At 45.4% G+C, this 125101-nt stretch overlaps 1 protein-coding gene and 3 non-coding genes across 4 annotated transcripts; 3 read left to right on the top strand and 1 right to left on the bottom strand.

Annotated features, from left to right (window-relative positions):
- The first annotated feature begins 15120 nt into the window (after positions 1-15120).
- Positions 15121-15284, top strand: LOC130128101 (U1 spliceosomal RNA). Its single transcript, XR_008811874.1, has one exon. It is a non-coding gene; the product is annotated as a U1 spliceosomal RNA (small nuclear RNA).
- A 30992-nt stretch (positions 15285-46276) lies between these two features.
- Positions 46277-115739, bottom strand: LOC130127523 (glutamate receptor ionotropic, NMDA 2C-like). The gene is made up of 15 exons (XM_056297189.1): positions 115398-115739; positions 113363-113461; positions 96757-96822; positions 96069-96257; positions 93637-93977; positions 92876-92990; positions 87295-87506; positions 82484-82652; positions 79385-79538; positions 76916-77041; positions 74852-75081; positions 57473-57633; positions 56924-57111; positions 55902-56134; positions 46277-47836 (listed from the first exon to the last, which is right to left on the bottom strand). The coding sequence occupies exons 1-15, from the start codon at positions 115737-115739 to the stop codon at positions 46277-46279; spliced, it is 4185 nt and encodes a 1394-aa protein (XP_056153164.1).
- Positions 66924-66996, top strand: trnar-ccu (transfer RNA arginine (anticodon CCU)). Its single transcript has one exon. It is a non-coding gene; the product is annotated as a tRNA-Arg (tRNA).
- On the top strand, positions 80594-80665 carry trnac-gca (transfer RNA cysteine (anticodon GCA)). Its single transcript has one exon. It is a non-coding gene; the product is annotated as a tRNA-Cys (tRNA).
- Positions 115740-125101: the final 9362 nt, after the last annotated feature.

The following is a 125101-nucleotide window of genomic DNA, read 5'->3' as shown; positions in this document are numbered from 1 at the left end:
GCCCAAATAGCCATAAACCTACTCAAGAGTACCTCCTTAGCTAATATTGCTTTTATTCAACAATTAATAATGCATAGTGTAAAAACCTGGTCCAGAAAGTAAAAATCCTAGCCATGTATTTGATTCACCCAAGTACTTAACCAGCAGATCGCACTGACTAGTTTCCCCAAATCAACTGATTTAATACATGGATGGAGTCAAGACACGGTTAGGGTTTTTACTTTCTGGACCCGGTTTTTACACCTCTGCGCATATGTACTATAAGACGTAAATGTTTTATAATGTTATCATATGTACTATATAATAAGTACTTGTTATATGTACCATAATGACTGCTGGGATAGGCTCCAGCATCCCCGTGAGCGGTTTGGATAATGAATGAAATGAATGAATGTACTATAAGAGGAGAAAGCAAGAAAAGAGCATTAACTAGCCTCTTCGACATGTTTGTATAACAACCAATCTCATAATTACCGTATTTCCCGGACTACATGTCACACCTGAGTATAAGTCACACTCGGCAAGTTAAGCATTGTTGCGAGGAAAAAAAACTTAAAAGTCGCTTCAGTTTATATGTAGCATTTATAGGGTAGTACAGTATTTTTAATTGAGTCACAAGATTAACAGTGCCATCTAGTGGCCATAGTTAAAATGCAGTATATTCGTCCGACAAAGTTACATAGCATAAATCGCTATTGCTTTGGAATATAAATCGCAGGAACAGCCAGGGGGGGGGGCAGTGACTTATGATCTGGGAAATACGGTAATTACCTACAGCAAAGTTAGCTATGCTGTGCAAGTCAAAGAAGGTTGAATCAGTTCATCTGGACGCAACGTTTATTGAGAGAAATGTTTGAGTCTCAACTGACTGCAGGTATCCCCACCCTTATAAACAATACAGTGGCATAATGACCAACCAACGATCGGTTTCATATGCAAATTGATGTGACAATTAACTAGAGTTTCGATGGCCATGTGTACTATTCACATAGAATTGGGGAATGGTTGCAATCACAGCATTGTAAAATGGCAACAGATGTACTCTTACCCCCCCCCCCTTCGGTTAAGGGATGGTCGTTGCCTCTTCACATAGATGGCCTCTTTGACTCCCCGTTCATACCAGCGTTCCTCCCTATCGAGGATGTGCACATCCTCATCCTTGAAAGAGTGGCCACTGGCCTGTAGATGGGTGTAGACTGCGGAGTCCTGGCCTGATGTGTTAGCTCTCCTGTGTTGTGCCATCCTCTTGGCCAGCGTCTGTTTGGTTTCCCTGATGTACAAGTCACGGCAATCCTCCCGGTACTGAACAGCGTACACTACATTGCTCTGTTTGTGCCGGGGGATCCTTGGGGTGGTCATCGGGTGATCGGGACAACTCGTGCAAGGAGGGTGCGTTTCAACCCTATCAATAGTTTGAACAATTGTCCACCTATCATTTTGGATAAAGCAATGGAGAATTGCAAGCAAACGTCACTGTGATAAAGAAGATAGCGACAAATCAGAGCGCTAAATCAAAGCATTGTGTTTCATCAAATCAGTTGTGTCTCAGAGTTTGTGTGTGATGCTCCTTGTGTCTATGCTCGGGAATTAGAAAAGGTGGCGTAAGCCAGTAATGGTGATAATAACGTTTGGTTGCCCCATCCGTGGTTGTGTCTCAGGGCATTGAGTTCCCAGTCAAATAGATACGAAATGAAAAATACATTTCCCTTCATAGCATGATAGATGGCTTCGCAACAATCTGAGAACAGAAGTGTACTCGGGAGTTGTGCATGTACGTGTACCTAAACATGTACACGTGTGTGTGTTTAACTGAGCCTTTGTGTGCAAGCGTGTGTTTGTTTGTGTGTGTAAATAAACAGCAAGCCATTCTGGATATAGATACAGCCGCCAGAGCTATCATGGTTAATAACGTGTCAGTGATGATTGATGGTCATCTAAGGGGAGGGGATAGGCTTGTGTGTGTGTGTGTGTGTGTGTGTGCGCGCGTGCATACGTGTATACACGGCATATGGTCATGTTTATCCTCATTTTCTCTTGCCATTTTTTCCTTTTCCCCTTCCTGCCCTCCTTTCATTCCCCCAAGCCCCCCACCCGCACCATCCTATGCTCCCAATGAATCTATACCATCGGGTTCCTGCCTATAGACTGGCGGATGGAGATAAAATGAAGTCATAAAAGAGAGACTGAGACACCCGTAAGCATTCAGGTCGCTGATCATCGCTTTGGTAAAATCTCCATGTATCGTCATACGTGCTTTTGTTCCCTTCACGCAGCTGGATGTTTTCTTGTTCGGAGCTGTTTATCAATAGATGCAGCCGGTGAAAGGGAGCGACGCTAGAATAAGGAAATATGTCAGTCAGTTTTTCCATGACAAGATCATTTTAGGGTTTTCCAGAGAACGTAAGCAAGATGTGATTCTGATTTTGCTGACTGGACCATTTCTTTATCCTGTGTTTGTGTGTGTGTGTGTGTGTGTGTGTGGATTTTTGTTACCTTTCAGAGACTGGTATGAACACTAACCTTGTCAGTACCAGTAGCTCTCATAGGGACCAAAGCCTGGTCCTACTCAGGCAAAACGTCATTTCTGGGGCCCCCTTGCTTAAGATTACAGGGGGTAAGGTGTGGACTCAGGTTCGGTTAAGTTTAGGGTTACACATGAATTGGTTATGGTGAAGGTTAGGGTTAGGGTTAGGCTGTCCACCGTTAATGGAAGTCAATGCAATGTCCTAATAAGGATAGCTGTGCAAAAGAAAAACAACTACAAACCAGAAGCAATAAACATGGCTGCCTTGTTTGGTGTGTCTAGTTGTTTGGAGGTTCCTGTCCAAATAATTCAGCACTGCTGCTCGCACAGATACAGAGTTACCTTGCTGTGTGTACCTGCAGATGACTGTGTGTGTGTGTGTGTTTGTGTGTGTGTGTGTGTGTGTGTGTGTGTGTGTGTGTGTGTGTGTGTGTGTGTGTGTGTGTGTGTGTGAGAGAGTCTACACGTATGCTTAATTGGGCACGTGTGTGTAGTATTTGTGAGAGTTTGGCGCTCATGTATATGAATATATTTGCTCATATGTGTTCACATCCATGCGTGTGTTTGTGTGGTTGGATGGATGGGTGAAAGGTGTCTATGTGCATGATGTGCATGTGTGTATGCGTGCATGAGGTGGTGAACAACCTTAATCACTATTTCACTGCCCCTGTCTCCGTTTGGTATTCCTCCACACACACACACACACACACACACATACACACACACACACACACACACACTCACAGACCAGTGACATTGACACCAGCTGTTATAGAAGGATCTCCTGTGATTAAGAGCAAAGGAAGTGTGGTACTTCTCTTGATACCTGTCGGTCCCTAAAGGACCCCAACAGCACTTTAATCATATCACACCTATCCCATCATCTCGTCCTCATATCCCAGACACCCCGAGCAGCCAGGCAGCACTCTGAACATCATTTTTATCTCTCAGGCCACTGTTTTCTACGCTCCCGCTCTCCATTTCTTGTCCTTCCTCTGTCCCGTTTTTAAAAAAAAAACTATTTCTCCTTTTTGTCTGTCCTTCATTCTCTTTCTATCTCATTGTTCTATCTATTTCTTAATTATCTGCCATCTCTCTCTCTCTCTCTCTCTCTCTCTCTCTCTCTCTCTGTTTGTCTCTGTGCTTTATCTATGAAGATAAATGTGACCCTGAGGAGACATGATATCTACTTTCCAGCAAAAGTCAATGTGCCGCCATGTAACAAGGTTAGCTCCCCTTTCAAATGAAGAGAGAGAGAGTGAGAGGGAGAGAGAGAGAGAGACAAACAAAGCAAAGAGAAAGCCGAGGAGTGAGAGTGTGTATCTCAGCACAGGCAAATTAATTTAATCTTCCCCACAATTATTAGCCATCAGATAGTGCATGGAAATGTTATCCAGTTATAATAAGTAGGTCTTCCTTGACAGAGGTGAAATCCATTCATCCTGCCTAATGTTAAATGAACCTTCTCTTTTTAGCCCATCTATCGCTGTCATTCATTTCACTGCATCGAGTGAAAGAACAGGCAACAAAGCAGCGGACACACACACATTTTTATAAAACATATTTATATATAATAATAATAATAATTAATAATAATTACTTTTATATAGCACTCTTCTAGACACCCAAAGCGCTTATGTATTTATTTACATTTTATATATATATATATATATATATATATATATATATATATATATATATATATAAACCGCTTATCCTGCTGTCAGGGTCACGGGGATGCTGGAGCCTATTCCAGCAGTCAGCAGGCATTGGGCGGCAGGCAGGGAGACACCCTTGACAGGCCGCCAGGCCATCACAGGGCCGCTTGAGGAATAATAATAACTTTATGTATATAGCACTTTTAAAAAAAAAAGTAAAAAAAAATATACACACACACACACACATACAGTGCATCCGGAAAGTATTCACACCCCTTCACTTTCCCCACATTTTGTTATGTTACAGCCTTATTCCAAAATGCATTAAATTCCTTTTTTTTCCTCATCAATCTACATACAATACCCCATAATGACAAAGTGAAAAAGATTTTGTAGAAATTTTTGCAAATTTATAAAAAATGAAAAACTGATATATTGCATGTACATAAGTATTCACACTCTTTACTCAGTACTTGGTTGAGGCACCCTTGGCATTACATTACATTACAGCCTCAAATCTTCTTGGGTACGAAGCTACAAGCTTGGCACACCTATATTTGGGGTATTTCTCCTATTCTTCTCTGCAGATCCTCTCGAGCTCTGTAAAGTTAGATGGGGAGCGTCGCTGCACAGCTATTTTCAGGTCTTTCCAGAGATGTTCAATGGGGTTCAAGTCTGGGCTCTGGCTGGGCCACTCAAGGACATTCACAGACTTGTCCCGAAGCCACTCCTTCATTGTCTTGGCTGTGTGCTTAGGGTCATTGCTGTGTTGAAAGGTAAACCTTCGCCCCAGTCTGAGGTCCTGAGCGCTCTGGAGCAGGTTTTCATCAAGGATCTCTCTGTACATTGCTCCATTCATCTTTCCCTTGATCCTGACTAGTCTCCCAGTTCCTGCCGCTGAAAAACATCCCCACAGCATGATGCTGCCACCATCATGCTTCACTGTAGGGATGGTATCAGCAAGGTGATGAGAGGTGCCTGGTTTCCTCCAGACGTGACGTTTGGCATTCAGGCCAAAGAGTTCAATCTTGGTTTCATCAGACCAGAGAATCTTGTTTCTCATGGTCTGAGAGTCCTTTAGGTGCTTTCTGGCAAACTCCAAGCGGGCTGTCATGTGCCTTTTACTGAGCAGAGGCTTCCGTCTGGCCACTCTACCATAAAGGCCTGATTGGTGGAGTGCTGCAGAGATGGTTGTCCTTCTGGAAGGTTCTCCCATCTCCACAAAGGAAGGCTGGAGCTCTGTCAGAGTGACCATCAGGTTCTTGGTCACCTCCCTGACCAAGGCCCTTCTCCCCCGATTGCTCGGTTTGGCTTGGCGGCCAGCTCTAGGAAGAGTCCTGGTGGGTCCAAACTTCTTCCATTTACGAATGGTGGAGACCACTGTGCTCTTCGGGACCTTCAAATCTGTAGAAATTTTTTTGTACCCTTCCCCAGATCTGTGCCTCGATACAATCCTGTCTCGGGGGTCCACAGACAATTCCTTTGACTTCATGGCTTGGTTTCTGCTCTGACATGCACTGTCAACAGTGGGACCTTATATAGACAGGTGTGTGCCTTTCCAAATCATGTCCAATCAATTGAATTTACTAGAGGTGGACTCCAATCAAGATGTAGAAACATCTCAAGGATGATCAGTGGAAACAGGATGAACCTGAGCTCAATTTTGGGTGTCATAGCAAAGGGTGTGAATACTTATGTACATGCAATATTCCAGTTTTTTATTTTTAATAAATTTGCAAAAATTTATATAAAACCTTTTTCACTTTGTTATTATGGGGTATTGTAAGGAATTTAATCCATTTTGGAATAAGGCTGTAACATAATAAAATGTGGGGAAAGTGAAGGGGTGTGAATACTTTCCGGATGCACTGTACGTACATACATACATACATACATTTTTATTTGTTTTATATATATATATATATATATATATATATATATATATATATATATATATATATATATATATATATATATATATATATATAGTTTTCACATTCACAGTTTGCGACAGGCTTGGCCGCAAGTCCATGAATACTGGGATGGCATCCAGCGCTTTACCTGTGCCCCCCGTCCATAGGGTTAGTGGTTGTGTCGGGAGGGACATCTGACATAACATTTTACCAAATCAGTATGCGGATTGATAAGCCCATACCAGATCGGTCAAGGCCCGGGTTAACAACGGCCGCCATTGGTGCTGTGCCCTCACAGGTTACCGATGGAAACTATAAGATCCTCTGTGGTGACTCCTGAAAAACAGGGAACAAGCCGAAAGAAGAAGAAGATATATAACTTTGTTAAAAGAAACCCTCAACAGTAGGGAAAGTGCTCAACAAATAAGGAGCAAAATAATCCAGTTAGTGACGTAAATTCTCTATGAAACAGTACAAGCCCTGTTTCATGCTATAAGCAATCATCAGCTGTCAGTAAAACTCCTTAACTGTTTTATTGACAGCTGATGATTGCTTATAGCATGAAACAGGCTTGTAGTGTCTCATAGAGAATTTACTTGAGTAACTGGATTTTATATATATATATGAAATACATTTTATTTGTGGGCGCCTTTCAGAGCATTCAAGGACACCTTACAGCACACAGTAAAAAAACAAGCAGCACTGTATGAGACAGCATAAAATCAAAACCAAGCAGGGTAGCCAATGAAAATTTAACACAACAGATAAGTATAAAATCATCTTCTGCACAAAACTCAATGAAGCGTGGATCAGACTGAATATGCCAGTTTGAAGAGGTGCATTTTGAGATGGGATTTGAAGGTTGAAAGAGTCAATGTTGCGACTCTTTCCCGTCCTTTCTGTTTTTCCTATCTTTCCTCTCTCTCTTTCTCCATATATATATATATATATATATATATATATATATATATATCCAGCCGTCCATCCATGCATCCATTATCCAAACCGCTTATCCTGCTCTCAGGGTCGCAGGGATGCCGGAGCCTATCCCAGCAGTCATTGGGTGGCAGGCGGGGAGACACCCTGGACAGGCCGCCAGGCCATCTCAGGACACTATTATACTGTAGATTTTATATATATATGTATATATATATATATATATGCACTTTTTTTTTTCAAATGACACCCCAGGTTCAGTAAAGGCTTCTCGGGGTGTGCAGAGAAATGGGTGATAATCACATGGTTTGGTGATTAGAGCATAAATTCAATCTTCAGTCTGTGGGCCATTCATCGCCTTGCCCTTGTAAAATCCACTGCGTAGTAACGACAGAAAAGGGAATTCTATGGCAGCTCTCTTCATCACTGCCCTGCAGGAAACAACCAGTCTCCGGTCCCTCAATGTGCACCAATATCAATGGTGAACCATTCTGTTTTCAAAGGGCCCATTTAGAGAATGGTCCTTCAGTGAAATTCCTGGATTAAAATAGCTCTTGGAGGACATTTTTTAGGGCACTTTTGTAGTATTACTTTTTGGAATGAATATACGTAAATATAAGCATGCCACTGTAGGTCTACTCGTGAGACTGGCCACCATTGTGTGACATTTTTTTGTCCATTATCCTTTCTGTCGTTTTATCTTTGACACACGGTCAGCTGGAAAGCCGCTACTCTGCCATTGTAAGCTGACATCTTAACATTTGATGCCTGGCAGACCGGTAAAAGTACTGCAAGCTTGCTCAGGTGTTCAGTCTGCCATATGTCTGCTAGCACAGGTTGGTTTAGTCCTAACAGGTACCACTCCTCTCATTAGTCTGTAATGGCTCTTTAATTGGTCTCTTAATGGAGATTTTTTTTGGGGCTTCTAATTGGCATTTTGTAACATAGCCAGCAGTCCCTCCAGCCTGCCGGCTGCAGCGGGGTCCTCAGGGTGCTCTCAGGTGTCTGAGCTGATTGCCTGTCTGCCTGTCTGCTCCCAATCTGTCAGCACCACGGCTATATACCAGCAAGATAGGAAGGGAAATTGTAAGTGAAGGTGCATGCGTGCGTGTGGGTGTGTGCACTTGCATGTGTTTGTGTTTGTGAATGCATGCCTGTGTGTGTATGTGTGCACGCGTGTGTGTGTAGTATGTGTGTGTGCATGCACGTGTGTGTGTGTGTGTGTGTGTGTTCACTTTCATTGTGAAGGCTTGGGCATGGCATGCCATCCTTCAGGCGGCACCACGACAGGACCCATCTGCCAGCCAAAACGGAGGGATTGGCCTGAGTTACTCCTGCACAAACTGGCACAAACTGGTATATACACCCCTCCTCTCACCAATCCAGCGCTCCTCTTTTACACCTTTAGAGAGGGTCTCTGACACTGTTGTCCAATTGTCATCCACCTTCAGCTTGACACTTTCCCATCCTTTCTGTTTTTCCTATCTTTCCCCTCTTCTTCTCTCTCTCTTCTCCATCCTCAGCCCCTCTTCTCTTGTCTTCCCCACTCTGCTTCCGTCTCCCTCCTTCCCACTCCTCGCCTCGCTTAATCTCATCCTTAGTTCCCTCTTGAAGAGAGGAGAGTTGCTCAAAGTATTTCCATGTTATTATTCTCTCCCGGCTCTCTAAAGCATCTCCTCCTCTCAGACACGGGGCAGATGAGACTGTCTGCAAGCTGCCTCTTTAAAAAAAAAAGAAGAAAAGTGGCCCCTTCTAAAAATTGAATCTATTTTTGAGTCATTAAATTATCTAGGTTATATTATATCCCTGTATTAAATCTCTCCTTGTATCTCTTGGTAACTCTCTCTATCCCTCACCCTTCCTCCATTCATCCTCAGAAACAGATGGGTGGATTATTGGACGTCTTTTATTGATTCATCTGATTTAACACAAGGACTTCAGTGGGTGTTGTGCAAACTCATTAGTGGTATGTTTTTTATATATACACTACCGTTCAAAAGTTTGGGATCACCCAAACAATTTTGTGTTTTCCATGAAAAGTCACACTTATTCACCACCATATGTTGTGAAATGAATAGAAAATAGAGTCAAGACATTGACAAGGTTAGAAATAATGATTTGTATTTGAAATAAGATTTTTTTTACATCAAACTTTGCTTTCGTCAAAGAATCCTCCATTTGCAGCAATTACAGCATTGCAGACCTTTGGCATTCTAGCTGTTAATTTCTTGAGGTAATCTGGAGAAATTGCACCCCACGCTTCCAGAAGCAGCTCCCACAAGTTGGATTGGTTGGATGGGCACTTCTTGCGTACCATACGGTCAAGCTGCTCCCACAACAGCTCAATGGGGTTCAGATCTGGTGACTGCGCTGGCCACTCCATTACCGATAGAATACCAGCTGCCTGCTTCTGCTCTAAATAGTTCTTGCACAATTTGGAGGTGTGTTTAGGGTCATTGTCCTGTTGTAGGATGAAATTGGCTCCAATCAAGCACTGTCCACTGGGTATGGCATGGCGTTGCAAAATGGAGTGATAGCCTTCCTTATTCAGAATCCCTTTTACCCTGTACAAATCTCCCACCTTACCAGCACCAAAGCAACCCCAGACCATCACATTACCTCCACCATGCTTAACAGATGGCGTCAGGCATTCTTCCAGCATCTTTTCATTTGTTCTGCGTCTCATAAACGTTCTTCTTTGTGATCCAAACACCTCAAACTTGGATTCATCCGTCCACAACACTTTTTTCCAGTCTTCCTCTGTCCAATGTCTGTGTTCTTTTGCCCATCTTAATCTTTTTCTTTTATTGGTCAGTCTCAGATATGGCTTTTTCTTTGCCACTCTGCCCTGAAGCCCAGAATCCCGCAGCCGCCTCTTCACTGTAGATGTTGACACTGGTGTTTTGCGGGTACTATTTAATGAAGATGCCAGTTGGGGACCTGTGAGGCGTCTGTTTCTCAAACTAGAGACTCTAATGTACTTATCTTCTTGCTCAGTTGTGCAACGCGGCCTCCCACTTCTTTTTCTACTCTGGTTAGAGCCTGTTTGTGCTGTCCTCTGAAGGGAGTAGTACACACCGGTGTAGGAAATCTTCAATTTCTTAGCAATTTCTCGCATGGAATAGCCTTCATTTCTAAGAACAAGAATAGACTGTCGAGTTTCAGAGGAAAGTTCTCTTTTTCTGGCCATTTTGAGCGTTTAATTGACCCCACAAATGTGATGCTCCAGAAACTCAATCTGCTCAAAGAAGTGCCCATCCAACCAATCCAACTTGTGGGAGCTGCTTCTGGAAGCGTGGGGTGCAATTTCTCCAGATTACCTCAACAAATTAACAGCTAGAATGCCAAAGGTCTGCAATGCTGTAATTGCTGCAAATGGAGGATTCTTTGACGAAAGCAAAGTTTGATGTAAAAAAAATCTTATTTCAAATACAAATCATTATTTCTAACCTTGTCAATGTCTTGACTCTATTTTCTATTCATTTCACAACATATGGTGGTGAATAAGTGTGACTTTTCATGGAAAACACAAAATTGTTTGGGTGATCCCAAACTTTTGAACGGTAGTGTATATATATATATATATATATATATATATATATATATATATATATATATATATATATATATATATATATATATATATATATATATGTATATAAAACTTTGTTAAAAGAAACACTCAATGGTAGGGAAAGTGCTCAGCAAATAAGGAGCAAAATAATCCAGTGAGTCAAGTAAATACTTTATGAGACAGTACAAACCTGTTTCATGCCATAAGTGTGCTGATTGATGATTGCTTATGGCATGAAACAGGCTTGTCCTGTCTTATAAAGAATTTACTTGACTCACTGGATTATTTTGCTCCTTATTTGTTGAGCACTTTCTCTACCCGATGAATTAATGGACTGACTTTACCCTGCAGATCCTGAGTGGTACTACATTGGTGGGACTCCTGGAGCATAAATTTATGCATGAACGGTTGATTGCCGAAGGTGGAAGATATTAGGAGGTGGGGTAAGATTGTTAAAGTGAGGCACAATTGTTGTGTATAACAATTAGTGTGTTTAAATGTGTACGTGTGTTTCTTCACGGGAGGACTTCCAAGCAGATGAGACAGAGGAGACGGAATTATGCAGAGTAGTGTGTGTGTGTGTGTGTGTGTGTGTGTGTGTGTGTGTGTGTGTGTGTGTGTGTGTGTGTGTGTGTGTGTGTGTGTGTGTCCTCAGAGGTGGTTATTAGCCTGTCATTGTTGAGGTGTGACCGGCAGACTTGCTTATCCAACAATGAGTCATTCGCACAAGCACAGACAGACAGGCGCACTGTGAGCTCACACAATCATATATAGTGCATATTTACACACCCAAGTGCTGATGCAGACTTGCATGACACAAAACACACACACAATCTCATATACACATGTGCACACACACACACACATATATATATATATATATATATATATAAACACACGCCTAAGAATGTAAATTGTACATATACAAAAAACGCACAAATCATCACACAAACATACAGGTAGAGATGGTGCACATATGGATATTTATAAACGGATGGATTCATCCACATAAGTACAAGAATGCATGCACGCACGCACGCACGCACACACACACGCGGACCCACATTGCTTACTGTCCACTAGAAATGCACCCATGCAGAAAGTAAATCTTTTTTCATGAACCTGGTTTATCAAGGGTGAGTAGGTTTGACCTTTAGAGAACATGTTGACAGTGGCCCCGGGGGGAACCGAGACATTATAGACAAGCCATGTTGCTGTTAGGATTGTCCACATGGGAACACTGTCAGTAGCCTTCACTGTGGCCATGCCTCACATGTAGCTGCTGTGAGCATATGAGTCTACTGCTGAACTCGGTCAGGTCTGCTTTGGCAGAAGGCAGCCCCGGTCCCCTCATCAGCAAGCTGTTATGAGGGCGAACCGTTGGTATGATGCTGCTCCCTCGGTGCTGAGAAAATTCAGGGAAAACTAAACTGATAAAGAATGATTCCAGCAACTTTTTCAGTGGCCGAATAGATTTGAAAGATTTGCATTTACAAATGTCATGTGAAGATTTGAAGTTAAAGGTGAGCTGTTTATGCTCGATTTTCCAGCTTGTGCATGAGCACGCACAAGCAGTAGTGCACGAGCCCTGACCTCTTTTGTTATTGTTGTGGTTGTTTGGTCTATACTTAGCAAGTTAGTCAACTGGAGTAGTCCTATGGTTGTCACAAACTAATTATTCAAAGATGGAGGAACATTAAAACTTTGCCTGATCATAAAAATGAAGATGTGGCTTGCACTCAGAGGTGATCAAACTACCATACATGCAGGTAATGCAGCCACATTGGGGCCTGCAACAATTTAGGGCCCGCACGCATGGACCCTTCTTTATCTCGCCACTGTTTTTTTCCCTCTTTTTTTCTCCCCAATTGTACCCGGCCGATTACCCCACTCCTCCGAGCTGTCCCAGTCGCTGCTCAACCCCCTCTGCCGATCCGGGGAGGGCTGCAGACTACCACATGCCTCCGCCGATACATGTGGAGTCACCAGCCGCTTCTTTTCACCTGACAGTGAGGAGTTTCACCAGGGGGACGTAGCGCTTGGGAGGATCACGCCATTCCCCCCAGTTCCCCCTGCCCCCCGAACAGGCGCCTCAACCGACCAGAGGAGGCACTAGTGCAGCGACCAGGACACCTACCCTCATCCGGCTTGCCACCCGCAGACACAGCCCCAACCAAGCTGGAGGTAACACGGGATTCGAACTGGAGATCCCCGTATTGGTAGGCAACAGAACAGACTGCCACGCTACCAGGATGCCTTATCTCACCACTATTCTATCAAAGATCTCGAGCACTTAGTCTACGGTATACGGTATGTTCAAAAATGTGCAAAGTGTGTCGGCGTGTAATTACGGACATGCATACTGCCGCATAGCAAAATCACAGAGAAGAGTTAGCTAGCTGGCTAAGTGTCAAGACATCGCACAGCGAAAAGTGCGCCTATTATGTAAGTAGAATATGTTTATTATTTATTATTTATTTGGCTAATAATCAACCTACACACTGGTGTTTTGTGTTTATAAGGCCTATGCACAGGTATGAATAATGTCAATATGTGGATGTGCCATCACTGATAATGTTTGTATTGTAATATGTAATTTTGTTAAGCAGGCTAGTCTATTACTATCTTGGCCTTGCTATTATGACCCCTCTTCTTTGGCACGGCGGTCTCCTTGTAATAATTTCATTTAGGGTGTTTTTGCATTAGGTACGGCTGTTTTGTACCATGCCTGACCACGACTGACCCCCCCCCCCAGTCAGTTTTCACACATTAATAAAACCTGTACCTGAGTACTCTGTACCTGAGTACACTTGTGTATCTACACACGAGATCGGCACGTGCTGCGTGAACACACAGATTTCGGAGGAGACAGGTGGCATTGAGGAATGCCTTTGTAGCATAGGAGCCCACTTTCATGTTTTGGTACAGTTGTTTTCACACCTGATGTGAACTGTACTCAAGTACACATGAGCCGTACTCAAGACCACCTCTACAAGTGGACCCGGGAACGGTTCACTGATCTGTACCTGAGTACAGTACGCAGTGTTCCCAGTACGCAATAGAACTGGACTTTGGGGTCAAATATACTCGGATCCAGGCCCGGGTTCCTAGTGTGAAAACACCCTTAGGCATCAACTGTGCAGTGCATTTCACTGTTGCTGGTCATTTTCACTTCCTTCATTCACTACTGACATGAGGTTATGTGTGATTGTGATGGGCAGGCCAGGGCCCGCTTTGACCATCTTACCTCAGGGCCCGGCGCTGACTCGTTACACATGTGCTTGCACTAGAAAATAAATGTAAATGAGACAACTGCTGGAGCAGTCAAAGAATTAGTTTTAAAAGGGAAGAAATTTGTTGCTATACAAATTAAGCAAATTAGTTATGCAACCAGTGTCATTGTGGGCCATTCTTCAGGAAACTGTTTTTTTTTCATGCTGAGTTCATGTCACCGAACTAGTCAGACAGCGACATACTTATATGCAAACCTGCTGTCCTCAGTATGATTTACAACTGTCTCACACAACATACACACACACACGCAAACACACACTCACTGAAAAAAAACCTTCCAGTTTGCAGTGCCAGCCTGCATATTGCTGCTCATGCCCTCGGTTAGATTGCCCTTGCTTGTACCACTCTGTGCCCACGGTGTCACGCCAGCAGCAGGCCTGTATTAGCCAGCTAACCATTTCTGGCCTCCGTAGTTGGTACAAGGGCAGACTTCCACATGCATTATCCAATACGTGTGGAGCAAGCTGACTGCTCCCTTTTCACCTGCCTGCTGCAGGTGAAAAGGGGCTTCTTTGGGGAGACAACAAGCATGTGGTGGCTCACGCTGGTTTCCAACAGATTCATCCACAGTTGTACAGACATCCCACCAACTTTAGGGCTCGCCCACTTTAATGGCAACAGACATTATCCTGACTGGCTCCCCACTCACGAGCACTGCCAATTCTGCTGCCACACACACACACACATATGCCCTCATGCATGCATGCACACATGCACACGAAGACAAACACACAAGCTTATTCTGTAATGGTGGGGCATACGTCACAACACTTTTTTTTTCTTTAATAAAACTAACCAGGTTACTTTTTTCCCTCATCTGATTTGTCATTTTGAATGTCTAGAAAGATTGAAACTGATTGTAGGAGTCTCCAAAAGGCTCTGGAATCAGGAATAACATTGGTAGTCTCCTTGTTAGAGTAATACCTGCACTCAGGTATATCCATCCATCCATCCATCCATCCGTTATCCGAATGTAAAACAGGTTTTTAAGATGAAAAAGAGGCTAAGAAACATAACTGTTTCCCTGTGCTTCCTAAGTTAGGAAGCAGTGACTGCTGATTGGTGTTAATTTCCCAGCCCTGCTGCCATCACAAGACTAATCCAGGTCTTAATGATTTCAGCATTCAGCAGATGTAAATACAACTTTACATGTGCTCTGTCTATATTGTGGAAGAATTGCATCATGTCTGATTAGTACACGTTAAAAATATACTTTTGAAAACACTTACCTGGCAGGAAAGATACCATGATCAAGAAGGTGGTTCACCCAGGGCGAGGCTTGACCATTGCGCTCCGGTTGTGCTGACCCCTGCGAATTCCCCAAATGTGGGAATCTCGACTGTATAATTTCTGGTACTGGGGGACTGTGTTCGCGCTCTCCCCTGAAAAAATAAGCGGCACGGTGGCCCAGTGGTTAGCGCTGTCACCTCACAGCAAGAAGGTTCTGGGTTCGAACCCCGGGGTTGTCCAACCTTGGGGGTCATCCCAGGTTGTTCTCTGTGTGGGGTTTATATGTTCTCCCCGTGTCTGCGGTGGGTTTTCTCCGGGTGCTCCGGTTTCCCCCACCATCCAAAGAAAAAAAAGACATGCAAGTTAGGGTTAATACTCCTGTCTGTGCCCCTGACCAAGGCAATGGGAAGAAATAATCAATCAATCAATCAATCAAATAACTGGAGTTAGTCCCCCCCGGGTGCTGCATGACGGCTGCCCACTGCTCCTAGCTACACAGCTAGGATGGGTTAAATGCGTTGAAGGATTTTCCCCATGGGGATTGATAAAGTATATCAAAATAAAAATAAAAAATATACAAAGACTAACATGCACACGCCCACATGTACAGATGGCCAACTTATTGCACAGGGGGCAAAATGGCTGTAAGTGTTAAAACAAGTTTATTAATACGATGCAGCGCTACGTTTGTGTGTAGTACAGTGTGCATATACGTATGCAGTTGTGACGGTGGCCTGGTGCATGTGAGCTGGAGGCAGAGAGCTGGTGTTGCCCTGCTGGCTCAGTGAATGTACACCTGCGGTGAGTTATGATAATAAACAACGGGTATTCTTTCGCTCAGCATGGAGAATTGGGCATGACGCCAACTGATGCATAACAGAAGGGGATTTGTGCGAAACGGTGCATCAGCTGTGCAGCCAAAACCTAGTCTGGAGCACATCCTTCTTTAGCCATAGTTGGCAGAAAAGTTACGACAGCAACCATACTTTATCTCTTTAATTGCTGAAGAGGTTGCATGCAGATATCCTCTATTGCACACACAAACTTTGTGAGTCCGACACGGTCATGCACACGAAAGGAAATGGTTGTCTCACACTACCCAGGACTGAAGGCACTGCTATACCTCTTCAGATTCAGATAATAGCAATTCTCTAATCACCATTACCAACATCATCTTTCTTTGTGTTCCTCTCCCCCTATTTTCATTTCGTCGTCTCTCTCTCTCTCTCTCCCTCGCTCTGTCTCTCACTCTCTCCCTTGCTCTGTCTCGCTCTCTCTCTCTCACTCTGTCTCGCTCTGTCGCTCTCATTCTGTCTGTCTCTCGCTCTGTCTCTCTCATTCTGTCTGTCTCTCTGTCTCTCGCCCTCACGCTCTCTATCTTGCTTTCTCTCTCTCCCCCTCCCTCACTCTGCCGTTGGCAAAGTGTGATCGTCTGAAATATCAATCATAGCTCACTGCCTACGGTGCAGACCAGTAATAGTATCTGCAATGGCGGAAATGATATCCACAACTTGCTCATTATATCACAACAGACGAATTCCATGGGCTCAAACATTTGTTCTTTTAGTAAAAGCTGCAGGTTTCATTTGTTATAAAAGGCCAGTCTCTTCCGAATCAGATGGCATGTTTGACGGATAAGATATTATGGCAAATGTCGCGACAAATGTGCAAAAGAGCGGCTTGTGCTCCATTTCCAAAATGTAAAGTGGGTGCATTTTCAAAGAGTTAATTCAGCGTAGTTTGTTGAGAAGTATCAGTATTGTCCAGTATGGGTGATGTTGAGCCAACTACTCTGTGTGTGTGACATGGTTCAAGTTCTCCAATGGAAGGAAATGCTGAGAAAAGCATTCTGGCACATTTTCGGTAATTATGTTGATTGCGAACATAAAAATACTCCACATTCAGACAATTATCCTTAATTAGGTTTGTAACTGTTATACAGACACAAGTCAAAAGTTGAAGTGTTTTCTCCTGAGTGTGCTGCACACAGTTCAGAATAACTTTGTGCCCCAAAGCTCCACTTTCTGCCTGCTCCAATACACACACACACACGCACACACGCACACACACACACACACACACACACACACACACACACACACACACACACACACACACACACACACACACACACACACACACACACACACACACACACACACACACACGTCTTCCTATACTTGTGGGGAACTTGATTACATTCATTCCCTAGCCCTTAACCCTAACCTTAACCATTATAACTACATGCCTAACCTTAACCCTTACCTTAACCTAATCCTAATTCTAACCTTAACCCTAAAACCAAGTCCTAACCCCAAAATAGACCCTTTTCCTCATGGGGACACATAAAAAGTCCCCACAAGGTAGGTGGTTTCTGATTTTAACTGGCACACACACACACACACACACACACATTTATATAAAAGTGTATACCAGATTAGATTCCACTTTCCTCAAAACCAGTGTATAAACCATGCCCATCCGCCACGTGATGGTTTTAGAAAATGCACCAGAACACCAAGCTATTCAGAAAATTGTAAAGTATAAATCTAGCAGAACAACATGAGCTGAATACTATTCCTTTGAAAATAATTCCTTTCTTGGGCACAAAGAAAAGCCTCTCATCAATCACAAAGAACCCCATAATTTTGAACACCTCTGGAGCATGGCAGGAGTCCCACACAATTTTGGGAATAGATATCTCATTACTAATAAAGATCCCTTTATGAGATAACCCCAACATTCAAAATCTTATGGAACATTAAAGAAATGGGTCAATAATGGGATGAAAACTGTTAGAGACTTATATAGTGGCAATATACTGTCTACATTTCAACAATTATCTTCCAAATTTAATTTGACAACACACAATCTCTTTAAATACCTTCAAATCAGACACTGGATCAAAGATAATTCTGTAGATTTCCCATTAGTTCCAAATGAATCACCCCTAGAGGATCATTTGCTTAACATACCAGTTTCCTCCGCTAGGGGGCTGATATCCTCAATATACAACATTCTAAATAGAAATCTACCAATGTATGATAAGTTGTCTGTTAAACGCAAATGGGAGACAGACCTAGAATGCAACTACAGTGACCCTGATTGGCAAAATGTTTTGGAAAGATCTCAGACAGTTCTTATTTCCACAAAACATAGGCAAATGCAATTTGATATTTTTCACAGAACATATATCACCCTACACAGGATTGATGGGAATATATCTGCCATGTGCCAGAGGTGTAAGATAACTGAAGGCCATCTGCTCTATATGCTCTGGAGTTGCCCTTACCTGGAAGAGTTTTGGAAGTCCATTATAACCACTGTTTCAGATATCATAGAACCCAGCCACTGAGGATGCACAAGCCAGTACATTCTTAGTGCCGGTCACAAGCCCAGATAAATAGGGAGGGTTGCGTCAAATCAGATATGCGGATCATAAGTAAGATTTCCATACCTGATCAGTCAAGGCCCGGGTTATCAACGACCACCACCGGTATACTTTTGGCCAGCAGGGCGAAGGAGAAAGAGAGGGGGAAGGCATGTCCAGAGGCAGTGAGAGAGGAGGAAGGGTAGGAGTTTGGAGGTGAGAATTGGAACTTTGAATGTTGGCACCATGACTAGTAAAGGGAGAGAGCTGGCTGATATGATAGAAAGAACAAAGGTAGGTATACTGTGTGTGCAAGAGGCCAGGTGGAAGGGGAGTAAGGCCAGGAGCATCAGAGGCGGGTTCAAACTCTTCTACCATGGTGCGAATGGGAGAAGAAATGGGGTAGGGGTAATTCTGAAGGAAGAGTATGTCAAGAGTGCGCTGGAGGTGAAGGAAGTGTCAGACAGAGTGATGAGTATGAAGCTGGAAATCGAAGGTGTATTGATGAATGTTATCAGTGCATATGCCCCACAAGTTGGATGTGAGATGGAAGAGAAAGAAGAATTCTGGAGTGAGTTGGATGACGTGGTGGAGAGGGTACTCAAGGAAGAGAGAGTGGTGATTGGAGCGGACTTCAGTAGGCACGTTGGTGAAGGGAACAGAGGCGATGAGGAGGTATGGTGTCAAGGAGAGAAATGTGGAAGGACAGATGGTGGTGGATTTTGTGAAAAGGATGGAAATGGCTGTGGTGAATACATATTTCAAGAAGAGGGCAGAACACAGGGTGATGTACAAGAGTGGAGGAAGGTGCACACAGGTGGACTATATCTTATGTAGAAAGCGTGATCTGAAAGGGGTTGGAGACTGCAGGGTGGTGACAGGGGAGAACATAGCTAGGCAGCATCAGACTGTGGTCTGTAGGATGACTTTGGAGACCAAGAAGACGAAGCGAGTGAAGGCAGAGCCAAAGATCAAATGGTGAAAGTTGAAGTTGAAGAAGGAAGACTGTTGTGTGGAGTTCAGGGAGGAGTTAAGACAGGCACTGGGTGGTAGTGTAGAGTTGCCAGATGGTTGGGCAAGCACTGCAGAAATAGTGAGGGAGACAGCTAGGAAGGTACTTCGTGTGTCATCAGGACAGAGGAAGGAAGATAAGGAGACTTGGTGGTGGAATGAGGAAGTACATCAAAGTATACAGAAGAAGGGGTTGGCAAAGAAGAAGTGGGATAGTCAGAGAGATGAAGAAAGTAGACAGTAGTACAAGGAGATGCAGCATAAAGCAAAGAGAGAGGTGGCGAAGGCAAAGGAAAAGGCGTATGGTGAGTTGTATGAGAGGTTAGACACTAAGGAAGGAGAAAAGGACTTGTACCGATTGGCTAGACAGAGGGACCGTGCTGGGAAGGATGTGCAGCATGTTAGGGCAATCAAGGATAGAGATGGAAATGTGCTGACAAGCGAGGAGAGTGTGCTGAGAAGGTGGAAGGAGTACTTTGAGGGGCTGATGAATGAAGAAAATGAGATAGAGAGAAGGTTGGATAATGTGGGGATAGTGAATCAGGAAGTGTGGTGGATTAGCAAGGAGGTAGTGAGGGCAGCTATGAAGAGGATGAAGAATGGAAAGGCAGTTGGTCCTGATGACATACCTGTGGGGGCATGGAGATGTTTAGGAGAGATGGCAGTGGAGTTTTTAACTAGATTGTTTAACACAATCTTGGAAAGTGAGAGGATTCCCGAGGAGTGGAGAAGAAGCATACTGGTGGCGATTTTCAAGAATAAATAAGGACGATGTGCTGAACTGTAGCAACTACAGAGGTAAAAGTTGATCAGCAATGAAGCATGAAACTATGTGAAAGAGTAATAGAAGCTAGCTTAAGATGAGAGATGACGATTAGCGAGCAGCAGTATGGTTTCATGCCATGAAATAGGTCTACAGATGTGATGTTTGCTTTGAGAATGTTGATTGAGAAGTATAGAGAAGGCCAGAAGGAGTTACATTATGTCTTTAGAAAGCATATGACAGGGTACCGAGAGAGGAGGTGTGGTATTATATGAGGAAGTCGGGAGTGGCAGAGAAGTATGTAGGAGTGGTGCAGGATATGTATGAGGGAAGTGTGACAATGATGAGGTGTGCGGTTGGAATGACAGATGGGTTCAAGGTGGAGGTGGGATTACATCAAGGATCGGCTCTGAGCCCTTTCTTGTTTGCAATGGTGATGGACAGGTTGACGGACGAGATCAGGCAGGAGTCTCTTTGGACTATGATGTTTGCGGATGACATTTCGATCTGTAGCGAGAGTAGGCTGCAGGTTGAGGAGAGCCTAGAGGAAGTAACATTGGGATTCGAACCGCTGATCCCCATGTTGGTAGGCAACGGAATCGCCCGTCACGCCACCTGGACGCCCCAACGATTTTTATTTCAACACGACTTCAACCAGAGAAACGTCAAAGACAGAGTGTTTGCATGTCGGTTGTGGTTCAAGTGCCTTGCTCAAGGGTGCCTTGATCATAATTACTGAAAGGAAGGCGTTATTTTTTTCTTCATTATTTCCCGTCCATACTTTTTCCAGCTGCTCTGGGTATTCAAACTTGTGACCTTAAAGTCACGAGCTTGCGTCTCTCACCTCAAGGGCACTGCCATACAGCTCCTTGCTGCCAACGGAAAAATTACATCTTGTATCTATATGCAGAACGCTGGGTAGCATATACTATATAAGCTCCTCTTTCAGGCTGGGGGTCATTAGACCGACGAGAACAGTGCAACCGTCCGCCATGTTGATTCATGGTAGCTGTCTATCCAAACCATCTCTGACGGCTCCCTGCACACGCCCTGCCACCCTATTATCTTACTTCATTTTACGTTGACACTTTTTTTGATCGACAACTCATCTAACGCGGTGTAACTCTGACCTACGGTGTGTGTCGGATGAGACCGTTGGGTTGATGGATGTCAGTAACACAGAGGCATGGTTAGAGGGACGCATAATAGCAGTTGAAGTATGTTCTTAAGCGGAGAGTGACTTATTCCTTCTTGTACTTATAGCGATTATGAAGCGAGAGACCAAGCTTGTCAAAGTGAGTAATTCCATGTCACAAACACACATGCACGCACGCACACGCACGCACGCACGTACACAGACACACAGGAAATGAGAGTCAGACACTTGGAGGCTCACCCTCGTTAGACATAATGCCACACACAAACATATAAAGAATGACACATACACTCAAATAGATAAAACACACACACAAACATACTCTCTCTCACACACACACACACTCTCCCTCTTCACTCTCTCTCTCACACACACACTCTCTCTCTCTCGCTCTCTCTCTCTCTCTCTCTCTCACACACACCCCCCCCCACACACACACACACACACTGATCCTTCCAATCCCAATATACCATTCGACTAAAGGGTTGAAAGGACAGTTGCAGACATTTGTAAATTTGGTTTACAGCAATCCCATTGGCTTTTTAAATGTCAGATATCTCATGCTCTTGTCTTTAAAGCTCAAAAATGGCCAGATTTTGACCACATTCGAATTATAAGAAAAGACCAGATCTGCGTTTGGTTGCTGTCATGTTCTCGTGACTTCGTGTGTCTTTCACCTTTCAGAGTGGTTACAGTCATCCATCATTCTTTTAGATGGCCAATGACCACACTTCACAATATGTGAGGACAAGTACCTTGATGAAGGGTACCTTGATGAAGGGTCGGGGACAGAAAGGACTTTTCTCACTACCTTTCCTCACTACCATTTCTCTCTCTCTCTCTCTCTCTCTCTCTCTCTCTCTCTCTCTCTCTCTCTCTCTCTCTCTCTCTCTCTCTCTCTCTCTCTCTCTCTCTCTCTCTCTCTCTCTCTCACACACACACACATCACCCTCTGAATCTCCTCATCAATCTCCCTGTTTTTCACTGTCGCTCCGTCCTTCCTTAGCTCTCTGTGCCCTCTGTCCACCCCCTGCTCCTTCTTTCCATTATTCCTTTTTCTTCCTCCTCCTTCCTTCCGACCTTACATTGCTCTCTCCATCGCGTCATCTCCCTCAGTGGTCTAATCTAGTCAGCTATCAGCCCCTGTGGTGTGATCCAAGTTGGAAGCTCTGTATCAGGACACAGGCGGGGGATTTTGGGGTCCTGTTTTTGGATGCCCCCCCTCCCTCTTTGGGTTCCCATCTGTCTGCTGGCAGGGTCAACTCGATCTGTACCACAAGTGTGCACAAAATGCATTGATTAGGATCAACAGCATATGTACAGTGTGAGCTTGGGGGGCATCATGGGAATGTGTGTGTATGAGTGTGCACGTCTGTCATTCTAGTCTGTGTGTGTGTGTGTGTGTGTGTGCGTGAGTGAATCTGTGTGCGTTTATTATACAGCCATACATGCTCATATGTATGTACGTATGTATGCATAGGTGTATGCAGGTGTGTGTGAGCATGAGTGTACATACTATGTGTCTTTGTACAGGGAGGTAAAATAGGTCACTGAGGCAATATTTTATAGTTTTATTGACAAGATATCCCCTGAGATAAGTAACTCTGCTCCATGATGACCTTTTTTTTATAGGCAGCCTTGTCCTATCTTGTCTTACGCGTGACAAGGTCTTAATGGCCATTTTCACCTCACTGATGTGTATGTGATGTTTTTTTGATATGGAAGTGTGTGTTTGTTGGTGTGCACATTTTATCTTTTCTTTGCCTGAATGGGAGATTTCATGGTATCTGGGTTGGAGTTTGACATTTATCATATACATAAATGTCATGATAAATATCATATTAGCTGCTCTGTGCTGGGGGCAAATCTGGACTTTCTGGCAACGGTGTCAGAGAAGAGGATGCTGACCAAACTGTTGGCCATCATGAAAAATGTGTCACCAACCCTCAACAACACACTGATCAAACACAGGAGCACCTTCATCAACAGACAAATCCCCCCAAGGTGCTCCACAGAACACCACAGGAGAGCCTTCCCACCGGCGGCCATAAAACTGTACAACTCCTCCCCATTCTGCCACAACACTGAAGAAACAGCATTCGCTGTCATTTTTATATTTTTCATATTACTGCAATTTAATTTCAGGACATCCCATATATCATCTATAATACATTTAGTTATTACTTAATTATGTGCAACATACATCTGTTGGCTTTCTATTATGTGAAATATACAAGGACTCTGCGATAACTGAATAATTGTACCCTGTGCAATAACTGAAAATGTGAACATGCTGCTGCATCTTTTTCTTAATGTACATCGGCTATATCTTTATCTTTATTTTTAATTTTCTACCATTGCTCTTGATCATCCTGTTTTTATACATCATACATCAATATGATGTATGCTGTTTATACATCAATATACATCACTTTATTCTATTTCATTTTAAAGGTACCAAATACATAATTTTAGTTCAGTTCTTTATATTTTTGGCTTGACTGGACCAGCGGGCCAGCCCTACAAATGCAAATGTCCCTGACCGACTGAGTGACTGAGTGACTCCTGTTTGACACGATAGGGCCGCTGGATCAAGTGACTAACAACATCACTGAAGTTACATGACTGGTCGACCGAGCACCGAGAGGCATGGGGGAAACCACACAGTTGGAACACCCCAAATAACAATCACTCTGGCAAAACACTCACTAAAAATTCACTGAAGGATTGTGTGGCTTTTGCAGCCGCTAAACCTGCACATATAAGATAAAAAGAAACCATGTAATTGTCAACGCACCCGCAAAGGCTGAAATATGATGGCAGCATAGAAAATTCCCTTGCAAGAACATGTCCAGAAAAAGCCAAGATACCTGCTGCTTTCTGGAGGATTTGTTGGTTGCAAAGAATTCAGATCTCTTTGGTGATCACTCCGGTGATCTTAGAACAGATTTTAACAAAGCTGTTCAGGCTGTTTCTGTCTTTTACCCTGAGGCCGTGAAACCAGCAGATAAAAGAAAATGAAGAAGACTCAGAAGACGCTTAATAAAAGATCGATAAAAGTGACAGAGGATGACAGGCCTGAAAGAAAAGGAATTTAGTTTATGGTAAAGGTGAATTCTCTGTTGCCCCTGCGTCACAATAGCCTCAGTGTTCACATCAAATTTAAAGTGATCATCGATAATAGTACCCAAATATTTGTATGATGTAACCATTTCCACACTTTAATTACGTATGATGTACTCTTGGCTGCATCTCTGTTACGTCTAAAATCAATAATCAGTTCCTTGGTTCTGGAAACATTTAAATCCAAGAAATTGTTATCACATCAAGAAATAAAATCAGTGACAGCATTCCCGTGGACTGATTCTGAACCTCGGAGAAGGGTCAGCAATGCAGTGTCGTCAGAAAATCTGACCAAATAGCTGCCCTCCTGAGTGTACATTATGTACATCAGTGTACATAATAAAAAGTAAGGGTGAAAGGGAGCATCCTTGTGGTGAGCCTGTGGATATAGCTACAGAGTCTGAGAGACAGCCATTTACAGACACCCTCTGCTCTCTGTCAGTCAAGAAATCCAAGATCCATAATACAAGCTGGTGAGGCAAATTAAATCACATAGCAACCTATCTATTAAAAGATGCGGCTGCATCATATTGAATGCCAATGAAGTCAGCAAACAAAAGCCGGGCATGGGCTTGCGGCTTTTCTAAGTGCTTATACAGGTTATTAAGTATAAAAAGCTTTGCATCCTCCACACTCCACATTCCACAGATGCTAGATTTGATTGAGATTTGGAGAATTTGGAGGCCAGGGCAACACCTTGAACTCTTTGTCATGTTCCCCAAACCATTCCTGAAAAATGTGTGCAATGTGGCAGGGCGCATTATCCTGCTGAAAGAGGCCAATGACATCAGGGAATACCGTTGCCATGACGGGGTGTACCTGGTCTGCGATGATGTTTACGTAGGTGGCATGTGTCAAATTGCTGTCCACATGAATGGCGGGACCCAGGGTTTCCCAGCAGAACATTGCCCAGAGCATCACATTCTAAAAGAAAACGGGACTAATCAAACTAGACGACCTTCTTCCACTTCCAAATACAAAACAACACAGCATAGAACAAATCAATATCTGGATAGCCTCCGAGGATTTTTGCGCTCTATTTTGTCCTTTTATTTGTTTTTGTTTTGTTTTTTTGTCTATGTTGTATGGTTTGGAGACAGTGGCACTGACGAAAAGACAGGAGGTGGAGCTGGAGGTGGCAGAGTTGGAAGATGCTAAGATTTTCATTAGGAGTGACAAAGAAGGACAGGATTAGGAACGAGTATATTAGAGGGACCACTCAAGTTGGACAGTTTGGAGACAAAGCAAGAGAGGCAAGATTGAGGTGGCTTGGACATGTGTGGAGGAGAGATGCTGGGTATATTGGGAGAAGGATGCTGAATATGGAGCAGCCAGGGAAGAGGAAAAGAGGAAGGCCAAAGAGGAGGTTTATGGATGTGGTGAGGGAAGACATGCAGGTGGCTGGTGTGACAGAGGAAGATGCAGAAGACAGGAAGAAATGGAAATGGATCATCCGCTGTGGTGATCCCTAACAGGGGGCAGCCAAAAGTAGTAGTCGTTTTTTTTTTATCCATTTCCAGATTGATTTGGCTATCACAATGTAATTTGGTTTTGTAAATCAACACTGCCTTTTACGCTCACATGTGCACTACATGCATGTATGTAAGCAAAAACCAATGCACACATCAGTGTCCATGCATTGCACACGCTCACAAACACACTGTTACTTACGAATAAATCAAGGAATCTTTAAGAAAGAGGACAACACACTAACAGAGAGAAAAAGAAAGAGAGAGATTGAGAATGCTACACTGCCCAACTTCTGTTTTAGCAACAACAAGTAATCATTTCATGTTACCTGAAGTCTTCAATGCTTAGAAAGTGCCCAGCGAAGTAGTTTTTTCTGACCTATTGGCTCAATAAGTCAGGTGAAATCTTCCTCTCATCCCTCTTGGTCTCGACTCGCCCAACCCGCAGGGTTATTTTCTCCGCTTCTGCTGCTCATCCACTCTCACCTCCATTCACAAGCTTGTAATCTCACTTATCGCCTATTCTTGCAAACGAAGGCGCCATGCCTGTAGTTCAGCTTACTGTGGCAGTTCGGACCAGCTATCACAAAAGCCTTTGACCTTGTGAAATACCAAACAACCCACTTTCCTCCTAACCCTCTTCCTTAATGCTCCTGGCTCAACATGTCTTTGAAGCATTAGGATTTTCCCAGGTATCTCCAAGACGCACATGACAGTTTTCAAGCACTACAGCTAATTACTTTTTTAATTTGATTTTTGATTTTGATTATACTTTATTATTTACTTATTTATTTTTATTATTTAAATTATTATTTAATTATTATTTAAATTAATTATTCATTCAATCATTAATTTATTAGTCCCCATGGGGAAATTATGCTCTGCATTTAACCCATCCTAGCTGTGTAACTAGGAGCAGTAGGCAGGTGCAGCGCCTGGGGACCAACTCCAGTTCGTCTTGCCACGCCTCAGTCAGGGGCACAGACAGGAGTATAAACCCTAACATGCATGTCTTTCTGATGGTGGGGGAAACCGGAGCATCCAGAGGAAACACTGCAGACACAGGGAGAACATGCAAGTTCCACATGGAGGATGACCTGGGATGACCCCCAAGGTTGGCCAACCCTGGGGTTTGAACCTTGCTGTGAGGCGACAGCGCTAACCACTGAGCCACCGTCACTCGCTAATTCCCCAATAAACAAAAGACGATGGCAAACAAATAATCAGGTCTGCTTCATTCTGTTTGAGAGCAAGCCGGACCAGCTGAAAAAGCTGGAGTAGAAAGCGACCAGAGTCTGTAAAAATGTCCCCGACCCTCCCTGCATCCCCTGTCCCCTTTCCCTTCCTGTCGCTCTGTCAGTCCATAACTAATACCTCAATTCAATCAAAGGACAAAGGTCATGCCACATGCCGCGCACTGACGTGACATCTGACACATCAACACAAAAACACATTTTAGCACGGACATATACACAATTGAATACATACATACACATGGACACACACACACAAACTCCTTCACTTTGAAGCATGGACACGTGGCGTTAAAGTACTCGTAATGCCCTAGAAACATTAGCTGCAAAGTTAAATTGTCCTTCTGTCCATATCCCTCCATATCTTTCAATATCTCTCACTGTCTCTTTTTCTCTCTCTTACATTCACACAGATGGGTAGGAGTGATAAAAATTGCCACACTAATCCGCATTTGTCCACTATGTCCATTTTTGAAAAGGCTCAAACCCTTGATGAAAATACATTTCTTTGTTTCTTTATTTTTTCTTTCTTTGGTTGAATTCAACCCCCCCCCCTTTTCTCCCCAATTGTATCTGGCCAATTACCCCACTCTTCTGAGCCGTCCCAGTCGGTGCTCCACCCCCTCTGCCGATCCAGGGAGGGCTGCAAACTACCACATGCCTCCTCCGATACATGTGGAGTCGCCAACTGCTTCTTTTCACCTGACAGTGAGGAGTTTCGCCAGGGGGACATAGCGCGTGAGACTATCACACTGTTCCCCCCACCCCCGAACAGGGGCCCCAACTGACCAGAGGAGGCGCTAGTACAGCGACCAGGACACATACCCACATCCGGCTTCCCACTCACAGACACGGCCAATTGTGTCCACCAAGCTGGAGGCCACACAGGGATTCAAACCGCCGATCCCCATGTTGGTAGGCAACAGAGTAGACCGCTACGCTACCCAGATGCCCCGGTGATTTCAAATTTTACACTCCAAAAATGCAGCATGGAGTTTGGAGTGAAGTACACTGAATATCTTTAGAGACCACTGCTTACCTCACAGCTGATGAGCAAATGCTCAAGTGTTAGCAGACTGCAACATACCATAATGTGAATGTTGTGATGTTCACAGCTGTCAGTACTAATGCTAACAGTCTACTTTCTGCTGAGTTTGCAACATTGCTGCCTAGAAGGTGCACAGAAGCAATTTCACAAAGCAAAGCTTACAATACCGGCATTCACAATTAGGGTGTGAAGTAACTAACCAGCATTATCAAAGCTGCTGTGATTCAATTCTCTGTACTCGTCCTCATACACTGCCTTTGGTTAGTCAGGTTGTTCAGTCAGGAAAAACTCAATCAGGTTTTCCCCTCTCCTCAGTCCTGGAGCTTAGCGAATGTGGCTCAAAGCTCCATTAAACCAACATCTGGAAAACCAGTTTCACCACAGCAGCCACTGCCAGTGTGTGTGTGTGTGTGTGTGTGTGTGTGTGTGTGTGTGTGTGTGTGTGTGTGTGTGTGTGTGTGTGTGTGTGTGTGAGCGCTCCTCCAAATGCAAGTTAATTCAACGAACATATGGAAAACCCAATTTCACCACAGCAGCCATTGCCTGTGTGTGTGTGTGTGTGTGTGTGTGTGTGTGTGTGTGTGTGTGTGTGTGTGTGTGTGTGTGTGTGTGTGTGTGTGCGTGTGTGCGTGTGTACGTGTGCGTGTGCTCCTCCAGATGCAGGTTAATTCAGCGATAGGCCACCCTCATGTTCCTCTTGTTAACCTCATGTTTTTCAGTTTACCTCAGACCTTTTTAGCAGAGCGAGGGATAGATGGCATAAAAGAAAAGAAAAGAAAAAGAGATGGAGGAGAGATGTTCTCATTACTGTTCTGTTCATTTGAACCCTCGGGGAGAAGAAAGAAACGGAGAGAGAGAAAGAAAGAGAGAGAGAGCAGTTATAGACCACGGTACATCTCTGGACAGACAGATGAGAGGAATCTGAGCACCATCGGTCTAGGTCTGCCAAAGGCCAGGTACAAACATTACAGACTACACACACACACACACACACACACACACACACACACACACACACATGCTACACTGTGAACGCAGGCATGTGCGTAGATATAAATCTGATAGCATAAGTGTGTTCTTAATCTGCTGCAGGTTAGCGGTAATTGGCTTTTCTCTCAGTCTTGTCAGGTTGTCAGACGTTAACTCAGAGATGAGACACCTCCCGGAAGGCAGATGAAAGGCTACTTTATGAAGGGAAAACTGTCAAAACCTCGCATTGTCTTGCAGTGTGTATATAACTGGGGGAGGGGCCTAGAAAGCATCGTTTGGGAGTAGATTGGCTGATGTTATTCAGCTAATGGGATTTTTAAAGTGCTACGATGCTTCATGCCGGCCAGGCAGCCAGTGCTTATTTTTGGAGACAATTATGCAGATATGTTTGTCTCTATTTATAGTGGGTAGATCTGTTGAATAGCCCACTTCTTATGCATAAAAAATGTAGATAAAAGACATTTCTAAAAGAGACCAAGATAATCAGGTCTAAAATGTAAAAATATTCTTGGACAATTGGACAATATAGTTAATTCATTAAACAGTGTCTGAATATGCATATATTCTAGTTTTACAACAAAAATGTGTGGCAAAGGTCATCAAGGCATATGAATATATAACCGAACAGCTGATCTGACTTTCGAAGGCGTGTTAAGCCAGGATCAGACTACACAATACTTTTGTCTTTCGTGATAGTCGCCATGCCAGATTAGGTGATCATGGTGCCATACATTCTTGCCGTGTCTTGGCCGGGAGACTGGCAACACTGCAAGTAAGACCCCAACCAATCATCGTATGCCGCTTTCACGATCTTGCACGAGTTCATAGGTCGTCGGGGAGGAGGGTCAAGAAATTGTCAATCATGGCTACAGAAACGCTGGTGTGGGTTCCATTTCTGCTCGGGTACAATATCGACTCGGGGTCCTTTGACTACATATGACGTCACGTTGTTTAACGCTAGCTTTAAAGTTATTTAGCTGTGTGTTTTTCACAATCTACATTGACGTAGAGTTGGTTAGTAAAGGTGCGAGGGCCGAAGGCCCGAGCTGCGCCTGATGTCAATCTACTGTTTCCCGCTGCTCCTAAACTGAACTAGCCCCCACCCAAGCCCCTACCCAATCATAATGCGTGAAGTAGTGTTGTCATCTGTAGTCGCAGGACCCTGAGCACATCCGGTAGGGCGAGTAGATCAAGTACCCGACATGTGTGATGTTGGTGGTCGGTCTTGTGTTCCGAAACGAAAAAGAAAAGAAAAGGGGAAAAAATGATTGTGGACGCAGTTGTGGCTGGTGGGGAACGATAGCCTAGCATAGCTTAACCAGCTGGTCACTCCGCTATTTCTCGCCAACATTTAGCCTATCTTTTTTGACTCTGCCATGGTCCTCCCTCAAGGAGGCATCGAAAAGGCAGGCGTAGTGTTGCCACTGCTCAACGAACCTTTCCTCGGTTTCGTCGTTCCACCTGACAGCAGCAGTGGCAGCATGGCTTTCTCTTTGCCATGTTTACATACACTCACTGGCCACTTTATTAGGTACACCTTGCTAGTACCGGGTTGGACCCCCTTTTGCCTTCAGAACTGCCTTAATCCTTCGTGGCATAGATTCAACAAGGTACTGGGAAACATTCCTCAGAGAGTTTGGTCCATATTGACATGATAGCATCACGCAGTTGCTGCAGATTTGTCGGCTGCACATCCATGATGCGAATCTCCCGGTCCACCACATCCCAAAGGTGCTCTATTGGATTGAGATCTGGTGACTGTGGAGGCCATTTGAGTACAGTGAACTCATTGTCATGTTCAAGAAACCAGTCTGAGATGATTCGAGCTTTATGACATGGCGCGTTATCCTGCTGGAAGTAGCCATCAGAAGATGGGAACACTGTGGTCATAAAGGGATGGACATGGTCAGCAACAATACTCAGGTAGGCTGTGGCGTTGACACGATGCTCAATTGGTACTAAGGGGCCCAAAGTGTGCCAAAAAAATATCCCCCACACCATTACACCACCACCACCAGCCTGAACCCTTGATACAAGGCAGGATGGATCCATGCTTTCATGTTGTTGACGCCAAATTCTGACCCTACCATCCGAATGTCGCAGCAGAAATCGAGACTCATCAGACCAGGCAACGTTTTTCCAATCTTCTATTGTCCAATTTTGGTGAGCCTGTGCGAATTGTAGCCTCAGCTTCTGTTCTTAGCTGACAGGAGTGGCAGCCGGTGTGGTCTTCTGCTGCTGTAGCCCATCTGCCTCAAGGTTCGACGTGTTGTGCGTTCAGAGATGCTCTTCTGCATACCTTGGTTGTAATGAGTGGTTATTTGAGTTACTGTTGCCTTTCTATCAGCTCGAACCAGTCTGGCCATTCTCCTCTGACCTCTGGCATCAACAAGGCATTTTCGCCCACAGAACTGCCGCTCACTGGATATTTTCTCTCTTTCGGACCATTCTCTGTAAACCCTAGAGATGGTTGTGCGTGAAAATCCCACTAGATCAGCAGTTTCTGAAATACTCAGACGAGCCCATCTGGCACCAACAACCATGCCACGTTCAAAGTCACTTAAATCACCTTTCTTCCCCATTCTGATGCTCGGTTTGAACTGCAGCAGATCGTCTTGACCATGTCTACATGCCTAAATGCATTGAGTTGCTGCCATGTGATTGGCTGATTAGAAATTTGCGTTAACAAGCAGTTGGACAGGTGTGCCTAATAAAGTGGCCGGTGAGTGTATATGTCCCCCAGAGAGCACTCTGTCATCCTATTGGTCAGCGTCAAGGAATGCGTCGTAGGAGATGTCAGACTGGGCAAGAAAATCCAAAAAATTCTGACGTGCTAGACTTTTCGTCAGGGTGTGGTTTGGCATCCCAGACGCCACATTGCTGTTCTTTGATCATCTCACACTACACGGGTAAAGACGCCCGTTCATCGTTCCCGACGTTCATAATCAGGCCCGATGCTGGAAATTTGTCGGCAACGACAAAATCGTGTAAAAAATCAGGCTGAAATCGTCTTATTCCAGCACAATAGTCACACCCGATGAACCCCCCCACACACACACACACACACACACTACTGCTACTGCTTAGGTTATACTGATGATTCGGGGACTAGTCCCCGAATCATCAATATACCGTTCCTCCCATTTTAAATCACCCTAGTTGTAAAGTCAATGTAAATGTGTAGAGCCCAAGTGCTAACAGATATTACTCTAGAGCTTCTATAAAGCCCTGTAATTTGCTCCACTGGAGAGATAATGGTAGCAGAGATAGCTCAGCTAAATGGACCAATTGTGGGAATTATTAAGTGCAAGGATTCGCTTAAGACATGGAGTTGCACACAGCTGCATGCACACGTGTTCAAACACCCATGCACGAGCACAATCCTGCATACTACACACTTACAAAATCTCGATAGCCGACTGTATCGTGAGAAACCCCTCACGGCGCGGGTTCAATTGGACTTCCACCTTGCAGCTATTGCGTAGCATAATCTCTGTCCCCGAAAATGTAGGGCAGAGGAGATGAAGGGGGATGTAGAGCGTGAAGCCATTTAAATGGGTCTGGGAGTCACACTGCCAGTCCACAAAACTATTCCTCTCCCTTCCACACCCTCAGCAAATAGAACTTGCTCCCGTGGATTCACACTCTTGCCGATACGGCGCGCCTTAATTCAGACATCCCCAAATGCAAGGAAGGAGGAAGAATGAAAAAACAAAAACAAAACAAGTAACAAACTATCAAATGAGAGAGACAAACAGGAAGACACAAACTGCGGCAGAGCGGGTGTGCATGATGTGATCACCGTGAATTAAAGTGCATTAATCACTGTACTGCAATTACTCCCTTACTGTGTGAGTGTTTCGAATAGATGAATAGATCCGGCTTTATTCAAACACAGCCAGGCGAATGGTGCTCTTGTCAGAAATGAAATCAGCATAAATAAATAAGGCCGGGTAAACAAACCAAACAGCATGGTTTCTGTGCTGATGAGAAAGCTAGCTGGATGGATATTAATCTCTGGCGGTTTTTGCCACCTTGAGCTATGTTCTGCTATACAAGAAAGGGGATTGGAAGAGACGACTTCTCTCAAGTAAATTCAACGAAAGCTTGTTTTCTGTTGTTTTCCATGTTCTCCGCCTCATTGGATTTGCGGTATCATTCTGTCCAAACTGATCCAAGTTCCTTTTGTTCACCGTCTCCTTATTCTGTTTGTGTTTCCCCCCCTCTTATTTTCTTTACTTTGGCCCATCTCCCCCATTCAGTGTCAGGCTGTCTGAATTTGTCTCTCTCTGTCTCTTTCACTTTCAATTTCTCTCTCTTGTGTGATTTACCCGCTTGTCAGCTGTGCTTTGAGTTTTTTTTCTCTCCCTCCACCAATGTTAAGCCGCACTGTTTCCTTCCATGTTTGTTTCTTTACTATCTCTCTCTCTCTCTCTCTCTCTCTCTCTCTCTCTCTCTCTCTCTCTCTCTCTCTCTCTCTCTCTCTCTCTCTCTCTCTCTCTCTCTTGCTCTACCTGTAATGCCCTCCATCTTTAAGTTATTGGATCAGACTAGAAATCAGGGGTGTGGTTTAAGCTTTAAACCAGGAAAAAGAGATCCAGGATTTCAAATATGGGCTGAAAAGGGGTTAAGGAAAGTGCAAGATATGTACCGATAAGATGAAGTACTTACGTCCTTTGTAGAAATATCAACCAAATATGACATCCCAAAGAATCTTCTTTTTTTCCCCCCAGATATATTCAACTTAGGAGCTTTATAGTATCTGCGTCTCAGAACCATTCATTAGAGATGCCTACTATTTCCTCAGTAGAGGTAGCACTCATAGGACGCTGTTTTGATAAAGGTTGAATTTCATCTTTGTATGACTTGTTTGTATCTGGGTCTGATGAAACCTCAGAATCCAGACTGAGACTATGGAAGGAAGATACAGATGAGGAAATATCCTTAGAAGACTGGAGTGAGGCATGTAAGAAGGCTCAGAGGCAGAAAGTCAACAGTACCCTGAAACTTACACAGTATGAGTGGCTGATGTGTACATATACATAACTCCTGTTAAATTGCATTGGATGAATGATAACATTCCTGATGCTTGCATCAAGTGTGACCAGGCAAGAGGGACACTGTACCACCGTATATGGGAATGTGTGAAAGTGAAATCATTTTGGCAGGATATTATTAATGCGATTAATCAAATTTCATCAAAGAAATTACCACTGGATCATAAGCTTGTTATTCTGGGTATACAGCCGACCAACCCACACTTACGAAGCGAAGAGTTAAGTTTTGTAGACATGTGTGTATTACAAGCTAAACGTGTAATTGCTCTTAATTGGAAAAAATGTTGATGGGCCAAGAACTGGAACGTGGATTAAAGAAGTGGCGTCAAACATGTCAGTGGAAAGGATAACATATATGGTTAGACGTAAGCGAAATGTTTTTGGTGATATCTGGAGAGCTTTTATATACTTGTTATGCACATGATGTTAATGTCAGTAACCTGCTTCAGCAGGAACAGGCTCTGAGGGAGCAGGGTGGTGTTATGATGTTGTGCATTGATTTTAGAAACACCCTTTTTATCTTTATTTTATTATCATTTTATCTTTATTCTATTATCATTTTGTTTTATTGGTTTTTTTCTTTTTTTATGTCTGGAATCAGTTGATAGGGATGGGGCGAGGGGAGGGAAAACAGGGTGGAAAATGTTTGCTGTGTTTTTATATAGTTGTTATTCACTGTATAATGTTCTGATTTTCAAACTGAAAACCAAAAAAAAAAGAAAGAAATCGGGCATGAGTTGCACTGTACATGTAAAAATGAACGGAGTCTTAGTCCATGCTCTAAAGGCTGAGGTCCAGTCTAAGTGCTGGACTTACTCTGCGTGCACACAAAAAAAGGTCACCTGCAGTTTTAGTTTTCGAGGGGGCGGGGGGGGGGATAGCGTGATCCTCACTGTCAGGTGAAAAGAAGCGGCAGGTGACTCCACATGTATCAGAGGAGGCATGTGGTAGTCTGCAGCCCTCCCCGGATCAGCAGAAGCGGTGGAGCAACGACCGGGATGGCTCGGAAGAGTGGGGTAATTGACCGGATACAAATGGCGAGAAAAGGTGGGGGGGGGGGGTGCCAATGTAGGCTAATGAGTTGTCGTTGATAGGACAGTGAGTTCCCACATCTAAACATACAAACATATCAAGTTCTCACACACGTAGACGTATATCGTGCATTGCATGAGCTATATTTATAATAGTGGTTCCCATATATATAAGGGTGGCACGGTGGCGCAATAGTTAGCCCGGTCGCCTCACAGCAAAAAGGTCCTGGATTTGAACCCCAGTGTTGTCGAACCCCTGTGTGGTGTTTGCATGTTCTCCCCGTGTCTGCTTGGGTTTCCTCCCACAGTCCAAAGACATGCAGGTCAGGTGAATCGACCGAACTAATTGTCCCTAGGTGTGAATGTGTTGGCCTGTGATGGCCTGGCAGCCTCTCCAGGGTGTCTCCCCGCCTGCCGCCCAATGACTGCTGGGATAGGCTCCAGCATCCCAACGACCCTGGTTAGGATAAGCGGCTTGGATAATGGATGGATGGATGGTTCCCATATAACCCTTGTTGCTCTCTCCTTTTCCCCTCTCCCTCCCTTCTCTTCATCCTCTGTTGATCTCCCCATCCAGCCTCCCTACCTATGTGCTGCAGGATCATGCCAGCGAAACCGGCGACTCCCTGCCTATCTCCTGACAGGTCCTCTGCTTCACACTTTTCGAGTTGGGAGGAGTCATCAGAAACGGCGATGTCCTCGATACAGGTGAGGTGTAGAATGAATGAATGAGTGAGCGAGCGAGCAAGCAAGTATAGAAGAAGTAGAAGTGTGTGTGTGTGGGGGGGGGGGGTATAGTGGATTTTATTCAGTGAGTCTCTCACAAGTCTGGAACTCGCTCCTGAGAAACTGGTCTTATCTCACTGGGTGAGAATAGTGATCGTATCTCCCCCAATGTTAAACAGACACACAAATACACCGGTGAACTCCATCACCCAGACTCGGAGATAAGACACACACACACACACATGCGCGTGGACATCCTATCTTCACGAACCTGTCCATATTCATCCGACCCGCTCCGATCAGACGCACACACAGAATGAAATTTTTTTTAAGGTTTACTCTTGACCCTAATATGTACCGACGGCTCCCATCTCTAATATCATGTGACATTATCAGCACCCCAAGGCGGACTTTTGTGTTAAATTGATCGACAAATATAACCTACGAGAACCACAGTAAGTTTCTCCTGTTTTCGTCTTGCTACGCGGAGGCTGCTTTGCAGATCCCTGTAGCGACGAAACCGTTCTGGGGTCTCGTATAGCAGCAAGTCACACAATGCTACAGGGACACCTTGTTGTGACAGACTGCCGAACCAAAAGGTCACAAGGTCAGCATCTACAACAGCCCGCATCACATTTATGGAGCTGACTATATGTCCGTATACCTCTCACAGGCCTATTTGAAAATAAAGTCCTGAAATGCGCTGTGGACCATATAGTGCGTTTAAATATCACCCGAAACAAATTAAAAAAAAAAGATAAAGGAGGAGCAGTGTGCGGACAGTGTAGGTCAATAATACATACACAACTAGCCCAAGAAAACAGATGACATGCACCACGGAACAGAAATCCAATGTCAAACCCGGGGGCTTACCATTGTTTCTGAAAGGACGGGGACATTTGATCGTTGTGGGTCTCATAATGGTCAGACGGAGCCGGGGTTCTGCAACCGCCGCCCTCATTTCAGCCATGCACAAAACAATCACTCGCACACTCCCCGGGCACTTATCGACTGACACCCTAAAATATATGATATGCTTACTAACAAGCAGAGAGATGAACAAGTCGGGGGGGGGGTGCTTGTTTGTGTGCTCGACTGCACGTGTGTGTGTGTGTGTGTTTGTTTTGTGCATGTTTGTACTGACAGATGTTGTCTGTGGTTCTGATGAATGTCAGCGTGTCGCTGTATCCACTGGGTTGGAATCATCGTTCCAAATTTCCAGTAGCTGCTGCACCCTCCCTGATTTCCTTGGGGGGAACAAACTCAAATGGACTTTGCCCGACTCGGGGTTTGTTGTATGTTTTTCTTTTCTCACCATTTCCTTACTTTTGTCACACCCCCCCTGCGTAAAGCCACCTGCACCAAAGCTATGGTTCGGGAGGTGCACACGAGCAAATTTCCACATGTAAAACGAGAACAAAAACATGTACAGCTGCAAAAATTTCGCACACACATACACAAACCTTTTCAGCGTTAACTCTCCCACGGAAACACTGCGGCATGTTGAGTATTGGCTGGGGTGATTCTTGTACCCATAAATACCACACAAATATGTAGATTTCCCTCATTAAAGGAAAACACCTGTATGCACACACTGGCACGCACGCACACACACATACACACACACACTCATAAACATGCACACATGCTCACACACACACACACATACACACATATAGAAGATAAAAGTGCACAAGTACTCTGTGATATATCTGAATGTGCAGCCTCTCCGCGGATAACATCCCACCAAACTTGTTGGTCTCCCTCCTCTTACAGCAGCAGTCTGCCTCTAGGACAGCAAAGGGCTGAACCTCATTTTCAGCAGAGCAGCGCAGACACTGGGAGAGGGAGAGATCTGATAATAAGGCTGCTCCTGGCTACTGGGTCAGGGGGGTGGGACTGGTTAATTAGAGGGCTGTGGTTCTGGCTCCAGTAGCCTGCAGTGTGTGTGAGTGTACATGTGCCACAGTGTCTTGTTGGCAGACCAGCGGAAGTCTGTTTGCACGGTACGACGGTATGGTGCATGCATGCGTGCATGCATGTGCGTGTACACGGCCTGGTTCCTTGGCAGTGCTGCCTGTTAATGCATCATGGGGTTTGTTAATTTGTTGAGCTGATTAGTGCCAGAGCACCACAGGAGCTGTCACCTTGGAAGGACACGAGGAGAGGCGACAGTAAGTGTATTATCATCTCTGTCACGGGACGTCAGCACAGCTTTTATCTGTCAATCTATTTTTCAACACAATAATCGACATCTAACACGGGACCGAGCCACGATGTGAGTTACAGTACGGGCCCCCGGGTCGATCTCAGCGCTCATACCCTCATCCAGAGCTGATGATATATGGGTTATGTACACACGGCTGTATGGAAGTCCAGACCTGGCTGTGCCGCGCTGAAATTACTCCACGAAAACTCATTCAGAAACTGGGCGCGCCTCAGAATTGGAAGCTGTGGTACAGCGGCGATGGGTGACAGCTTGAGAGGGATGAAGAATCAGGCTAATCAACTCGGACTGCGGCAAAATATCAGATAAGGCACGGGATGTGGAGCTACGTCATCACTTTGTCTCGTCCGCATTTTTTGAGTTGCCCTGCAAATTAAGAAGAAAGCGGGCGTCTGTTTTAGAGAACAAAACCGCAAGCGTGCAAAGATTGAAGGCAACGCTTGGGAAATAGAAGAGACAAGAAATTTCGTTCTGCTGTTGGTCTTTAACAAAATGGGTTTGTGGGCCGTATAAATGTGATCTAATCTGTCATTTACTTTCTTGGCATCTGTTTAAAGTTGCTTGACAGCCAAAATTCTCCCAACTTTTGCACACTCACACACACACACACACACACACACACACACACACACCCACAATGTGCGTATTCACCATCCATCATTTACTCAGCTACTTTGGCGCAGAACAGCCATTTTTTTCCTCGTCTGAAGAAGAACGACAGGAGAGCGGCCCGGTGCTTCAAAGGACAGAACAAGAGGTAGAGAAACTTTCGTGTAGCAAAGATGCCCCGCTCGCTATCAGTATTGTTGAGCTTATTTGATTTCCCTCTTCCCCGGAAACAGATTTGGATCGCGGACTTAGCTGGAATCTCGGTGTCGGAATGCTGAGCTCATTCCCTCTCCGGCGATGGGAATGATTGTGGGAATTGAGCCTGAAGGTTGCTGAGGTAATTAACGTTCCTGCCGGCTGGCAGATCCAATCGTTTCTGTGCCTCGTATATACGAGTGAAACAGACAGGCAGCGACCAACACGTGCGTGCACACACACACAGCACAGAGCTGTGAATGGTTCACTGCGTTGCAGCACGACGGGTGTCTCCGTGTTTGTGCAGACAGCTGTCAAGCTCGCGATGCCGAGCTGCTTTGATGATGAAAGAAACATGGCTGCTGGTGGAATTCCTCATAAACAGAGGAGCCGATTGTCAATTTTGTCCATTGTCTGCTGGTATGTCAGAGAAATGATAATGGCGGCGTTCATTAGCGTTGTCTCCCCTACAATGACGAGCTTCCCAAAATTGCACATTTTCGATAAGTAGAGGCTAATGAGACATTTTCAATCACAGGCGGGAAATTACTGTCAATTTCATTCTGGTTTTCCACGGCCTTTACCAACAAACTTCCACAGCCTCCACGTTCAGATTACAATCCTCTTCACCGCTCTCTCTCTCTCTCTCTCTCTCTCTCGCTCTCTCTCCTCACTTTCACAAATCTTTCCATTTCACTGTCTTGTATCTCTAGCCACTCACCTGTTTTTTCCTCATATCAGTGGTCTTAATATCTCCTCCTTATCCAGCTGCCCCTCCTCTGCCTATCTCGCCCTACCCCCCCACACCCCCCACCTGCTCCTCTTGTATCTTTCCCTGCTCCCTCTATCTCCTCTCGACACCTCCCTGGCTCCCCTCCCTCCTCCGTCACTCATCCCATCTCAACTCGAGCTCCCTTTTTTTAACCCTGCCTTTCTCTATCACCGTCGCTCCTTCCATCCCCACACTCGTTTCCATAGCCCTGTACCCCATCACACCCGTATTCATGTTTTTCTGCATTTCTTTTTGCCACCATCTTTCTCTCCCTCCTCTTCACCCATCTGTCCACATTTCACCTTCCTCTCTCCATCTCCACCCTCATTTTCCTCCCTCCTTGTTTCCTCTTCGCCCTTCTCCCTTTATTCCCTCCTAGCTCCTCCCCCTCTCCGTTTTACGCTCACTTTTCAGCCTCTCCGTCAGTTGTCCTCCCTCTCTCTTACTCCTCATTGCGTCTTCTCTTCTCCCCTTTCTCCCCCTCTGCCCCCCCCCCACCAGTCTCCTCTCCGACTGCTCTTTTGCCCTGTCGCCTCTTCTCTCAACCTCCCCTTCTCCACCCATCCACCTCTTTCCTCACCTCACCTGACGGGAGGGACAGGCCAGCCTTTTGTCTCAAGGTGACTTAGAGCATCTGGAGCCGTTGCTGCGATTGGCGAGGCAATTTATTCACAGCCGGGAATGCGAGGGGGCCGGAGCCCGGCCCTCAGGTGACGGCTGCCGTGTCCGCCGACCTCCACAATGTCATACGGCCGCCACGTGATTATATAACTGTGTACAAACAAATCAGTTGTGCAGGCTGTTACAGCTTGCGGTGCAGTTTGACTTTGTCGTAAGAAAATGTCATAATCTGCACGGAGAGATTTTATTCCCAAATATTAGGGAAATTAAACAAAAACATTTGGTGAAATTGTTAAGAGTTAAATATTTTTTTGAGCAATGTGTGTGCGTGTGTGTGCGTGTGTGTGATAAATGAATAATTATAATTAAAAGTTGTGCGCCCAGAGAGGTCCTCACGGAATCCTGTGTCCTCATGACATGAATATTAAACCCTTCCACTTATAAAGGCACCCCTCCAGCTAATTGTAGTTCATTGCTTTTTTTCCCCTACCTAATTTCCCCCATTATGTCTCCTCTTCTCCCCCATTGCCTCCTTTTCTATCTGTCTCTATCTGTGATTTGAGATGATGGAGAGCTTTTATCATAATAATTAAAGAATTTATGTCTGCCGATGTGCATTCGTGTGTGTGTGTGTGTGTGTGAGAGAGAGAGAGAGAGAGAGAGAGAGAGAGAGAGGTAGCAATAGAGAAATCATTCAAGCACGTCTGCTATGTATGTACATCTGCAATTGCGAGGTATGCTTTGTGCGTTTGTCAGGTAGTCATTGTGTTTCGTATTTTTGCAGCGATTCCCAGGAGCTTAACTGAGGTTCCCACAAGCATGACACGCACAATTCTTTCCCTAGACCAGACAGGCCCTTCATCATTCCATACACAACTCCAGCACACACACACCCACACACAAACACATCTAGTCATTCATATGTTCAGTCTTTGCAGTGGGTGAGAAGTGTATATCTAATTAAAGGTAAGACTAAATGAGTGTGCAAAATGTTCTACTTTATCTAGCTTATAATCCTTCCATCCATTATCCAAACTGTTTATCCTGCTCTCAGTGTCGCGGGGATGCTGGAGCCTATCCCAGCAGTTATTGGGCGGCGGGCAGGGTGACACCCTGGACAGGGCGCCAGACCATCACAGGGCGCACACACACACACACAGTCACACCTAGGGACAATTTAGTACAGCCAAGTCATCTGACCTACATGTCTTTGGACTGTGGGAGGAAACCGGAGCACCCGCAGGAAACCCGCGCAGACACGGGGAGAACATGCAAACTCCACACAGAGGACGACCCGGGACGATACCCAAGGGTGGACTACCCCGGGTCTCGAACCCAGGACCTTCTTGCTGTTAGGCGACCACACTAACCACTGCGCCACCGTAACACCTTATAATCCTGTATAGGTCTAAACATGTAGTAGATGTGAATTTTTAGACTATTCATTACCCATTTGGTTTGTTCTCGTCCCTTGTATTCAAATGAAAGATTTTTTTTTTCCTGACATGAAAAATATCTCCTCCCTCTATAGTCTGAGCTCTGCCCACCCATTACAGATGTTCAGAATAAACCACGTCCCCAAAAAACTTGTGTATATTGCAAAAATATGGTGGGGGGGTCCATTTCTAATCTTACATTGTACACATTTAACATCTAAAGACAATACACTGTGACTATAAACACACATTATACTTCCCGTATGTAGGTCAACCAGGTATTGTGCAACACAGAACTAGATGATTTATTCTCTTGGTAAGGGCCGAGGTTTGCCATACTTGGGCTTGGCTGTTTTACTCTGAATTAGCTGCTGTGTTTTCCGTTGACAGGAGATCTTTGTACATTTGTTGGCCACAGGTGAAAGGGGTCGGCCATGAGGTTGTCTATGCATCTTTTAGACTAGAAGACTGGACAGCTTGCAGCCAATCAGTGTCCACTGACCTGATCATACTCTTCTTTTTTTAGTCGCTTTGGCCTGTGAGGTTGACAACCCAAGCCAGATAGTTGAAAAGGGTTCGAATTTAGCCTTTGACTGTGGAGTTAAGTCTACAATCATTTGTACCATTTGTAAAGCATTGAGATACAATATGTAACTGGTGACAATGCAGCTAGTCCTCCTTTATGCCCGAAGGCTCGCTGATCTTCAAATAAAGATTTGCTGTGACTCTCATTAATTTCTTCAAAGGAGAGAGCTGCTGTGCAGTTTGCATACAGATTCAGGGCACGTTAGTAGTGCTCGATGGCCTCAATTGAGATTTTGCCATAATGACTCAGACAACATCCTAATTGGACAGACAGGTGGACATTATGGGGCAACGTTTAACTCTGAAGACAATTCAGAGGTGAATGTTGCAAGAGGCGCTCAATTATTGTAAACTCTATAAAACTGATACCGGATCAGCAGAGGAGGGGGAATTAAGTCAACATTATGGAGCAATCTCAGCCGGTGCTGCAATAACAACGGAAAGAGTAATGGAAAAATCAAAGAGCTCAATGTTGGGACCTTCCAACATTACTCATCTATCCTCCTCAATGGAGTCTTATCTCTCTATGACAACACCATGGAACGAGTAATTACCACGGCAACAGGTCACCTTGGGCACAAGTAGTTTATCTTGACAAAAAAAAAATTAGCTTCAGGCAAGCAATGCTGAAACAATTTCAGCAACATTGTATCCCCAAATATACTGCAGCAAAGTATCACATGAAACTACTACTACTACTACCACTACTACTTTCAGCTGCTCCCGTTTGGGGTCGCCACAGTGGATCATCTGTTTCCATTTAATTTCCCCTCGGGGGATGAATATTCTGATTCTAATTTCTTCCTGTCCTCTGCATCTTCCTCTTTCACGCCAGCCACCTGCATGTCCTCTCTCACATCCATAAACCTCCTCTTTGGCCTTCTTCTTTTCCCCTCCCCTGGCAGCTCCATATTTAGCATCCTTCTCCCAATATACCCAGCATTTCTCCACCACACATGTTCAAGCCATCTCAATTTTGCCTCTCTTGCCTTGTCTCCAAACCGTCCAACCTGGGCTGTCCCTCTAATATAATCGTTCCTAATCCTGTCCTCCTTCGTCACTCCCAATGAAAATCTTAGCATCGTCAACTCTGCCACCTCCAGCTCCACCTCCTGTCTTTTCATCAGTGCCACTGTCTCCAAACCATATAACCAGCTGGTCTGACAACCATCTTGTAAACCTTCCCTTTAACTCTTGCTGGTACCCTTCTGTCACAAATCACTCCTGACACTCTTCTCCACCCACTCCACCCTGCCTGCACTCTCTTCACTTTTCTTCTGCAGTTGACCCCAAGTATTTAAACTCATCCACCTTCGTCACCTCTACTCCTTGCATTCCCACCATTCCACTGTCTTCCCTCTCATTCACACACATGTATTCTGTCTTGTTCCTACTCACTTTCATTCCTCTTCTCTCCAGTATATACCTCCACCTCTCCAGGCTCTCCTCAACCTGCTCCCTACAGATCACGATGTCATCTGCAAACATCATCGCAGACGAAGCCGAAAGCGTCACATATTTACTGCTGCAAATTAGTTTTGTGGTCAAAATATGTGGGACCTTCCATTTAGGGTGAGCGTCTTCATTAGGCTGGTCAGTAAAGCACAGAAACCTTGTTAGAAGAGTTTTAACGTCTTCCAAGTATTCTAATATTAGAATAATACAACTCAAGCTCTCACAGTGGGAAGTAAGTAAAGTCCTGGCAGTTTTGCTGCTGGGCACAGACTCTGTTATGGTGCATTTGTGTCAGTAGCTGGCTGTCATGTGACCCAACAACCAGAACTACCATCCTCTGGGATCCTGCGGCAAATGACTTAACGCCACATGACAAGAACAGAGAAGGGACCATAAAACGATATTTTAATTCAACTTCTCTACTTCCACCATTCTACATAATATCGCCACTCCCTCCTTCTCTGCTTCCTTCCTTCCTTTCTTTCATCTCTTTTTTTTTGTTGCCTCCATTCCTTCCTCATGATCAGATTAGAACGTTGCCCCATGTATTCCCCCCACACGGTCACAGGATTGCATATAAAAGAGATAAAACCTGCAAAAAGAAGAGGCAAATTTGCATATTCATCCAAAAAGGCTCTTTAATTGGTCTAAGAGATTAATTACAGGGTGAGGGAGCCAGGTAATATAGATACTGGAATAGTTTTCAATTACCTCATTAAATCTAATCATTAAATTGTTAAAGGGGGGAAAGGGGAAAAAAGAGTGAGGATGAAGGAGAGGGGAAGAGGGTGATGAGGGGGGAATGGATTGAGAGAATGGATACCAAAGAGTGGAAAAGAGAGGTGAAAAACTTAATAGAGACCAACTGACAGAGTTTATACCATGATAACAAATATGTCAGTGCATCTGCCACCAAACAGTAATACAAAAACAAAACTAAAAAAAACATCTGCAAGACCCGATTACAAAATATTTTCCAAGATAGCGATTATAAAATCCTTTCATATGTAGAATACATAAATGTGACACTAAATCAGCCTCAAATAACACGTTATATTTATATATCTATATAGTAGGTAGAATGTGGAATATGTTGTGAAGCCCTGTGTGATGTTGTGCTGCACTGTGGCTTCCATACTGAAACCCAGTGAAAAATGAGAGTTCATGGATTAAGACACCAAGCGCTGGTCAATGAGCTCCCAATACTTGTACATATTGTGTTCATATGGACTACCTTCACAACCCTTTTACCTCCCTTACTTCGTAGCTGCACAAGGTAACAATACCATAATAGATATTTCCACATCTCATAACATATGAAGACTTTCATCCCAAAACACTCTCATTAAAAAAAAGGAAATTACCGCCTGAACTGGACTTTTTGCAACTGTGGACAATTCCATCCTTAAAAAACCGTTTTATTGGAGGTGGGAAGAGAGTCTTACATTAATTAATGACTTCAGTGAATATCCTCTGAAGGGCAACACTTTTATACCAACAATCATTTTGAAAGATTAACTGTCAAAGCTGTTTAACGCTGAATACCATTTTGGAATTAAACATCACATACATCTTAAACCATGCTTCAGCGACCGTCTTGTTCTGCATCTAAATACAGTAGCTGAATAGAAAAAGACAGTCCATCATTTTTGCGTCTATTCTTTTCAGCCGTAGACCGCTGAGCTACTGAAGACACAGAACCAAGACTCGTCAGGCAGCCAAGACTGAATCCCACCCATCCACGAATAAAATATACACAACACACACGGCACAGAGGCTAGTATAGCGTACCCATGCGGCAACACCATGTACTGTTGTTTATCTTAGTGCACATCCGTGTACAGAAAACATATCAGCAAAGTTTTAGGAAAGCAAAAAGTCAATTAACCTGCAATTCCCATCCACCTCCTCAGGGATAAAGTGGTAACTGTGCAGTCTTTCCTTTTTCTATTACAATATTATGTCCCATCAGTCCTGAAATATCATTGATATGTGTTGATTTGGACCCATGCTTTAACCAACCATTACTCAGAGCCTTCCTACTAGTTGAACAGAAATACAACAGCTATTTCAGTGTATAACCACTAGTGACATACATCCTTTACCCTTCATGCTTGTCAAACTGTGGACAGAACAAAACTAGCAAATTTATATGCTTTATCTGAGTTGCAATGGCCATTTCAAAGTCTTCTTGTCTATTCCAACCTATGAGGTCATTTTGGTGTTTTGTTAGATCATCTCTGTTTGCCATCAGACCTCAGACTCCAGGCTGGACACCCGCCTCCAGGGCTGTAGTACACAGGGGCTCCCATCAGGTTGTCCTCCTGTCCCCTGGCCTGGATGGGCCTCCAATCCACCCTGGCTCCCCTGGTAGACCCCATAGGCCCCATAAAGGCTATCCTGGCACAGAAGGGCCTGCTGGCCCCCACATCGCCCACCACCACAAGCCAACAGCTGGCACACAGGGTTTGGGTGGCCGGTGGTTGTCTGAATGTGAGGCTGCAGGTCCAGGGGACCATGGTAGAGGGGCAGCCCAGGATAGGAGTTCAGATAGTGGGAATACTGTCTGCTGAGGAGGCTGGTTGCTCTCCGGACCACTCCCAGCTCCCCCCGGCTCCCATGTCGTACTGCCTCTCCATAGGTGGGCAGGTGGGTAGAGTGGGAGTAACGTAGCTTCTGGCCCTTACGCCCACTGGGCCTCCTCTGGTCCTGCCTTATGTGGAGGTAGGCCTGGTTCCGTGGGAGGCACAGGTTATTCTGAAGATGTGCAGGGCTATAGGCTTTTGAAGGCGTGGATGGGGTGAGAACACATGGGAACAGGTCTGGCAGTGTGGAGGGGGATTGGCTGGATGGGGAGACAGAGGACGGCGATTCGTCATGCTGGCGTTCGCTGCCCCATGTCGCTTTGATGAAGGAGGGACGGCGATGCCTGCGTCTTCCTCTTAGAACAAGCTCCTCTGGAGGCCAAGAGCCATAACTGTCTCCCCCAGGACAGACCTCCTCTCCTGGGTAGAGGTTGTCAATGCTGGGGGCTGAGACATGGTTGTTCAGGAGGTGGTTGGGTTTGAGTTCAGTCAAATAGACAGGAATTTTTCCACTGTTCTCCTGGTCTCTGTGCTTTCTCCTCTCTGCACCCAAATCTTCACACTGGAAGCTCTTGGACCTCCTTTTTCTTCTTGAAAAGCCCTCATAGACAGATTGGTTCTGGGGGGACAGAGAGGCAACAGGGTGGGAGGCGTATATGTCAGGCAGTTGGAGATCCGTGTATGGTATGAAAGGCGAGCGAGGATGGGTGTCTACGTAGAGTCTTCCAGTGGTCTGGTAATGCTGGGGGTGTTGGTAAGGGAGGGGGTCTGACCCAGCCAGGTGAGGACTGCTGAGGCTGGACACCGGGAGAGGCCTGTCGTACAGACATGAGGAGGAGCGGGCTGGGAGTGTGTAACGTAGTGGCGTGGGCCTAGTCACACTCCTCTGTTGTTTCAGAGACGTCACGTTGATCAGTGGCGGGGTGAGGGAACGCTGGAGGACAGGGGAGTGGTTCTCCGTCACATAGGCAAACCCCCCAGGAACTGGCTCAGTGGTAACCTGAGAAGCTCGAATGGGTACACTGCTGCCATGTCGGCTCCACTGCTCAATTGTCTTGGTGGCGTTGTCCAGTGAGCTCTCCACATTCGCAGTAGATACAAGGTCCTTAGCAGTGCGGAGCATCTTCAGTACATTAGCCTGAGCATAATTGGTGGTCAGGTCAGGGTTGGCCAAGCCAGAGGAACGCCCGGTGTCCTCCACTCCATTGAAACAACTGTAGATAGCCTTACAGAAGGAAAAGAAGAAGGGGAGAATGAGGAATACAAAAGAGACAAAAGAAGAGAAAAGATTTTAACCAAAAGGTCCTATGGCAGGAATAACAGTCAAGATTTCAACCCCTTTATATAAATCTCAAAGCTGACAATCCACTGCAACTTCATTAAACAGTCAATTTTATCACTTCCTGGCAGGAGCTAGCAAGGAATTCATTATACAATCCCAGGGGACTAAGAAGACCATTCAAGCTGAGAAAACACCCTTAAACACATGCACACATGCCCACAGTCACTTGCAGAACAAACCATCTCTAACTCCATGGACAATCACAAAGCCAAATCCCTGAACCACTCTCCGCTAGCTCAGCACTTAGAAAACCAGACGCAATGAAATTTAATTTGGCCCCCTTTTGGGACCCCCCCCCCATAAGTATTAATGATCAGATAGTCATTTAGCTGCTAATCTGATAAGCACCAAAGCAGACACAGTGGTGTAACTATACTGTGGGGAGGCAAGGAGGCTGATGTGCATCAGGCCAAGTCTGTAGTCTCAATAAAAACACTGTCATCAGCAAACTGGTATCTGGTTTAGGTCTTTACTGTTGAAATTATACTATGCAATATTTGTAACATAATTATATAATATATTACTATAGATTTTTGGAATAATCCTTATATGAGACATCAATTCTTTGTTAATGGTGAACCAATGGAGATGTTGAGGAACAAGTTTTTTTTTCCATGCTTGACAGTAAACTGAACTTTGATGCCAATACTGACTATATATGTAAAAAAAATAAAAGTAAGTAAAATAATCTGCACTTGTTCATTTCATGGAAACTTTGTAGTTTTTTTTAATCCCCCCCCCCCCTTTTCCTCCCCAATTGTACCCGGCCAATTACCCCACTTTTCTGAGCCATCCCAGTCATTGTTCCACCCCCTCTGCTGAGCCAGGGAGGGCTGCAGACTACCACATGCCTCCTCTGATACATGTGGAGTCGCCAGCTGCTTCTTTTCACCTGACAGTGACGACTTTCACCAGGGGGACATAGCGCATGGGAGGATCATGCTATTCCCCCCAGTTCCCCCTCCCCCCGAACAGGCGCCCTGACTGACCAGAGGAGGCACTAGTGCAGCGACCAGGACACATTTCATGGAAACTTTGTAATTTGTATTTAACTCATGGAAAATTTGTAAATTGTGATATTGGGCGACAAATAAAATTGACTTGACTTAACCACATCCGGCTTCCCACCCACAGATATGGCCAATTGTGTCATAGGGATGCCCGACCAAGCCAGAGGTAACACGGGGATTCGAACCAGTGATCCCTATGTTGGTAGACAACGGAATAGACCACTACACTACCTGGATGCCCCCAACTTTGTAATTTTAGGATGGTCGGTCCTTGTAACTTTTTATTGCTCTTTGACTGAATCTGTTATAACATTCTCAATTATGATATCTTGGTTTGGCAATCTTAGTCTGACAAATAGAATCAATTTGTCCAATATGATGTGTTGTAAGTTAACAAGTACTAACTCGGTACTAACAGTGTCTTCCATCTGTACCACGGAGCAATCCATCAGGAGCTGCCAAGCTATTCTGTTGGATACAAAGCATCCACTACACAATGAAACTGTTCGGCTTCCTTCTAAATGTAAATTTAGGCTTACCATGTGCAAAAGTAACAGGTCAAGGACTTCTTTAAATCCAGTTGTAATTGATTTTCCCAACAAATAAGCCTTTGTTTTCAGGAGGCTGTGTTACAGGATGACAATTATATTGCCTTAGTCATTACTGCATGCCAGTCTGATGTGTTGACACACTTTCTTTTAAGTCGTCAACTGCTATATTTGATGCAGATGTATTTTTAGATTTTTTTTATGTACAGTTATCTTGTGTCAAAGTTGTCCTATGCTGTACTTGTGAACACTGATGGCGGCAAAACAAATTTCCCCCTGGGAAAATTAAGCTTGACTGCTCTAGGAAAATTAAGCTTGACTGCTCTACTGAGATCACATATCCATTATCCGTTTTTTTTTCATGACAACCATTTATGTAAAGCACCATGATAGATCAAATGAAAACCCACCCAACCAATCAGCCATTAAGTCTACCTAACAATTAATTGAGCAGCAAACCATTAAGTCAGCAATCCCTCCTGAAGATATTCATTAAGAAATATTAATCAGCCTATGTATCAATCATTTCCCTATATAATCTGTAATTCATCAACCAACAAACCAACCAACCTACTGATGACCCAATCAAGCTACAGACTAAGATTGAGACAATAAATGAACCTATTGGGATTTGGCGATGGGCTAAATCCATCCCCAATGTTTTGAGGTTGTTTTTTTTGGGGGTGATTTAAAGTCCTTTATTTTGGTTATTTGAATTTCTGCATCCTTGAGCATCAAGGCATTAAGCGTGAGTCAAACAAGCACATGTGCCACAAATAACAGAGGAACATGCAGCAGGCACTTCATTCAGGATATGTAGCCCCCATCGGACAACACAAGCCCGCACATACCAATCAAGGCACGGTCATCTTCAAACAGTTGTTAGGACAACACAGATAATTCGACAGCCGAGCAGGTTAGTTCTGTTATTCCTAGTTGTTTCTTTCATTTGGAGGCTGCAAGTGATGGTATGGTTCATTGGACCAAAATGCATTTACTATTTCTTCTTTACTGATGGCAGACAGGAAAACAGACATTTCAGCCAAAGGCTCTAATCAGTGCTGAAACATCTGCTTGTCTGTCTGCCATCAGTAAAGAAATAGTGAACGCATTTTGCATTTGCAATCACCGAATGAAGGGGTGCCAGTGGCTAATGGGCAGTAGCGTACCATGGGGTTTCAGTCGGGGCCTTCAGGGACAAACTGCCCCCCACACACACACATTTTTCATCTGCAGATACAGCCAACACAGCTACATACAAAATACACTATCACGCACTTAATGCACTACTGGATAAACACCAACAAGGCAGCTGACCTTCAACAACCACAATGCAAACCACTGTCCACTATAGCAGCTTCTGCAGCATCACCATTAGATCTTCTTTTATGTCACTCAGCAACCAGATTGCACACACACACCACATGACACAAAAACTAAAACTAGAAGATTGCTCTAGAGTGCAGACCTCCACCAGGCATATCTCCCCATCTCCGGTGCTCTGACTTGGCAACAATTAAATTAAGTTTCCTTTATTAATCCCCATGGGGAAATTCATTTACTGCAAATTAACCCATCCTAGCTGTGATCTGTGTAGCTAGGAGCAGTGGGCTGCCGCCTTCGTGCTACACCCGGGGGACCAACTTCAGTTCTTTTCCCATTGCCTTGATCAGGGGCACAGACAGGAGTATAAACCCTAACATGCATGTTTCTTTTGATGGTGGGGGAAACCGGAGAAAACCTACCGCAGACACAGGGAGAACATACACACATGCTCCACACAGAGGACCACCTGGGATGACCCCCAAGGTTGGACAACCCCGAGGGTCATCCCAGGACCTTCTTGCTGTGAGGCGACATCACTAACCATTGGGCCACCATGCCACCCAAATACCAACACCACCACCAAACACCACACGACAAACCACTCCTTTTAACACCTACCAGGAGAGAGGGCCCTTCTTAAGACCAGATGTGTTGAACCATCGGGGTTTTCATTATATAAAATGAATGTAGGCGAATTACTTTCATTCATCCAAAAGCAATAAAACCACAGTAAAAAGAAAAAAAAAAAAAAAAAGCTCAGCCATGGTAAATATTTTATTGTGGCTACTGTGATGATTTCAAGCTGTGATTGTGATTAATCCTACTCTTGAAATTGTATTTTTATAGCGGATTTTAACATTGGTGTCTATGGCACTTCTGCATCTAATCCCCTTCCCCGTGGGAAGATGGCAGTGCCAATTCACGTTTGCAGTGGCCTCACGCAGTACCGGTGTGGGAAGATGGCGGCGCGAATTCACATTTGTGGTGGCCTCACCCAGTACCATCCATGCAGTGTCTTTGTCCACGTCTGCATCTAAGTTTGTGTCTTCGTTGATGGCTGGGAGAGCTGCCGCTGGATCGACTGGGAGAGCTTGGTCTGCTGCGTCCTGGGCCCAGGGACCATGGCCCTGCCTGCAGCTGCACCCGAGGGCAATCTGACAGGATGCGCAAGTGAGGCAGGCTAAGTTCACTGTTAGCCCATGCAGACCGGCAGTTCCGATAACATGGAGGGCGGTCTGGCAGCGGCCTCGCCTAGCATTAACTGTGTTTTCAGTGTCATCATGTGGAGTGCGGGGAGGTGTGTTGAAGGTGTCTGGCTGAGAAAGCTAACATTGGATTGGCTGAGGGAGCCTGGTCTGCTGCATCTGAGGCCCTGCCCAGAGCTGTACCCAAAGAGGAAACACCGTGGGCGGTATGACAGGACACGGAAGCAGGGCAGGCTAAGCTAACTGCTAGCCCATGCAGACCAGCAGTTCCGACAGTCATCGGCTGGTGTTCGTTCTCCTGGACAGTGATTTTTTTTTGCTTGGTTTGGATATATGTGTTAGTTTGGATATATGTGTTCTTGTAGTACTTGTTTTTTTTTTTGGAAATGTGTTTTTGTCTTTGTGTTGCACTGCTGTGGTCTGGGGGAAATGATATTTCATTTCATTTCATGTATGCAAGTACATGAAATAAAATGACAAAGTGTTCCTGATTCATGATGACAGCCAAACAAACATGGTGGTGAGGTGAATAAAGCAAATTATTTTTGGTTCATCCAGTGTTCCTTCAGTTCTTCTGTGCTGAGATCAGTGAATGATTTGCTGATTTGTGAAATACAGTCGACGTCTCGTTTACTTTCAACACACACACCTGAATATATAATGGACACTGTCGATGCCCGATCTAAATCAACCGTGCGCATGAGAGCAGTGACAGAAAGCGGCATTGTTCGAGTGAGCTAGAGAGTGAATGAAGAGAGAGATTGGCAATAGCGAGAACAAATGTTTTCCAAAGGTTTTTGATCACCGCAACCACAAGAGGTTCTTGATCATAGAGTCATAACTGTGCACAAAAACATTTAGGCTGATAGGTCCAGTATTTTGTGAGATTAGCCGCGGACAGACACACACACACGTGACCAAACGCATAATTCCTTCCAGGCTACCGCCTGACGGAGATAACAAACAGGTTTCCACAGTTGATGTGGTGTTCACCAGTCACTCACACAACTTCAATAAAGTACAGCCACAATATTATCAGTGCACTACCTTCAATGCAGTAAGAAACGTGTGTACACCAACCTGGAGTTGATGTTCCACCTCACTCGAGACTCATGGCAGCCTTCTCTCGCAAAATTCATCCTGTAATTTAGTCCGTTCAGGAGAACATGTAAAAAATGCAGACAAACCTACCAGGTTCGCAAAAAAACATGAAGCAGCTCAGCAACAAGACGGTCAGTAGCTGTGAATGCAGTGGCCACTGCGCTTAGTTCGCTAACAATCCGCCAAAGGCTCAAACTCAAAGTTGATGACACCAGAGGCTAGCACCGATACATTGCAGGGTCCCTGAGGCATTCTGTCACTACACATCAAAATTTGATTGGCTGATGATACAGTCACTCAAAATTGTAATCAGTTTGCAGCTTCTGGCTTCAAAGAAAGGCTAGCAATACCACTAAGCAATACCAATTAGCTGTGATCTGTTAAGATGACAGGCTATCCCTGCTCAGCCCCACAAGAAAACAAAAAAATTAATTCAGACTCATTGCAGGCGCACTTCAACTATGAAAAACAAATTATTTTGATTTTGACAGGGCCAGCAGAGAAGGCCCTGATGGCCCTGACAGCCCACCACTGCTGATAGGAGATTTTTGACATATAGTCCAACCCTACTAAAAAACAAAACAAGAGAACAACCAACCAACTAGCAAGCAAACCAACTGGTCAGCCGACTGACCAGCAAATGCCGAGTGAAGGTTTTCAGGATACATCCATATTTTGTGAACTAGTCCTTGACCTGTTAGTTTTGTACATGGTAAACCTAAATCTACATATAGATGGGAGCTGAACAGCTTCATTAGATAGTGGATGCTTTGTATCCAACAAAATAGCTTTGCTGCTCCTGATGGATTGAGCTTGGTACAGATCGGGACACTGTTAGTACAAACTTAGTACAAATTGATTCTATTTGTCAGACTACGATTGCCAAACCAAGATATCATAATTGAAAATGTTACAACAGATTCAGTCAAAGAGGAATAAAAAGTTACAAGGACCGGCCATCTTAAAACTACAAAGTTTCCCTAAAAAGAATAAGTGCAGGTTCTGTAAACTTTCATCTTCATTCTGTGAACTAGCGGTGGGCTCAAAGTTGTTTAAACTTCGCTTGGTGTCCAGGGTGTTGTCGGAAGCGGCATCTTGCCATTGTGAAGCTGTGACTTTGATCAGCGGATCTTCCGACTAGTTGCACCCTAGCCTCGCATGGCTGTGGTGTTTTTGGCTGGAGGCAAAGATCTACTCCACCATATGCAGTGTGGATTTAGGGATAATTATTCTACCCAGACCGCATCTTGCTACTTCTTGAAATTAATCAAGTCTAAATTAGATAAAGGAGGGGTGGTACGAGCCGTGTTTCTTGACCTGCATAAAGCATTCGATACAGTGATTCATCTAATACTTCTATCAAAATTGTCCAAATTCAAAATTTCAGCTAGTACACTGAATTGGGTAAAGTTTTATATATCTGGTCGCTCACAATGTTTTCGTTTAAATAATGAATTGTCATCAATAAAATCATGCACAATTTGATTGCCACGAGGCTTAATTTTGGGGACACTCTTGTTCAATTTATACATCAATGATCTCCCATCTGTGAGGATGTGGATATTCAGGTGTATGCTGATGACAGTTGTATACCCTCATGGGCGAGAGGCTGAACAAACTGGCTGCTAAGCTCTCATTAATGCTACATAAAGTGGCTAAGTGGTTGAGTGACTCGTGTCTTATCTAAAATATAAAGAAAATAGTTACGATTTATTCTGCTAATAAACGAAAACAAACCGTGTATCCACAGCTTAGTATTAATGGACAAACAATCCAAACGTTAGTGAGGTCAAATGTTTAGGTTTGATTTTGGATTCCAATTTGACTTTTGAAAGCCATATTAAAAAGAGTAAAACATTGAACTATAACATTGTTAAATTTAGATGTATTAGGAACTCGCTTACAACAGAAGCATCAAAAACATTTTTGTACGCTATGATTTTTTTCCACATTTTCATTATTGTATATCTTGCTGGTCCCAGGCTAGTAAGACTGTTCTGAAACCAACTGGGATTCTTTTTAATCAAGCCTTAAATTTTTTTTGATGGGAAATTATTAATTCATCATCATTGTAACATATTGTCCAAACAGCCTCTTAAGTTTTGAAAATTTGATTCTGTTTTCAGAAGTTTGATTGACATTTAAGAAAATTCACAATGCTGCTCCTCCACCACTGAAGAGCTTTATTTAGCTCTGTTTGAGCTAATGAGCAGAATCTCTTGATCTGCTCTCAACTCAAGTTTTAGCATCCCTCTGTGGTAGACTGCCTTTGGACAAATCTGCTTTTTCATTTACGGCCTTAAACATTCCAATATGTGTCCAGATGAGCTTAAAACTTGCACAACCTTTCATTCTTTTTCCCATGGTGAAAAAAAAAAGTATATTGAGCAACGACATCAATGTCGACATTAATTTGACCATGATTCTGATTTTTAATTGCAATGAATTGTAATTTTATAGTTATGCTGGATGAATGTGCTGGTATTCATATGTTGATGTGTGCTTGTAGATTTGTCTGTATAATTGTGAGCGTGATAGAGACTATGTAATGGTGTTACATGTAAGTGAATGTTTTTAGTGTCTGGTGATAGTTCTGTGTCTACCTGCCCAGGAACTGCAGATGGAAAATAGCTTTTAACTAAATCTGATATAAATAATCTCTTGTCATTTTGAGATTAATGTTTGTGTGCGTGACCCTTGTTTAATAAATAAATAAATAAGTGAACAAAAAGTAAATGTCCCTGTCTTAAAATCTTACCCTGCTGATGGCCAACAGGAAGTCAAGTTTGTGTGACTTGTGCAGGGAGTGTCGTAACTTCCAGTACAGCAAGTGTTCCCAAGCGAATACCAGCAGACTGAGGCCCATGGCCACCAGCAGCATATAGAAGACCCCCGCCATGTTGTCAATGTCCAGCTTACTGCTCATTACCTCATTCTTCTCATTCTGGCAGATGCCTGACAACCACACTGTCTCCAGGCGCTGGGTGTCTCCTAGACATTAGATTTAAGGAGCATTAATAGAAGAGAAGAAGAAAAAAGGAAACGGATGGATAAACAGAAAGACAGATTGATAAAAACAGTGTGCTTATTAAAAAAAAGTGTGTGTATGCAGTTGAAAAAGATATGTACAGTATATAAACACATTATTTGCACATGTCACTTAAATTCATTAGCTATCATTCACACATAAGCTACTCCTCCAGGTCTCCAACTCTTTAGAATAAAGAGTTGAGGTTTACCCAGTAGCCTTTAAAGGAGCACACCATACTGCCTGATTCTATAAACATATGAAAACAATGTATTATATAATCATGAAAACCCCAGAGTGTATATGTGTGTGCATTGAGTGTTAGAAATTCCTGCTGTGAGGGAGGATATTAACTCCACATTGACAGTGGTCATGGTGTGTTTAGGCATGTTGGTGTGTGTGTGTGTGTGTGTGTGTGTGTGTGTGTGTGTGTGTGTGTGTGTGTGTGTGTGTGTGTGTGTAATGGAGATAATCATGTCCCCTAACACTCCCTGCTGTTCTGGAGGATATCAGTTCTTCGCTGCAAGCTTCCCTCCCCTGATGATATTGCACACATCAAACCAGGTTGGCTCCAATTTGATGGTTCACATACGATGTTTATGTGTGTGTATGTATGTGTGTCTTTGAGACTGAGAAAGGTGGTGGGGAAAAAGAGAAAGCATGATATAGAGAAAAAACATGAGTATGTGCATGTGCACAGCTGTGAATTTAGGCCCATATCTTTAGATTTTTCCACATGTGTTGCCACCCACCATCGCCTAGGAACTGCAGCAGAGCTAGGTCAATGGGTCGTTTCCACCGGGAGTCCTTCTGCAGGGCAATGCCATAGCCAGTGGTTGCAAACACTTTCCCGCTACCGATGGTGACAAGTTTGCAGCCCTCATCCTTCCCAGCCATATAGTTTAAAACAGCAGCATCATAGATGAATGCATCTAGCTTGCTGCAAACAGGTGGAAAACAGCAGAAAACATTTGGGAAAATTAAAACTTTTTCCCCCTCATTTTCTTCTCTTTACTGTAATACATATGTTTCTTCATATCTCTATCACTCCATTTATTTCACCCTGTCTCTGTTCAACTACTTATTCTATGTGAGCTTCTACAAAAAGTTTGCATTTTGCAGTGGGACTCTTCTTGGATAAAGTTAAAGAAAACGAAAAGAAAACAAGATATTGCCTCGTTCTCATTTCCAAACAAGCTGGAACTGACATTGGACTGTCTGTCACTCGTAGCTTGTGATTATTAAGACTGACGGGGAGTGCCTCAACTTGGTCACAACCCCAAAAACGTGGTTTTGCCTACCCCATCTTGAGACTGTCGAGAGCTTCCTCCACCCCCTTCTGGTTGTATTTGACCATGTGCGTGTGCATGTCAGGGTAGTTACTGCGGATGTTTCTCTCCGTGCTGCCATTGGGGACCGTGCCGAAGCGAAAAGGCGGGTAATGTTCATGTGGTTTCTGGAACTGTAGAGGAGGAAGAAGTTTTAGGTTTTCTTTCAAGAACACAACCTACTTAAATTCAAATATCATCACTCAATTTACCTTGGAAAAAGACATCTGTCATCACATTACGCCCGACACACATGCACCAATCTCAAACATTTGTGACCCCCCCCCCATTACACTCATAACAAGATAAAAAGGCCTATGCAAATTGAGCGCTAACTCCCATCACCACCAGACAGGTGCGTAGCTATAGGCGGGCCAACACGCAGGCTCGACCAATCGGCAAGCTTCATTTTTTGTTAAATCTAAAATTAAATTGCCTGACTTTAAACTTCAACACTAACTCATTAAAATAACAATAATATAATTTAGCTAAAATGTTATTTTATCTGGCAGTTAAAATAGTGAAAATTTAAGAGCCAAGTAATTTACGTAAATTACGTTACAAAGTAACGAACTTCTAACTTCTTATACATTGACAGTCAAATGTCTATTTAAATCGGGTCAACTTTGGCCCGCCCTATTGTCTGCAGGCCCACCCCAAAAAGCAATCCTGGCTACGCCACTGCCACCAGATACATCGGAACAGAGTAATAGTACATCATCGATATTAAGGGTGTCACGATTTCGATTCTAAATCTAAACTTGATCGAAATGAGCTTTCGAGTTCGACCTTCGAAATCAAAAGCTGGATCGGCGATTCTGCCAACTCCACCGATGCCTAACTGGCTTGCGCACGTCCGAGGGATGAAGCACACACACACACACACACACACACACACACACACACACACACACACACACACACACACACACACACACACACACACACACACACTTCAAAAACGACACAGCGTTGCTTAAAGGGAAATTTCGTCGGTTTTTATGTGGATGTCCAATCAGTTTTGAGCGCAAATATAGTCAGTTGAAGCAATAAATTCCTCAGCACGTGCTCTATGGACCCAGAAATCCGAGTTGTCCTGGTCGCGGAGCCGCGCTGGCGGTGCCTACATGTACCAGGATGCAATTGCACGCAAACTTCTGACACCCAAACCCAACTCCTTCCAAAGCCCGCCCAGCTCGTGGAGGCGAGCGTTTCTCGCGGGTCTGTCTACAAAGAACGCCGTCTTAGAATCTTCGCTCTTCTATCAGAAAACCATTAAACGACATAACTTGAATTGAATTGGTTTTATCGACCAAAAACAAAAAACAAAACACGTCTTCTCATTGTATCGTGCCTGGATGTGACAACTACAGCAAGAAGAGAGAGGAGGGAGTAAGCATAAACTATCACCGATTACCAACAGATGTTGAACGGTGCAAGCAATAAAAAAAAAAATGACGCCAACGCACCGACATCAGTACTGGGAAATCTTCCGGTAGGCTCTTTGCCTTTTGCAGCAGATGACTACAACAGGTACAGATATTTCAACGGTGCGATACTCTGGTGCATATTTATACTGCATGAGTACTGTGTTCGTATTTTGCACATATTTTTATACATTTATTTTTCTATATATATTGTTGTTATATATTGTAGTCTGCGGCGAACCGTCAGGGCCCTCTAGGCCTTCGGTGAAGGCCCAAGACTCCACAGAAAAGGAAAACACTTTCATAAATACAATACAATCTTCTAATCAATTTGTTAATATCGCATTACATTTCGATTTCGACTACACATACGAATTCGGGAGGCTCTGCTTGCAGTCTCTCGGCCAAAAAAAAAAATCATCCAGTCAGCTTTTTCCCTCTGTTGTAACCGTGTGAGAAGACTCCTCCTGCCAGCGCCTTCGGCATCTCGAGTGAAGGTCTCCGCTATCTAAATAAGTTAGGCGTTAATACGGGATTGATAGATTACTCAACCAATCATATTTTGATGTGTAGCGGATGGGCGTATTCTTTTATACTTACACAGCGTCATAGGACCCTCGCTGCATACAGCCACCTGACCGATTGTTCAGCTAATCAGCAGCAGCGCCTAGGTCGCGGTAGTTGGTGGATAATGTTAGCTAACATTTGTGTTTTTGATTTAGTTAGCTAAGCTAGCTAGCCGTGAATGAGAATAATGTCTCAAGGAGAACTCGTGAATGTGTGGTGGCAGATTTATTAATCACACCATTTTCAAGACAGTCATTTGGGTAAAAGAAAAGGATTGTGGAGATGGGCAGATCAACCCCACAATTAGCGGCTCTGACCCAACCGGGGAAGACATATGTGCGGCATTTCCAGGCAAGCACCTACGAAAGGTACCCGTGGCTCACTGGATCCGAGCAAAGCAGAAAACTTGACTGCTGGGCCGTGCTTGCTTTTCTCGTCAGAGAAGGGGTCATGGAACTACACAGGCTTCCAAAACCTGGCTTGTCTTATTTAAAAGTCAAAGAAGTGCTCTATGACCGTGTGATTGACTGTTTCATCCAGAAAGAAAGGAGAGTGGATTTTGTCTTCAAATAGACAACACTGGTGAGTCAAATGTATTTTTTGTACAGCGATTTGATTTGCTTAATGTTTGATTGTTTTTATGCCCAGCCCGGCTGGGATGTGTTTGTTGAGTTTCTTGATAGCATATTTATATGCCCAGCGGGATTACTTCCAGTAAGGCTGTACATTACACCATGTCGCCACACGATGTGAAAGTGAAAAGTGTCAAATGACGGTGATGATAAACACTTTTGTGACTAAAACATTGTAGCATGGCGATATGACGACTGTCTTTGGGTAATTATGAGGAGGTGACGTCTCACCGAAGGCCTAGGTTTGAAATGCACGGTCCGCTACTGATTGTAGTATAATGCACATACTTTTACATATCTCTTATTTTTATATTATAGCAAGCCGGCGTGGAAGAATGAGTCGAGAGGCAGAGATCTCTTTTTAATCGCAACTCCTATGTCCCATACACCGCACGACCCTGGGAGTGCGCTTTTATTTACACACCGTGACTACACAATGACACCCCCCCCCATGTCACAACCGGCGACATTAGCTTGAGTCACGGTCCTAGAGTCAGTCAGTCAGTAAATAGTCTTCTACTTAATCCGAGTCGAACCGCCAAACAAACAACACAATAACTACAACATGAGCACATCATTAAAACACAATTTTAACACTAACAGTCCCATCAGCCATTGAGCTCCCCCAGGGCAGAACTGCTGACAGCTGGAGCAACTGCCTCCCCCGCTCACTACATAGCCCCCACCTGAGGGGTCAGTCGCCCTCAACAACCCCATCACCCAACGCATAGTCCCCCAAATATCCAGGTTGCCACCGCTGGCGAATAGACCACCCAAAACAGAGTGTGTCATAGGCCCTCTTCTGCTGGCCCGGCAGGTGAAGGAGTCACAGTAGTGCATGTGCAGCTTCTACTGTGCAGCTCCACGTCTCGTTGACAGCCAGGCCAGTAGAACCGCCCTCTGAGGTGGTGGAGAGTCTTGGCGTTCCCGCAGTGCCCTGCCTCCACCAAGCCATGAACCATCTGGAGAACTTGGGAATGGAGCACATGGGCACGAATAACTGCAGAAGGTCATTCCCTTGCCCGGAGGTACGCCAACCCATCGTGGAGCTCAAAACTGTCCCATTGAGAGTGGTAGTCCTTTACCTCAGGCCCCAGTGCTGACACCTCTTTCCACTTGGCGTGCCGCCCCATCTCCAGCCAGCCCCTCACCAGCACCAGGGTCATGTCTGCCTCCTGCTGCTGCCTCAGTTGCTGCGTGGTTAATGGGATCCACCTCTCCTCATTGCTGGCAGTCTAGACAGCCAACATTGTTGGCATCATCTGGCCCCATTCCTCTTGCAGCTGGCAATAGCGGCACTCCAATGCCACACTGGGGCTCTGTTCCTGCTGAGCGGCGGCTGCTCGGCAACTGGCTCACCAGTCTCTGAGCCAACTCCTCCCCCGGCGAGACCACAGTCTTTGTGCCGAAGGTGATGGTTGCCTCTTACATGTTAATATGGGCTCCCCAGCGGGTCATTAGGTCCAGGCCAATGATGCACAGGTCTTAGATGGTCGCGAGCCAGAACTTGTAGCCCGGACTTGCAGTGACTTCATCCCTCTCATGCCAGCCTTTTCTCCTGTCGCCCTCATCAGCTGGGTGTGGGTTGGTGATCATGCCACTGATAGTGGCCCGCTGGTGCCCAGGAGGACACCAGGTCACACCAGGGAAATGGTAGACACCGTGTCTACCAGGGCCCGGCAAGATTGACCGTTGAGTTGGCAGTCCAGATACAGTCCTTTGGTGTGACCTAGGCAGCCAACCAGTGTGCATTGGCCTTGAAGGGGGGGCTGGAGACTGGCTTGACAGTCCCCTCACTAGGCCACTCTGCCGTTGTTTCCCCACTGGCTGGTGGACTATGGCTTTTGGCGCCAGTGCTGGACAGTCACAGGCTATGTGATCAGGCTCGTCACACCAGTAATAGCAGTCAGTCGGCCGGCGTGGATGTCACCTTGATGTTGGAGGCAATCGCCGAGACTGCTGTGGTGGAAGCCGAACTGGGTAGACCTCTTCTACCTCTTCCTCTTCATTGTTGTCAGCCAACCTGACATATGGTCAGACAGCAGGGGCCTTCTGCTGGGTAAGCCGCATGAAGAATACCACCTCGGCCCATTCAGCTTCACAGAGAGCCACGCTGAGGGACTTGGGCATGGCGAGGCGAACATGCTGGTGCAACCACATCGGCGTAAGCCCCCACAGGAAAGTGTGGAGGGCCAGCTCCTCTTTGGCGGCTGCGTTGAACTGCAGGTAACCATGTTGGGTATGTAGCTGGACATCTGCAGTGAAGACACTGAGGCACTCTCCTTCTTGGTGGCGGCGGCGGCAGCTGGCTAGCTGCTCCCTGCTCTGGCCAGTGAAGAGTCATTGCCCAAATCGCCTCTCCAGCGCCATGGTCAGGGCTTAGAGATCCCGCTGCTCTGCTGAGACTACGTCAAGGAGCACCTGCAAAGCCTTTCCCTCCAACGCCAGAGCCAGGTGGATGGCAGCTTCCTCGTTGCTCCACCCGCTGTGCCATGCCGCTAATTGGACTTGCAAGAGGTACGGCTCTAGCTGTGTCATCCCGTTGTACTTGGGCGGCTTGGCTGGTGTTCCATGCACAGCAGCCCTCCCGGTCGCTAGGGAGTGGTCGGTGGCGGCAGGCTGCAGGCATTCCCCTGTATTTGCCCTCCTGGCTTCTTGGGAGCGATGGGGCCACAGTACACTGGAGCCATCAGGGTGGGCTGGAAAACTTCAATCTCTGGTGAGCTCCATCATTTACCACGCCAGGTTTTCCAAGTGCCAATGGGTCTGCTCAATATCCCACTCCAGTCTCTGGATCTCCCTCTCCATACTTCAGCTCAATCTCACTTCTGACATCAGTGTGGTGAGCCAGCACGGAAAAATTAGTCAAGAGGCAGAGATCTCTTTTTAATCGCAACGCCTGTCTCATACACCGCATGATTGGGAGCGGCTGTTTTATTTGGTGGCCTCTGGTGCAGCCATAAAAACTTGGAGCTGAACACCCTCAAAACAGTGGAGATGACAGTGGACTTCAGGAGGAGTCCCTCAACACTGCCTCCCTCACCATACTCAACAGCATGGGATCTCTGGTGAAAACCAACAGATTTCTGGGCTCTACAATTTCCCAGGACCTAAGGTAGGCATCCAACGTTGACACAATCATCAAAAAGGCCCAGTAGAGGATGTACTTTCTCCACAAGCTCAAGAAATTCAACCTGCCTCAGAAACTGCTGATTCATTTCTACACTGCAATAATCAAGTCTCTCCTCTGCACATCCATCACTGTATGGTTTTGATCGGCCACCAAACAGGACAGGGACAGACTACAACAGACAGTTAAGTCTGCAGAGAAAATCATTGGTGCCAATCTGCCCTTAGTTCAGGATTTATACACTTCCAGACTCAGGAACAGAACTCAGGCAACAATCACTGCAGACCTGTCACACCCTCATCACAACCTGTTCCAACTCCTTCCCTCTGGTAGGCGCTACAGAGCACTATACCCCAAAACAACCAGATATAAAAACAGTTTCTTTCCACGGGCTGTCATTCAAATGAACGCTTAACACTCTCAAATAAATCCAACCATTTTGTATGTACTGTGTTGTACATTTTATGTCTACTAGTACGCTCTGTCATGTATGTCATGTATGTCAGGCATGTATGCAAGTAACCTGCTAACATCTATTTCAGCATCTCTGATATATTCTCTGCACCATTGCACTTTATCACCTCTTATTTCACCTGTATAAGTCAATAATTCCATTATAATTCTGTTATCCTCTTTCAGTGTTGTATTCTGTAAACTGTGTAAACACAACATCCATTGCACATTATCCGTCTTGGGAGAGAGATCCTTCCTCTGTTGCTCTCCCTGAGGTTTCTTCCTATTTTTTTTTCTCCCTGTTAAAGGATTTTTTTAGGGAGTTGTTCCTTATCCAATGCGAGGGTCTAAGGGCAAGATGTTGTGTTGCTGTAAAGCCCCTTGAGGCAAATTTGTAATTTGTGATATTGGGCTTTACAAATAAAATTGACTTGACTTGACTATATATCTGAAGATTGTTGTGTTGTGTTGTTGTTATTCTATGTTAAGTACACTGAGAACCACGAAACCAGAGTCAAATTCCTCGTATGTGCAAACCTACATGGCCAATAAACATGATTCTGATTTACACACCGGCCAGAACTGACTACACAATGATCCCCCCCCCCCCCCGAGGTCACAACTGACGACATTAGTCTGAGTCACAGTCCTGCAGGCAGGTCAGTCAGTCAGTAAACGGTCTTCTGCTTAGTCCAAGTCTAACCCCCAAGCAAACAACACAACAATAACCACAACATCATTAAAACACAATTTTAACAGTCCCATCAGTCATTGCAGTCCTCCTGCGCAAAACCGCCAACAGTCCGAGTGACCACCTCCCCCCAGTCGCTACAATATTTTTCTTATCATTTAATTTATGTTTATATATATTTTCTCTTGTAGAATGTGAGCAATTCTAACTTAACCCAATTTCCCCATGGGGATCAATAAAATATTTCTGATTCTGATTATGTTGATAGTTTTTCTTAGCCATGCAAAACCTGGAACAGTCACTGAGTTTGAAATGGGTGTTCTTCAAAATGTCATTTCAGGCAGTCATGCCAGGCTGCAGATAGATCTAGTCACTTTGAAATAACACATCTTGTGCTATGGAGAGAACACTGACATTTACTGAAACTTTGCTTTCAAAATATATTAAATATTTTTATCATGCATTGATATTTATTCCTTTTTTGGTCTTTATACATTTTTTGCTAAATGCGTAGATTTAACACTAGAACGACCAAGGCCATCATTTTGACACTTTTGAATTTTCAAAGTTAAATAACTTTGTGAGAGAAAAAAAAGATACAGACCTGCCACTCCCTGAATGCTCCTAAAATTACGTATATTTGCATTAAAATTAGTTTTAGATCAATTGCACAAAAACGTTATGATAAGATCTACCTAAAATGGCCATGAGCCGTCAAAAAGATGGCTTGTAATTTGCACATGATCGTGCACGTCATGTCACTATTTATGACGTGTGTTGGTCGCAGACAGTTCATTGTTCTGTCCTAGCAACAAAAAAAAAACTAGCGTTCTCCAGTGCAGAGTACTAGTCTAAACTTGATTTTTGATTATAGCCAACATGTCTGGTTACAGATGCCGTTTCAGACGCACCATGACTACCACTGAGGTGTTGCAGTATTTACAGGCGTTGGACAGCGACAATTTTAAATTGTTTGAAAAATAGTATTAAAGTTGTTAAAATGTTAAATATGGTGTCAGTCATTTCTTAACAGAAATACTAACATATGCAATACATTAATATCTCAATTGGGTAATTATCTTGACAGAATATAGCGTTTAAAGACCGTGGGCGGTCATTCTGATGGCCCATGGACATTCTAGTAGTTTCAATAGTTATTTTCAGTTCTTTTTTTTACAGTTCACGTTTTATGGGCCTTGTTACGTTTGTTAGATTGGCAATATGTGTTTTCCATTTTGATTTTCGGGTAATATTCTCACTTTTTCAATTTTGCTATTCAAGTTTGACCATGTCCCTCTGAATTTTAAATTGTTTAAAAATAGTATTATAGTTGTTAAAATGTTAATTTTGGAGTCAGTCGTTTCCTAACTGACATACTAACATATGCAGTACATTAATATCTCATTTGGGTATTTATCTTGACAGAATATAGTTTAAAAACCGGCCATCGTTTTGATGCCCCATGATCATTTTAGGTAGGAGTGAAATCCCAGTCGTTCTAGTGTTAAAAAAGTGCATATCGGGTTCTGTTCAATTATCTTGTTTCTATAACAGGGTGAAATAGGTTTTTAAAGCCCTTATCCCTTCTCACTTAGAAAATCCACCCCAAAAGCAACAGCTTTCCCATTCTGCCACAAATGGTTAATTTTTAACTATTTAACACCCTCTACCAAAACGCATACTTTGTCCTGTTTGGAAGAAAATACAATGCATCTTGCCTCTGAAGTGAGTGATCTCTGCATAAGCCAGCAGGTATGATTTTTGCATGCATCTGACATAGGTGTACCTGCAGCAAACTTTGAGTTTGCACACACGCGCACGCACGAACACACACACACACACACACACATCAAGATAGATGTAGGAAAAAACATTTAATACATAGCAGTACAAGCTTGTTTCATCCATCACGCACTAACAGCGCGACACACGAAACAAGCTTGTACTGCTATGTATTAAAAGTTTTTTACCTACATCTATCTTGATATTCTGCTCCTCATCTGTTGAGCACTTTTATCAACACTATTGATGGTTTCCAAAAAAAATGCTACATATATATATACACATATATACACACACACATATACACACACACACACACACACACATATATATATATATATAAGATCCAGTGAGTCAAGTAAATTCTTTATGAGATAGTACAAGCCTGTTTCATGCCATAAGCAATTATCAGCTTATGGCTGTTTCATGCTTATGGCATGAAACAGGCTTGTACTGTCTCATAAAGTATTTACTTGACTCACTGGATTATTTTGCTCCTTATTTGTTGAGCACTTTCCCTACCATTGAGTGTTTCTTTTAACAAAGTTATATATATATATATATATATATATATATATCTATCTACAGGATGATGCAATGAAACCTTTGATGTAGAAAAAAGAGCTCAACAATTCAGGAGCAAAGATATACTTTTTATAGCTCAAAGTTGTTAAATGGCAGAACAAGCTTGTTTCGTGATATATATGTATATAAAATTTTACAACTTTGTTCAAGCTCATTAGCCCCAGTGGCCTAATGGATAAGGCACTGGCCTCCTAAGCCAGGGATTGTGGGTTCGAGTCCCATCTGGGGTGAAACATTTTTGTCAACAGCCATGGGCGCAAGTCCATAAATACTGGGATGGCATCCAGCGCTTTACCTGTGCCCCCATCCATAGGGTTAGTGGTTGTGTCAGGAAGGACATCCCACGTAAAATTTTGCCAAATCATTATGCAGATTGACAAGACCATACCGGATCGGTCGAGGCCCGGGTTAACAACGACCACCATTGGTGCTGTACCCTCAAAGGGTACTGATGGAAACTATAAAATCCGCTGAGGCGACCCCTGAGAAACAGGGAAGAAGCCGAAAGAAGAAGATTCAAACCAACACACCAGGAATTAGGAACAATTTATTGTAATTTCTTAGACATACCTGCATACACAAACAAAATTTTGTTTCCCCCAGCCCATGGCAGAGTAACACAAAAAACACATCCAAAATTTCCCGAAAATGACACCATCAAAAACAAAAAAGAGAAAAGAAAGAAAAAAAACCCCAAAAAAACAAAAACAAACAGTTAACAACACAGTCCACTCTGCAACGCAGTCCAAAAAAAATTCCTCTGTCCAGAGAACGAACTCCAGCCAGGATGACTGTCAGAAGTGCTGGTCTGGATGGACTAGCAGCCAGCCTAGCCCTACCTGCCTCTGCACCCTGCCAGACCGCCCTTGGTGCCTCCTCCTTGGGCACAGCTCCAGGCAGGGGCCGCGGTCCCTGGGGCCATCGGACGAAGCAGACCAAGCTCTCCCAGCCGATCCAACGCCAGCCCTCCCAGCCAGACACCCTCACACCCTCGACACACGTCCCTCGCACGCCACACGACAACGCAGACACAGACAAAAACACTGCACAGTTGACGCTAGGAGAGACCACCGCCAGACCGCCTCGCTGTTTTCTCTCAGGTACAGCTCCGGGCAGGTCCATACAGCTCTGGAAAGGGCCATAAGCTCTTTCAGCCGATCCAACGCCAGCTCTCCCATACATCAAATGAAAAAAATCGACGAACAAAATAAAAAAACTTCACACGAAGACACAAATTTAGACGCAGACACCGACAAAGACACTGTATGGTGGGCACTAGGTGAGGCTGCCGCAAACGTGAGTTCGCGCCCCCATCTTCCCACACATGTTACATGTTATTCGATTTTCAAATAAATATTCAGCATATTGCAGATCATAATTTGACAACACAAAGTCCAAGATCAGTCTAAACAAGCTTCAAGGTAAAAGTGTCCACAAAGGCTTGCATATCACTTGGTCAAAGCTCGTCCGTTGCTTCATCCACTTCAGCATGCCCTCTGTACTGACCATAGGGGGAAGGATATTTGGCTCTGATGTGATGTACGACAAAGGCAGGCAAGACGATGCGGTTCCCTTTGCCAAGTTTCTCTCAATGTAGCAGCCACAAATGACAAGCAGACAGATAATATTGTCTGCAGAGAGCAAAAGACAGGAAAGAAGGTGGTTATTCATCAATAAGCTACAAGTACTGATCATATACTCCGACGTTAGCAGCTATTCCCAGAAAGTTGAATCACTTCATCTGGACACAAAGTTTGGTGGGGAAATGTTTCATCACTCATTTAAGTGACTTCGTCAGTCTCTGCTGACTTGTAGGTATCTCCACCCTTATTAACAGCACCGTTGCATAACGACCGAAACCGGCGATCTAACACAGGTTTCGTGTGCAAATTGCCATGCATATTAAACAGATTGCTGATTTTGGTTGTTATGCAAATGTGCCGGTTTCTGCAACTTTTTGTACAATATGATAGCGCAATGTACTTGCAACAGGAAATTTAGTGAGACGTTGGAAAATATACTATAGAATTTATCTGCGTAACAAGAGGTTGCCACGCAATCATTACAAATGTGTACCGTGTATCACCACACTAGCCTATAGCTATTAATTTGTTGGCCAAAACATAGCGTTATGTGATAAAATACTCACTCAATGGTAATCTGCCCTCTTGGCTCTGCTGGTCTTGGTTGTCTTTTCCAGTTTATCTTCGGGATCCTGAAGAAAGTATCCAGCACAAGTAGTACTCACACATTGGCTGCCTCGGGGTTGGCATTGGCGACAGAATCCAACAAAAAAAATGGCCCATGCTGAAATTCCTTGCAGCAGAATGATTCAGTTTCTGTTGACATCTGAGGGCAATTTGAGCAACAGCACCTGCAGTCACTGTTTGCACTCGACAGCTGAGGTTCTGGATGTCGCTACCGGCCATATCCTCTTGCTCGGCTAATGTAACCCTGAATTCTCTCTCACTCTTGGCCCTCCTAGTCTATAGGGATCTCTCCTACATGCCCTGGTTAAGATAAGTGTCTCTGCATTGTGGTAAGGGTGGGTGTGCCTTGTGGGCGAGAAACAGAGCTGGGTTCTCTTACTACAGTAGAGACTTTTATTTCCTTGACATCGGAACTAAGCAGCCATCACAGGTACGGAACCTTGCAAAATAATGCAATACGAGCAAACCTCAGCCTCTCTCTGCTGCTTTTCTTCGGTCGTATAGTCTGGCTCAAATAAATATGGTTGAATATCTGAGTCAGTCAAAACACTGTAAAATGTATCCTCGTCCATAAGATCCTCTGCACTCATATTTTGGGATGTTGTTTTCGCTGTTGGAAACATAGCTTGTTTGCAAGGGAACAAGGAAGTTTTGTTTTTGAGTGGCATCTAAAGCACACCCCTGGAGGAGGAGACTAGAAATCCAAATTGAATTTGCCAGTAGTTATTCCTTGTCACCAATTACGTCACTGACGTGTCAAATGACGACACTAGTACCGGAAGAAGAACAGATTTTGCAACTACATCCCTGAGACGCAGAGAACATTCAGGTGTTTTTCACAGTATCCCGAATTTGGATAGGTAGAGATAAGGATGACAATCGACGAAGTGGTCCTTTAACTACGGAGCCCGGGAGGTGACAGGGACGTAATTTTTTTTCTAAAGTGCTTTATAAAAAAAATTACGTCCCTGTCACCTCCCGGGCTCCGTACTTTATGGTAGCCTGCAGCTGCACTTTTCAAGACACCATGGCCACTGCCGGAGTCGGAGATGACAGAAACAACAGAACTGGAAAATCCCTCTTCGCTGAAGTCACTGGTGTGAAAACATTTTGCCGTCCCCGTGAGTTATGTCAACAATGAATGTGCCATTGATGGAGAAACTACAGTTTTTAGCCTATGCTACATTGCTTATGTTGTTTTTGTTATTGCATTTTGAATAAATTATTTAAATTTGACCATATGGCCTTAGTGTGTTAGTACATTCCAAGAAAAAAAATATGGCGTTATATACATTTGATACCATGTAGTCTATCTTTAAAGAAGAAATTGAAAATGTAAATAACAGTTGACAGGGCATAAAAACAATGATCTGTTGGTTTTTACAAGTCAAGACTCGATAGTTTAACAATGGCATAGCTGCCAGTGATGAAGAAAAATGGTTGAATCGAAAATCGGATCTAATCATGATCTTAAAATCGAAAGTCAAATCGAATCATGAATTTGGAGAATCGTGACACCCCTAATCAATATGCATCAGTGTAATGTTACTCAATGCATATGTAATGTATAGAATCATCATGGATACCAATGCAAACAGCTAGGAAAGAACATCACGTGCAGAAAGACCCCCCCCTTCCCTAACAGTTCATAAAGTAATACATTTTAGAGCATGTACAGTTTTAAAGGGATGGCCAGGTTGGCCAGTGCCACCCCTACAATCTGATTGGCCACCTCAAATGCCACCCCAAAATTTCTGCCACGTCATTGGCTTCCACTTCGCTATGTGGTGGGTGTTTGGCCAGCATGTTTGTTTCTACCTAACATGTTTGTTTTTAGACCATCTATCGTGCCTGTCTGGCCTGGCCTGCTTTGCCTGAAGAGAATGTTGTTGGTACCCCTCCTACAGATAATGTTAGCTGTGCAGTAGATTTGGGTAATTCCCTCTCACTCCCTGAAGTTGTGACGTAAATGGGACAGCTACGTTTAGAGTGATTTTTTTCAGTTTCTGCAGTCTTGATATAGCCACATAATGCATCAGCTAGTATTTTTTGTAAACTGAAAGTTCAATTCTACCCTTGAAAGATTAGGGCTGCTCTGATTGCCCAGTCCATTTTGTATCTCTCTCGCTCTCTCTCTTTCCCCAATGTTTGTCTCTCTCCAATGTTTGTTCTTTCTGCACTGCAGTAGAAACATTTTTTCAATGTTCATTGTTTTACAGAGTGTGGACGATTTGAAAACCTGTTGTTTTGTTTTAAATACATTGTTTGAACCACTCAATGAGAAATTTTCTGAAACTTTCGTTTTATAAACTGGATTACAATAAGACATAAGTTTGAATATCAGCTGTTGGGCTGGAATGTAAACTAAATAAATGTGCTTTTGAAAATCAAATCTCTCTCTCGCTCTCTCTTTCTCTCTCTCTCTCTCTCTCTCTCTCTCTCTCTCTCTCTCTCTCTCATGTTCTCTCTCTCCCTCCCTTCCCATTTATTTTGATGTCTGTTACCCAAGTCCACACCTCTCCTTTCAGTCTGTAAATTCTGGAGGTGCTGGTGATATGAACATGCCACTTGTTTAAACCCGATAAGAGATAAATGCAAATACTGTACAATATCTGCACTTGTTAATCAGATACCTATTACTTCTGCATTGAAGTGCTTCTTGTGCTATTGTTGACATTGCACTGTTCTCATCTATTTTCTGCAATCTCTGATTGCACAACAAGGCACATGTTATTTTACTGCATCAGTCGTAGGCCTTGATATCCTCCCCAAATCATAAAATACATTGGCTTATCATAATAATCATAATTATTTTTGCTGTTTTTCTTATTTAATCTGAACAATAATGCGTAGCACACATTTTTGATGAGTGGTGAGTGATGTATTTGCAGCCTGTCAGATGTAATCATTTGTCAGTGTGCCATATAGGGGAAATATCTCTAATGACAATATAATCATGGATAATTGATTACTGTGAGTTGGTGTGTCTTGTGATTCTGGTTTGACTTTTAGGCCAAAAAAGGACGAGAATGACTGTATTAGGCCACAGTGTGTAACATGTATAGCCAAAGACTACAACCTGAGACAGTCTGCCACAACCTCATATCTAACAAATAGCCTGGAAGGATATCTATAGTCAATGTGGATAGGTTCATGTGGTAGCTAAGGAGGCACTTCAGCCTGATATCTAACTTCATCTCATCTGACTCGTCACCAAACTACGAACACTGAGGTATAGCTTGCATGACATCAGCTTATTATTATTATTTTTCCTTATACTACTGCGCAATGACTGCTGGGATAGGCTTCAGCATCCCCACAACCTTGAGAGCAGGATAAGCGGTTTGGATAATGGATGGATGGATGGACGTTGATGTTAACCTACTTGACTATAAAGGTTCTGCAACATAGGAGACTGACTGTTGATGGTCAGTCTCAGCATAACTGTTACAGTTATGTGTATGCATGTAGCCTATCAATTTATGTTTTAGCCTATTATTAGTAGAATGTTAATGCATATAAAAAGTTCTGCGCGCTGTGTGCACACATTAACAACAAATTGTGGCCACCTCTAGACATCCCTTTACCACCCCTGGGCCACCCCAGTTATAAATTCCTAGAACCGCCACTGTTTAGAGGGACAAGAGAAAGCGGAAGGAAAAGAAGTGATGGAAAATAGGGAGGGAGGAAGAAACAAAGAGATGTGATGAAAGAGGGAGCTGGCAGAAAAGAGAGAAGAAATAGAGGGAGGTGGTGATGAAAGTGAGAAGGAGACAAATGAAAGAGAAAGAGAGGAAATGTGATGAGAGGAGAGAGAGAAACGAGCAGATAGAGAAGAGAGAAAAGGCAGGATACTGAGAAGAAAGATGGATACGAGATGGATAAGAGGAGGATAGGGGAAAAGGACCTGCAGAGGAGGGATGGAAAAGAGGGTGAGGAGAAAGACAAAAAGAAAAGATTGAATACAAAAAAACAGGAGGAAAGGAAAGAAAAGGAGAGACACACAGGTGGAAGAGCTGGAAAAAAGAGGACGAGACAGGGAGGAAACCAATAAAAGAACAAGAGACTATCCAACTGAGTAGATTGAATTGAGAGCCATCTATTCTTTCCATCTGATGTAATCACAGCAGTTCCACTCAGTACAGTTTGATTCAAATGGATGCCATTCCATTTAACGCAATTTGATTAAATTTGATATCGGTCAGTGTTTATCTGTTCGGATCACTTCATTGCTGATAGATAAGTTCAGGCCAGTTCAAACTGTGTTCATTCAAAGTTTAGAGTATTAAGTAATGTCTACAGTAAGGCAGAAACCAAGATTATTGACTGTTTGACCCCATTTACTCGTGGTACTATCATGCGTACTGTATCTAGGTAATGTTATCTGGAAAATGTGATGGGTTGTGTAATGTATTCATGGCCATATGTTTGCTGCCCATTTTAGAGCTAGAGCACAAGAATAGGTGTGCAGTAGCTCTGTGTGTGTGTGTCTGTGTCTGTGTATGTCCATACATCTGCTGTCAATTTTGGAGCTACTGCATAGAATAGGGCTTTATCACACCTACCACATTTACCACACCTCTCTCTGGTATAATCAACTGTTCAAACACCAGTACCAACTGGCCAGAGTGGCTCAGCATTAAATCCCGAGGGATGCAAACACAGCCACACATTTCAACTCATATTCTCAACCAATCTAATCCTTCAGAATGGGATCACAGTATTAGTGGGTGGTTGGGCTCAACAGTCCTAACACGGGTGGTGATCTTTATCAGTCCTGTCCTGTACTCTGTAGTGAACAAGCATTTGTATTAAGTTAATATAGCCAGTTATAAATATGCCCATAGAGCGCTGAGGTAGCTGTGTTAATCCTTGCCAGGGGAATTGGGAGTTGTTTTCAATATCTATGAAGAATTAAAAGGATAATTTTTAAGCTTCCATGAGGCCCTGCCTGAGCAATTTTGTGTGTGTGTGTGTGTGTACCAGGTTTTTCTATCCTAAAGGGGACATTTGGTCCCCATTAGGATAGAAAAACCTGAAACCACCTACCTTGTGGGGACATTTTAAGGGTCCCCATGGGGAAAAGGGTCTATTTTATGGTTAGGACTTGGTTTTAGGGTAAAGGTTAGAATTGGGATCAGGTTAAGGTTAGGGTAAGGGTTAAGGCTAGGCATGTAGTAGTTATGATGGTCAAGGTTAGGGCTAAGGGCTTGGGAATGAATGTAGTCAATGAGGGGACCCCACAAGTATAGGGTGATGTGTGTGTGTGTGTGTGTGTGTGTGTGTGTGTGTGTGTGTGTGTGTGTGTGTGTGTGTGTGTGTGTGTGTGTGTGAGAGAGAGAGAGAGAGAGAGAGGGAGAGAGAGCGCATGCGTAGAAGTATAAGAAAGAGTGTAGGCGTTGTTAGCATTTATGGCTTCCCCCACTCTTTGTCATTTAACATTTTGCCATCTTGTATTAACAGTGTGAGCAAGATGGGAGATGGAAAGTATTGATGAACAGAAAGGCCTCTGACAGGACACAGACACCATCTGTATTGGCAGATGGCAGTAATTGATTAGTCATTCAGGCTACTGTGCTTCCTGCTGGTAAGAAAAGGACAAAGATATCCACATAAAAGCACTTGGACTTCACATGTTCAATTCGTGGGGTTTTTTTTAGACAGTCTACGGTGAAGAGAAAGCGCCAGAGAGAGGGAGAGGATGACATCTGTCATGAGTTGGATTCAAGCACAATATTGCGCGCACTCAGTGTCCTGACCTGCCAAGCCGCAAAACACTTTGCATGTGTGAGCGCAAACCATTACTCTCAATGACTGTCTGTCCACAGAGTCACTCTGAGGTGATTATCTATGTTATAACACATGAATTTCTTACCTTCTTGTCAGAAAGTCCGGACACCGTGTCAATATATTGCTCCTGGATCATAAACGCAGCCAGATTTGCAGTATAGGAGGCCAGGAAGATGACAGCGAAGAAGGCCCAGACCAGGACCATGATCTTACTGGTGGTTCCTTTGGGGTTTTCAATGGGGACGGAGTTGTTGAAGACGATTCCCCAAAGCAGCCACACTGACTTTCCTATGGTGAATGTTGGACCTCCAGGAGCTTTGGAAAAAATGGTGAAAGGTGGAAAAATTTCGAAATGAAAAAAATAGCAAAAAAGAGAGGTAAGAGAGAGTCTGTTTAAGTATTCTCATGTCTCTTCCAGCCATAACAGAGCCAAGTCTTCTGTGTTTGAATGAAGACGTGTTTTAAATGTGTAAATGTAGAACTTTATTGCTGAGAAAAAGATGATGGAGATGGAAATGGTCCAAATTCAAACACACGTAATGAAGGATTACCTGCCACAGCAAAACAAGAATCATGCACTTCACATGTTGCTTCTACACAATGTCCGTCAAGTAAAAAAAATAAAAAATAAAATAATGATAATGATAATGATAATAATAATAATAATGTCAATGCTTTACACGATAAGTATTCATGAGCCATCCCATGCCCTTCTCCAAACTTTCAAACAACAGAAAATGTTCACAACTTCGGTCTGTTTCCATTGTTCCCTGCCACTGTTGCTCATGTGCAACAGCGGCGGGAGCCAGCGCAATCAATCACAGTTCGATTAGCGTAGCGACAAACACTAATTAAAACAGGGAAATGACCTTTCGGACCAGGAGACAAGGCACGCTCTGTCAGCCCTGCATTCTAGGATTGATTAGCCCAATCCCCAAAATCCTGTTGAGAAACTCCTGGTCCTGGTATGGCACAGTAATGGGAATGAAAAATGCTTGAGAAAAATTGTAGTGCAGTTCAAAAAATTATTTTTTGGCTCTCTTTAGGGTTGGAAATGGAATGAAATGCAAGCAAGATCTGGAGGATCACATTTTTCAGTTCCTGGAGAAGATATACCTTTCTCCCACTGAGCACCAGGCCTGATTTCAACGTGGCAGCTAAACATTAGCTCTCAACTAGCTCATATATCTGGCTAAAAGTTGTCAACTTTTATCCCCCCCCTTTTTTTTTCCTCCCCAAATGTATGTGGCTAATTACCCCACTCTTCTGAGCTGTCCCAATCACTGCTCCACCCCCTCTGCCGATCCGGGGAGGGCTGCAGACTACTGCATGCCTCCTCCGATACATGTGGAGTTGCCAGCCACTTCTTTTCGCCTGACAGTGAGGAGTTTTGCCAGGGGGACGTAGTGCGTGGGAGGATCACGCTATTTCCCCAGTTCCCCCTCCCCCTGAACAGGTGCCCCAACCAACCAGAGGAGGCACTAGTGCAGCGACCAGGACACATACCCACATCCACCCGCAGACACGTGTGTAGGGACACCCAACCAAGCCAGAGGTAACACGGGGATTCAAACCAGCGATCCCCGTGTTGGTAGGCAACAGAATAGATCGCTACGAACACCCCCTGAAAGTTGCCCACTTTTAGACCAAACTGTTTACTTGAGCATCACATAATTATGCATCGTCCAAACAAATTTAGGCTATGATTTAGACGTCTACTAGACTTTCAATTTTAAACCAAATTTAGCCCAGTTTCAGCCCAGACAACACTTGGTTGAAAAGTGGGCTTGGTTGAAATATTGCAAGCTAAAAGTTAAAAGTAAGAATGAAACCAAGGCCCGCTGTATGACAGGGGCCCCTCAAAAAATATTAGCACATAAGGTTAACAACTTTTTATTCATCAATATACTATTTTTTCATGGGGCCCAAAAGCCCACCCACCCTCTCTCAGGGTATACCATGAATGTTCACCTCAGTGGTATGGTCCCCTCCTGTTTTTAATTTACCCCACCTAAACACACATGCGCACACACACACACACACACACACACACACACACACACACACACACACACTGAATGTCATTATCATTCACTGTACTTTGGGTAGAGAAGCTCACGTGTGTGGAAAGACAAGGTGTGTGACTCACTTTTAGCACTGACCAGGCTGCGGTTGTATCCAACGGGGCTGAAGTACTCAAACACAAAGACGGTCACTGCCACAACAGTGAGGCACATCACAAACATCATGACCCAGACTGCTGGACTGTAGGGCTCTGATGGAGGGGATGCAGAGAAACAGAGAGGGTTACAGGAACATTTCTGCAGCTCCTCTTTCTGAAGCTCAGCTACTGATAGAGGTCAGTCACCACATGTGGCAGGAGGAAAGACAGAAGGAGAAGGGATTAAAGTTGAAAAAAACGGAATGCTTTGTAACGAGCATCTGGATATAGTGGTTATCAAATGAGTTACAGGACCCTTATAAAACTCTTACAACAAATTTGTTTACATTAGAAGGTGACTTCTAAGCATTAATAACCATTTTATTGATATGGCTTAGCATGTTGCATCTAGTGCCTTCCTTTCCTGTTTTTTTTTGTGGATTTTTCCCCCTTTTTCTCCCCAACTGTATCTGGCCAATTACCCCACTCTTCCGAGCCATCCCGGTCACTGCTCCACCCCCTCTGCCAATCTGGGGAGGGCTAAAGACTACCACATGCCTCCTCCGATACATGTGGAGTCGCCAGCCACTTCTTTTCACGTGACAGTGAGGCTTTTGGCGTGGGAGGATCATGGTATTCCCCCAGTTCCCCCCACCCCCCGAACAGGTGCCCTGACTGACCAGAGGAGGCGCTAGTGCAGCGACCAGGACACATACCCACATTCGGCTTCCAATCCGCAGACACGGCCAACTGTGTCTTCAGGGACGCCCAACCAAGCCAGAGGCAACACAGGGATTCGAACCGTTGGTAGGCAATGGAATAGACCACCATGCCACCTAGACACCCCTCTCCCTTTTTTTTTATCTAAAATTAATCTCTTCCTAATACGAGACAAAAGTGTCTAGAGCAAAATATTTGTCCTAACCTAACCATCAGGTTCAGAAATGTCAGGTGTAAAATCTCATTTTATTTGATTTTTACATTTCCATGTGTTTTTCAGTTTTCAAAAATATGAAACAGTTATTAATATTTTGAAGCCATCTGCTAATGTTAACAAGTTGTAAGAGCTTATAAGTATGTGTGTCTGACATTCTTGTGTAAGAAATGGGGTTGTTGTGAAGCTTCTAGTTTGGTGGTGTAGTGTTCTGTGCCTGTCACGTCTCACTCTCAACCTTCACCGCTGGCTAGCAGAAATGCGAACAGGAGAGCCGAGCATGTAAGTCTCTCCCTGCCAGTACATAGCCTCTCCAACAGCAAGCTCTATGTAGCACCTCCTCGTGGCGACACACGATAACTGGGTACACCTTGGACCTTGGCTGAACTACAAAGGACTCGGAGGAGGTCTGGCCCCTAGACGTGCGGTACGCAGGCCCACCGATGTGTGGCTATTCCCTGATGAACCAGCTCCCAGCCATGGGTTAAATAGTGCCACTGCCTAGTGGATACCTCGGGAGAGGAATAGGCTACGGGAGTAAACCCCTACAGAAAATCAACGTCTACAGTGCTGTGTTTTGTTTTTCTTGCCCTTTTGTGTCTGTTTAAGTGGGAGAGTACTGCTGGCGTCGTGTGCGGCTGCCGCTTCTCCCTCTCGTAACCCCCCTTCCCATCCACCCCTGTTTGTCTGTGTTATGTTTATCTGTTGTCTTGTTTCACCGCCGTTTATTGTAAAGCCACTTTGAGTGCTAGAAAAGCGCTATATAAGATTGATTTATTATTATTATTAGTAGTAGTAGTATTGTAAGTACCTTATTTCTCACTGTATACAGCTACTCATCATAAAGTGTGAGCAAAGAAATGTATGAAACAAACCTTTTTTGTAATCTAAGTGGGGAGTACTGGAATGTGCACTTCTGTCATTACATTTTGTTGTTCCAGGGTTGTCTTGGAAAGGGATTTAGGTGTGTGTGTGTGTGTGTGTGTGTGTGTGTGTGTGTGTGTGCTGTCTATAAAGGGATTACGTTGTAGGCCACAGTTATCAGTGGGATAAGAGCTGAGTGGTAAGTTTCCAGAAGCGTCTGCAGACCAGAGACAGAACTCACTAAAGTAGGCCAGCAGAGACATTCTGGGAGTAATTGGGTTCTCCCACAAATCCTGAGGGGAGCGGGAACATGACTGACACGTAAAGGATAGTCCTGGTAGGCCTCTGTGGCGATATCAGAGTTAATGGAAACATGTGCAGTACAGCTAAGATGGATCACAAATCTTAATTGTCAGGGCACACACATGCATACATAAACGCATACACTTACAAATACACACACACAGACATGCATGTGCACACAAACACGCACACACGTATGAACACTTGCAGATGGCTGAGTACTTGAGACAGCCTCTAATCAAGACATTAAGGTGTGTAGTGTATGAGGGAATACCAACATACATGAGTTCAAACACACATAAATGCAAACAAACACATACACACACATACACACACTAGGAATGTACTTTTCTCACCAAGGAAGGCTGACGGAGAAACAGTCCCATTGCTACGAGCCACCATGACGCTGATGCCCGTCTCAACGAACGGCACAGAGAAGTCAATGATCTCAGATCGCTCCTCATTGATAGTGAGGGAGCCAATGGCCATGTCAGCTCGTCCGTAGACCACCTGGGCGAGCAGATAAATAGAAATAGAAAGAAAACAATCCATATATATATATATATATATATATATGAGAAAGGACTTATAAAAGCGTACAGGGCAGTAGAGTTACAATAGTACTGTAGTTTCTCCCATGTTATTAAAGACAATTGTACCACTGGAAGTACCCACACATTTTCTTTGCCAGATATTATTTACGTACAAACATGTTCCTCCCAAAAGACTGATTACTCGGCCATATCTTGCAGATGAACAAAATTTGAATTTTTTTCAACAATCCCCATTGACTATGGAAGACGCTTTGCTACAACTGTAGTATGAAGTCAGTGAAAAGTATGACTGACAAAGGCTGTCTGTGGGGATAAAGGAGAAAATCTCTCATCACTTTCGCATCCTGGAGTGAACTGAGAATTCAGAGTCCTCCATAGATTCCTTTCTGCTGAGAACTAATTGTGTGGTGATTTTTTTTTTCTTTTGACAAATGTAGCGCATACACACACTTTACTTTCTCATATACATGCACACAAACTCAAACACACACACACACACACAGCACCGCTGCCAGGCACAGCAGTACAGGCAGGATTGCTCTCCGGAGAAACACCTGTTCGGGGCATTCACACTGAGATACAGCTGTGTGTGTGTGTGTGTGTGTGTGTGTGTGTGTGTATGTGTGTGTGTGTGTGTGTGTGTCTGTGTGTGTGTGTGTTTCCACCATATGTGCCTCCACATCCTCACACCGTTGACCTAGTTAGAGACCCATCAAAGGAGTATCCTCTACCGTGTGCTGCTGGTGGTCACTTGTATACTGTAGCACCACTGTTTGATCCAACCAGCAAAACCATATAGTCTCTATATTACAGTAGTCTTTTTACAGCAGTGACTGCACTCAAATGACACTCGAAGTCCTGAACGATACCTGCTCTCGCCACAGACCTACTTGTATTTATGGTCCATTGTGGCACAAGTTTGTTTAATTACAGGTCAGATCCAGTACTCTGGTTTGAAGGCCTGTTTATTGTCCAAATATAGATGGGTTATCCAAGTATAGAACATGCAGGTGGGGTAAAGCTCAGTGGTAGAGCATTTGACTGCAGATCAAGAGGTCCCAGGTTCAAATCCTGGTGCCCCCTGTTTCTCATAGCTTTAACTTTATAGACCCGGAGTCCATGTTAATGCAAAATTAGCTTAACTCCTTAATACTCGTAGCATAAAAATAAAAAAGAAGCACGTACAAACTCTGCCACTTCAGGCCATATGAAATGGGTTACAACAAAGTAGTGTGTTCAACAAACTTGCAGTTTAACAGAAATGTGATTTAATCAGGCCACGTCTCACGCTACTGTGACTTTTATTATAGAAGGCTCCCTCGCTGAAAAATGTGAATAAGCCTGGCCGTGAACTGTCAGTAAGAGCCTTGGGAGCCACCTAATGCAGCAACACCGGATAATGGCCGCCGCCGTCTGTATTGCCATGGCGATGCTACTTTTTCACAGACAATATGGTGTTTATTTCATTTGAAAGACTTGCGTAACCTGTATTGAAAACCCAATTTTGTGTAGTGAAAAATCTGGTAGTATCTGCTGCGATGCAGGAAAACATTCGACTTTATCAGTGACCTAGATAACGTTGCGCCATTTAAGTGTGCGTGCAAACCGCCGGGACCAGAGACAACCGTTTCAGGATGCTGCAGAGAAAAGTTGCAGCGGTGTAGACTACACCGTCTCAGCTGGAATCAAACCGGCTGATGCCGTCACCCGCGACTCAATTTGTCAAGTCGCCTGTGGCTGGTTTTAGAACGTCACCTGTTTTAACAGCCAATCAGCTCGTAGCAAAGTCACTCGGTCGCAAGTCAGTTACAAAATGTCAGACGGGTGAAGTGACGGAGTTTGGACGGACCAACTCCTCTCCTGCCTTAAATTCACGGCATACATTTGTATAAACTCCTGAGTATTCTGTTGAAGCACCCATGGACGGCTCCAAATTCTCTCGTTTTTTTTTATGTTTTTGCCGTTTCATCAATACTAGAACTTTAACTAACTATTACTATCCCCATTCATATTTTTGTTGCAGGCCACATTCTTTTGCAAGTTAGTTCCAAGTTTCAACTTGTCTCGTAGCGAATTTTTGGTTGTAAACTCCACTGAAGAGATGTGTTGATCGACCGGGTCAAATATAATCTAACTAGACTTCAAACCACAGGTGAGATTGGTGGTGGTGGTGGTGGGGGGGGGGGTACATGTTAGGGAGCAGGGTAGGGATGGGAATTATACTGGATTTATTTCATGGTTGGTTCTGTGATTTGTAAAATGCAAAATCCAATAAATACAAGTTTAAAAAAACAAACATTTGCCATCATTATCAGTATTGTACAACAGTTGGTCGTATTTCTGACTGAAGCATTGTTGCATGTATAACGATCACGGATAAGTAGACTTGCTAACCCTCGGGAACCCGGTGGTTCCCGGGCTGCCCCCGCGAATTCGCTACACATGTTCCTCAATTTTTAACGTTTAAGTGGTCCTGACAAGTACTTAACTCAGTTGTGTAGCTGTCAGCTGCTGCTGAGACTTAATCCATGATGTAAACAGTATCTATTTAGATATTCTAATTGTGATAACTGTCTTAATTGAGCTTCATGCTTCTTGATCACCCTATAGGGTTTTGGGTTCACCAACCATAGTAAAAAAATCTGTGGGAAACTTACATTGCAGTGATTTGATCCATAACTGCATTGTTAAAGTAGTTCACGTTTAAACATACAATAACTACACAGTGCAAAAACAGGTAGCTTTAAAAGTCCTTTATCTAATGCATACACCATATTATGCTTGGCGAGAAACTTTGTTAATGCTACTTTTACACTGGTGGTGGCACCAATGCACTGAATGGTACATTTTCTGCGGAAGCCTTTATCCTTCCTTTAAAACCAACCAAGCACTCTGCCTCACCTCTCCGATCATGCCGTTCCAGATCCCGCGGACCAGCTTGCCATGTTTGCCGTTGGTGACCAGGTAGAGGTCGTAGGAGAACTTGATGGTGCGGGAGAGCTTCTTCAGGATGTCTATGCAGAAACCTTTACAGCACAGTTTGGTGTAGGACTCTGAATAGCCAATAATACTGCATGAAGACATTCAGAAATACACATGGACACAGGTGAGAGGACACACACATGGTATTAAAGTTGTAAGTGAAAACCGATACATTAAAAGACAACCAATTTTTACATTTGCACCTCTTACGGCCTGGACTGTTTCTCAAGTCATACGACTAAGGCCGTGTGCTATGATGAACGGACACTTTTCAGATGTGTTGTTTGACTGCCAACACCTTGTTCATACAAAAGTAATGGGTAGCGGCTGCTAGGTGGGTGAAAAGCAGCCAAGTTAGATTTTCAGGGGGACTCTTTACATCTGCCGCTTTTTTTAATGTGAGCAACCCAATCACAACAAAGGAAACAAGGGGTTTTAAGAACAGCCGGAGTGAATATTAAGAAAGTAGACGAATATAAGTACAGAAAAGTTGGTAGTCCCTATATAGACTAGATATGGGAGCAGATCTCTCTCTCTCTCTCTTGCTCTCTCTCTCTCGCTCTCTCATCATTAGCTGCTTCTCCGGGGTCGCGTCGCCTCAGCAGATCACCCGGGAAATTTGAGGTACTGTCAGTGGTTAAGTGCTGAAATTAACTTCCATTTCCTGACAGCAGCAGCTGCCAAGGACACACAGCGAGCTGCTTTCTTTGTGTTCTCAGCAGAAGACAAGGCCACATTATCTCCAAAAAAAGATAGAAAAAGGTGAACACGGTCCACAGCCTTCTTGTGGCATCTTGTTTTATCTTACAGGGTGGGTGCTAAATTGTGCCCTGCTATGTCTGTACAGCGACTCGTTAGACTATGGCAGCAAAGTGAAGGACGGGAGATGCCTGGCTCATTAGCTAAGATCAATGTAGGTTAACAGAGTGTCTTTCAGACAGAAAGAGAAACCACCTAAAAGGTGCAACCATGTACACAATCATGCGCACGTACGCACACACACACACACATGCAGATTGCTACTTGAGACAGCCTCTAATCAAAAGACATTAAGGTTTGTAATGTATGAAGAAATACTGACGCATACACATGTTTACACACACACACACACACACACACACACACACACACACCAAAACAGTGATGATCCTCCCTTTGGCCTCACTGCTTAATGGGGTGTAAAAGCAAACAACAAAACAGAAAGAGAGAGAGCGGGAAAGAGAGACGAGAGAGAAAAACGAGCAAGACAGCGAGATAAAAATAAGGGAAAAAGGGAGATGAATGAAGGGCCACCTAAGGAGAGGTGGAGAGGCCGTGGCAACATGACTCAAAGACAGACTTACTGAAAAGGAGGTGGACAAGTTTGCTAAAACAAAGATTTAGGGCAAAATGTGCGTGCTGAGAAAGAATTGCTCTCTCTTTCCTTCTCCTCTTCACCATCCATGCAACTGCCACCATGGAGGACTACGAGCTAAGAGCTGTGATGCATGGTGGTTGTGTGTGTGTGCGCGTGTGTGTGTGTGTGTGTGTGTGTGTGTGTGTGTGTGTGTGTGTGTGTGTGTGTGTGTGCGCACATGCAAAGTTGATTGAGAAAGAATGCTTCAGCTTATCCGTGAGTCAGCACAGGAGATGAAAAATGACAAAAAGAGAGCAAATGGATGTACAAAAGAGCATGAGATTAGACAGGGGGGAAAAAACATGATCATTTAAAATTCCAGTCAATAGTTTTCAGGGCTTTTCACCCCTCAAAACATGTGTATTGGATCATTTTTCTGGCATTTAAGGCTCATTATTTTCACTGGAGTCAATAGCTCTGATAGAGGCGGAGTGAATTAATTGCTGTAGACTGAAGGATGTGGCCACCTGTCATCATTACATACACTCCACTAACAATGCACACATGCTAACACAACCACTGCACACACGGGGTGACACACCCCCTCTGAGGATTAACAGCAGCTGTGCCATGCTGTGCGCATGGCTCAAAATGCCCAAAAACTAGTGCAGTGTGGAAGGAAGCACCATGAGGGAGTTGGCCCGGGGAGACGTGGAAAGTCGGATAAGGAACGCAAACCAAGCAGCCAGACAGGGTTTTTGACAGGGCACGGGTTTTCAAGAGGTGCAAAAGAGAGAAGGGTGAGAGGGAACAGATGGAGGAAGAAGAGCTGCGGATCCTTTAATCTGCCATTACCGCGACCATTTAGGAACAAGTGGTAACACCAGAACCACAACGTCCTGCACTCAGCGTTGTTCACTGCTCGCTGCATGTTCACTGCCAAGTCTGACTCTGTATTGGGATATACAATTGGCCTCCTTGGCCGCTACAAGCACACTCAGTCAGTGGCATGTGGCCCTTTGGTAAATGGACCAGTTTCTGCCAAATGAAGCCAACTTTCTTTTCTTTTTTTTTATTAGCAAGACAAAATCTTTCAATTACCCTAAACATCTGCCCTGTAGGGAAACTGATGAGATTGACATTCAGCATTATTAACTGGTTTATGTCCTGGTAATTTCTCTCTCTCCCCCTCTCTCTCTCTCTCTCGCTCTCTCTCACTTTTTCTCTCTTTCACATTCTTTGACACTTTGTCTTTGACTGTCATCCAAATAGGACATGCGGGAGGATGACTGAGCATACGAGTGCACATTTACCAGTGAGGGAACAGCGCCATAGACAGACAAAAAGAGAGAGAGAGTTAGAAAAGTGAGATAGAGCGAGTACGAGAGTGAGAGGGGGAGAGAAAAGAAGAAAGGGGACAGCAATGTTTGTCTCATGCTGTGATAGATGTCCCCATGTTAGACAGATAAATCTTCTTTACGGGCAATCAATGTGCCATCTCACCCAACAACACCAGCTACATGTCTCTATCTCTGATTAATATGCCATCCATGCTACGCTCTTGCACCCTGCGTATGGTACACACAAAGACACATATCACATGTACACACACATGCACGCACGCGCGCACACATTCATGCACACACATACATACACACATGCACATGCATCCAGGCCACATTCATTGACAGATTAGTTTGTGCAGGATACGTCATGTGTTTGAATGGAGTAGCCTGACTGCTTGTTTCTCTTGAGCTGGTGACAAATAGGCTGCAGATATTAAACATGCCATGAATCTCTTATGAACCCGCCCTGTTGAGTGTGGTGCGATGTGAGTTCGTGGGTCGGAAGTTGATTTGGTGCACTCTCCATACATTGCATAACATTACACCCAGCATACTTGATACTAGAGCTGTAACACAACACCACTATCTGTATACCAAAGTGTCTGTATTTGTGTCTGTACTCGGATTTGAACCGGAAGCGGGCGTAGTCTGAACCGGAAAGTGGTTGAGAAACTTTTTCTGACAGTTACACTTCACACTCCACCCCCCCTTTTTTTTCCCCCCAATTGTATCCGGCCAATTACCCCACTCTTCCGGGCTGTCCCAGTTGCTGCACCACCCCCCCTGCTGATCCAGGGAGGGCTGCACACTACATGTCTCCTCCGATACATGTGGAGTCGCCAGCCGCTTCTTTTCACCTGACAGTGAGGAGTTTCGCCAGGGGGACGTAGTGTGTGGGAGGATCGCGCTATTCCCCCCAGTCCCCCCCCCCCGAACAGGCGCCCCGACCGACCAGAGGAGGCGCTAGTGCAGCGACCAGGACACATACCCACATCCAGCTTCCCACCCGCAGACACAGCCAGTTGTGTCTGTAGGGACGCCCGACCAAGCCGAAGGTAACACAGGGATTCGAACCGGCGATCCCCGTGTTGGTAGGCAACGGAATAGACTGCTACGCCACCCGGATGCCCCCTTCTGACAGTTACACTTGGATTACATCAAGTATATGGATTACATCTTGAACGCAAGATTTTGGATTATTTACATGTACACAAGATATAACAACTACATATCAGTCACATCATAATTTAACTATGTTACTCTAAAATTAGGTAAGAAAAATTGTCATTTTGTTTTATTCAACATTAAAGCTGGACAGAAAAAAATGGCTGTCAACAAAACACACTCAATTTATGATTGTATATCATTGAAAAGGGAAGTTTGCTGGTTTTTCGACATTTAAAGAAATCTATAGCATTTGGGTCCAAACATGAGAAAAAAATACTTGTCTACACCTTTTTTTTTCTGTGTAGAATGAATATCCGACCTGTAGTTGGATTTCATATAGTGGGTTTTCTCCAAAATTTCATTGAAATTAATACATTTAATCATGTGGATATCCAATTATGTCAGTTGGAGGTAATAGCTCTGTAATGGCTGTATTCTGTCATGCTGTGATCTGTGTTTGACAAACTGGAGGTGACTTCAGGATGTGCTGAGACATTCAGCACTCTGCACGACTCTGTGTTTAATGAGGCACGGGAAGCGTAGAAAGCCTTAGTGCCTAGGACACCTCAACAAAATGTCTCACTAGACTGTGATACAGGGAAGGAGAGAGGGAGCGAGAAAGAGAGAGAGAGGACGAACAGATGTATGTGTGCAGATGTTTGTGTGTGCACTCTAGCTGCTGTTGGCATCGAGTATGCATATGTTTGTGTATGTGTGTGTGTGTTTTCATGTGTGTTTTCATGTGCAGTTATGTGTGTAAATCACAATACACATACGTGTGCATGTTTGAGCGTGTGTATGTATGTTTGTCTTCGTGTGTGTGTGTGTGTGTGTGTGTGCATGTGCGTATGTGTGCACGCAAGTGTGTGGTGTGTGTATACCTCTCGGTGCGGTTGGACTGACGCCTGCAGGGCACCGTGTTGCGGACGCAGGTGCCGGTGCCAGGGTCCACATTCTCTACCATAACGAAGGGATGCTCCTCGAGCGTGGCCACAGTCAGGTGACGGTCATCAGACACCTGCTCCAGGAAGCTGCCGTAGCGAGGCCAGACTGGATAGCGCACCTGAAGGATCCCCCGAGCATACGTGCCCACCTGGAGAGGGAGGTGAAAGAATTTGGCTTAGGCCTGGGCATCAAGGTGTGCATCATTAAAATCCATGTTAATTTGAGACTCGCCCATGACTGCTGCCTATTGACATCATGTCTCTCTCTCGCTCTCTCTCTTTCTCCCTCCATGTTAAAGGATTTTTTAGGGAAAAGAAATGAGTGTGTGCTACCTGGAGGAAATTATAAGAGGATGAAAGGAAGCTAGAGTTGATTATAGCATGCTGAGGAGAGGAAGAGAACCCTCAAATGAGTAAAAAGTAAAAAGTGCAAGAGAGAAACGGAAAGCGAGACTAAGAACTGAGAGAGAGAGAGAGAGAGAGAGAGAGAGAGAGAGAGAGAGAGAGAGAGAGAGAGAGAGAGAGGCAGGGACGGGCTGACGATAAGATGTGACGTGGCCAGGTATCCTCCATAACTCTACACATGCTGTAAGGCGTGATTGTGTGAACATGAGCAGGAACCCCTTCAAGCCAAAAACGTGTTACTGTCACCTCAGAGTTCAAAGGGACAAGGAGTAATCCCCTCTGAGCCGGCACTGAGCTCTGTGAAACCGACTCTCTGAGAGCCTTAACGGGACTCTGTTTACTTATCAACCCAACCGACAGAGCTACACTTACCTCCACCTGCCAGCCCTGCAAAAAAATGCACCTTTATTTTGCTCCAACCCTGCGATATATCCCCAGAGCTTGCAACACGCTCTGTTCTGCAGTCACACATTGATCTAGATTAATATGATTAAGGAGCCTGCATGTAATCAATCAGAGCAAACTGTGGTGTAGGTGGTGTGGGGCGGGGGGGGGTATGCCTTTTCCCATACGTAGGGCAGTGTTACATCTCCGTAATAGAGAAAAATTACAAACGGATACTTTGATAACTTTATTTAAATAGCATCGCTCATGTATGAAATGCAGCCCAAAGTGCTTTTCATTAGAAAGAAGCCAATTAAAACGATCACGAGAGAGAGAGAGAGAAAAAACTATTCAAGAGCATATAAAATGATGGAAGAAGATAAAGAGCCGAGTGTGAAAAATGATCAAATTTTTATGATGAGGTAGTGTGATTGAGAAGGTAAAAGGCAGTTTTAATTAAAAGTTTCATCAAAGAGATGTGTTTGCAGCCTTCATCTGAGGATGCTAAGCTTGCCTCTCTGATACATGGCGGTAACATATACGCCTCCATTATGGGCATAGTTAGATTGCACACCAAACGAACTGTCCAAGTTGGTATTGTTCTGTAAATGGATCAAACTCGTGCTTGGTACTGACCAATACCGAAAGTTCAGTACACAGTATCCGAATATGTATCACCAGCAAACATATACTCTTATGGTATATCACATACTTTTCTTCCTCCTGACAGTATAGCAGATTCGGCAGCTTACACCGGTCAAGGACAATAAATGGCAGAGAAGAATAGGGGGAGTCAAAAAGGAGTTGCAAAGACAACAAAGGAACAGAGGAGGATGACGGCTGGACAAGACGAGAAGGGCCAACACTGATGCAGACACACACCCCTTCCTCCTCCTCCTCCCATATATGAAGCATGTTGAACTGTCAGGATGTCAGTGGTGGAGAGGGGCATGAAAAGAGCATGCCACACCGTGACCGGTCGCCTTAATGGACGAGCTTTGTGGCGTTAACGGGGTGGGGGTGTAGAGGGGATGGAGAGGAGGATGGTGGGAAAAGTGCCGGCACAGAGAGATAAGGTTTTAATGAGAAAAGAAGGACAAGGAGTGAGTCTAGGGAGTAGATTTTGTGACTTTAGCAGTGTGTGTGTGTGTGTGTGTGTGTGTGTGTGTGTGTGTGTGTGTGTGTGTGTGTGTGTGTGTGTGTGTGTGTGTGTGTGTGTGCATGCACATTGTGTCCATGTGGCCATTTTTCTTTACACCTATAGTGATGTCTGACAAACAGTACCTCATGCAGAAATCTACAGCACTATCTGAATATGAGGACATGATACTTATAAGGTGATGCTGTATTGGGGGCTGGGTTATATCAGCACTTTGTTAGACTTCAAAATACAAATAAATAAACACACCCACACACATGCACACAGAAATAGACACACACACACACACACACACAAGCCACATACTCGGTCGAAGAACCCCTCAAATGCCTTCTGTGAGGAACTTCACACAAACGTACACGAACACACAAAAACCAAATAACACATGCACGCTTGTTCACAAACGCACACACAATTATACGTGCATGTCGCAACAAGCGCACCCATACACACCAACCGGGCAGTGACATTGATAAACTAGGCTGGCCGTGCCAGGGCAGGAATAAATGAGTTCAACTGTAGCTGTGAGATTATGCTGTTAGCTCGCATAGCTGCGATGGCCACCAGGAGAAGGGCACCACTTCACAACACACACACACACACACACACATTTTGTGTTATTACACACTGTATGGATATTCTATCCACTTTAATTTTTCCCCTAACCTCTGACTCTGTTCTAAGACCTGACCAATACATGCCAAACTACTTCCCATAACCTTACATCTGATTATACCCTTCAACACAAGAGGGACCCTTTTCCTGATGAGGTGCCCCACAAGGCAAACACAAATAGCCTCTTTTCACCATCCAACCTAAGACACCAGGCCCAATGAAATTTGGAGGACGAGCGAGAACACGTGAGAAAGCAACACAATAGGGCGTCCAGGTAGCGTAGCGGTCTATTCTGTTGCATACCAACACAGGGATCCCGGTTCGAATCCCCGTGTCACCTCTGGCTTGGTCGGGCATCCCTACAGACACAATTGGCTGTGTCTGCGGGTGGGAAGCCAGATGTGGGTATGTGTCCTGGTTGCTGCACTAGCGTCTTGTCTGGTCGGTCGGGGCGCCTGTTCAGGGGGGAGGGGGAACTGGGGAGAATAGCGTGATACTCCCACACGCTATGTCCCCCTGACGAAACTCCTGACTATCAGGTGAAAAGAAGTGGCTGGCGACTCCACATGTATCAGAGGAGGCATGTGGTAGTCTGTCGCCCTCCCCGGATCGGCAGAGGGGGCGGAGCAGCAACCGGGACAGCCCGGAAGAATGGGGTAATTGGCCAAGTACAATTGAGGAGAAAAAGAGGCAAAAAAAAGAAAAGAAAGACAGCAACACAATTAGGGTAGCAAACAGATTTGGCCAGATATAAGGGAGGGAGAGGATTTGAATATCTGTGACAGTAAGTAAGATTATATAGTAAAGACAAGGTCATATCTCATACTATGTTTCAGGTTAGCATTAACCTATCACAGTTCATGACTATAAGCACGAGTATGATAACAGCTGAGTAAAAAATAAAGTTGGAAACATTCCAACTAAGTGTTTTAACAATTATCAACATGCAGCATCCATCCATCCATCCATTATCCAAGCCGCTTATCCCAATCGGGGTCGCGGGGATGCTAGAGCCTATCCCAGCAGTCATTCGGCAGCAGGCGGGGAGACACTCTGGACAGACCGCCAGTCCATCACAGGGCCCCATTTCAGCAGCTCAAATATATTGTGTATTTCAAAATTCAATACCTCTCCCATACACTGAAGAGCCAAACATTATCACCACTCACAGGTGAACCGAATAACGTTGATAATCTGTAAACAAGGGCACATGTCAAGGTCTGGGTCAATAAGATGGTAAGCAAACAATCAGTCCTCGTAGTCAACATGTTGGAAGCAGGAGAAATGGGCAGGAGTTAAGACCTGAGTGACTTTGACAAGGGCCAGATTGTTATGGCCAGACGACTGGGTCAGAGCGTCTCTGAAATGGCAAGCCTTGTGGGTGCTCCCTGTCAGCAGTGGTGAGTACCTACCGACAGTGGTCCAAGGAGAGACAAACCACACACTGGTGTGACAGGGTGTTGGGCATGTAAAGCCCAACACGTTGCACGAGGGCAACGAAGACTATCCTGTCTGGTCCGAACCAACAGAATGTCTACTGTGGTACAAGTCACGGAGAATTTAAATGATGGTTACGGGAGGAATATGTCACAACACACAGTGCATCACACATACCCTGCTGCATATGGGGCTGCATAGCCACAGACCAGTCAGAGTATCCATGATGATCCCTGTCCAAAAGCACCTACAGTGGGCATGTGAGCATCAGAACTGGACCTTGGAGCAGTGGAAGAAGGCCGCCTGGTCTGATGAGTCCTGTTTTCTTTTAGATCACGTGAATGGCTGTGTATGTGTGCGCCATTTATCTGGGGAAGTTATGGCACCAGGATGCACAAGCCGGTGGGATGTGTGATGCTCTGGGCAATGTTCTGCTGGAAAACCCTGGGTCCTGGCATTCATGCGGATGTCAATTGGACACGTACCGCCTTCCTAAACATTGTTGCAAACCCAGGTACACCCCTTCATGGCAATGGTATTCCCTGATGGCAGTGGCCTCTTTCAGCAGGATAATGCACTCTGCCACACTGCACACATTGTTCAGGAATGGTTTGATGAACATGATGATGTGTTCAAGGTGTTGCCCTGGCCTCCAAATTCTCCAGATCTCAATCCAATCGAGCATCTGTGGGATGTGCTGGACCAACAAGTCCAATCTACAGCGGCTCCACCTCATAACTTACAGGACTTGAAGGATCTGCTGCTAATGTTCTGGTGCCAGATACCACAGGACACCTTCAGGGGTCTTGTAGAGTTAATGCCTCGGCGGGTCGGCACTGTTTTGTTGGCACACGGAGGACCAACAGCATATTAGGCAGGTGGTCATAATGTTTTGGCTCATCAGTGTATATGGTTATGTATAATTCTCTTCTCTATTCTCCGTAGTTCTCACAATGTAGTATTTCGTGCATTTCTTTCTTCCCGATACTCATGTGTCTCACAGCACTCATTTCCAGTTCACTGCTGGTCTGTCACTACCATATGGCTTCTACCGACCTGTGCTTCATGCTGCTTGTGAACACAGAGCGATTGGATGCTGAATGATTCTGAGTATATTTCTTAAGTATAATATAATGTATTTATTCATAGACTGATGACTGTGTCCTACAGGATGCTGTATATATGGCATTGTGTCCTTGTGTTGAAAGGGACGTCCCGTTCTCTCTGTACCACGCCTCTCCGTGTACTTGTAAATTACAGTGAGAATGTGATTGTTTATAGGCATCTGTGCCATCGCTTTTGTGAATTCTGTGGTGTCCCTACCCGTTGTGTGTATCCATGTAATAGGTCTGTGTGTGGTGTTTTTATATTTCTCGTGTGTGTTTGGGTACTGTACAGTGTTTTGTGTTGTGTTTTAGGTCTTTATCTGTTCTGTGTAACATGCAATGGTGGTGAAAAGAGTCTCCTTGAGGACAATAAAGTCTCAATCTGCCTGTCCTGATTTCTGTTCCACCATACCTTGTCCCAGAGTCTCTCTCGGTCCAGAGCGATGATGAACATGGAAGGGTTGGTGAGGAAGCCTTGGCTGTTGAACGACAGGTCCTTCTTCTCCCACGTCACATTCAGCATGTGCCTGCATCCCACAAACACACACACACACACACACAACATGCATAGACTATTTTACAGCCAAGTGAACATGAATATGTATACTCACACACACAGAAGAGCACACATACACAAACAATTCACACAAGCACGCACACAAAAGTAGGTGTATACACACACACAAATACCATCTCCTAATTAAACCTAAAGCTCCCCCTTGAAGGCGCCAATCTATCCTGGGAGAACGGCAGCAGCTCATTAGGGGATGATAGAGTTAGCTGATTGGTGGAGGAGAGACCGTTCGTTCTGAGACATCTCTCTCTTAAGAGTCAACCATGACAGACTGAGCACTGAATAATGAATCAAGGTCAATTTGCATTTACGACCACACGAAGCAGAGGGGCAAAATACCTAAGCAGTTTCCCTTCTCACCGTGTCCCTCTGAGTTAGTATCAAAACTGTGTGGTCGTCTTTGTGTGGGTGTTTCGTGTGATAGTACAATAATGTTCTACATCGCTGCTATTCATCACCCAATACAGTCTCTCCAGTACCTCTACTTCTATACAGTATACTTCTATACAAGGCTATACCTTGATATATTTTCTTTATATATTTTCATAGTTACTCTTTGGACTTAGGTGCCTTACTGTGCATACAGTTTGACCTTTCACCTGAACAGAGTGTTGTTGTCCGAGTGTTTGGCCGGCGTGCCGCAGTCGCTGTGTCCCTCAGGAACAAAACCTTTCTGCTTCTTGAAGCTCTCTGCCCCTTTAGCCACAATGGCCACACCCTCCCTCACCCGCTGCCGCAAGCTCTTCTTCCAGTGGTCCGTGATCACGCCAATCACACCGACGGGGAAGCTGATTGGCGGAGGGCTGTCAGGGTTGCCAACAGCCAGGCTAGGGAGGATCCAGATATAGCCTGGCCCCAGCAGGCCCACTTCAGACGCCTGACGAAACAGATACTGAGCCTCCTCATGGGAGCAATAAGCCAGCAGGACCTGTGAGTCTACCTGGAAACAGGGATTAAACAGAGCCCCATGAGACAGAACAGACAGAGCAAGTACACGTCCACCAACAACATCAACCCCAAGTATAATTCAACACTGAATAGGTGGCTAACGTGTTCACAGAACAATACAGTGGCAAGACCTGACATGTGGAGTCAGAACCAGTGAGTAATCTTGAGCCTCTGTTGGACTGAAAATGAAATCCTGGTTTTTTATTTAAAGGGTCCAGTCCAGAGTACAACACAGCGAGCTTCCCATAGGCATTTGCACTGCATTTTCCTGGAAGCTCACAGAACCCCAAGGATCAAACGTTGGTCACTTTGTATTCGATGTCATTATGTTAAACACACAACCAATACAAAGACATTTTGTTCAGGAGAAGGTAAAGACAGCATCTTCATAATCTAACAGCCAAATATTCCGTCCCATTCCTGCTACACTGCAGCTATGGGGTATACTGTGCAAAAACATATCAAAAACACCGACACACCAGAATAACATAACTGACTCACCACTTCCTCCTTCAACGCTAACTGTTAACAAGGCGTTGACATTACGGGAGTGGTCATAAGTAAAGAAGCAGTCTGAAATAGGCAGAATCTATGGATTTAATGGGTGTATCCGAAATGGAGGTGTCCAGGGACAAAAACTGAGTCTTAACAACAATCCTAGAATTTGAAATTCAGAAAAATTAGAGGATTTTGATCTGAAAGAGGCCATAATATCAACATTAAAAAAAACTGTCAAAACCATGAAACAGCCCAATGGAGTGATTTATAAAAGCAGCTGGATTATATCACAGAAAACTGAATCAGTTCATCTGGACATCATGTTTACTGAGTGAGAAACGTTTCATCACTCATCTAAGTGATCTCTTTAGTCTCAACTGACTGCAGGTATCGCCACCTTTACAAACAATACAGTGGCATCACGACTGAAAGCAATGCCCCTCTCTGTCCTTCTCCTCTCTTCAATCAGCTGGTGCACTGTTTGGGTGTCTTCCCGGCTTTGACAAATGCCCAGTTAAGATAACCACACTTAACCAGGGCCTGTTTAATATGGGATTTCTCCCCTTCTCCGGCCGCTGTGTCGGTGGGGATGTTGTCAGCTTGGTGGTACAGCATCCTAATGACTCCTAGTTTGTGCTCCAGTGGATGATGAGAATCAAACATTAAGTACTAATAAGTATGTGTTGGTTTACGGTAAATATCAACAATCAAATGTCCCCCATCACCAATGTCCCCCATCACCCACACAACAGGGTGGGGATACCTGCAGTCAGTTGAAACTGAAGAGGTCACTTATGCCCCTTTTCCACTAAATGGTACCAAATCGACTCGACTCGCAGAGTGTCGTTTTCCATTGCTGTAACAGTACCCCCTCTGTGTAGCTGGTCTGCATTGACTTTGGTACCCACTCCAGTTTTGTTTTGTTTTATTGGAACCTCGACAAAGGTGGTAACAGTTACCAAAATGCCGGTACTTTCCAGTAATGGAAAAAGAAAAAGTCGAGTCGAGTTGAGCCGGTACCATGTAGTGGAAAAGGAGCATTAGATGAGTGACGAAACGTTTCTCTCAATAAACGTCGTGTCCAGATGAACTGATTCAACCGTCTGCGATTTTCTTACCTGGATTATTAAGCATGCATAAAGACCAGCTGGATTATACTATGAAGGAAACTGACCAACAAAGCCAGAGATTGTTGAAATTTAGACCCCCTGCAAATTAAAATAAGATCAGGAGGGAACAGAGGAATGAAGAAATAAGGACAACAAATAGTAACCGATAAGGATGACTGGAACTGAGAAACATAGGATTGATGTTTGTAATATTATATTAAAAGCATGTGATGTTTGTAATATTCTTTTTCTTGAATTTACTTTATTGGGTTTTGTTTTGTTTCCTTGTTATTTTATTCTTCTTCGTTTTTTCATATACGTATGTAATTAAGTGTTTTCAGTCCTTGAGAGAACACGACACAAATATTTTTTGTCTCTATATAATATTCCAAAACTTTGGAATCCACAGATTTCTTGTTTGCGTTAAAGTCCAGCTATAGCATATATATACTGTTAATATATGTATTTTGTCCTACCTGTTGCAGCATGCGTTTTGTCCTCGCATCGTTAGCCCCGACGGACATCTCTAGAGACAGGACGTCCTGTAGGTTCCACAGGAAGTAGGAAGTATCAGTGTAGGAGTGGACTATATCCACAAAGGTGTCATATCCCGGCAAAAAGCTGGTGATCACCACAAAATCGCCCCAGTCATACTCTTCCATGAGCTGAAATAAGGGACAGATTAATGTCAGACATAAAGTAAACAGTTTGAGTGTCTGTAATTCAATCAAATGCGATGATGATGAGATCTGAACAATTAAAATAAGATGCCAGGAAAGTCGTGATTCACAAACCTGACTTCCAAATACTTTCCTGGGGAGCATGTCTATGTTCCCTCAACCCTATTTCATTGAATTTACCGTAATCTTAACCTAAACTTCCTTAGATTGGCTTAACCTCAACCTCTACTTAACCCAACGCTTACCTTAACCAATATCTAACCTATTCGATAGCTACCCCACAAGGCTGAGGGAACACAGGGCTGAACCCCTTTCAGTGTGATTGTCTTAACTTGCTCACACTCATCATATTATGCAAAGTGGAAACTTCAACAATATGGTGCTCCACCCCAACAATATGGTATACCATGCTGTGTAGATTCATTTGGGGCAGAAAAAAAATTAACCAGATTGTATCAATAATCATGAAGATTTATAGTCATACCTTAAACATGCAGAGTGTTTGCTGCTCAAGGGAAACTCCCATCTGCAGGAAGGTGGAGCCTTCATCCTGTGAAAAGGAGGAAAGTGAGACTGCTGTCACATGAAAACCTTATACCTTCAATAAGGCTAATGTGACACCTTTATTGATTGTTGGAGTTGTTTTTACTTGTCTCCATCCACAGGGACGTTAAAAAACATGGTCACTACAAAACATTGCCATGTTGTCAGAACATAATCGGGGGTCTCGCTAAACGGGATTTTAAGCATGCTGGAAGAAACCAACCCCCCCTGTTGCACAGCAGTCTCTGAGCTCAATATGCTATACTGTTACCCATGTTATTGTGCATGTTGAGAAAGATCACTTTCATGAAATCCAGAAAGAAAACAGTCTTCTTTTCACAAATCCACAAACATGCATTGTGGAAATTTCACCATAAGTTTCCAATGGGTTCAACTGACTCAAGGGCCAAGAAACATTATCTTCACCTATAATAAATAACTATCTGAACTTTTTCCTAGGTCTGCAGGATATTAAGGAGGAATCTGGTGGGTTGGCCATTGGATATGTTTCCTCTAGAAGCGCATCAGCTAAAATAAATTCAGATGAATACAAGCAAGACGTACCAGAATATACCATAGCTCACATCACTTGTTAGCCGCTCCTCATTTCACCATTACCTCTATCTACCTCTACCATAACATATATATATACCTCTAACATTACCTCTTTCTACCGCTACCATTACCTCTAAGATTGCCTCTATCTACCTCTAAAATTACCTCCATCTACTTCTAACATTATCTCAAGCTACCTCTAACATTACCTCCATCTACCTCTAACATTACCTCTAACATTACCTCTATCTACCTCTACCATTACCTCTGTAAAATCCAAGATGGCCGCCGTGAGGCTTGCCCTAGTTCCTGCTCTGCTGCTGTCTTGCACTTTTGTCTATGGTTTATCTCAGAGAAGCATCATGTCAGTGGAAATACAACAGTGAGGAGTTGCTGTACATCAAGAGGACTAAATTTGGCAATTTGGGACTATCTGCCAACATTCCAGAGGATATACAGGTTGTAAACAACACTGGATCGCCACCCTGGGGAAATACACCTAGCACAGGGAGACGGAGAACAGGGGTGCTCTCCAGGTTCGGGAGACGGCCCTATTGGCCCTCACTACCAGCACTGATCTTATCCAACGTGCGATCCCTGAAAAATAAAATAGATTAACTTTTGTCATTAACACAAACCGACAGAGGCTACTCAGCCTTCTGCTTTACCGAGACATGGCTGGATCAACTGTCCGTGATCAGGGGCGGATCTACAGGGTGGCAAGGGGTGGCAGCTGCCACCTCTGGGACACAGTCTTGCCACCCCTTTGCCACCCCAGGAAAAAATCTCTAGATCCACCACTGTCCGTGATCAAGCGGTAACCATCCCAGGCTTCACTGTCTTCAGAGCCGACAGGTCAGTCAAACTATCTCCCAAATCAAAAAGGTGGGGGTATTTGTCTCATGGTCAATCAGCGCCGGTGTAACAACACAACAATCCTTTGTCGCTACTGCTCTTATGATCTCGAATTCATCAGTTTGAAATGCAGACCATATTACCTTCCCAGAGAATTCGCTTCACTTGTATTAGTTGCCGTTTACATTCCACCACGAGCTAATGCTAACACAGCCATTAGCGAACTCTCGCAACACATTTCCTCTGTTGAAAACTCCCACCCTGACACGTCTGTCATCGTGTTAGGTGATTTCAACCATACGAATCTGTCCCTCGAACTACCGAACTATGAGCAACAAGTCACCTGCCATAGCAGAGAAAACAAAACATTGGATCACTGCTACATCTCAATTTCGAATGCTTACCGTGCATTTTCGAGGACTCCACTGGGGAAGTCCAACCACACTGTGTTACTCCTCATCCCAAAATACAGACAGAAGTTTAAATCCATCAAGAAAACATCCAAATTTGTCAGGTCCTGGTCCATGGATGCCATTGAAATGCTTCGAGGGTGCTTTGAATGCACTAATTGACCTTTCGCAAAGTCCCGCCCCCTTAGTTACTGTTGCTATGCCCGTCAAGCATTTCAGAACTATCCAGGAAGTAGCCGGAAAACACCAAAACATGAAGGAAGAAATCAGCGCATTGTGTGGGTAAAAGTAACAGTAATAATACGTTAGCTGTATTAGCTATCAATAATAGCTAGTAGCAAGCTTAGCCTGGAGCAGACAGGTATTTTTGTTGATTTTGGATGGATTAAGCTGGCCATGGAGTCTGCTATACTGCGAAATCTATTGCCGACATTGCGCTTCTTGCGTTCTGGGTTTCGGGAAGGGAAAGAAAATTACACCCCCTCCAAACTTTTCAGATATCTAGTATCCGATTTGCAGATCCCATAGGCACACCGTTTCAGCATTTTGTTGTGTTTGAAAGCTTGACGGACCGTTGCTAAGGTAGGATTGGACAGGCACCGTTCTGGGGCGGTACTTTGTGAAAGGTCAATATACACTGCTCAAAAAAATAAAGGGAACACATAAGCAATGCAATGTAGCTCCAAGTCAATCACACTTTTGAGATATCAACCTGTCCAGTTACGAAGCAACACTGATTTGTGAATCAATTTCACCTGTTGGTAAATTGTCTAATTTCCACCAGGTGGAAATTAGACAATTTGCAAGACAACCCCTATAAAAGGAATGGATTTGCAGGTGGTGGCCACAGACCATTTGCCTGTCCTCATCTTTTCTGGCCGATCTTTGGTTAGTTTTTCATTTTGCTAGTGCCCTCACCACTAGAGGTGGCATGAGGCAGTATCTGCAACCTACAGAAGTTGCTCAGGTAGTGCAGCTCATCCAGGATGGCACATCAATGCGTGCTGTGGCAAGAAGATTTGATGTGTCTCCCAGCACAGTGTCCAGAGCATGGAGGCGGTACCAGGAGACAGGCCAGTACACCAGGAGACGTGGAGGGGGCCGCAGGAGGACAACAAACCCACAGCAGGACCACTATCTGGTCCTTTGTGCAAGGAGGAACAGGAGGAGCACTGCCGGAGCCCTACAAAACGACCTTCAACAGGCCACTAATGTGCAGGTTTCTGCTCAAACAGTGAGAAACCGAATGCATGAGGATGGTATGAGGGCCCGACATCCACAATTGGGGCCTGTGCTCACAGCCCAACATCGTGCAGCCCGATTGACCTTTGCCAGAGAACATCTTGGTTGGCAGATTCGCCATTGGCGCCATGTGCTCTTCACAGATGAGAGCAGGTTCACACTGAACACATGTGACAGACGTGAGAGAGTCTGGAGACGCTGTGGAGAACGTTCTGCTGCCTGCAACATCCTCCAGCATGACCGGTTTGGCGGTGGGTCAGTGATGGTCTGGGGAGGCATATCCTTGGAGGGCCGCACAGACCTCTACGTGCTAGCCAGAGGTCCCATGACTGCCATTAGGTACCGGGATGAGATCCTCAGACCCATTGTCAGACCATATGCTGGTGCAGTGGGCCCTGGGTTCCTGCTCATGCATGACAATGCTCGTCCTCATGTGGCCAGAGTGTGTCAGCAGTTCCTGTATGTCGAGGGCATTGATGCTATGGACTGGCCTGCACGTTCCCCAGACCTGAATCCAATCGATCACCTCTGGGACATCATGTCTCATACCATCCGCCAACGCGATGTCGCACCACAGACTGTCCAGGAGTTGACCGATGCCCTGATCCAGGTCTGGGAGGAGATCCCTCAGGAGACCATCCGTCGTCTCATCAGGAGCATGCCCAGACGTTGTAGGGAGTGCATACAGGCACGTGGAGGCCACACACACTACTGAGCCTCATTTTGAATCGTCTTGAAGAATTTCCACAGAAGTTGGATCAGCCTATGTTCTCATTTTCCACTTTGATTTTGAGTATGATTCTGAATCCAGACCTTAATGGGCTAATGATTTTGATTTTCATTGATCATTCTTAGGTTATTTTGCTCTAAACACATTCCTCTGTCTAATAAATAAAGATTTTCAGCTGAAATATTTCATTCATCGAGGTCTATATTGTGTTTTTAGGTGTTCCCTTTATTTTTTTGAGCAGTGTATTTAGTGCAGCTTGCGACTCCCTCGATGAACTCACTGACACAGTGACAGCATACATCAAGTTCTGCGAGGAAATGTGCATCCCTACCAAAACAGTGACATCGTATGGAAATTAAAAAAAACCCTGGTTCTCCAAAGAATTACACCTCCTACACAAAGAAAAGAACTGGGCATACAAAAACGGAAACAGGGATCAGTACAGAGCAGCCAAGTGTAAGTTGCGTGCTGCAATAAGAAAAGCAAAGTCCGGCTATTCAACAAAACTCAAACAACAATTCTCTTCCAGTAACTCCAGATCAATGTGGAAAAATCTCAAGGAAATGACAGATTACAAAAAACGCCCCTATTCCCCTCCAGATAATGACCATAACCTCCCAGATAAATTAAATAAGTTTTATGCAAGGTTTGAAAAACCTTTTCCACCAGCCGTCCCCCCTACTCCCACTCCAATGCCACCCTTCTGCATCCAGGAGGATGCGGTGAGAGCAACATTCAAGAAGCTGAACAGTAAGAAAGCAGCGGGGCCAGACGGCATCAGTCCTGCTTTGTTGAGCCACTGTGCAGCACAATTGGCCCCAATATCTTCCACCATATTTAACACCTCTCTAAGCCAATGTACAGTCTCACAGTGCTTCAAACTCTCTACCATCAAAGATCACCTGCCTCAATGACTTCAGACCAGTTGCCCTAACATCTGTGGCCATGAAAGCATTTGAACGCATCATTCTGTCACTCTTGAAATCTTGCATCTCCCCAATGATGGACCCATATCAATTTGCCTATCAAGCCAACCGGTCTGTTGAGGATGCAGTTAGCATAGCCCTGCACCATGCCTGCAACACCTGGAATCAGCAAACACCTAAGCACGCATCCTGTTCATAGACATTAGTTCCGCCTTCAACTCCATCAACCCACTCAAACTCTTTACCATACTCTTGGATATGAACATTGACCCAGCCATATGCCACTGGATTTGGAGCTTCTTGTGGAACAGGCCACAGAGGGTGAAGTTTAATAACCTAACCTCACACCCTCTTACCCTCAGTACAGGTGCTTCTCAGGACTGTGTTCTCTCCCCCTGGCTCTTCTCACTTTACACCACCCATTTTACATCCACAGATAGCTCTGTGAAAATAATAAAATATGCAGACAACTCAACAATTGTAGGCCTCATCTCCAACAATGATGAAACCCAGTACCACACTGCAGTAGACCAAGCTGTCACTTGGTGTGCAAACAACAACCTTCTGCTTAATACAGCCAAAACCCAAGAACTCATTATTGACTTCTGATGCATGCTGAATCCTAAAACACCCATACAAATGAACGGAGACCCCATCACCATCACTGACTCTTTTAAATTCCTTGGAACATACATCAGCAATAACCTGAAGTGGAAAATTAACACAGAACACATCATTGCAAAAGCTCAACAATGACTTTACTTTCTTAGGCAGCTTAAAAAATACCGGATCAAACATCAACTGCTCGTTCTGTTTTACTCAGCCATTATCAAATCCATCATAACATTTTCTATTACAGTATGGTACGGCGGCACGGACAGTCAAACATGGAAAAAAAACACAGCGGATTGTCAACAAGGCATCCAAAATCATAGGCAACTCACTCCCCTCGGTTCAATCTCTACATACTGTAACGTACATGGATAAGTAGACACGTTAGCACTGGGCTAATGGGTCGGACCCTTTAGTCGAGCGGTTAGTGAGGTCTCCCACGGTGCGGGAGATACGGGTTCGCGTCCCGGCTGTGGCAGTTCCTGCGGTTGCCCCCCCCCCCCCGGGGATTCGCTACAATACTAACCGGACTGTAAAGCGAGCAAAGAAGATCATCTTCGACCCCTCACATCTTGCTCATCACCTCTTCCAGCTCCTTCCCTAAGGGAGACGCTACAGGTCACTGTCCACTAAGACTAAACGCTTCACAAACAGTTTTCCCCTAGCCATCAGGACTCTGAATTCCTCCCTATAGTCCCCTCCTCACACACCATTGGCATAAATACCACCATTTGCCTAATTGTTATGCATGGTAGGTTTATTTCTGTTATTGTTTAACTGTATTGTTCGTGATAATATGTCGGGTGTCTGTTGTTGTCCATGTATGATGTATTTATTGTGCTGCAGAGTTTGTGTACCAAAAACAAATTACACTGGCCTTGGTCGTGTGGCTAATTAAACAATCTAATCTAATCTATCTACCTCTACCATTACCTCTATCAATATTATTACTCCTCAGGGAGTGTACCTATATGCGGAGTTCAGTCTGGCTCTATGAACACAGTTAATAAATTATCTTTTTAAATAAGGCCTTAATTACTACAGATGAGGTTTTATGTGATGTTGTCTACTTTACAGTATTGGGGTTTTTTTTGGGGAGGGGGGGGTTTGCCACCGTCATATTTTTGTTTCCCTGTGTAACTTTGTCTCTCTGTTTTTGCAACCAAATTTCCTTTTACCGTCATCCACTGGGGGTTTTTTCTCAAAAAAAATATTCTTTTTTTTTTTCTGGAAAATTTGCTCTGACGAGACAGGTCAAATGTGTGGATAATCTCTCATTTATGTCCAGTATCCAGGGATGTAGCCCGAGAAGATCGTCAGTCCATCCTATTGAAGTGAGCTGAAGTGAGATTAGAAAAAAAAAGCAAGAACCAAGTGGAGAATGAACTCTGCTTGAGCAACGTCATCCCCCTCCCTCAAATGTGTAATTATAATTACTTATAAAAGGTAATAAAGAGTTAATAAGTGCCCTCAATAACAGAACGCCCACACAAGTAGTTTTTTAACACAGGCTGACAGCAGATTTGACATCAGAGGTTTTTATGATCTCTAAAACACTGAAACCAGATGTCGAGTAAGAGTGATTGAAAAGCAGCTGTCAGAGAAGCCCTCGTCCCCTGTAGCAGTGAAGATGCAGACGCAGAGGGACCTGTCGCTGGGAGCTGCCCCAATGAATATTAATCTACACCTTCATAGATGCTCAAATTTCATGACGGCGCAGCGCTCATTCTCCATATCCACCCTGGTGCCTGTGTCTCTGGTGATCCACTCTAAACACGACACCCGACTGCTCCCTTTCTGTCAGCCTCCTCTCTCAACATTTTGGATAAACACGGATGAAGCCAAAGCTAGTTAAGTTTCGAAATTAATTTTACAATATGCATGTGTGTGTACATGCATGCGCATGTGTGTGTGTGTGTGTGTGTGTGTGTGTGTGTGTCTGTATGGACACATGGAGAGGAATTATTGGGGCATACAGAACCTGTGTCCTCCAAGTAACATTCTGGAGCCGTCAAAGTAGGCTACAGGGAGCGGCTGAGTGATGAAATGAAGTAAAGCAATGGAGAATTTTAAAAAAAAGAAAAGATGGGCATGATATAGGCCAAACAGAGTATGAAACACTGAGGGGAAACAGTAAAACAAGAAATGTGCCAAAATGGAGGAATCTTCCTCGATACATCGAATTGAGGGTGTGAGAATGAGGATGAGAGAGAGAGAAAGAGAGTAGATGAGTCACTCGTTTTTACATTACTAGTAAAATGGAGTGACGGATGGGGTGGAACCAGATCTCAGATCCTCCCAGTCTGTTCGAATGACTGTGATCCCCACTTCTTCTCTCCTCTTGCTCTCTCTCTCTCTCTTTCTCTTTCTCTCACAGCTCAGAGGCTTGTCAAAACCCCAGAGACCTGCGTCGCAGAGGAATACCACAGGCCCGGATCAAACCTGCACTTTCTCTGTCTGGCTGACTTTGCCATAGCGGATTTCATCTCATCAGTCTGAAGCTGGAGCCTTGTCTCAGACTCCACCACACCGATGCGCTACACAAAACCACTTGACATGAAATAATTCTGTGTGTGTGTGTGTGTGTTTACAGACCATACCAGCTTCACTGGAAGAATTGCCAATTGTGCTTTATTGGCAGACCCCACCCTGTATAAAGGTAAAATAATCCAGGGGCCTACAAATCAACTCTCTCTCTCTCGCTTTCTCTCTCTCTTCCCTCTGTCCATACTCTCCAGTCTCATTCCCACAACCTTTGTGATGCGGCTGTCACATCCAGACATAATTAGTGGAGGGGTATATGGTAATGTGACAAGGAAGACGGTGGAAGACATGGTTGCCCACACTCGTTCCTCTCCTACCTCCTCCCCCCTCTTCTATGGGGAGGGATCAAACCATAGCCAGGACAGACCTGTGCAGGCTTTCACCTGATTATTCACTCACACTGACGTGTGCACAAAACAGGCACATATGCACGCCCACATAGGGAGACGGGGCGTGACACACATCACATCATGTATGTCACCTGACCGAATATGCAGCCCTCTCCAACCTGCAAGATGCATACATGTGATACCTGCAGCATTAGTTCTCAACCATAGCATTTCGTCATGCAGATGGGTGTAGATAATGCCGTGACGGCGCTGTGTACATGCACACGTCTGCCGCTAGGAACATCCTGAACCAGCTGTTTCAATTTATGACCTCTCTCAGAGGTCAGAGAGGGAGAGGGAGAGAGGGGCATCTAATCTGTATTACATGATGACTCCCTACTGGTCCCATACGGCGGGAGTCTCAGACAAATCTGAAACGACTTTTTGACTTTGCACATAAACAGAAGACCGCTCCTTCTTACTCCTCAGCTTCTATTATATTTCTTTTCTGCCAGTTTGCTCTCGTATGACTGTGCCATGGTCACAGGTAAACAGAGAGCGCAATTTCTTTTTTAAAATGTCTTTTTTTATCATATTCTGTATTTCTTATTTCATGTCTTTTAATGCTTTGAATAGCCTTTGTTGCATGAGATGTGCTATACAAAGAAACGTGCCTTGCCTTTAGACTCTTCATCTTTGCTTTGTCGAAGTTTTGGTGATTTAGGAATCGATACTAATTCTATAGTTGCATTCATTATAAGCTACTTTATGCTTCTGAGAGATTCAGAAGAACACTGAACAGCCATTCATTCATTATCCAAACCGCTTTTCCTGCTCTCAGGGTCACGGGGATGCTGGAGCCTATCCTGGCAGTCACTGGGCAGCAGGTGGGGAGACACCCTGGACAGGCCGCCAGACCATCACAGGGCCAACACACACACACACACACACATTCACACCTAGGGACAATTTAGTATGGCCGATTCACCTGACCTGCATGTCTTTGGACTGTGGGAGGAAACCGAAACACCCGGAGGAAAACTCCACACAGAGGATGACCCCGGGACGACTCCCAAGGTTGGACAACCCCGGGGCTCGAACCCAGGACCTTCTCGCTGTGAGGTGGCTGCGCTAACCACTGAGCCACTGTGCTGCCCAAAATACCTAACATGTAATAGCTAATTAAAATATACACAAACATCTATAAATCAGATGAACATAAATTTGAGGAGCATGCATTTGAACCCTATCAAGACAACGTGGTGTGGCTGTCTGCAATCCTACGGAGGCGGGTTAAATGCAATTCTTCAAATGTTTAATGAACGGGGTAAACTTCCCTGTCTACATGCCTCCAGGATAGCAGATAGTTAAGCCAACTATTAATTCAGGAGTGCCACGCACTAAAAAAGAATTAAACAAGCATAGAACACAATTTCCTTGAATTTGGACTCTCGTCCCGATGCCACTCCGCTGGTCGTCTGACCAGCTACTTTATTGAAATGGGTCACACTGTGAAGGTCTGGAGGGGCTTGTAGTTATTACCATGCTTTCTGGCAGGGATAATTCCCACACCGGAAAAAAAAACATTCCAATGGGAAAACCGAGTAGCGGTACTGGGCTTCTGGTGACCTGGTTATGGGAGTCTGAGTTAAGTTTCTGGACCATGATGTTGAGAAAAGAGAGAGCAAGAGGTGGGAGAAACATATAGAGAGAGAGAGAGAGAGAGAGAGAGAGAGAGAGAGAGAGAGAGAGAGAGAGAGAGAGAGAGAGAGAGAGAGAGAGAGAGAGAGAGAGAGAGAGAGAGAGAGAGAGAGAGAGGGGAGGACAGAGAGAGACAGAGAAAGCGGGTCATTCTGTCCATTGAACCAAACCCAATTATAAACCACAGTGTGATCCATGGTGAGAGAGAAAGAGAGAGAGAGAAAGCAAGAGAGAGGAGTCTGGCTCATTGCATCATACTCATTCAACAGCAGAGCTAACATCTAACACCAGAGTATCCGATATCAAATCAAATCTACTCTCTTACTGATTACTGATATCTTCTTTTGAGTGATGTCATTTGCTTGACTACGACGTACTGAGGCATGTTTTGTTCTCTTTGCGTCAAGAACAGAAGAATAGACACCTAAGTAGGCAATGCATTTGCAGATTGTAATATGAATGTTGCTAATTGTTTCCCATAAGCGCTGTTATTGCTTATTAATTCATTGAAACAACTGTTATCCTATACAAACAAATAAAACAACACATCTCGTCTTTGAATCAGACAGAAACAGTTGTTTCACAATAGGCCTCATGCTAGATTGTTCTCTTACGTTTCTCTCTTATTTCCTTTAAGTTTATTCTTGCGAGAAGCACGTGAGGCAGATCGAAACCTTCACCACCCACATTTGTACCTTACTCTCAAATGCCGCTTGTTTGTAAATTGAACACACATGCGAGTGATAGCTCAGTTTGCATAGTTATCGCCTCAAAAACTTCAAATTTGGGGCATCCGGGTGGCGCGGCGGTCTATTCCGTTGCCTACCAACACGGGGGTCAACGGTTCGAATCCCCGTGTTACCTCCGGCTTGGTTGGGCGCCCCAACAGACAAAATTGGCCGTGTCTGCGGGTGGGATGTGGATATGTGTCCTGGTCGCTGCACTAGCACCTCCTCTGGTTGGTCAGGGTGCCTGTTCGGAGCGAGCGGGAACTGGGGGAGGAATAGCGTGATCCTCCCACGCGCTACGTCCCCCTGGTGAAACTCCCCACTGTCAGGTGAAAAGAAGCAGCTGGCGACTCCACATGTATCAGAGGAGGCATGTGGTAGTCTGCAGCCCTCCCCGGATCGGCAGAAGGGGTGGAGCAGCGACCGGGACAGCTCGGAAGAGTGGGGTAATTGGCCGGATACAATTGGGGAGAAAAAATGGCGGAACCCATCTAGGCCTGTCATATTTATATTCATTTAAGCCTAAATGTATTTCTTACGGCCTCCATATTCCCATTTGGGTAATTTAATCGTGGACTTTCCCTCTTGGAAAGATTTGATAGAGGAGTTTTGCATATGACAGGTCTTAACAATGAACTAATCCAAAATAAGAGAAAATTGTTGAATGCAAGATGTCTTAAATTGTTCCTATCCGCTCTTTAAAGACGTGAAATTATATACTCACAGTCGGTGCCTGGGGCGCAGTGTCATCCACTGATAGGTAATAACAAGCAATACATTTAATTCTATCGCTTTCGTGCAAACAACTATGCCTTTTCTATGAGCTCTTGACAAGCTGAAAACAGTATTTCATCACCAGCATCAGCATCCTCCTCTCATCATCATCACGCTGATACCCTGCAGTGCAACTTTACACAAAAACTTTCACTGTTTTGTTATTGAGGTTGTTTCATTTGCTGTGTGTAGGTGAGGTAGTTGTCTCCTTCTACTCCCTGCATCCCATTTCCCTGTCCCCCCTCTCTCTCTTTTTCATGCTTTCTTTCTGTCCTGTTATTCTTTACTTGATCCTCATGGGGAAGCCTCCCCTCTTCTCTCTCTCTGTCTCTCTCTCTGCCTCCCTCGTTGTCTCTCCTGTTAGTTCCTGCCGTCTCCCTCTCAACCAGTCCCATGACTCGACATCTGGATGCGGCACCCTCCAATGAGCACCCGGCACACAGCGATGAGTCACAGACACACACACACACACAAACACGTTTGCTGCTGACATGAGCATGCACACATACATACAAACACACACACACACCCATATGCCATGCGCACACACATGCACACACGTTTGCTGCTTACACGAGCTTGCATGAATACACATGCACGTGCACATACACACACGTTTGCTGCTTACATAAGCATGCACATATACAATATACAAATGCACACACACACGCACACACACACACACACACACACACACACACACACACACACACACACACACACACACACACACACACACAACCACAAAGAACCTTACATCTCCCAACTTTTTTCTCTTATGTCCACTGGTCCTCTTGAACATCCTTCTATTGATCCATTCTCGTTTGCTTGAGATATATGTGTCATCTGACAAAAGACCCACTTCCTCTCCTCTCGTCGGTCTTTTCATCTTTGTCTCACTCCGTTGTTCGCCACAGACAGATCACTGAGACAGGCCCCATAAATAGGTGGCCCGGGCAGACGCGCTTCCTTTTTAACCCCCCCATCAAAGCCATCAGCAGCATTACCGGCCCACTGATAATCAAGCACAGCTGAGCGCTTTTATCTCCTAATAGAAACACACGAGCGCACACATGTCTTCCTCTGCCCAGTCCACCTGGCCCATTGTGTCAGACACCTCTGACGAGCTTTTTCCCCCTTGTAGATAAAAAGCAGGAGTCCATATGAAAAGACGGAAGAGAAAAATGTCGAGAGAGAGAGAGATGAGAAGCAAGGGGGCTGAATGAGGCCCGAAGAGGAGAGTGCTTTACCTTTTTTTTTTCTTTCTTTCTCTATGGAGTTAATCAGGGTGGTGCAGTGGTTAGCGCGGTCGCCTCACAGCAAGAAGGTCCTGGGTTCGAGCCCCAGGGTAGTCCAACCCGGGTCGTCCTCTGTGTGGAGTTTGCATGTTCTCCCCGTGTCTGCGTGGGTTTCCTCCAGGTGCTCCGGTTTCCTCCCACAGTCCAAAGACACGTAGGTCAGGTGAATCGTCCTTACTAAATTGCCCCTAGGGGCGTGTATGTGTGTGTGGTGGGGGGGCTGTGTGATGGCCTGGCGGCCTGTCCAGGGTGTCTCCCCGCCTGCCGCCCAATGACTGCTGGGATAGGCTCCAGCATCCCCGCGACCCCGAGAGCAGGATAAGCAGTTCGGATAATGGATGGATGGATGGAGTTAATCGGTACTTTGGACGAGTCAGACAAATGTCTGTTCCGCCGGACAGATAGCCTTGTAGCCAAGACCACCCAAGTCCAGACCAAGTCTTTGGAGGTCGTGTCCAAGTAAAGTCCGACGTCGAAGTCATCCGACATGCGAGTCAAGTCCAAGACTTTAAGGTGGCGAGTCCAACTCAACACCAATGGGGACAAAACTTCTGTTAAGGGTGTCCAGGTAGCGTAGCGGTCTATTCCGTTGCCTACCGACATGGGGATCGCCAGTTCGAATCCCCGTGTTACCGCCGGCTTGGTCGGGCATCCCTACAGACACAAATGGCCGTGTCTGCGAGTGGGAAGCCGGATGTGGGTATGTGTCCTGGTCGCTGCACTAGCGCCTCCTCTGGTCGGTCGGGGCACCTGTTCAGTGGGGGCGAGAGACTGGGGGGAATGGCGTGATCCCGCCACGCGCTATGTCCCCCTGGTGAAACTCCTCATCAATGTCAGGTGAAAAGAAGCGGCTGGCGACTCCACATGTATGGGAGGAGGCATGTGGTAGTCTGCAGCCCTCTCCGGATCGGCAGAGGGGGTGGAGCAGCGACCGGGATGGCTCAGGAGAGTGGTGTACTTGGCCGGATACAATTGGGGAGAAAAGGGGGGGGATTTCAATAAAAAGGGGGGTGGAATTTGAGGCGTCCGGGTAGCGTAGCGGTCTATTCCGTTCCCTACCAACACGGGGGATCACCGGTTCGAATCCCCGTGTTACCTCCGGCTTGGTCGGGCGTCCCTACAGACACAATTGGCCATGTCTGCGGTTGGGAAGCCAGATATGGATATTTGTCCTGGTCGCTGCACTAGCGCCTCCTCTGGGAAAAGGGGGGGGGGAAACCTTCTGTAAAACTTACGCCAGAATAGTCTGAGTCCAATCCACATTGTCCGAGACCGAGTCAAGTTCAAGTCACATCTCTAATAATAGCTAACATCTGTATACATCTGTCTGTCTGTATGTGCATGGCTCATTGTCTGTTACTTCTGCCATACAGAGAGGTTAAACAAGGGAGACTGAGGCGACCCTGATCAGATTCACAAAACCCAAACAGGAGATTGCCGAATACTGACAAACTCTACAGCTATTTTGGGATAACTCATAGAAACGTTAACTTCCTGTCAAGGTGATGATGTGGGAGTGGAGTATTCAAAGCACATCTGGTGCAAGGATGAACTCCCACCCCCACCCGTCCTTTCCATTTAAAGGTACAGCAGAGGTTAGTGGAGGAAAAGGGTCGCAAAGGGAGGAGGTGGCGGAGGAGGAAGACGAGGAAGGGGGGGGAAGCAACTGAAAACAGACAGGAAAGGGGAGAGAGTCAACTGTTGGAGTTCGGTGGTTAAATGATAGGTGCTGCAAGGAGGTTGGCCCTCCTAAAGGGTCTAATTAACAGTTTAATAGGATCCCGGAGCGCCGCGAGAGGGCACACCGGGCCTAAGAGAGAGGAGCACGGGCCGCTTTCCTATCAGCCACAACCTTAATGGATTCCATCACAAAAAAGAAAAAGAAAAAACAGGCCTAAAAGTCAAATTAAAATGTTTCAAAGAGAAAGGGTGATTATGGAGGAGATGGTGAAAAGTTTTCAGCCACATTCCTCTGGTCAGTCTACCTGACTAAGAAACTAGGTGTTCAACAAGGTGTTCAGCATGTTTGGTATTGTACTCTTGGTTTACTCTCCTAAAGGAAAGTGTAATAAAGGAGATCCAACTGAGAAGTTAACAGTCTAACACTGCCTTCAGGCTGCTGTCAACCAAACTTCATCTAAAAATCTTTTTTTCCTCTTCTTCTTCTCCCCCCCCCCCTCTCTGTCTCTGTCTCTGTCTCTCTCTCTCTCTCTCTCTCTCTCTCTCTCTTTTCTCTCATCACAATACTGCAAATCAATCACAACCCTGCAGCTAAATCTCCCTCTCTTTAATACCCGTCTGGCTGATGTGGCACCCACAGATACCACTGATTAGCAGGCAACTGTTAAACACGTGCTATGATTTACAAATCCAGCCTGAGGGTTCGATCCCCAACTTACAGTCACCCAGCCACACTCCTCGTGTGGAGGATTCTCATGCATGAATTGGTGTGGGCATATACCAATTTGGCAGTTTATGTGTGTACGTGTGTGCACGTGAGGGTGTGCACACACACGCACGCACGCACGTACATGTGAAAGAGAGAAAGCGGGAGAGGCGGAGAGAGCTCACTCTATAAATAGGGGGTGTTGATGATGGCAGTGAAAGTGAGTAAAGTAAGGAAGGAGGCACGCGGAAAGGGTTGGAGGCGAGAAGAAGGGGAGATGGAGAGGAAGAGAGAGAGAGAGAAGGCAGGAAACACCACACAGTTCAAAAGTGGAGTTAAAGTTGAGCTGAAGGTTTCATTCGATGTCAAAAATCACCTCGTCTCACACCAACTGAGCGGCTCAGCGCCCTCCATCTCCATCCTTCAGCGAGACACATGCTAACTCGTAGCTGGGAAACCGCCCTCAAGTGTATACCGCTGATTGATTGAGGCAAAGGTTGCCTGTAGCACTTCTCCCCCCCTCCGCTAAGTTTCCCTCAGCAGAAAGCTCACTTTCCAAGCAGGGGATTACAGAAGTTGGCGACGGTCAATGGCGGCAGTCATCGACCTTCACCGATGCGTACCCGTCATTCAAATATTTGCAGGTGCCACGCAGCGTTCCAAAGGACGCATCACAACTCTGGCCTACTTAAGTGGTTTTGTGCGGAGGGAGGTGCTGCTGAGAAAAGCGGTATAACTAAGAGAGGACTCTGTGGCGGCCCAGGGCTTTTGGTGTCGGGGTTCAGATTCGATTTGAGATTCTTTATTGATCCCTGTGGGGAAATTACACTCTGCATTTAGCCCATCCTAGCTGTGTAGCTAGGAGCAGTGGGAAGCCTCCGTGCAGCGCCCAGGGACCAACTCCAGTTCCCCTTGCCATGCCTCAGTCAAGGGCACAAACAGGAGTACTAACCCTAACATGCATGACATGCATGTCTTTTTTTGATGGTGGGGGAAATCGGAGCACCCGGAGAAACCCCACTGCAGACACGGGGAGAACATGCAAACTCCACACAAAGGACAACCCCCCATCCCCCAAGGTTGGACAACCCCGGGGTTCGAACCCAGGGCCTTCTTGCTGTGAGGTGACAGCGCTAACCACTGCACCACTGTCCTGCAAGATTAGAGGAGAAGGTTGTAAAAGTGCTTTCATCCATCATGCACGTGAACCTCTGAACACGCTCTTTGTTGCTCTTTTTGCCTGAGTGAATTCACTGCAACGATATGAAACCAGGTGTTGAAATTCAAAATACATTTGTGTCTATTTGTACTTCATGCGGTGTGTCCACTGCTGAGCACCGGTGTGTCTGTAAAATGATGATGACTGTCAGAAAAGCTTGCGTGATCTCTGTCATAATCAGGGTTGGAAGGGGTTGAAAGCAGGACTCACAGCTGGGGTTTTATAGTTTGGACAGTACCTTGTGTGGTATGACCACTGCTGAGCCTCCGCTGATGCCCACAATGGGAAGAGCCGTTTGAGTAGACAGGAAGTCCAAAATCTGAGCCACTTCTGCCACCTGAGAAAAGACCAGAGATTCCCGCATTGTTTAAAGGAAGTGGAAAATACTGCACCAGCCTAAAGTATGCAAGACAGATCGTGTAATGTCAGCTAACTGGTGAATGGGTCATGGAAAAACTTGGTTTCGGCCCATTTCTGCCCACACAATTTGCAAAATGAGAATAAGACTGGGTGAAGTACAAGAGATTAGGTGGGGTCTTTCATAATGGCTGGATGATGCAGCCTTGTATGCCAAATCAGGACCAGAGCTAATAGCTTTCATCATCACTTCCGCATACCAAGAAATTTATAGCTCAACAAATTAAATTAGGTGATGATCCCATTTCACGCATTAGGGTTTTTAATCAACAAACCATGCAAAAAAACAAAAACCAAAACTCCAAGAAGAATCCAAATTAAGTGTTGGACTATATTACATCAGCCCACCTGAAGGAGAACAATTGGACCTTTATTGATTTGCCAGCTTGCTTTACCATGCAGGTCCTAACCAATACTTTACGAGGAGACACCAAGCAAAGCCATGGGGTCATCTTTAGAAACTTTAACATGTGTAGATTTGTCGACTTACCTGCAAATCCATATTAAAATTTACTCTCCTGCTTGACCGTTAGCCCTATCTCATCTGTCCCTTCAACCAAAGCCCAGAAGGGTGGATCGAACTCCATCACTGATATCACAGAAGGTTAAATCACTTCATCTGGACACGATTATTGAGTCACTGATATTGATCCACATACTTACTTCAGGAAAGTCGTAAAAAACCTTCGTCCTCAAGGCCCATTTTTAATCTTTAAAGTGGTCTCTGGTGGGACTTTACTATGAATATGAATTGGCGCCGGCTGTCAGTATTGTACCCGTACATGCTAAAACACCATCACTGCATTACTGCTGATGTCTACTAATTGGGCCTTTTTCCTCTTGCATTTGACATTTCTTCCCCTCTCAAGGCACGATTTGTCTGTGTTGCTGCAGCGTTAATCTGTTCTTCGTTTGATTTTCTGGTTCTCTGCCTTAACACGATCTACGGTGCACTGACACCAAAGGCTCTGGATTTGACATGTACTCTTAGCTATGCTGCGATGACCATATAGTGCTCTACAATGCCGGTTGGTAACACTCACATTCTTCTGCTGAATGCTAACCCACTGTTAAGTCACTGTGGATAAAAGCATCTGTAAAATGGGGCATCCAGGTGGCGTGGCGGTCTATTCTGTTGCCTACCAACACGGGGATCGCCAGTTCGAATCCCTGTGTTACCTCCGGCTCGGTCGGACGTCCTTACAAACACAATTGGCCATGTCTGTGGGTGGGAAGCCAAATGTGGGTATGTGTCCTGGTCACTGCACTACCGCCTCCTCTGGTCGGCCAGGGAAGGGGGGGGGATAGTGTGATCCTCCCACACGCTACGTCCCCCTGGTGAAACTCCTCGCTGTCAGGTGATAAGAAGCAGCTGGCGAAGCTACATGTATCGGAGGAGACATGTGGTAGTCTGAGGCCCTCCCTGGATTAGCAGAGGGGGTGGAGCAGCGACCGGGACAGCTCGGAAGAGTGGGGTAATTGGCCGGATACAATTGGGGAGAAAAGTGGAGTGGGGTGGGGGGGCATCTGCAAAATGAGTAAATGTAAACGTCATTAGCTCGTTTAGTTAGTCCAATATTTCTGGAGCCCTGTGTTTGTCCCGCAACACTGGGATCTCTGTCTCTGCTCTCCTCTCCTCTCTGTCTACCAACTTTCCTTCCGTGTAAAAAACAAATCAGCCAAAGCTACTAGATATGCGTGGTGTGGCTGCGGTCGCTCCTTTTAAGAAAAAGTAAATGAAATAAAAGGAACACCAAATGCATCCTAAGTGTTTGTCTGGAAATATCAGAGGAAAAACGTCTATTTTTAGTTCCTGGTTTTATCGTTTGTCTGTTTGTTTATTTGTTTATTTTTACCTGAGCATCAGCACCAGAGCCCACATCATCCTCAAACACCACACCATGCAGCTTCTCGGTTGCCATGGTGTCGCAGAGGCGCGTGAGAATGTCCCTGGGGTTGGTGTCATTGACCAGCACCGTGACGGGGTGGACCGACACGGGCATGTCGGCGAAGTTCTCCGCGCTGAGGCGACCCCTGACCTCGCTCTGGTAGCTGGAGCCGCTGAACACCACCGCCACGTTGACGGACGGTTGGAGGGCGAGCGGCCGGGCCTGCAGCAGGAGCGGGAAGGAGGAAAGGAGGAAGAGGAGGAGAGGAGGCTGAGGAAGGGGGGGTCGCCATCGCCGGGGAATGTCCATGCTAGCGCCCTGCTGCCTAGAAATGTGGGAGGAGGGGTGGATGGATAGATAGATAGAGAGAGAAGGGGGGAGGGGGAGGGGAGGGCAAGTAAGGGGGAAAGAGCAACAGTCAAACATGCAAATCTGGTTTACTTTTGTGGTATTTTTTACATAATGCCTCATAATCCGTAAATACATGGCCTTCCTTTATTCCACTCCTCTCCATGTCTCTCTCTCTCTCACCCCTCTGTATGACCAGTCCTGTATCATGAACGATACTGCCTGTGCGTGCATGTGTGTGTGTGTGTGTGTGTGTGTGTGTGTGCGCGTGTGTGTGTAATCCTCCATAATCCAGCCTCCAGTGTCATGACTGTAATCACCTCTACATCTCTACACCCCTCTTTCAACCTCACACACACACACACACACACACACACACACACACACACACACACACACACACACACAGTGTTGGTAGAATACCTGAACTGTAACAGCAGATCTTTCCCCTCATCATCAGGATTACATTACATTACATTACATTACTTCATCTTGTCTCCTGTCACATCATGTGACGTCATTAGTCTCTTATCAGAAAGGAAATTGATAGAACACTAATCAGGTGCGGAGCCAACATATATTTTACAAGGTCGGGGCTCGTCGGCATCATTTGTAAATGACCACATATGTTCAGCAGTTGCCTCTGCCAAGTGTCACGTCAACACGTCTGATGTTGCGAGACCCTCCTGCCTTGTCGTGAAGAGCGGATTATCACCGTGATACCGCCATTGTTAAGCACGGACTCCCCATGCGGCCATATGGGTTTTACACGCACACATACACACATACGTGCCGTTGATATGTTGTGTTTAGCGGAACAGTTGGTTGATCTCCGTCTCATATGCGGTCATCAGAGGACCCGTGGTGATTAACAGCCCCTCCAGCCTTTCAATCAAAGACACACCGAGACCAATACGTGCCAGCTCGTCTTGTCTCTTCTTGCATATCAATGGTTCAACGTAATTAGATTTCGAGATCCTACCTCTGAGATAAGTACCCAACAATGAAAACACGCTCGAGCCAGGCAGGAGACATTATAATAAATGCCCCCCACCCCCCTGTTATGTATGCACACATCGACAGTGCTGCATTTGATTTGGTGCTGTTCTATTGTGCTGGGATCGATTGGTGATGCCTGCGGGCTCTGGGTTGTTTGATCGGGTCTGCCTTTGATGCTGTGTCAGTCTAAATAAAGAATGCCACGGAGAGGTTGTGTCGAGCGACAGCGCTGTGTCCTGACGTGATTTCTAAATACCATATTGGCGACGAGGATGGCTGATATCTCTCTCCCACCACCTGCCTCCTTCCTGGCATTACCTGGCGAGCCTCCGGTACCACGGACTCGCTGGCTACATAGTTTTGAAAATTACATCATCGCCTCAGGGCTCGACGACGTGAGCCAGGCTAGGAAGACGGCTCTGTTGCTTCACTACTTGGGAGCAGAGGGTCATCGTGTGCTCGGGATTCTGGGGAACGTCACAAGCTTTGCCGAAGCTGTGGGACTTATGAGCACCCATTTCGCTGCTCCACAGAGTGCCCTCCTTCGGCGATTTATATTCCGTCAGCGACACCAACTGCCTGGTGAGTCTGTGCGGCAGTACGTAGCTAATTTGCGAGGGCTAGCTAGCTCATGCAAGTTTGGCGCGCTTCAGGACGAGATGGTTCGCGACCAGCTAATCGAACACACCAACAACGCAAAGGTGCGTGAGACTCTCCTGCTGGAAAAAGATGATCTGCTGCTGTCCAGAGCAATTACCATCGCACTACAGGTTGAGGGAGCAGCTGAGTATGCTGCTATGCTAAATACACAGCAAGTGGCCACCTCCAGTCAAGCTGCCAACGACTCCTCCCTCTACTCACGGCTGCCCCTCGGGACGCAACCCAGCCAGAGCGAGGCGGGCGCCGACTCCACTGGGGACGTCTTGCAACTGCAACGACGGCGTTCTCGGCCCCGCCCTCAACAGTCCTGTGGTAACTGTGGGTCTCGGTCTCATGTTTCAAGGGCTCAGAACTGCCCTGCCCGTGGCCAGACATGCCGTAGCTGCGGTAAGCACAATCACTTTGCCAACGTCTGTCGATCTTCCCCGGCTGGGTCAGAGGGCCACACCCCCCAGTCTTCAACCGCCGTCATTCACAAGGTGAGCTCTGGGCCAGTGTCATTCAAATCATGCACAGTCAACATTAATGATGTGTGCATCCCCCTGCTGTTGGACACCGGTGCAAGTGTGTCTCTCCTGAATGTTGATACCTACAGTCAATTTTTCGGTTCACTGCCACTGTCCGCACCCTCAGCTGTCCTCTGTGGGTATGGTGACTCCAAAATCGATCTGGTTGGCTCTCTCCAACTGACTGTCCGCTATGGAACCAAGCTGGTGCCCAATGCAGTTTTTCATGTGGCACGCCGTGGGGCCAACCTGATGGGCCTGGACCTGTTCTCCGCTCTGGGGTTTTCCCTCTTAGACACAAGGGGGGCAGCAATCCTGACTGTCGCCACACCTTGGCAGCAGAAGTGGCCATCGCTGTTTATGGGGCTGGGCTGCCTCTCCGCCTTCACCCATCAACCTCTCCTCAACCCTGCTGTGAAATCTGTCATCCAACCACTGCGCCGCATCCCGTTGGCTCTCCGTGATGGGGTCTCCGCCGAGCTGCAACAACTGCTGGAAGCTGGCATCATTGAACCGGTGGACGCGTCACCTTGGGTCTCAAACCTCGTGGTGGCTAAGAAGAAGTCGGGGGGCCTGCGTGTCTGCGTCGATCTACGTGCAGTAAATAAGGCAGTGGTCCCTGATAAGTATCCACTGCCCACCTCAGAAGAACTCACTGCTCAGTTCTATGGCTCTGAGGTGTTCTCCAAGCTCGACCTCAGACAGGGGTACTTACAGGTGCCCCTCCACCCCAGCAGCCGAAACCTCACAGCCTTTGTGACACATGCAGGAGTGTTTCGCTACACCAGGATGCCTTTCGGTCTCAGCTCCGCCCCTAGCTGCTTCCAGAAAATCATGGTCTCCGTGCTGGCTGGCATACTGGGCGTGGCCATTTATCTGGACGATATAGTGGTACACGGGCCCACCAGTGAAATCCACGACAAGCGCCTTAACATGGTCTTCGCAGCCCTGTCCAAGCACAAGCTAACTCTCAATGCTGAGAAATGTGTCCTCTCTGTACCAGCCATCGACTTCGTTGGGTTCCGGCTGTCAGCGAGCGGTGTAACTCCACTACAATCCAACGTGGACGCCATTCAGGCCATCCCTGAGCCCAGCTCGGCCGCCCAGGTCGCCTCCTTCCTGGGTATGACAAGTTACTACCTGAGGTTTCTTCCCCAGTACTCTGTGACCACAGCCCCCCTGCGCCAGCTGCTGCGTAAGGCCGAGCCATGGGTGTGGTCAAAGGCATGCAGTGACGCTGTGCGTGATCTCAAGACTCAACTGACTTCACCACCAGTGTTGGCTCACTTCGACATCTCCAGCTCCACCTTTGTGACCTGTGACGCATCAGCCACAGCGATAGGGGCCGTGCTGTCTCAAACCCAGAACGGTGTGGAGAAGCCCATTGCCTTCGCCTCCCGTGCCCTCAACCTGACCGAGCAGCGGTACTCCGTGGGTGAGCGTGAGGCGTTAGCCTGTATCTGGGCTTGTGAAAGGTGGCACCTCTACCTCTATGGCCGCTCCTTCACCCTCAGGACAGATCACCAGGCCCTGACAGCGCTGCTGTCCACATCTGGGACAGGCCACAAACCCCTGAGGCTGCACCGCTGGTCTGACCGCCTCCGCCAGTACAACTTCAGCCTGCAGTTCACCCCAGGCAGAGACAATGTTGTCGCCGACCTGCTCTCTCGCTCTGTCTCCACCCCAGCTCCACAGACGGACACTGACTGTGTGGAAAAGGACATTGTCCAAATGCTACACACACCCCTCCAGGCCACTGTCTCTCTGCAGGAGCTGAGGGCAGCCTCCGAACAGGACCCTGTCCTCTCCCAGCTCCGCACCTACATCCAGAACGGCTGGCCTCACAAGGTCCCAGAGGAGCTGGCTGCGTTCGCCCGAGTCAGACAGGAGCTCTCCTGCTGGAACGACACCTGCGTGGCACGTGGGTTTTGCACAGTGGTCCCAGCTGCTCTCCGTGCACGTGTTTTGAATACGGCGCATGAAGGCCACCTGGGCATTGTGAAACTGAAACAGCGCTGCCGAGACCTGGTGTGGTGGCCGGGGATAGACAGAGATATTGAGGCTCTGGTGAAGGACTGTTCTGCCTGCCTTGTGAGTGGCAAGACTGGCCACCAGGCTCCCCCACCCCTGCAACCTCTCGCCTGGCCCTCTCAGCCCTGGGAACACCTGCAGTTGGACATTTGTGGTGAGATCCATGGAGTTCCCCACCACCAACGCTTCATGGTGGTCGCCTACGATCTACACTCAAAATGGCCTGAACTCACCACTTCCGGCACTGTGACCTCACAGATCATCATCGACTTCCTGGACTCTCTTTTCTCTCGCTGGGGCCTCCCAAAGGCCATCACCACTGACAACGGCCCTCAGCTGGTCTCTGCTGAGTTCACTGCTTATCTCGACAGCAAGGGCATCCGTCATATACGCACTGCGTACTACCACCGCCAGGCCAATGGCGGCGTTGAACGTTTTCACCAGTCACTGAAGAACGGCCTCAGAGCACACATGGCCCAAGGGTGCTCTTTCACGCAGGCCATCCGTCACACTCTGCTGCACTATCGGGCCACACAGCACTCGACCACAGGCGTCTCCCCAGCCTCTCTCATGCTAGGCCGGGAACTGTGCATGCCCCTTGACAGGCTCCGCCCCTCCACACCTCAGGCACCTCCCTCTGGGGTCAGAGCCTCAGTCACTCGTCAGCAGACGCGGATGAAGCAACGGTTTGACCAGTCAAAACGAACCAGGGTGCCAGACATCAATGTGTCAGACTGGGTCAGGGTCCGCAGGCCCCACAGGGACAATAAAATGGCTTCATACTGGTCCTCTCCTCTCCAAGTCACCCGTCAGCTGGGCCCAGCCACTTACCTCCTCAGCGATGGCACTCGGTGGCACTCCAGTCGTCTACGGAAGGTGTCAGCTCCGCCACACACAGCTGGTGACACAACCATAGCCATTCCCTCAGCATGGCGAGACGCCCCGGGGCTTCATGCAGCTCCTACACGGGCCCCAGACATTTCTGGGCCTCAGCTTCCCCTGCCATCTCCCTCCCCACCTCGGCCTGACCAGCCTCAGGCCGCCCCGCGACCTGTTCGCACACGTTTACGCCCTGGCCCCCTAGAGGACTTTGTGTCAACCTTTCATGTTTGAAATCCTGCCGGGGGGGGGGGGGAATGTTATGTATGCACACATCGACAGTGCTGCATTTGATTTGGTGCTGTTCTATTGTGCTGGGATCGATTGGTGATGCCTGCGGGCTCTGGGTTGTTTGATCGGGTCTGCCTTTGATGCTGTGTCAGTCTAAATAAAGAATGCCACGGAGAGGTTGTGTCGAGCGACAGCGCTGTGTCCTGACGTGATTTCTAAATACAATACCCCCGTTGTCGCGTGTCGGCGAAAGCGTGACACTAAAGTGGAAACGGGGCTTCAGAGGTTATACTTGGGCCGCGTGCTTGAAATTATGATTTTTTTTGCGCACGTTTCTGTATTTTTGGGGGGGTATGTGTGCGGTGTTTGCCCCCACATCCACGTGTTCTACTACTACAGGGACATCCTGCACGGGTTCTGAGTCCTTCACCCGCGTTGTTTTGTTTTTATAAACCAGTAATGGCAAACGCTGGAGATGTTGGGTCTGCTTCGTACCTTCGCCGGCAACAGGAAGAGGTGTTGATTGTGACCATGAAGCCTAAACGCCAGAATAGCTTCACATATTTACCTCAAAATCTGTTTTGAAAAGGTGTAGTTTTACTCCTCTCCTATATGTTTGCAAAGTACCGAAGGGACTCTGCTGGTTGCAAACGCGTGCAGACATGGTAATGTAACCGGTTCTTTTCTTACCCGGTGCGGGATTCGATACGGGGTGTACTGCACCACAAGGCGACATCACTAACCGCTCGGCTAAAGGGTCAGACCCGTTAGCTAGGGGCTAACGTGTCTTATTAGTGGTTAACAGTCGTCACCCTCTCCCGGAAGCGCGCCCTCGCGCTTTGTTATTCCCGCGCTCCGAAGAGACTTCTGAGAATCTGCACACTTCCGGATCCCACCGCTGCCGCCAATGTAACCGGTTATTTTTTCGCCCGTTGCGGGATTCGATACGAGGTGTACTGCACCACAAGGCGACATCACTAACCGCTCGACTAAAGGGTCAGACCCGTAGGCTAGAGGCTAACGTGTCTTATTAGTAGTTTACAGTAATAACGGTAATGATCCCCCCTTCTCTTTTTCTCCCCAGTTGTACTTGGCCAATTACCTCATTCTTCCGAGCCGTCTCGCTCGCTGCTCCACCCCCTCTGCCGATCCGGGGAGGGCTGCAGACTACCACATGCCTCCTCCCATACATGTGGAGTCGCCAGCTGCTTCTTTTCACCTGACAGTGAGGAGTTTCGCCAGGGGGACGTAGCGCGTGGGAAGATCACACTGTTCTCCCCCCGGAACAAGCGCCCCAACCGACCAGAGGAGGCGCTGGTGCAGCGACCAGGACACATACCCACATCCGGCTTCCCACCCGCAGACACGGCCAATTGTGTCTGGGGGGATGCCCGACCAAGCCGGAGGTAACACGGGGATTCGAACCGGCGACCCACATGTTGGTAGGCAACAGAATAGACCGCTACGCTACCCGGACGCCCAGTAATAACAGATAATAATTCGTGTTGGAGCACTTCAAATCCAAGAGATCCGGTGAATATTAACAGGGGCACATCCAAAAAAAAACCGTCGATGATATTTTGGGCGTCGTTACCATCTTAAGTACGTCAGCGAAACGGAGCTGTGATTGCATCCCGGTCCTTCAGATTGTAGCTTGAACTTCAACTTGAATGGAGTGCAATGCCATTAAATGGTTCATGCTCAAAACCCTTAGTTCTGTCTTTACCGTTCAGGGGGTGGGGAGGTGGGGGGGGTCAGAGGTGAACACATCTAACTATAATACATGGATCATAATCTTTACTGTAAGCTTGGTACGCTACTGCATACATAGGCTTAATGCGCTGTGACTTCCCGGCTGAATATAATGCTTCTGAAAGTCACATAATGCCGCTCCTATTCTGGTCGACAGCAAGGTTTAGAGAGCAGTTTTACACAGGCACACTTTGGGATTAAGGATATCTGGATAATTTGATTGATTTGATAATATAATAGTTTCGTGTGTGTGTGTGTGTGTGTGTGTGTGTGTGTGTGTGTGTGTGTGAGAGCCCTGTGATGGCCTGGCGGCCTGTCCAGGATGTCTCGCTGCCTGGCGCCCAATGACTGCTGGGATAGGCTCCAGCATCCCCGCGACCCTGACAGCAGGATAAGCGGTTTGGATAATGGATGGATGGATGGATGGATGGATGGATGGATGGATGGATGGATGGATGGATGGATGGATGGATGGGCTAGGAACAGGAGTTGACGGTGACCACTTCAGCACAAGCAAAGGGGGGAAAGGGGAGAAAGTTAAGATGAGGCGGGTTAATACATAAATGAACCTGAACATACAAAGAGATTTGATATCTTGTACATCCTGAGTCTGAAACATGGGAGAGAGAGAGAGACGGAGATGAGGAGGGGGAACCAAGGCAGGAAGTGAAACAGAAAGAAAAATGCTGAGTGAGTAGATTATGTGACTGGAGAGCAGAGGGTCTGGTGTCAAGTTAACACTATAATCTCTGGCAATACGCAGCGTAATGGACCCTCAGATTACCAGTCTGGTTGTCGGAGCGCGTGTGTGTGTATGTGTGTGTGTGTGGGGGGGGGGCATGGAGAGGGGGGTTGCTGGAGTGCGTCTGCTCCAGATCAGCAGGAGCGTAACAGTGCCATTGAAAAAAAACAGGATCTGAATAAAGAGGATGGGCCGGCCGCCTTGAGCACTACGTGTGACGCACACAGCACTGAACAGTCAGATAAGTAAATGTTTAAAGGAATGGAGACTGTCAAAACTAGAAAAGCAGCTATTTTGGGAGAAGCGCTGACAGGAGATATTAGCTATCAGATTAACCACCAAAACATAATCACACTATGCGTAAATTCATTTCTGTTTGTGCTTTTCGTGACCGGACTTAAGTACATACAGCAAGTGGGGTACAGATACACATGCATACATTCTGATAGACAGACAGACAGACAGACAGACAGACTGATAGATACATACATACATGCATACATGCATACATACATGCATGCATGCATGCATACATACATACATACATACATACATACATACATACATACATACATACATACATACATACATACATACATACATACATACATACATACATAGATTGAGAAACTCTCCATCATGTGGAGATTGAGTCCAGATGGGGAGTGGATCTATAGTGACATATAAAGGTTTTTGTCTCAGTGAAAACCCAGGAGGGGCCATACTTGTGTCGGCACTCATGTATGTTCGCAAACACGTGCACACATTAAACCAACCGCGCGCACACACACACACATCATCATCATCATCATCGTCAGTCACTCGGGGTCGAGTATGAGTGTCCTCCCTCTGGGTCCCTCTGGTTCCCTCCGGGTCTTCAGGTGGGCGTAAAGGCCGCTCCTGGAGCCGCATAATGGGAGGCTGCCTGCGCATGACAGCTTTTCACATAGAGAGGCTGACGCGCCTGCAGCCACCACACCGTCCTTGGCAGGAGGTGGCCAGAGTCCAGTGCCCTGGGGAACCAAGATGATTGGGGACCGCCCTCTGTTGCAGCCTTCATCCGCCTTCACTGCCGCTGTGACCTGGAGACATCTTCCACCAGTTCCACCGTTGCGGTCTTTGTTGGATGGTGCTTCGCCTGGAACCTCCCCCTTGACCTGTCGACCTTGGGTGACCCTACCAGGAGGCCAAGCTCCAGACGGCATAGCTCTTAGGATCATTGCTATATTGGGATCATTGCGAGCTTCTCCACCACGGCAGGGTGGCGATCCACACACACACACACATTTCACTTGAGAAAGGAGTTCACTGTGCAACACTGCTGGCTTGGAAAAAACACTGAACAAATACTGAACAAGCTAAAGAGGTCATGCAGCTAGCCATCGTCTATACTGCAACATTTCTCTCTGCAGGAGCCCCTGCAACATGTACCCTCCTCAGGTTTCAAAAATAGAAACACAAAGGCTTTTTGTTAACTCCTGCCTCTGTCAACTGGTTGCCATATCTAATGTCCCCTTCAGGCG

The sequence above is a fragment of the Lampris incognitus genome, chromosome 17 (genome assembly GCF_029633865.1).
Source record: "Lampris incognitus isolate fLamInc1 chromosome 17, fLamInc1.hap2, whole genome shotgun sequence".
NCBI classification, from domain to species: domain Eukaryota; kingdom Metazoa; phylum Chordata; class Actinopteri; order Lampriformes; family Lampridae; genus Lampris; species Lampris incognitus.
This window is presented reverse-complemented; position numbering and strand designations above follow the sequence as displayed.

Coding starts and splice junctions, on each gene's coding strand:
- LOC130127523 (XM_056297189.1), bottom strand. CDS start 115,739: ATGGACATTCCCCGGCGATGGCGACCCCCCCTTCCTCAGCCTCCTCTC. Junction 96,258..96,756: donor AAACACTCTGCATGTTTAAG/GTATGACTATAA, acceptor CCCTTATTTCAG/CTCATGGAAGAGTATGACTG. Junction 56,135..56,923: donor GCTGCAGTTCCTAGGCGATG/GTGGGTGGCAAC, acceptor TCTAATGTCTAG/GAGACACCCAGCGCCTGGAG.